Genomic DNA, 144,179 nt, shown 5'->3' with positions numbered 1-144,179 from the left:
TGACAGATATAGAAGATAAACTTTTGATTATGAAAGGGGAAGGCAGAGAGAGGGATAAATTAGGAAGTTAGGATGAACATATACACACTATATAAAACAGATAACTAACAGAACTGTCTCACAGGCAACTTTACTCAAAATTTTGTAATAACCTATAAGGGAAAAGAAGGTGAAAAAGAACACACACACACATATAGAGATGATAAACTTATGATTATGAAAGGGGAAGCAGGGGAGGGATAAATTAGGCATATATATATGGGCTTCTCTGGTGGCTCAGTGGTAAAGAACTTGCCTGCAATGCAGGAGACCCAGGTTCGATCCTGGGTTGGGAAGATCCCCTGGAGGAGGATATGGCAACCCACTCCAGTACTCTTGCCTAGAGAATCCCATGGACAGAGGAGCCTGCTAAGCTGCAGTCTGTAGCGTCACAGAGAGTCAGACATGACTTAACTGACTAAGCCGTATATACATGCACACACACACACACATATACAGTGACAGATTTTATTTTCTTGGGCTCCAAAAATCACTGTGGACAGTGACTGCAGCCATAAAATTTAAAGACGCTTGCTCCTTAGAAGGAAAGTAATGACAACCTAAACAGTCCATTCTGAAGGAGATAAGCCCTGGGATTTCTTTGGAAGGAGTGATGCTAAAACTGAAACTCCAGTACTTTGGCCATCTTGTGCGAAGAGTTGACTCATTGGAAAAGACTCTGATGCTGGGAGGGATTGGGGGCAGGAGGAGAAGAGGACGACCAAGGATGAGATGGCTGGATGTTATCACTGACTCGATGGACGCGAGTCTGAGTGAACTCCAGGAGTTGGTAATGGATAGGGAGGGCCTGGCGTGCTGCGATTCATGGGGTCGTAGAGTTGGACACGACTGAGCAACTGAACTGAACTGAAACAGTGTATTAAAAGGCAGAGACATCACTTTGCCGACAAAGGTCCATCTAGTCAAAGTTACGATTTTTTCCAGTAGTCATGTATACAGATGTGAGAGCTGGACCATAAAGAAGGCTGAGCACCGAATAATTGATGCTTTCATATTGTGGTGCTGGAGAAGACTCCTGAAAATCCCTTAAACAGGAAGGAGATGAATCCAGCCAATACTAAAGGAAATCAACCCTGAATATAAATTGGAAGGACTGATGTTGAAGTTGAAGCTCCAATACTTTGGCCACCTGATGTGAAGAGCCAACTCATTGGAAAAGACTCTGATGCTGGAAAAGATTGATGGCAGGAGCAGAAGGGGACGACAGAGGATTAATTGGTTAGAGAGCATCACTGACTCAGTGGGCATGAATTTGAGCAAACTCAGGCAGATGGTGAAGGACAGAGGAGCTTGGCAAGCTGCAGTCCATAGAGTTACAAAGAGTCAGACATGATTTAGTGACCAAACAACAACAAACAACACCAGAAACTATCACAATATTATAAATAGACTATCAGTTCAGTTCAGTTCAGTTGCTCAGTCATGTCCAAGTCTTGGCCACCTCATGGACTGCAGCAAGCCAGGCCTCCCTGTCCATCACCAACTCCCGGAGTTCACCCAAACTCATGTCCATTGAGTCGGTGATGCCATCCAACCATCTCATTCTCTGTCGTCCCCTTCTCTTCCTGCCTTCAATCTTTCCTGACATCAGGGTATTTTCAAATGAGTCAGCTCTTTGCATCAGGTGGCCAAAGTATTGGAGTTTCAGCTTCAACATCAGTCCTTCCAATGAACACCCAGGACTGATCTCCTTTAGGATGGACTGGTTGGATCTCCTTGCAGTCCAAGGGACTCTCAAGAGTCTTCTCCAACACCACAGTTCAAAAGCATCAATTCTTTGGTGCTCAGCTTTCTCTATAGTCCAACTCTCGCATCCATACATGACTACTGGAAAAACCATAGTCTTGACTAGATGGACCTTTGTTGGCAAAGAAATGTCTCTGCTTTTTAATTTGCTAGGTTGGTCATAACTTTCCTTCCAGGGAAAGACTCGAGGGTCTCTTCAAGAAAATTAGAGATACCAAGGGAATATTTCATGCAAAGATGCCCTCAATAAAGGACAGAAAATAGACTATACTTCAATTTAAAAAAGAAGTAAAAAAAAGAAGTGATGAGGATCTTTTAAAACTTTTTTACATCTAATTCTCTTGATCTCAAATAATACTGAAAATAAGAATTCAAAGGTTTCTTCTAAATTGTCATTTTCTACAAGCTGTTTATTCTCCAGAGAATTATGGTTCAGAAACATACAACCACAGAACGAACATATGACCCAGCAATTCCATTCCTGGAGTCCTTTAGAGCCTCCTACATGCAGAGCTTATACAGCTAACAAAGAAATGTGGCTAGTAGAGTCCCAGACCAATGTCACCAAGGGGAATTCAAGCTCAGAGACATGGCTCAATAACCAGCACACTTTCTAATTCTTGTATCTTCTATTTCCTTTTATTGCCTCACTGTCCCAGCTAGGGCCGCCACCACAGCACTGAACTGAGGTGGTGACAGCAGCATCCTTGTCTTTTTCCTTCATCAAAAGAAAATCTGTCACGATCTCACAATTAAATATGATGCATATCATCACTTTTTGGTAGATTGAGAAAATTCCCTTCAATGCATAGTTTTCTAGGAAATGTTAAATTTTATCAGTTAATAGATATTGAACTGTATCAAATGCTGGTTTTCAGCATCTATTGAAAGAAGCTTATCACTTTTCTTTTATTCTGATAATGTATGAATTATACTCCATTCCTTGAATAAATCCCATTTGGCCATGATGCATGTTATGACCTGAGTATTATCCCTCCTCAAAATTCATATGTTAAAGTCCTAACCCCTGGTGTACCTGTATTTGGAGAGGGGGCCTTTAAAGAAGTAATTCAGGGTAAGTGAAGTCATAGAGTGGGGCCCTGATCCCACAGAACTAGTCTTTGTAAGAAAAGATATCAGAGATTTCCTGCTCTCTCTTAAAGGGCACTCAGAAGAAAGGCTTGTGAGGACAAAGTGGCCATCCCCAGGCCAGGAAGAGAACTCTCACCAGAAACCCAGTTCTGCCAGAACCTTGATCTTGGACTTTCCAGCCTCCAAAACTGTGAGAAAATAAAATTCTGTTGTTTAAGCCATGTAGTCTGTGGTGTTTCACTGTGGCAGTCTGAGCAGATGAACATGATGCACTATGTTATTTATATATTGCTAGATATAGTGTGAGAATATTTTGTGTAGAATTTCTTTATCTATACTCTTGGGGGGGGGGCAGTATTTCTCATTATATTCCTGTAGGTTTCATTTCTCATTATATCCTGTTGAGTATCGATATCAAGATTGTTTGCTTCGTATTCTCTAGCTGAGTTTTTTGAACTGCCATTTCTTTCTTAAATGTTCCATGACATTATGCAGGGGAGCTATTTGGGTGTGCAGGTTTCTCTATGGTAATTAATTATAGACTCAATTCCCTTAATAGCTATAAAACTATTTTTATTTTCTAGTTTTCTTGTATTATATTAGGTAAGCCATATTTTTCTAGGAATTTGATGACTTTTTCCTGAAATTTATAAAGTATTAACGTAAAGTTGTTTACAATAGGTTCTATTAACTTTTAAAACTTAAATTAATTGGATGATAATTATTTTACAATACAGTGATGGCTTTTGCCATACATCAACATGAGTCAGCCACAGTATATATATGTGTCCCCCCATCCTGAACCCCCTCCGCCCTCCTTCCCCACCCTATCCCTCTGGGTTGTCCCAGAGCACCAGCTTTGGATGCCCTGCTTCATGCATCGAACTTGCACTGGTCATCTATTTTACATATGGTAATGTGCATGTTTCAATGCTATTCTTTCATCATCCCACACTTGCCTTATCCCGCTGAGTCCAAAAGTCTGTTCTTTACATCTGTGTCTTCTTTGCAGCCCTGCATGTAGGATCATAATTACCATCTTACTAAATTCCATATATCATTAGTATACAGTATTTGTCTTTCTCTTTCTGACTTGCTTCACTCTGTATAATAGGCTCCATTTTTATCCACCTCATTAGAACTGGCTCAAATGTTTTCTTTTATAGCTGAGTAATATTCCATTGTGTTATATTCCATTTAAAAGTAATATTCCATTCCACAAATTCTTTATCCATTTATCTGCTGATGGGCATCTAGGCTGCTTCCACGTCCTAGCTATTGTAAACAGTACTGCAATGAATATTGGAGTATCTGCGTCTCTTTCAATTCTGGTTTCCTTGGGGTATATGTACGGTAGTGGAATGGCTGGGTTGTATGGCAGTTCTATTCCCAGTTATTTAAGGAATGTTAACACTGTTCTCCATAGTGGCTATACCACTCTGCATTCCCATCAAGAGTGTAAGAGGGTTCCCTTTTCTGCACACCCTCTCCAGCAATTATTGTTTATAGACTTTTTAATCATGGCCATTGTTTGTAGACCAACGTGAGAAGATACCTCATTGTGATTTTGATTTGTATTTCTCTAATAATGAGTGTGATCACTCGCCTAGAACCAGAAAAACTGGAATGCGAAGACAAGTGGGCTTTAGGAAGCATCACTATGAGCAAAGCTAGTGGAGGTGATTGAATTCCAGTTGAGCTATTTCAAATCTAAAAGGTGGTGCTGTTAAACTGCTGAACTCAATATGCCAGCAAATTTGAGAAACTTAGCAGTGGCCACAGGACTGGAAAAGGTCAGTTTTCATTCCAATCCCAAAGGAAGGTAGTGCCATAGAATGTTCAAACTACTGCACAATTGCACTCATCTCACACACTAACAAAGTCATGCTGAAAATTCTCCAAGCTAAGTTCTAAAAGTATGTGAACTGAGAACTTCCTGATGTTCAAACTGGATTTATAAAAGGCTGCAGAACCAGAGATCAAATTGCCAACATCTGTTGGATCATCGAAAAAGCAAGAGAATTCCAGAAAAACATCTACTTCCGCTTCATTGACTATGCTAAAGCCTTGACTGTGTGGATCACAACAAACTGGAAAATTCTTCAAGAGATGAGAATACCAGACCACCTTACTTGCCTCCTGAGAAATCTGTATACAGATCAAGAAACAACCGTTACAATCGGACATGGAACAATGAACTGGATCAAAATTGGGAGAGGAGTACATCAAGGCTGTATATTGTCACCCTGCTTATTTAACTCCTATACAGAGTACATCATGCAAAATGCCAGGCTAGATGTAGCACAAGCTGGAATCAAGATTGCTGGGAGAAATATCAATAATATTAGATATGCAGATGACACCACCCTTATGGCAGAAAATGAATAAGAACTAAAGAGCCTCTTGATGAAAGTGAAAGAGGAGAGTGAAAAAGCTGGCTTAAAACTCAACATTCAGAAAACTGAGATCATGGCATCTGGTCCCATCACTTCATGGCAAATAGATGGAAACAGTGAGAAACTTTATTTTCTTGGGCTCCAAAATCACTGTAGATGGTGATTGCAGAAATGAAAAGATGCTTGCTCCTTGAAAGAAAAGGTATGACCAATCTAGACAGCATATTAAAAAGTGGAGACATCACTTTGCCAACAAAGGTCCATCTAGTCAAAGCTATGGTTTTTCCAGTAGTCGTGTATGGATGTGAGAGTTGGACCATAAAGAAAGCTGAGCACTGAAGAATTGATGCTTTTGAACTGTGGTGTTGGAGAAGACTCTTGAGAGTTCCCTGGACTGCAAGGAGATCCAACTAGTCCATCCTAAAGGAAATCAGTCCTGAATATTCATTGGAAGGACTGATGCTTAAGCTGAAGCTTCAATACTTTGTTCACCTGATACAAAAATCTGACTCATTTGAAAAGACCCTGATACTGGGAAAGATTGAGGGCAGGAGGAGAAAAGGATGACAGAGGATGAGATGGTTAGATGGGATTACTGATTTAGAGGACATGAATTTGAACAAGCTCTGGGAGATGGTGATGGACAGGGAAGCCTGGCATGCTGCAGTCCATGGGGTCTCAAAGAGTTGGACTGGACTGAGCAACTGGACAACAATAAATAATAAGTGATGTTGAGCATCTTTTCATGTATTTATTCAGTTCAGTTCAGTTCAGTTGCTTGGTCGTGTCCAACTCTGTGGAACCCCATGAACCGCTGCACGCCAGGTCTCCCTCTCCATCACCAACTCCCGGTGTTCACCCAAACTCATGTCCATTGAGTTGGTGATGCCATCCAACCATCTCATCCTCTGTCGTCCCCTTCTCCTCTTGCCATCAATCTTTCCCAGCATCAGGGTCTTTTCAAATGAGTCAGCTCTTTGCATCAGGTGGCCAAAGAACTGGAGTCTCAGCTTCAATATCAGTCCTTCCAATGAACACCCAGGACTGATCTCCTTTAGGATGGACTGATTGGATCTCCTTGCAGTCCAAGGGACTCTCAAGAGTTTTCTCCAACACCACAGTTCAAAAGCATCAATTCTTCTGTGCTCAGCTTTCTTTATAGTCCAACCCTCATATCCATACATGACTACTGGAAAAACCATAGGCTTGACTAGATGGACCTTTGTTGACAAAGTAATGTCTCTGTTTTTTAATATGCTGTCTAGGTTGGTCATAACTTTCTTTCCAAGGAGTAAATGTCTTTTAATTTCATGGCTGCAATCACCATCTGCAGTGATTTTTGGAGCCCCCCAAAATAAAGTCAGCCACTGTTTCCATTGTTTCCCATCTATTTGCCATGAAGTGATGGGGCTGGATGCCATGATGTTAGTTCTCTGAATGTTGAGCTTTAAGCCACCTTTAAACCACTTTCAGTTCAGTTCAGTTGCTCAGTTGTGTCCAACTCCTTGCAACCCCATGAACCTCTAAGCCAACTTTAAGTCACATGTTTATTAGCTATCTGTATGTCTTCTTTGGAGAAATGTCAGTTTAGGTCTTTTTCCCACTCTTTGATTGGGTTGTTCATTTTTCTGGTATTGAGTCTCAAGAGCTGCTTGTATATTTTGGAGATTAATTCTTTGTCAGTTGTTCCATTTGCTATTGTTTTCTCTCATTCTGAGGGCTGTTTTTTCACCTTGCTTACAGTTTCCTTCATTGTGCAAAACCTTTTAAGTTTAATTATGTCCCTTTTGTTTATTTTTGTTTTTATTTGCATTACTCTGGGAGGTGAGTCATAGAGGATCTTGCTGTGATTTATGTCAGCATGTTCTGCCTATGTTTTCCTCTAAGAGTTTTACAGTTCCTGGTCTTATATTTCAGTTTTTAATCCATTTTAAGTTTATCTTTGTATGTTGTCAGGAATTTCAACATATTTGTATATGTTGTCAGGAATTTCACTCTTTTACATGTAGTTGACTAGTTTTCCCAGCACCACTTGTTGAAGAGACTGTCTTTTCTCCATTGTATATTTTTGCCTCCTTTGTCAAAGATAAGGTGTCCATAGGTGCATGGATTTATCTCTGAGCTTTCTATTTTGTTCCATAGATCTATATTTCTGTCTTTGTGTTGGTACCATACTGTCATGATCACTGTAGCTTTGTAGTATAATCTGAAGTCAGAAAGGTTGATTCCTCCAATTCTATTCTTATTTCTCAAGATTGCTTTGGCTATTCGAGGTCTTTTGTGTTTCCATACAAACTGTGGAATTATTTGTTCTGGTTCTATGAGAAATATCATTGGTAGTTTGATAGTAGTAGCATTGATTCCATAGATTTCTTTGGGGAGTATGCTCATTTTCACTATATTGAGTCTTCCAATCCAACAACATGGTATATTTCTCCTTTTATTTGTGTCATCTCTGATTTCTTTCCTCAGTGTTTTATAGATTTCTGTATACAGGTCTTTTGTTTCTTTAGGTAAATTTATTCCTAAGAATTTTATCCTTTTCATTGCAGTGGTGAATGGGATTGTTTCCTTAATTTCTCTTTCTGATTTTTCATTGTTAGTGTATAGAAATGCAAGGGATTTCTTTGTATTAATTTTATATCCTGCAATGTTACTATATTCAATGATAAGCTGTAGTAATTTTCTGGTGGTATCTTTAGGGTTTTCTATGTAGAAGATTATGTCATCTGCAAACAATGAAAGTTTTACTTCTTCTTTTCTAATCTGGATTCCTTTTATTTCTTTTTCTTCTCTGATTGCTATGCCTAGGACTTCCAAAGCTATGTTGAATAGTAGTGGTAAGAGTAAGCACCCTTGAGTTCCTGATTTTAGAGGAAATGCTTTCAACTTTTGCCACTGAGGATAATGTTTGCTATGGGTGTGTCATATATGTCTTTTACTATGTTGAGGTATGTTCCTTCTATGCCTGCTTTCTGGAGGGTTTTTATCATAAATGAGTGTTGAATTTTGTCAAAGGTTTTCTCTGCATCTGTTGAAATAAAAATCTATAAAAAACAAACATATGGAGGCTAAACAACCTGGTTCTGAATAACCAACAGATCACTGAAGAAATCAAAAAGGAAATCAAAATAGGCATAGAAACATAGATAATGAAAACTCAACAACCCAAAACATATGGATTTCAGTAAAAGCAGTACTGAGGGAAGTTCATAGCAATACAAGCCTACCTCAAAAAATAAGAGAAACATTAAATAAATAACCTAACCTTATACCTAGAAAAAAGCACCTAGAAAAAGAAGAACAAACCCCAAAGTTAGTAGAAGAAAGGAAATCATAAAAATCAGAGCAGAAATAAATGAAAAAGAAATGAAGGAGACTATACAAAGATCAACTGGAGAAGGCAATGGCACCCCACTCCAGTACTCTTGCCTGGAAAATCCCACGGATGGAGGAGCCTGGTAGGCTGCAATTCATGGGGTCGCTAAGAGTCGGAGACGACTGAGTGACTTCACCTTTACTTTTCACTTTCATGCATTGGAGAAGGAAATGGCAACCCACTCCAGTGTTCTTGCCTGGAGCATCCCAGGGACGGGGGAGCCTGGTGGGCTGCTGTCTATGTGGTTGCACAGAGTCAGACACGACTGAAGCGACTTAGCAGTAGCAGCAGCATACAAAGATCAATAAAACTAAAAACTGGTTCTTTGAGAAGATAAACAAAATAGACAAACTCTTGGCTAGACTCATGGAGAAAAAAAGGGAGAAGACTCAGATCAATAAAATTAGAAATGAAAATGGAGAAATTACAACAGACAACACAGAAATATAAATGATCATAAAAGACTACTATGAGCAATTATATGCCAATAAAATGGACAAGGTGGAATAAATGGACAAATTCTTAGAAAAGTATAACCTTTCAAAACTGAACCAGGAAGAGATAGAAAATGTGGAGAGACCAATCACAAGCATGTAAATCAAAACTATAATCAAAAATTTCCAACAAACTAAAGTCTATGACAAGATGGCTTCACAGGTGAATTCTACCAAAAATTTAGAGAACAGCTAACACCTATCTTACTCAAACTCTTTTAGAAAATTTCAGAGAAAGGAAAACTCCCAAACTCATTCTACGAGGCTGCCATTACCCTGATATCAAAACCAGACAAAGATGCCACAAATTGAATGATAAAAACCATATGATTATTTCAATAGATGAAGAGAAAGCTTTTAAAGTAGCTTAGAACAATTATGTGTGCCCTCTCTCCTTTTAAATTTATGTATTACCAGAGGTTTATCAACTTAATATTAACTTTTTTAAAAAATTTCTATTCTTATCTTCATTAGTTCATACTTTGACCTTTTAAAGTTTATTTTTTTGTACTTAAAATGCTTAGCTCATTGATACCCAAACTTCTTCATTTCCTAACATATACACATTTAGTATAGAAATTAACCTCTAAGTACTATTTAGCTGCATCACACAAGTTTTATTAAGTTAAATTTTTATTATCATTCAGTTCAAAATACTATCAAATTTTCATTGTGATTTCTCCTTTGGAACATGAGTTATTTGATAATGTATTTACAAATTTCCACAATGTATGAATACTTTCTACTTTTATAATAAAATTTTATATTTAACTTCTTTTTGATCAGAAAGTGTATTAGGCAGAAATTTGTATTTCAATCTTCTGAAATGTGTTTATATTATATTATACAACAACTGGTCAGTTTTTATTAATGTTCTTTTTCTTTTTGAAAAAATATAGATTCTACAGGTGGTGAGGAGAAGGCAATGGCACCCCACTCCAGTACTCTTGCCTAGAAAATCCCATGGATGGAGGAGCCTGGTAGGCTCCAGTCCATGGGGTCGCTAAGAGTCGGACACGACTGAGCGACTTCACTTTCACTTTTCACTTTCATGCATTGGAGAAGGAAATGGCAACCCACTCCAGTGTTCTTGCCTGGAGAATCCCAGGGACAGAGGAGCCTAGTGGGCTGCCCTCTATGGGGTCGCACAGAGTCGGACACGACTGAAGCGACTTAGCAGCAGCAGCAGCAACAGGTGGTGAATGCAATAAAATTGTTTGTTAATTATATTGTTCAAAGCTAGGACTGGATTTTGTTTTATTTTTTCCTGAGAGGAATGTTAAAGTCCCGCACTATAACTATCAACTTATCTATTTATTCTTACAGTTTTGTCCATATTTGCTTTTGATGGGTGGAGCTGTTATTAGTCACCATAGCAATTTAGAATTTTTCTATACTTCCCTCTAAATTAAACTTTTTATCGTTATGAAGTACTCTTTTTTATCTCTGCTAATTGTTTTTGCCTTAATAGCTACGTCACCTTCCCTTTGGCCAGTTATTTTGCAGTATATATTTTTTGCCATATTTTTATTCTCCATCTTTTTTATCTATGCTAAATTCTTATTTCCATGTTATGCAATTGCTGCTGCTGCTTAGTTGCTTCAGTGCTATCTGCCTCTGTGTGAACCTATGGACTGTAGCCTGCCAGGCTCCTCTGACCATGGGATTCTGCAGGCAGGAATACTGGAATGGTTTGCATGCCCTCCTCCAAGGGTTTTTCCAACACAGGGATCAAACCCAGTTCTCCTGCATTGCAGGCACATTTTTTTACCACTGAGCCACCAGGGAAGCCCATGTTATACAACTGTATAAGTACAAACATTTGTTCAATATTTACTTTCAACCTTATGTATGTATTCCTAAATTTTAACAAAATGTATTTTGGTGTTTTTTAATTTCAAAATTTTGTCTTTTAATTAGAGAATTTAGTCCATATATCTGTCTAGGTCCACCCGGAAGAGAGAAGCCACATGGTAATTTGAAGGGAAAATGTAACATAAAGAGTTATTAACTATATCAGAGAGTTGGATAATGGATTAACTAGTATTAATTAAAAACAGAGCACTCTAATAAATACAGCAGATATAAGTAAGAGCTGCTACTCTAGGGCTGAGACCTAGTGTCCAAGTAAAAGTACTCCTTCCCCCACTTCCATCCCCATGTCAGGGCTGAGAGATAACAGCCAGGCCTCAGGATGGCAGAGAATTCTTTGGTGCCACGTGGGTGGAACTTTTTGGAAGTTTGCCGACTGGAACTTAGTAGAAATACAAACTCCAGGAGGCTGGGGAAAGCTGTTTGTGGAGAAGCATCTCATAGCGCCACCAGAGAAATGAAAATGTGCTAGCTACTGGGGGCTTCTCAACATGCATGCAGGAACTCTGTGCTGGTGAAAACTCAAGCGCCATGAAGGCCATGTGCTCTGCAGAAGCTGGGTGCCGAAAAGCTGTGCATGCTGCAGGAGGCTAAAGAGTGAGTGCAGTGGAACCAGGAAGTAAAAACCTTTTCTTTCTGTAATGTCTCTGGAGCACCTTCTACTGACAAAGCATCAGTGCTATCTGGCAAGGGAAAAATATTTAACAGGACCAGAACCATTTTCCTAGACTAGGAAAAAGGGTGAATTTGGAGCTGAGACAATAAATCAAAATAGGACCCATAGTCCAATGATATTTTAATGTTATTACTTATATATCTGAGTTTAAATCTACCATCTCACAATATGCTTGTTATTTGTCCACCTGTTTTATGTTCTTCACTGTCCCCTATCTAGCGTTTTTTGGTTTTTGGTTTTTTTTTTTTTTGGTTAACTATTTCTATTGTTCTATTTCACCTCCTGTATCAGTTTGAAAAATATGCATTATTTCACTACTGTTTTAGAGATAATTCTGATTTATAAAACATGTTATTTTACATATTTTTAACATGTCACTTTACATAAAAGTTTTTAACAGCTTTATTGAGGTAAATTACATACCATAAGATTCATTTGTTTTAAGTGTACAATTAAATTATTTTTTAGTAATTTTATGGAGTTGTGAAATCATCACCACAGTTTAATTTTAGGACATTTCTTCTCCCCCGCAAAGGAAGTTTGTGGCCAATTAGCAATTTGCCAATTCTAATTCCAAGCAAGCACTGATCGATCTCTATAATTTTGCCTTTTCTAGAAATTTCTTTTAAATGAAAGCATACATGAAAGCATACAAAATGTTGACTTCTGGAGGCTCATTCATATTGTGGTAGGTATTATTACTTCATTTCTTTTTATTGACAAACAGTAGTCTACTTTATGTCTGCACTAAATTTTGTTCATCTATTGACCAGTTGATGGACATTTGAATTATTTCCATGTTTTTGGCCGTTATGAATAATGCCTGTATGATCATTTGTATACAAGTTGTGTGGGCTTATATTTTCATTTTGAGGAGGTAAATAACTAAGAGAAGAATTGCTTGGGTTATGTGGTAAATTTATGTTTAGCATTTTAAGAAACAGTCAACATATTTTTCAGAGTGACTATCATTTTACATTCCTGCGAACAACACATGAAGTTTCCAGTTTCTCTACATCCTCACCAACATCTGTTACTGTTGCTTTTATTATAGTCATTTTTGTGGCTGCAAAGTGTCATCTCATTATAATTTTAATTTGCATTTCCTTAATAACTAATGATATTGAGCGTATTTTCATGTCCTTATTGGTCATTCACATACTCTTTTTGCTCAAGTCTCTATTCAAAAATTTTCCCCAATATTTATCTTATCATTGGTTGTAAGAGCTCTTTATGTATCATGACACAAGTCCCTTATCAGATATATGATTTACAAATAGTTTACATTCTGTGGCTTGCCTTTTTAAAATATTTATTTATTTGTTTGGCTGTGCCAGGTCTTATTCGAAGTCCTCGAGTCTTTAATCTTGGTTGCAGTATGTGGAATCCTTAGTTGTGGCATGCAAGATCTTTATTTGAGGCATGCAGAGTCTTAGCTGTGGCATGTGGCATGTGGCATGTGGCATCCCTGACCAGGGATGGAATCTGGACCCTCCGCCTTGGGAGCTCCAAGTCTTAGCCATTGGACCACCAGGGACGTCCCTAGCACTTGTCTTTTCACTTTCTTATTATGTCTTCTGAAAGACAAAAGTCTTTCATTGTAATGAAGTCTATCAGTGTTTTTCTTTCATTATGCTTGCGCCTTTCATGTTATTTCTAAGAAAACTTTGCCTAACAGACAACCATGAAGGTTTACTCCTGTGTGTTCTTTTAGGATTTTCATAGTTCTAGCTCTTACATTTATATCTGTGATCCATTTTGAGTTTATTTTTGTGTATGATATGAGACAAGAGTCCAAACTCATCATTTTATAGATATCTAATTATTCCTGTTGAAGAAAAAAATCATCCTTTCCCTCACTGAATTGCCTTGGCACTTTTGTTGTAAATCAACTTATAATAAATACAAGGATTTATGTCTGGATTCAAAAATGTGTTTGTGATTTGTCAAATTCTAATGATAATTAGTTTACTTTTTCCCCAGTGTACGTTTACTCTACTAACGTCTCTATTGGTTTATATGCTAGCATTACCATGTTTCAATTTTCTATATACATTTTGAACCCCACAAGTGAGTGAAGTCGCTCAGTCGTGTCCGACTCTTTGCGACCCCATGGACTGTAGCCTACCAGGTTCCACCACCCATGGGATTTTCCAGGCAAGAGTACTGAAGTGGGTTGCCATTTCCTTCTCCAGGAGATCTTCCCGACCCAGGGATTGAACCCGGTCTCCCACTTGGTAGGCATTGTAGGCAGGTGCTTTACCCTCTGAGCCACCAGGGAAGATCCAGTTTTCTATATATATCTTTGAACCCCACAAATCCTAATTTAATTATTCGATAGTCTTTGTTTATTCAAATTTACCAATAACTTTACTATTTTTGTATACTTCATTCCTTCTTGTATCTGGGAACTTCTACCTAGGACCATTCTCATTTTTTTGCCAAGAAACTCTCATTAGTATTTCCTTTAATACAACTGTGCAGGTGATGGATTATCTTAGCTTTTATTAGCATAAAACATTCCTGAAGAATATTTTCACTTGGTACAGAATTTTAGGTTGGCAGTGATTTTCTTTCAGCTTATTAAAAAGTGTGTTTCATGATCTTCTGGTTCCCATTGTCTTTTCAAAAATATATTTTCAGGGGACCTCCCTGGTACTTCAGTAGCTAAGCCTCCAAGCTTCCACTGCAGGAGACACAGGTTCCATTTTTGGTCAGGGAACTAAGATCCCATATGTCGTGCAGTGCAGTCAAAATTACAATATAAATAATTACTATCTTTGAAATTTTTTATCCTGAATATTCTCTTCCAGTTTTATCATTATTATTTCTTAAACTTTGTCAAGAATTCTGTAAAACCTATATGTTACATTCTTAATTTTTCTCATAAAGATTTTCATTTCTAGAATTATTTTTCAAATTGGCAGTTGTTTAAGGATAGCCACAAATTCTTTGTTATACTTTCTATTGAGATGTGAAGTGCAATTCCTCTTTCCGACTCTGAGCTGACTTTAATGATTTGCTTGGAATAGATGTTTTAGAAGTGATATCCTGGGACTTCCAAGATTAGATCACCAGAAGTTCTGCAGCCATCACCTGAAATGCTTAGTCTGGGGACCCTTAGCATTCACAATGCTCCCTTTGGGAGCCCAGTTGTCATGCTGGAAAAATAAGCCTCGTGGAGAATGTGTCAGTACTGGCCAGAAGTTCCCAGCACACAGCATCAATTTGTCTGCTGGTATTCATGCAAATGGGTTGTCTTGGAAAGTTGTCCAATAACTGTAGCTCTAAAATATAATTTCTGAGTTTACAGTTAGACCTGGGCACAGATTAGGGTAGGTACCAGATTAGGCTCAGTGTTTTTCTTTCACCTCTCTTTTTCATGCCATTCCTTCTCCACCTTTTTGTTACTAATCTTCAGTTTTGGAAACTCTGTTTTTCTATTCCTTTTCCTGCCCCTCTCATTCTTCTTTCTCTGGACATCCTTTTTCGACCACAAAGAGTATAAAGAGGTGATAGAAAGTGGAACTGTAACAATACAGTTGGAATGCGGAATATTGAAAAGGTTTTATTTTTTAAGACCAAATTTTATGAAGTTATTCTATAAAGTTAGTAATTAATGAGTCAGAACTTGTACAAATTTGGGGAAATAATTACACCAATTACACTGCCATGGTATGTTGGGAATTTCTTGCCTTACTAAACACAAATATACAGAAATCACAGTGTTGGTGAGGAAAATTAATGTCTTTTTAGCCTAATATTATAAATATTTCTTTTTCAGGAAAACATTATTTGACCTACTACTTTAAATAATAAATTAATGAGATTTTGTTTTAGACAAGGTATACCTTCAGTGGAAATGATTTGACATAGCACACAAATCTAGGTACTAAACAAGCTGGGTTATAAAAGGATTTTAACATAGTGATAATCTACAATGGGAGATTTTTCTAGGGAACATCTAAATTCAGGGAAATTTTTTTAAACCATAAAGAATATGATGATAACAAGTCCTATTTTATGTATTATGTATAACATTTTAAGTTTCTTTTGTTTCTTTTGCTTAAGGGGTAGTAATTATATATTACTGAATGCTCACTAAATATTAATTGTGCATTAGGTATTTTTAAGAAGCTTTTTATTGATTAGGAAATAGTAAACATTTTGTCCAAATTTTAGGTGGATAAATTCTAAAACAATATGTCCTTTATTTATTTTCATATTGCAATATATTAAGCCATCATTTTCCTTATGCAACTGCTGCTACTGATAACATATATCCTATGTTGAATGCTTACTATGTGCCAAGAGCTACTTTAAGCTCTTGAAATGTATTTTCTAATTTAATCCTCCTAAGAATGTAAGGAGAAATGCCCATTTTACAGAGGAAGAAACCAAGCCACAGAGAAATTAAGTAATCGGCACATTTTATGGCTGTAATACCAGGTGACATTTAAGTTTATGCAGAATCAGCCTAAATAACACATCTTACTTAAATTACATAATTTTCAAATACCTTTTTTAAAAAAATGATTGTTAAGGACACTACACTTAACTTCAATAGAATGCTGGATGCTAATACCTAAAGGTTATGATAAAGTTAAAGGATAAAGATTAAATTGACTTGTGAAAGCTTAGCCAACCAAAAATTTCAGAATAAATGAGAAAATACATCTTACTGAACTAGTTTTTTAAAACCCACATTTTCATCTCCATAGCAAGTGTCAAGAATTCCAAGGTTGGACTTAAATGTTTTATGGCTGCAGTGTTAGATGATGGTGATCTCCGTGTGGGCTCTTCCAATATTCCGCATTTCTCTTATACTATCAAAACGATGATAATTGGTCTTTAAAGTTCTTGCTTAGAAAGACATCTGTATTTTTATAAAAGTTCTAAGTTCTATAACAATAGTTTAGCCTGGAAAATGTCGATTCTTTTTAAACAGAACCTCTTGCTCATTTTAAAAAATGTCCTTGCATTCCTTTATTTAGTTCTCATCTGTTAAATCCAAACATAAATCCTTCAGATAATGTATGCCCTTCACCATATCATCTGAAATTAAAGAATCAAATTGTAGAAACACATAATCAGATTATGAACTGTGTCTTTAAAATATCCTCTGAAAAAAATATCTTTACTTGCATAAGCTGGAGAGATGATGATTCACGCCATAATTTTATCTCATGAAACTATAGCAAATCTCTTTTGGCTGACATCCCGGCCAAACTCTAAATGTGACTTAAATCTAGATAGAACATAGTTGTCAGATTCTGTACTCACTTTAAGTTTCTTAACTCTATAACCCAAAATTGCATTTGACCACCTGTAGCCACTAATTACAAGGACTGAAAATAAAGCTACACTACAGATTTTAAGCCCTAAGTATAGCTCAGGGAGATGCAACAGTTATATTAAGCACTACATAATTTTTTGCATTTTCATTCAGTTTTGTGTGTGTCTGTATCTATCATAGTGTATTGTCTTAAATAATCATAATAGCAAAATGAAGCAAAAGAGCTACAATTTGTGGATCTATTATGCACAATGTACATTACATACGTTATTGCCAACCAGCATTACGATCCTGGAAGATAGGTGGTGCTCATAGGCAAAGGTGGTGCTCATTGCTCTAATCTTGTTCTCTGACTCAGTCTACAAAGAGGAGTTCTTGCGGTTGGATTGATTTGGTTTAAGGAACGCTGCATTGCCTATGGTTAGAGACCATTTACCAAACGCCCTACCAAGATTGGGATAGCAGTAAGAGGTAAGATCTAGTACTACACCTTTAAAAAGGAAGTGGCTCTTTCTCTTTTGATTTTATCCTCAAAAGAAACACATTGCATTGGAAATAAAATCATCCCTTTAGAGTTGGAAACTCCTTTATTCTGCATGTTGGTAGTAAGGAGTTAAAATATATGAAATGGCAACTTGTGGGAGTACAACCCTCTTTAGTGCTGGTATGAACAGTTTCAGCTCATAGCTGAGACTCAATCTAAAAATTACAAAAATCACTTAGATTCACATATGATGTCATTAATTACTCAAGGGAAAAAGACTGAGATCTTTCTTCCCTAGATTTCGATTAATTAATGGGGCTATTAATCTGCATTCCTTTGGGGGCATAATAGCTCCAAGTTATTTCTAAAGGCAAGTGAAACACTTTCTCCTAGGGAGGCTCAGCATTCATGTTATAAACAAAAGGATGGGAATTGAGAGAAGAAATGTTACTTTCTATCCATCCTCATCATAAGATTCTTACTTACAGGTCATCATACAAGACTGTACACCAGCTTTAACTAAAAAGCCTACAAATAAAATCATTTTAGAAGATGGGAATTCGTAGCGGCTGATAACTGTTCACACTGTTCTGATGTAGCTCTCCAGGGCATCCCAGGTGGCGCTAGTGGTAAAGAACCTGCCTGCCAATGCAGGAGACATATGAGCTACTGCTGCTGCTGCTAAGTCGCTTCACTCGTGTCCGACTCTGTGCGACCCCATAGACAGCAGCTCACCAGGCTCCCCCGTCCCTGGGATTCTCCAGGCAAGAACACTGAAGTGGGTTGCCATTTCCTTCTCCAATGCATGAAAGGGAAAAGTGAAAGTGAAGTCGCTCAGTCGTGTCCGACTCTTAGCGACCCCATGGACTGCAGCCTACCAGGCTCCTCCATCCATGGGCAAGAGTACTGGAGTGGGGTGCCATCGCCTTCTCTGAGACATAAGAGACTGGGGTTCAATTCCAGGGTCAGGAAGAACCCCTTGAGGAGAGAAGGGCAACCCACTCCAGTATACTTGTCTGGAGAATCCCATGGACAGAGGAGCCTGGCAGGCTACGGTCCATGGGATCACAAAGAGTCAGACACGATTGAAGCGACTTAGCACACATGCACAATGCTCTTCATGTCTTGTGTGGCAAGACAGATCAAAGTCTCTGCAGACTGTTAGGGGAAAACCAAAGCAAAAGTAGCCAGAGGTTGAAACCAGATACAGGGGAGGGCAAAAGCAGGGCAATGAGTCATAGTGAAATAAAGGAAAAGCAGAATCAGATATTGGCCAAGGACAGAAAGCAAGCTGCCCAAACAAAACAATGAAAACTAGTAGAGACAGAAAGAGGAGAGATCCAGGGCGTCCCTGACTCAGTGGTAAAAAATCTGCCTGCTAATGCAAGAGACGTGGGTTCGATCCCTGGTCTGGGAAGATCCCACCCGCCTCAGAGCAACCAAGTCCATGTGCCACAGCTATTGAGCCTGTGCTGTGGAGCTCAGGAGCCACAACTACTGAGCCCACACGCTTTAGAGCCTGTGCTCTATAACAGGAGAAGCAATTGCAATGAGAAGCATGTGCACCGCAACTAGAGAGTAGCCCCTGCTCGCCACAACTAGAGAAAAGCCCGAGCAGCAACAAAGACTCAGCACAACCAAACATAAATAAATAAGATTTAAAACAAAATTTTTTCAAAGAAAGAGCAAAGATCTAAAAGATATTTAAGATTTAGACTGCTGGGCTAAAAGAATCAAATCAAAGGAGCACACACACAAAGAAAATTGTCTTTGTGGAATCCATCAAAGATGAACTGTAACAGCTGGAGCCAGAGAACATGAGAATGAGTGTGAATCTCTCTGCTTGTAAGAAACAACGCAAGGCACCTGACCACCAGAATGAAATCAGAAGAGCCCTAATCTGTATCATGTTACTAGAAGAAGGGGCACATTTGCAAAGGGTCTGCCAACTGGCTCTTTCTAAATGTGGAAAAAACACTTAGCGCCATTCTTGGGATCATTGGGATTATTGGCTCTGACTTCAGAGAAGTAGGATAAACAAACCTCAGCTCAAATGGAAGCTTCTTCTCTTGCATTCCTTCACTCCAGACTGTTACAGCTAATTCTAATTGAGAACTGCCAAAGGAATACCCATATTTGTTCATTTGCTCCTTTCATTTATCTGCATCTTCACATATACCTGGTCTAATGGACAGCTGGTGAGAGTGTTGTCATTTCATGCATTTCCTGATAACTAAATATTCACCCTGTTTTGGCAGAACTAATCAGCTCACCTGCGGATAGTGTTGTCCAGTGGATTTAGTTTTTGCTTTTATTTTGGGCAAGGAGTCAAATAGCTTATGATGGACCCCTTTTTATCTTTTTAAATTTATTATTAGTTGAAGGATAATAGCTTTACAATATTGTGTTGGTCTTTGCCATACATCAACATGAATCAGTGATAGGTATATATAAGGCCCCTTTTTATATATATTATATATATAATTATATATATATAATTATATATATATTACATCAGTAATATGTTAATTTAAATAATAATTTTCAATTAAGTTACCTTACATGGGGACAGGAGGTATAAGGTATCAATCTGCCAGTGAATAGTGATTTCTCATGATCTCTCCACCAAAAATTATGAAATAGGAGATGAAAAGCATTAAGATTTTTCTAGAATTCTCTTTTATGGTCGTGTACATTGCCCTACACCTACCATTTTATGCTTGAGATTGCTATGAGAGAAAAGTAGGATGGTAGAAAAGAACTGAGGGTAAAGTGCAAGAAAATGGAGTGAATGAGCCACTTATAATTCAGATTTAAGTACTGGATTATTGATTTGCTAATAGAAAGGTTCTCCCACACAGAAAACATATGTAGAACTGACATATAATTTTTTAATTGCTATATATTACTATGCCTTACTTAGCTAAAAGATTCATTTCACAATCTCTCATCTCTCTAATACAACCAAGAAGTAGGAAGTAGGGGGAAAGCTGTGATAAGCCAAGTGAGAAATTATAATTTTTGTTCACAAGTGCTCATGAACTTCACAAAAAGACAACCCTTTGGATTTTCAGACAGTCTCTGTTTTCCCTGCCTGTGGCAGCATACTGCTGCTGCTGCTAAGTCGCTTCAGTCGTGTCCGACTCTGTGTGACCCCATAGACGGCAGCCCACCAGGCTCCCTCGTCCCTGGGATTCTCCAAGCAAGAACACTGGAGTGGGTTGCCATTTCCTCCTCCAATGCATGAAAGTGAAAAATGAAAGTGAAGTCACTCACTCGTGTTCGACTCTTAGCTACCCCATGGACTGCAGCCTACCAGGCTCCTCCGTCCATGGGATTTTCCAGACAAGAATACTGGAGTGGGTTGCCATTGCCTTCTCTGTGGCAGCATAGAAGCAACCAATTGGAAATGAAGATAAGACAGTTAACAGCAAGCATAATAATAGTGTAAGAAGCAATAGAAGTGGACAGCTGAATGATGAGGGAAGTGACAGAAAAAAAATGCAAAAGCAGATTGAAAAACCTTAAAACAGGCATCCGAGTGTATCTATTAAATGTGTAAACAAATCTATACATCTGAATAGGGGAATATCTTTTATATGATATTAAAGAATTTAGATAAGTAATTGTAAGTCATTAAAGACTTATAAGTATTACAATAGCACAGTCAGAGTTAAATTTTAGTTTTGATCAACCAGACAAGGAATATTTAGCAAGAGCAATACTCCCTGGACTGGTGGTAAGATCATGGAGGTGAACAAGCTACACTCCCTATCCTCATGGGGTTTACAATGGGGAAGAAGGAGTCAAAGATGCTAGACCCAGTAGATGAATGGCTAGAACACAGAAGATGATAAAAGCAACAAGACTTAGATGTGGATGTGAAAGGTGCCAAGGTTCTAAGAGGGGCCCAGATTTCCAATATGGGCAGTTGGGTAGATTGTCATGACATTGAGCAGGATATGAGAAACAAGAAGATTAAGTGTATATGGGGGAAAGGATGGGTTCATGATTGTGATGTTTATGGGACAAGCAGAAGTCAGAAATACTGTTCTGGAGTTCTAAAGAAAATTCTTTGGTATTATCATTGATGGTTAATTTTACGTGTTCAACTTGACTGAGCTAAGGGCTGCTCAGATTGCTGGTGAAACATTATTTCTGGGTGTGTCTATGAAGATGTTTTTGGATGAGATTAGCATTTGAATCAGTAGATGGAGTAAAGCTCAGGGTGGGCAGGCATCTTCCAATCTATCAAGTGCCAGGCAGTACGTGCTAAGTCGTTTCAGTTGTGTCTGACTCTTCACAATGCTATGGACTGTAGCCCACCAGTTTCCTCTGTCCATGGGCTTCTATAAGCAAGAATACTGGAGTGGGTTGCCATGTGCTCTTCTAGGAGACCTTCCTCACCCAGGGTTTGAAACCATGCAATGGCAAGCAGGTTCTTTACCGCTAACATCACCTGTGAAGCCTACAGAAAGGCAGAGAGAGGAAGCAAATTCTCTCTTTCTCTTCTGGAGCTGTAATAGCCACCTCATTCTGCCCTCAGATGTCAAAACTCCTGTTTCTCGGGCCACTGGGCTCTGGCACTTGCACCAGTGGCCTCTAGGTTCTCAGGCAGGAAGTTACACTATTGTCTCTCTTGGTTCTCAGACCTTCCAACTCAGTCTGAGTTATACCACTGGCTTTGCGGGTTTGCTAGCTTGCAGACGGCATGCTGTGGCTTATCTGAGCCTCTATGATCACATGAGCCAATTCCCATAATAAATCTCACATATATGGCTCCTACTGGTTCTGTTTCACTGGAGAACCCTAATACTATCATGAATATGTGATGAAGAAAGCTGGAGGTGAAGATCAGAGTACTATATACAGAGTGAAAAGAATATAAAGCACAGGAACTTGAAACACCTACATTTAAAATATGCATAGGAACTTTCCTGGTGGTCCAGTGGTTAAGATTCCACACTTCCAATGCAGACGGTGTGGGTTCAACCCCTGGTCAAGAAACTAAGATCTCACATGCCAAGCAGTGCGGCCAAAGGATAAAAAATTAAAACATAAAAATATAAGCATCGATGAAGAGTATTTAGGAAAGATATTGAGAAGGATTTGGTTCAAGGAATAGGGAGGTGGCTCAGAAGTTGAAGCGTCTGCCTGCAATGTGGGAGACCTGGGTTCAATCCCTGGGTTGGAAAGATCCCCTGGAAAAGGAAATGGCACCCCACTCCAGTATTCTTGCCTGGAGAATCCCATGGATGGAGGAGCCTGGTAGGCTGCAGTCCATGGGGTCACAAAGAATCAGACACGACTGAGCGACTTCACTTTCACTTTCATTTAGGAGAGAATAGTGTTATGGAAGCTAAGTAAAAGATCAAATCAGGTGGGTCCTGAGAAATAATTTTTGGATTTGACAATTAGGATATCTCTCTAGTAAGCAGTGAAAAGGGGAACCAAAATCTAAAGGTCTGAAAAGTGAATGAAAGTGTGGTGGTCCAGGTGTGGTCTGTGGACCAGAAACATCAGCATCACCTGGAAGGTGGTGGTTGTTGTTATATGGTTACTCAGTAATGTCTGACTCTTTGCAACCCCATGGACTGTAGCCTGCCAAGCCCCTCTATCCATGGAAATACACAGGCAAGAATAATGGAGTGGGTTGCCATTCCCTTCTCTAAGGGATCTTTCTGACCCAGGGAATCAAACCCACATCTCCTGCATTGGTAGACAGATTCTTTACCTCTGAGCCACCAGTTAGAACCCCACAGTTTCTGGTCTCATCCCAGACCTGCTGAATCATTTTAAAAAGATCCCCTGACTGTTCATGTGCACTGACCCAGAACACAAGGAAACAAAATAAATGAAGTCAGTAGGAAGGTAATCTCCACCTGACACTAGAGGGACTAGAGGAAGACATGGAAATATAAATACATTTTTTAGGTGGAATTGAGAAAGTGAGAACTTGATCATAAACACTGCTTTGGTATTTTATAAATATAAATAAAACATGAATTTATAAATAAAACATAAATTTATTAATAAAACATGAATTTATTCAGAGCACAGAGCTCGAAATGAGTGACAAAGAATTATAAAAACTACAAAAATGGGCGGAAAAGGAAATTGACCCTGAAAAATGTATAAATATTTTGCAAAGTAGTACTAGGAACCCAGCCGAGTTGGGAGAATAGGAATTTGCTGAATGTGGGTTTAAATAATTTCTGCAGTATTGCTCAGCAGCCTGTGTATGGAACCAGAAAAGTCAGATAGCAGAATCAGTGCAAAGATGAGGTGGACGACGGGAATTCCCTGGTGGTCCAGAGGTCAGGACTCCACACTTTCACTGCAGGAGGCATGGGTTTGACCCCTGGTTGGGGAACTAAGATCCTGCATACCACACAGCATGGCCACATAAAGGAAAAAAAGATGAGGTCGTAGAAGTGGGATGGCAAGTTGAAATAATACATTAGACCATCTTGGCTGGAAAAGAAAGGAAGCTGAGTCCAAGCTGGGAAACACAAGGTTTAATTGACTAGTGCCTAGAACTAATATGAAGAAAAAATAAGAATACTGGGAAAATAGTTATATTTGGAAAACAATCATAAAAGAATACAAGATTTCAGAGGTTAAAAAAAAAAAAATTGGACTATGAAAGCACTTCAACTTCCCCCACCACTATAAGTCCATTACACAGACATAAAAATTGTAACCATATTGTTTAGCAAGCCCAATGAAAGGTTATAATTGATAAGCTAACTATGTGGTTGACTATCATCCCTTTAAAATGTAATAAGTGAGGGAAGTGTTCTGCTGCCACATTGAAATCTCCAGAAGGTCCCCATGACTTTCTTAATCTCTCTTTGGAAATAGACTCTTATGTTCACTTTAAGTCACAAAACATAATTTGAAAATGAAAATTAGTATGGTCAACTCTTTGCAGGAATCATAATTCTAAAGTTGATTTGCAGTGAAATTATCCTCTCTTGCAGTTAGGACCAACTTCAGGCAGGCCTCCTGACCCCTGGAAGAGGAGATGTCAAGACTTTCTTTTCCCTCTGATGTGTCCTTCAGCATGCTACTCATAACTTACGGTCCCTTGGAGGTTGGGCCACAAAGAGAGAGGAAAAGAAAGGAACACAGAAAGAGAATGTTCTCATTTGACTAAAACTGTTATAAATGACCTTCTCTCTAGGCCTTGCAGGTGTTCAAGTGGACTCTCTCACAGTGCTCTGTAGGTTCTTTGCTGTGTTTACCCAGTTGCAAGGGCTGTAATGAATTCATATCCCTAGTGAACCCTGCTGCGTCTCCTCTCAAGCCTCAGCCCACTTGCACAGACCCCCTCTTGGGGTTTCCTTTTCCTTCGGCAGAAGCACTGGAATACTTTTAAAGTGACTCCTGGCTGATATTCCGCACAAGAGTTCCACACGTCATCCCTGATGGTCACGCACCATTGGCTTGTGTCAGAAAGGAATGCAACTCCTTCTCAAGGCAGAAGCATCTCTGTGTCTCTTCCCTGACTTCTCAGCCCAATGGCAGACATCAGACTAATGTGCTCCCCCAAACTCCAGGGAACAGATATCAAGCTCGCCAGTGGTTTCTTGACGTCTACTCTGGGCTTGAGGGGAAGGAGGAAGGGGAGGTGCTAGGACGGCAGTGCAGCTCTCCACACATTTCTCCCTCCCCCACTTTCCTAACCTGTTTTATCTTCATTGTTGGTCAGTTTTCTAACTGCTTTCCAATCTCCTGCTTTGAAAACCTGTCTATCACTTCACTTTGAGACCTGATTATCTACTATCTTTTGGTTTTGGCCAGAACTTCCAATTTCACAACCAATCACACTGTAGATAAATTTATGACAATGTTGAAAAGCAAGTAAAGGTGCTCCTGTTGGGCCGAAAATTATGAGGCATCCCTCAAGGCAAAAAGTAGCTGGACTCAGTCTGAGGGAAGAACTAAAACCCAAAACAAAAGAAAAAAGAGGAGGGTTAAAAATATGGGAAGGGTTTTGGGGATGCTGAAGGTTCAGAAGGAATGTACAAAGGGAGCAAGGAAGAGCCCAGTGAAAGTGTCAGAAACATTGGTTAGAGAACAAGAAGAACTTAGGCCCTTCCCCTTCTTGGTTTATGCCAAGCAGTGAATAGCAGAAACACACAGTTCTCATATAGCCTAGCATTCTACTCCTAGATATTTACCTAAGAGAACTGAAAACATATGTATATATGAAGACTTGTATGTGAACATTAATAGCAACATTACTGATAAAGGCCCAAAACTGGAAACAATACAAACATTCATCAACTCATGATGAATAGATAAAAAATGGTATATCCATACAAAGAATATTGTCCAGTTCAGTTCAGTTGCTCAGTCATGTCCGACTCTTTGCAACCCCATGGACTGTAGAACGCCAAGCCTCCCTGTCCATCACCAATGCTCAGAGTTTTCACAAACTCATGCCCATTGAGTTGGTAATGCCATCCAACCATCTCATCATCTGTTGTCACCTTCTCCTCCTGCCTTCAATCTTTCCCAGCATCAGGGTCTTTTCCAATGAATCAGTTCTTCGCATCAGGTGGCCAAAGTATTGGAGTTTCAGCTTCAACATCAGTCCTTCCAATGAACACTCAGGACTGATCTCCTTTAGGATGGACTGGTTGGATCTGCTTGCAGTCCGAAGGAAAGTTATGACCAACCTATACAGCATATTAAAAAGCAGAGAGACATTACTTTGCCAGTAAAGGTCTGTCTAGTCAAGGTTATGGTTTTTCCAGTAGTCATGTATGGATGTGAGAGTTGGACTATAAAGAAAGCTGAGCGCCGAAGAATTGATGCTTTTGAGTTATGGTGTTGGAGAAGACTTTTGAGAGTCCCAGTTACTCAGCAATTAACAGGAATTAGCAACTGATACATGCAGCAACATGTATGAACCTAAAATTATTATGCAAAGTGAAGGAAGTCAGACACAAAGATTACATACTGTATGATTGCATTTATATGACATTTCTAGAAAAGGCAAAACTATGGAGATAGAAACTATTGGAGAAGGAAATGGCAACCCACTCCAGTGTTCTTGCCTGGAGAATCCCAGGGATGGGGAACCTGGTGGGCTGCCGTCTCTGGGGTTGCACAGAGTCGGACACAACTGAAGCAACTTAGCAGCAACTTAGCAGCAGCATGGAGATAGAAAATCAATGTGTGCCTGAAGCTGACTGAGAGAGGAGATTGACTACAAAAGGACATAATGAAATTTTAAAGAATGATGAAAGAGTTCTAAAACTGAATTATATTGATGGCTGCACAGTTGCATAAATTTGTAAAAAACCATTGAAAAATCATCTGCTTACAAAGCGTTTATTGGGCTTCCCTGGCTCAGACAGTAAAGTATTTGCCTGCATTGGAGGAGACCTGGGTTCGATCTCTGGGTCAGGAAGATCCCCTAGAGAATGAAATGGCTACCAATACTAGTATTCTTGACTGGAGAATTCCATGGACAGAGGAGCCTGGCAGGATATAGTCCATTGCGTTCCAGACACAACTGAACAACTAACACTTTCATTTTATTGTGTAGCATATAAATTATATACCTCAATAAAATTGTGAAACAATACCTTTTGGTACTACCAAAATAGAGTGTATAACTCCTAAACAGTTAAAAATAAAATTAATAAAATCTAATTGCTCTAATAAAAAGTAAAATATGGGAGAATGTAAAGGCAACCCACTCCAGGATTCTTGCCTGGGAAATCCCATGGACAGAGGAGCCTGGTGGACCACAGTCCAGGGGGGTTACAAAAGAGTTGGATGTAACATAGTGACTGAGTCTGCACAGACAGTTCAATCGCTCAGTCGTGTCTGACTCTTTGGGATCCCATGAACTGCAGCACGCCAGGCCTACCTGTCCATCATCAACTCCCAGAGTTTACTCAAACTCTTGTTCATTGAGTTGGTGATGCCATCCAGCCATCTCATCCTCTGTCATCCCCTTCTCCTCCTGCCTTCAGTCTTTCCTAGCAACAGAGTCTTTTCAAATGAGTCAGTTCTTCACATCAGGTGGCCAAAGTATTGGAGTTTCAGCTTCAGCATCAGTCCTTCCAATGAATATTCATAACTGATTTCCTTTAGGGTGGATTGGTTGGATCTCCTTGCAGTCCAAGGGACTCTCAAGAGTCTTCTCCAATACCACAGTTCAAAAGAATCAGTTCTTCAGCACTCAGCTTTCTTTATAGTCCAACTCTCACATCCATACATGACCACTGGCAAAACCATAGCTTTGACCAGACGGACCTTTGTTGGCAAAGTAATGTCTCTGCTTTTTAATATGCTATCTAGGCTGGTCATAACTTTTCTTCCAAGGAGCAAGCATCTTTTAATTTCATGGCTGCGGTCACCATCTGCAGGGATTTTGGAGCCCCAAAAAATAAAGTCAGCCATTGTTTCCACTGTTTCCCCATCTATTTCCCATGAAGTGATGGGACCAGATGCCACAATCTTAGTTTTCTGAATGTTGAGTTTTAAGCCAACTTTTTCACTTTCCTCTTTCACTTTCATCAAGAGGCTTTTTAGTTCCTCTTCACTTTCTGCCATAATGGTTGTGTCACCTGCATATCTGAGGTTATTGATATTTCTTCCAGCAATCTTGATTCCAGCTTGTGCTTCACCCGGCTCAGCGTTTCTCATGATGTACTCTGCATATAAGTTAAATAAGCAGGGTGACAATATACAGCCTTGACATACTCCTTTCCCTATTTGGAACCTATCTGCTGTTCCATGTCCAGTTCTAACTGTTGCTTCCTGACCTGCATACAGATTTCTCAGGAGGCAGGTAAGGTGCTCTGGTACTCCCATCTTGTGAAGAATTTTCCACAGTTTGTTGTGATCCACATAGTTGAAGGCTTTGGCATAGTCAGTAAAGCAGAAATAGATGTTTTTCTGGAACTCTCTTGCTTTTTTGATGATCCAATGGATGTTGGCAACTTGATCTCTGGTTCCTCTGCCTTTTTAAATCCAGCTTGAACATCTGGAAATTCACGGTTCATGTATTGTTGAAACCTGGCTTGGAGAATTTTGAGCATTACTTTACTAGCATGTGTTTTCCTCTATTTCTTCTTACTGATCACTGAGGAAGGCTTTCTTATCTGTCCTTGCTTTTCTTTGGAACTCTGCATTCAGATGTTTATAGCTTTCCTTTTCTCCTTTGCTTTTTACTTCTCTTCTTTTCACAGGTATTTGTAAGGCCTCCTCAGACAGCCGTTTTGCTTTTCTGCATTTCTTTTTCTTGGGGATGGTCTTGATCCCTGTCTCCTGTACAATAGTTCTTCAGACACTCTGTCCATAGTTCTTCAGGCACTCTGTCTATCAGATCTAATCCCTTGAATCTATTTGTCACTTCCACTCTATAATCATAAGGGATTTGATTTAGGTCATACCTGAATGGTCTAGTGGCTTTCCCTACTTTCTTCAATTTCAGTCTGAATCTGGCAATAAGAAGTTCATGATCTGAGCCACAATCAGCTCCTGTTCTTGTTTTTGCTGACTGTATAGAGCTTCTCCATCTTCATCTGCAGAAAATATAATCAATCTGATTTTGGTATTTATTGACCATCCGGTGATGTCCATGTGTAGTCTCCTCTTGTGTTTTTGGAAGAGGATGTTTGCTATGACTTGTGCGTTCTCTTGGCAAAACTCTATTAGCCTTTGCCCTGCTTCATTCCGTATTCCAAGGCCAAATTTGCCTGTTACTCCAGGTATTTCTTGACTTCCTATTTTGCATTTCAGTCCCCTATAATGAAAAGGACATCTTTTTTGGATGTTAGTTCTAGAAGGTCTTGTAGGCCTTTATGGAACCATTCAACTTCAGCTTCTTCATCATTACTGGTTGGGGCATAGACTTGGATTACTGTGATATTGAATGGTTTGCCTTGGAAATGAACAGAGATCATTCTGTCATTTTTGAGATTGCATCCAAGTACTGCATTTTGGACTCTTTTGTTGACTATGATGGCTACTCCATTTCTTCTAAGGTATTCTTGCCCACAGTAGTAGATACAATGGTCATCTGAGTTAAATTCACCCATTCCAGTCCATTTTAGTTCACTGATTCCTAAAATGTCAATGTTCACTCTTGCCATCTCCTGTTTGACCACTTCCAATTTGCCTTGATTCAGGGACCTAACAGTCCAGGTTCCTATGCAATATTGCTCTTTACAGCATCGGGCTTTGCTTCTATCACCAGTCACATCCACATCTGGGTATTGTTTTTGCTTTGGCTCCATCCCTTCATTCTTTCTGGAGTTATTTCTCCACTGATCTCCAGCAGCATATTGAGCATCTACCAACCTGGGGAGTTCATCTTTCAGTGTCATATCTTTTTGCTTTTTCATACTGTTCATGGGGTTCTCAAGGCAAGAATACTGAAGTGGTTTGCCATTCCCTTATCCAGTGGACCACATTTTGTCAGAACTCTTCACCATGATCTGTCTGTCTTGGGTGGCCCTACATGGCATGGCTCATAGTTTCATGGAATTAGACAAGGTTGTGGTCCATGTGATCAGATTGGTTAGTTTTCTGTGATTGTGGTTTTCAGTCTGTCTGCCCTCTGATGGGAAAGGGTAAGAGGCTTATGGGAGCTTCCTGATGGGAGAAACTGACTGAGGGGGAAACTGGGTCTTGTTCTGATGGGCAGGGCCATGCTCGGTAAATCTTTAATCCAGTTTTTGTTGATGGGTGGAGCTGTGTTCCCTCCTAGTTATTTACCTGGGGCCATACTGTGGTGCTAGCAGTGGTTCCCTGGTGGCTCAGGCGGTAAAGCGTCTGCCTGCAATGCGGGAGACCTGGGTTCGATTCTTGGGTCGGGAAGATCCCCTGGAGAAGGAAATGGCAACCTACTCCAGCACTCTTGCCTGGAAAATCCCATGGACGGAGGAGCCTGATAGGCTACAGGGGGTCGCAAAGAGTCGGACACGAATGAGCGACTTCACTTTACTATACTGTGGCAGACGTAATGAAGATAATGGCGACCTCCTTCAAAAGGTCCCATGCATGTTCTGCTACACTCAGTGTCCCCAACCCTGCAGCAGGCCACCACCAACCCACGCCTCCGCTGGAGACTCCTGGACACTCCCAGGCAAGTCTGGGTCAGTCTCTTGTGGGGTCACTGCTCCTTTCTCCTGGGTCCTGGTGCACACAAGATTCTTTTTTGCCCTTCAAGATTCTATTTCCTAGTCCTGTGTATGTTCTGGCAGCTCTAATGGCGACCTCTTCCAAGAGAGCTTATGCCACACCCAAGTCTGCTGCATCCAGAGCTGTTGCCGCTGCGGCAGTCCACTGCTGACTCGTACCTCCACAGGAGATGCTCAGTCACAGTTCTGTCTCAGTCTCTGTGGGGTCTTTGGGTCCTGGTGTGCACAAGGTTTGTTTTAGCCCTCTGAGCATTACTGGTGAGAATGGTGTTTGATTTAAACGCAAATTTGATCCTCCTCCCGTCTTGCTGGGACTTCTCCTTTGCCCTTGGATGTGGGGTAACTCCTCACAGTCGCTCCAGCACCGTGCTGCCACCGCTCCAGTGCCTACCATCTTGCTGGGGCTTCTCTGACCTTGGACATGGGAAATCTCATCGCCGCTCTGGCGCCGCGCAGCTGCCGCACATACCCAATATATAATACATATTTTTTACTGCTGTGTAAAGAAAATAAAGATCTTTCTCAAAAAAAAAATCAAAATAAGGAAAAATGAAACAAGAGAATATGTACATGATAAATATAAGATGGTAAAATTTGTCCAAACTATAGTAACTGTGAACATGGAAAATAGATTAATTTGCTAATTAAAAAAGACTATCCTTTAAAAAATTAAGTATATATTAAAATTCTTAGAGGTCAGTTCAGTTCAGTCGCTCAGTCATGTCCGAGTCTTTGCCACCCCATGAATCGCAGCACGCCAGGCCTCCCTGTCCATCACCAACTCCCGGAGTTCACTCAGACCCACGTCCATTGAGTCAGTGATGCCATCCAGCCATCTCATCCTCTGTCGTCCCCTTCTCCTCCTGCCCCCAATCCCTCCCAGCATCAAAGTCTTTTCCAATGAGTCAACTCTTCCCATGAGGTGGCCAAAGTACTGGAATTTCAGCTTCAGCATCAGTCCTTCCAAAGAAATCCCAGGGCTGATCTCCTTCAGAATGGACTGGTTGGATCTCCTTGCAGTCCAAGGGACTCTCAAGAGTCTTCTCCAACACCACAGTTCAAAAGCATCAATTCTTCAGCGCTCAGCCTTCTTCACGGTTCAACTCTCACATCCATACATGACCACAGGAAAAACCATAGCCTTGATTAGACGGACCTTTGTTGGCAAAGTAATGTCTCTACTTTTCAATATGCTATCTAGGTTGGTCATAACTTTCCTTCCAAGGAGTAAGCGTCTTTTGATTTCATGGCTGCAGTCACCATCTGCAGTGATTTTGGAGCCCAAAATGAAAAAGTCTGACACTGTTTCCACTGTTTCCCCATCTATTTCCCATGAAGTGATGGGACCAGATGCCATGATCTTCATTTTCTGAATGTTGAGCTTTAAGCCAACTTTTTCACTCTCCTCTTTCACTTTCATTAAGAGGCTTTTTAGTTCCTCTTCACTTTACAAAACAACCCATAGAGGAGCTCAAGGAGATAACATAGTCTGACTGTGGCCTTGGGAATGGGCTGTTGGAATAACTGAAAGAAGTCAAGAAACTTCAAGATCAGGATGTTGAGTAGTGGTACAGGCATACTTCAGAGATAACACAGGTTTAGTTCCAGATCACTGTAATAAAGTAAATATCACAATAAAATGAGTCCCACAAATCTTTTGGTTTTCCAATGCATATACAAGTTATGCTTACCCTATAATGTAGCCTATTAACACTTCATAACTTAAAAATGTTAACCATCATATGAGCCTTCAGTGAGTCCTAATCTTTTTGCTGGTGAAGGATCTTGCCTTGATTTTGATGGCTGCTGACTGATCAGGATGGTGGTTGTTGTTCAAGGTTGGAGTGACTGTCCAATTTCTGAAAACAACAATGAAGTTTGCTGCATCAACTGACTCTTCTTTTCATGAACAATTCCTCTGTATATGTAACACTGTTTGATAGCATTTTACCTAAGGTAGAAAGAAAGAAAGATAGAAAGAAAGTGAAGTTGCTCAGTTGTGTCCAACTCCTTGCAACCCCATGGACTGTAGCCTACCAGGTTCCTCCGTCCCTGGGGTTTTCCAGGCAAGAATACTGGACTGGGTTGCCATTTCCTTCGCCACTTCTTTTAAAATTAGAGTCAATCCTCTCAAGCTCAGCTGCTGCTTTATCAACCAAGTTTATGTAATTGTCTAAGTATTTTGTTTTCATGTCAACAGTTTTCACAGCATCTTCACCAGGAGTAGATTTCATCTCAAAAAACCACTTTCTTTGCTTATCCATAAGAAGCAACTCCTCATCCACTAAACTTTCACCATGAGATTGCTGGAATTCAGTCATATCTTCGGGTCTTACTCCTAACTCTTGTTCACTTGTTATTTTCACACAGCTGCAGTTACTTCCTCCACTGAAGTCTTGAACCCCTCCAAGCCATCTGTTAGAGTTGGAAGCAACTTCTTCCAAACTCCTGTTAATGTTCATATTTGGACCTCTTCCCATGAGTCATGAATGTTCTGAATGGCATCTAGAATGGTGAATTCTTTCCAGAACTTTTCAATTAACTTTGTCTAGATTCAACAGATAAATCGCTATCCATGGCAGCTATAGTCTTATGAAGTGTATTTCTTGAAAGTGTAAATTACTCCTTGATCTGTGGGTTGCAGAATGGATTTTGTGTTAACAGGCATGAAAACAACATTAACCTTATTGCACATTTCCATCAGAGCTCTTGGGTGACCAGGTGTATTGTTAACAAACAGTACTGTTGTGAAAGGAACCTGTTTCCCTGAGCAGTAGGTCTCAACAATGGGTTTAAAATATTTAGTAAACATGTTTTAAACACAAGTGCAATCATCCAACCTTTATTGTTCCACTTACGTAGCATAGGCAGAGTAGATTTAGAATGCTTAAGAGCCTAGGATTTTCAGAATGGTAAATGAGCATTGGTTTCAACTGAAAGTCACCAGCTGCATTAGCCCCTAATGAGACAGTCAGCCTGTCCTTTGAAACTATGAAGCCGGGTGTTGACTTCTTCTCTCTAGTCATGAAAGTCCTAGATGACATCTTCTTCCAATAAAAAGTTGTTTCATTTATACTGAAAAATCTGTTGTATCATGTAGCCACCTTCATTAATTATCTTAGCTAGATCTTGACAACTGCAGAAGCAACAGCTTCTCTATCAGCACTTGCTCTTTGTCTGTACTTTTATGTTATGGACAACTCCTTTGCTTAAACTTCATGAATCAACCTCTTTTAGCTTAAGATTTTTCTTCCACAGCTTCCTCACCTGTCTCAGCCTTCAAAGAATTGACGAGAGTCAGGGCCTTCGTCTGGATTAGACTTTGGCTTACGGGAATGTCATCTGGTTTGACCCTTTACCAAGACCACCAAAACTTTCTGCATGTCAGTAATAAGGCTGTATTGCCTTTTTTTTTTTTTAATCATTCCTATATTCACTGAAGTAGCACTAATGTGTATATTTGTTGCAAGAAGCCTAGGCTTCAATCTATCTTGGCTATCCACATGCCTACTTCACTAAGCTTAATTATTTCTACTTTTTGATTTAAAGTGAGAAATAAAAAACTTCCTTTCACTCAAATACTTAGAGGCCATTGTAGGGTTATTAATTGGTCTTATTTAAATATTGCTGCTTCTAAGGGAATAGGGAAGCCCAAGGAAAGGGTGAGAAATGAGGGAATGGCTAATCAGTACATTTATCAATTATGTTTACTATCTTTATGTGGGTGTGGTTTGTGGTACTTCAAAACAATTACAATAGTAAAATGAAAACTCACTGATCACAGATCACCATAACAAATATAATAATAATGACCGAGTTAGAAATGTGAGAATTACCAAAATGTGTCACAGAGACACAAAGTGAGGAAATGCTGTTGCAAAAATGGGGCTGATAGACTTGGGTTGCCACAAACTTTCAAGTTGTGAAAAACACAGTATCTGCAAAGTACAAACAAAGCAAAGAGCAACAAAATGAGGTATGTTTGCACTGAAACTGTCTATAATGGTTATGGAATTCTGATTGGAGAGTGCGATTGAGGGGGATTCTCTGGGAGGCAGGATAAGGACAGCAGAGTGGAGTGTTAAAGGGTGAATCAGTGGTGTGTCCCTGGAATAAGGAAGTGTTTTTACATTAGAGTGGAAAAATAATGGTTAAAATTGGGAAAGAGAGAGGCAGAAAAAGATGATTTCTCCTCTTAGGCCTTTGCTTTGTGGGGTATGAAAGGATGGATAGCCTCTTCTCAGTGGAGTTCTAGTGAAAATGGTATGATAAGAAGGCAACTCATGAAAGTAGATGGTATCACTCTAATGGCAGAAAGTGAAGAACTAAAGAGCCTCTTGATGAAGATAAAAGAGGAGAGTGAAAAAGCTGGCTTAAAACTCAACAGTCAAAAAATTAAGATCATGGCATCTGCTCCCATCACTTCATGGCAAATAGAAGGGGAATAAGTGGAAGCAGTGACAGATCTTATTTTCTTGGGCTCCAAAATTACTGTGGATGGTGACTGCAGCCATGAAATTAAAAGGCACTTGCTCTTTGGAAGGAAAGCTATGACAAAACTAGAAAGCATATTAAAAAGCAGAGACAATTACTTTGCTGACAAAGGTCCATACAGTCAAAGCTATGATTTTTCCAGTAGTCACATATGGATGACAGAGCTAGACCATAATAAGGCTGAGCGCTGAAGAATTGATAAATTTGAACTGTGGTGCTGGAAAAACTCATGAGAGTCCCTTGGACTACAAGGAGATCAAACCAGTCAATCCTAAAGGAAATCAATCCTGAATATTCACTGGAAGGACTGATGCTGAAGCTCCAATACTTTGGCCACCTGATGTAAAGAGCTGACTCATTGGAAAAGACCTTGATGCTGGGAAGGATTGAAAGCAAGAGGGCAGCAGAGGATGAGATGGTTAGATAGCATCATTGACTCAATGGACATGAGTTGGAACAAACTCCCCGGGGATGGTGAAGGACTGAGGAGCCTGGCAGGCTACAGCCCACGGGATCACAGAGTTAGACATGACTTAGCAACTGAACAGCAACAATGAAAGTGAAGGCAGAGGTTGGGAGAAGCAACATCCACTGGAGGACACAGAAATAGAGAGGGTCTGTAGAGCTAGGTTTAGATTTGGTAGTATTAATAGAATCTTGAGCTACTTTAGTCAAATAAGGAATTTCTTGATCTTATGAAATAAAAAGTCTAAGAAAAAGCATTCCAGGGGTGGTAAGGTGGTTTTGAGCCTGAGTGAACTCCGGGAGTTGGTGATGGACAGGGAGGCCTGGCGTGCTGCGATTCATGGGGTCGCAAAGAGTCAGACACGACTGAGCGACTGAACTGAACTGAACTGAACTGAAGGTGGTTTTAAGAGATCATCAGGAAAGAATCATATTTCCTTCTTGAGACTTTGTTCTTCGCATGTGGCTTTTGAACTTATGGTGCTAAGATGTCTTCTGTAATGCCAGACATCATGTTCTCGTTACAGAAGGAAGGAAAGAAGAAAGGCAAAAGTTGTGACAGCCTGAGTCACTCTCTTTTAATAGCAAAACAATAGTTTTTCTGGAAATTCTGAAGTAAAATTGTTAGTTGAAATAAACATCTTATTAGCTAAAATTATGTCAAATGACCACTCCTAGCTTTAAAAGAAGACTGAAAAAATCAAAACTGTTTGATCTGGAGGCACATTGATATTCCAAGTAAAATTGATATTCTGTTAATAAGGAATGAGAGGTAACAGAATTTTGAATATGTAATAAGTGAATGCCACAGTATTCATGTATTACTGTCTATTCTAAAAGGTACTAAAGGAGGTTTTACAAAGATGTTAAAACCTTAGCGAACTTTTTAAAACATCTTAGAGATAAAGCAAAGGAGAAATAAAAATAAGATCATATGATGGAGATGTAAGTGGGGTCCATTGACAAAATTGACTTCAAGCATTCTAGCAGCCAATTCAAAAAGGAAAGCACTTTAAAAAAGAAAAATCTTTAGAAAAACATTTGTTTGGTTGGTTGGTGGGGGGAGCACTTCAAAAGGCATGGTAAAAGGGCTTGGATGAGTGGGCAACCTCCAGAGGGACAGCAATTTATTTGCGGAGAAAGTTCTAAGCAGTAGCCGGACAGCACTACTTTAAAAGACAGAGTCTAAATATCGGTGGGGGAGGGAGACTGTGGTTTGCAATTGTGAGACAGATCGACAATGACAAGATAAGCAACATTCTAGGATTAATCAGCTTTGAGGTTCAGAACTGCCCCAGGCTAAGTCCTCTAATGGTGTCAGACTTGATGAGGCTATACTCTTTCAAGTCTGGGTCTTTGCTCATGTTCTCATTAGAACAGTGCATGGTCTGTGTTGGGAGCTCCTCAGGGAAGATTCAGCTGGATGAGAGTGACATGGTTCCTAACGTGTTCTCTTGGTAAGTGAGATGGAGGTGGAAAGCTGTGTCACTTCCAAGGATCTCACCATATAGTTTGGGCCCAGTGTGACTTGAAAGCTATTGTTTGCATTTAAAGAAATTAGAAACCCTCTTCAATGTGCAAGTAGCACTCACATCCCTGAAGGTGCTTCTCCTCAAAGTGGGTCCTCAGCATCACTTCCATATGTGGAAATAACAGAGGAATGATTGATGCTAAGACATGATTATGCTTAGATCATTCATGTGTGTGTATTTTTTCAACATCTGCTGTATATTCTAAATGAATAAGGATCTTGTTTTTTAAACTCCTAGCATCTAGGACAATACCTAGTTAAAAAATAATAAACACAACTTAACAAATAAAACATTTAGTTCTTTGTAACTTTTGTATCTTTTATTTGCTTCTCATAGTATTTTAAAAACATCATTATGGGAAATTCTGGATGAAGCCATAAAATAGCTTATTATAGAAATTAATTTTCAAAACACCTGGTGCAAAGGCTGTTTCCATAGCTAAGTAATTTAGAATGTCAGATTTTCTTTTTGCAAACAAATAAAATTTTAAAATCTACATTTTGTATATACCTCTGATATTAGAATTTTAGAAAACAAATAATTCTGTGAACGTTGTTGCTGATCTAGTTGTTATGTAAGTACAGGGAGACATTAGAAATTCTTTGTTGAAGTGTCTTTCTTTTCAGAAGGTCTTTCCTGACTCTCCATACTAGCCATGCTATTGTCCATTGCATCTGAAATGCATTTTCTTTTCTAAATATTCCTCATAAATTCAGCAATAATATATGAAAAACAATGTTAATTATATGCTGTGCTTAGTCAATCAGTCGTGTCCGACTCTTTGCGACCCCATGGCCTATAGCCCACCTGGCTCCTCTGTTCATGGGGATTCTCCAGGCAAGAATACTTGCCTACAATGCATTGCCATGCCCTCCTCTAATTAAGTATATCATTCTTTTAAGACTTTAGCTCAATGGTGTGGGGGTTCCTAAAAAAATTAAACATAGAATTACCATGATTCAACAATTTCACTTCTGGGGATATTCCCAAATGACTAAAAGTAGCGATTTGAACAGATATTTGTACATTCAGGTTCCCAGCAGCATTATCCACAACAGCCAAAAGGAGGAAGTAATCTGAATATCTGTCAACAGACAAATGGAATTTAAAAATGTAATATATATGTGTGTGTGCGTGTGTGCTCAGTTGTCTGACTCTGTGACCCCATGGACTGTAGTCCACCATGTTCCTCTATCCTTGGGATTTTCCAGGCAAGAATGCTGGAGTGGGTTGCCATTCTCTCCTCCAGGGGCTCTTCCCAACCCAGGGATCAAACCCATGTCTCCTGCACTGGCAAGCAGATTCTTTACCACTGAGCCACCTGGGAAGCCAGTAATATATATATTTCAGTCTTAAAAAGGACTTGCCTGGTGGTCCAATGATAGGAATCAGCCTGCCAGTGAAGAAGTCATGGAGAATCCCTGGTCCAGGAAGATTCCATGGGGCAACTAAGCCCATGGGCCACAACTGCTGAAGCCCAGCTCTAGAGCCCATGCTCTGCAACGAAAAGCCAGCACAATGAGAAGCCTGTGCCCCACAACAAAGAGCAGCTTCTGCTAGTCCCAAGTAGAGAAAAGCCGGTGAGAAGAAACAAAGCCCCAGCACAGCCAAAAATAAACAAATTGATTACTTTAAAGGGGGGAAAAGGGAAGGAAATTCTGACATATGCTATAACATGGATGAGCCTTGAAAACATTATGCTAAGTAAAATAAGCCACAAAAGGGCACACTGCCCTCACAAAAGGGCAGTTAGAGAGTGTGATTCCACTTATATGCGGTACCTAGAGTAGCCAAATGCAGAGACAGAAAGTGGAACGGTGGTTGCCAGAGGCTGGGTGGGAGGTAGGGGGGAAGGGGGAGTTATTATTTAATGGTACAGACTTTCAGTCTAGAAAAATGATAAAGTTCTGGAGGTGGATGGTAGTGATGGTCACACAAGATTGTGAATGTACCTAATGTTACTGAACTTTAAAATGGTAAATATTATGTTATGTATATTTTACCACAATAAATCAATAAGACTTTACCTGATGTAAAAATTTAAATGATTACAAAAATCAAGGGAAAAAAATCACCATTTTAATAATAATAGGATAACTAAAACAATAAATAAAAAGTGACCATAGCTTTGTGTCACTAAGCGTAATAGCTGAGAGTAATCTATTACAACATAAAATCACCTGGAAACAACTGCTACAGAAAAAGCTTCACTTTAAATATCTGTATTAGGTTAGCTAAGATAAGACAAAGTCAGATTTTATTTAAAAGACATGAAAGATTTGTTGCAGAAATTTAGAATCAGATAGTTTCATCCCAAAGTAACCACACATGTTAAGATGTCAGGGCTTGCCGATTAATCTGTAGATTCACCCTCATCCCAATAAAAATCTCAGCAGGATTTCTTGTAGATATGAGCAAGTTGATTCCAGAATTTTTATATAAAGGCAAAGGAGCTAGGATAGCCAAAACAATTTTGAAAAAGAAGCTGGAGGACTCACACTACCTGATTTCAAGATTTACTATATACCTATAGTAATCAAGATGGCATGGTTTTGGCCAAAGGATAGACATATAGATCAATGAAATATAAAGTGTACAGAATTAAATCCTCAAAGATATGGTCAATTAATTTTTGAAAGTGGTACAAAGGCAATTCAATGGAGAAAGGTTAGTTTTCTCAACAAATTGTGCTAGAAAAGTTGAATCCACATGTAAAATATAAATTTGATTCATACCTCACACTTTATATAAAATTTTGCTTAAAATGGATCATAGTCCAAAAGTAAAAATTTAAACCATTAGAGGAATGCATAGGAGGAAATCTTTGTGACACTGGGTTAGACAAACTGTTCTTAGGTATAACATTCAAGTCATAGTCCTTAAAAATTTTATATGTTGGATTTCAACAAAATTAAAAATTCTTTTCCTCTGAAAAACCTCAAAGAAAATGAAAGATAAACAACAGACTGGAAGAAAATATTTGCAATTTACATATCTGACAAAGAACTTGTAAACAGAACATAAAAAGAACTCTTTAAACGCAATGTTCATGAGTGCTCAGTTGTGTCTGACTCTGTGACCTCATCAACTGTAGTCTGCCAGGCTCCTCTGTCCATAGCATTTTTCAGGCAAGAATACTGGAGTGGGCTGCCATGTCCTCTTTCAGGGGATCTTCCCGACCCAGAGATCGAACCCGCACTTCTGTGTCTCCGGCATTGTCAGGCAGATTCTTTACCACTGTGCCACCTGAGAAATCTAAAAAATATATATCTATTTATATATTGTAGGTATACTTATGCTTTACACATAGAATAAGATTTTTGCCACCAAGAACAAATTTTCATTAAAAAAAAAAAGTGTCTATGCAATGAAAGGTTTACAGTATTAAAACTTAAAAAAATAGTGGGGAGAAGAAATAATATCCTTAGCACTTCTTTATGGAGATTATTTCCAAAATAGCTCAACTACTCAGTTGTATCAAAATTAATTTTTCCTGAAGTAGGTACTATTCTCCCTTATAGGCAGTCCTTGCCTTGCATGGGTGGTAGTGTCAATTAAATAACCTTAATAATTAATGGAGGACATTATTATTGTTCTGTGACCCTGGAAAAATTTTGTCAAAATATTTAAGTGTTAGTTATAAATGTTAAAGGAAATGAAAAAAATTGTACCTTAGCACACTGTAGTTTAAAATATTACAAACACTGAAAGTTAAAGTGTTATTTCATTGTAAAAAACTAATCAAGACTAATATTATTTGCCTTTTTGTCAAGGAACTTACAACACTGGATAAGCACTTTTTATATCCCACTGCAAATTGTCATACATTAAGTTTAGATTAGCTTCCACTTAAAGACATTATTATTCAACAGAATATTACTCAACAGAATATTATTCAGTCATAAAAAGGAATGAAATTTTGATATATGGTACAACATGGATGGACTTTAAAACACTATGCTTAGAGAAATAAGCCAGACACGGAAGGACAAACATTCGTTTATATGAAGCCCTTAGAATAAGAAAATTAACAGAGACAAAAAGAAGAATAAAGGTTACTAGGGACTAGGGGGAGGAAGGAGAACAGGGGTGTTAGTGTTTAATGGATACACAACTTTTGTTGGGGATGTCAGGTTGGTTTGTTTCTCTTCCTTGGTTCTTGTCTCAACACTACAAAAATTTGGAATGATATACTACAAGGTTTAAAACAACACACAAGTTACAGCTCAGTTCAGTTCAGTTCAAGCACACAGATCTTTTCTTAGGCAGACATTCCCAAGACATGGGAGCAGGCTGACCCCAGAGAAGTTGTACTGCTCCCAATCCCTCTTGGCTTTCACCCTTTTATACTTTCCATCTCCTTTTTTTGGTTGTGCCCTGTGCACAATAGGGCTTGTACCCACCACCAGTCAAGAAAGGGGATGCAAATAGGCGTATGTTCAAGGCTAATTGACAATTGCAAGTTATATAACAGGCTCTGTGTGTATGTCTTCCTGTGATTCAGTCTGTTGTAATCAGATCTACATATGTGTAGAATATTTGTGAACGTTTAATGTATGCAAGTCAGGAAGCAACAGTTAGAACTGGACATGGAACAACAGACTGGTTCCAAATAGAAAAAGGAGTATGTCAAGGCTGTATATTGTCACTCTGCTTATTTAACTTATATGCAGAATATATCATGAGAAATGCTGGGCTGGATGAAGCACAAGCTGGAATCAAGATTGCTGGGAGAAATATCAATAACCTCAGATACGCAGATGACACCACCCTTATGGCAAAAAGTGAAGAACTAAAGAGCCTCTTGATGAAAAGTGAAAGAGGAAAGTGAAAAAGTTGGCTTAAAGCTCAACATTCAGAAAACTAAGATCATGGCATCTGGTCCCAACACTTCATGGCAAACAGATGGGGAAACAGTGGAAACAGTGTCAGACTTTATTTTGGGGGGGCTCCAAAATCACTGCAGATGGTGACTACAGCCATGAAATTAAAAGACGCTTACTCCTTGGAAGGAAAGTTATGACCAACCTAGACAACACATTAAAAAGCAGAGACATTACTTTGCCAACAAAGGTCCGTCTAGTCAAGGCCATGGTTTTCCAGTAGTTATGTATGGATGTAAGAGTTGGAGTGTAAAGAAAGCTGAGCACAGAAGAATTGATGCTTTTGAACTGTGGTGTTGGAGAAGACTCTTGAGAGTCCCTTGGACTGCAAGGAGATCCAACGAGTCCATCCTAAAGGAGATCAGTCCTGGGTGTTCATTGGAAAGACTGATGATGAAGCTGAAACTCCAGTTCTTTGGCCACCTGATGGGAAGAGCTGACTCATTTGAAAAGACCCTGATGCTGGGAAAGATTGAGGGCAGGAGGAGAAGGGGACGACAGAGGATGAGATGGTTGGATGGCATCACCGACTCACTGGACATGAGTTTGAGTAAACTCCGGGAGTTGGTGATGGACAAGGAGGCCTGGCGAGCTGCAGTCCATGGGGGTCACAAAGAGTCAGGACATGACTGAGGGACTGAACTGAACTGAATTGGCTCCTAGCTGCCTAAGACACTTGATGAAATCCCTGTGGTTAGTTTGTATCCACTGTGTGCTTAGAATGTATGTGCTAGAGTTAGAGAAGACCCTGTGGTTAATTTGCAGCATATCTGTGAGCTCTCCTGGGTATGTCTTGGGACTTAGAGATCAGCTTGCATCCCTTTCAGATAGACCACAATTCCTCGCTCATGCCTAACTATCTACTAACAGGGATAATGAAAAACTTCTGGATATAGATAATGGTGATGGTTATACAACATTGTGATTGTATTTAATACCAGTAAATTATATAATTGTGAATGGCTTAAAAAGTTAAATATTATATATATTTAACAAAAAAATTTGAAAATCTTAATAATAAGAAACAACTGCGTTAAAAAATGAGCAAAATTTTGAACAGACACTTCACCAAAGAAGTGTAAATGCTTAATAAGTCCATGAAAAAAGTGCTCAACATTGTTTATCATAAAGGAAATACAAATTGAAAACAATGAGATGCTATTGTATACTCAAAAGAATGGCTGGTAGTTAAAAAAAAAAAAAGACTGATAATACCAAGTGCTGATGTATATTTGGAGCACCTAGAACTCTCATACATAGCTGGTGAGAATGTAAAATAGTACAGAATGTTGAGTTTGGCAGTTTCTTATAAATTTGAACATAAAATGCCATGTGACCCAGCAATCCCAGCCTTAAGTGTTTACCCAAGAAAAATAAAAATTTATACTCACATAAAACCTTGCTTGCAAATGTTTATAGCAGGATTATTCATAATCACCAGACTTGGAAATAACTCAATGTCCTTATACTGGAGAATGGATAAACAACCCGGGAATTCTACTCAGCAAAACAAGGAACAAAAACTATTGACACAAAGAACAGCACTGATGAATCTCAAACTCATTGTTCTAAGTGAAAGAAGCTGGACTGAAAAAGCTACATTTGTCTGTCTGTATGATTCCATCTCTACAACATGCCAGAAAAGGCTAGAAAAGGTGGAGAACAGGTCAGCAATTGCCAGGAGTTAGAGGATGAGGATAAGTTTGATTATTATACAGGGACTGCGTGAAGGAAAGTTTTCGGCCATGAAACTGTTCTACATCTTGCCTCCTAGGGGAGTTAGGTGACTCTATGTATTAGTCAAAACTCAAAATAGAGTGAATTTTATTGTATAAAACTGAAATACAATGTTTTTTTTTTTAGGAAAAAACCCCACATATTTAATAATGAAAAGTGTAATTAATTTAATAATCCTGGAGGGGAGAGAGTGGCCAAGATGGCAGAGTCCTGATCTCTGATCAGGAAGACCCTGATCTCAGGTCCTCCCACAGCACACCAAAATTACATCTATTTCCAGAGCAACTATGGCTCATAAAAATTGGAAGACTATCAGAAAAAGTCTTCTACAACTAAACGTATAAAGAAGGAACAAAAGTGAGATGAATGGGAGGAGTGGACATACAGCACCATCAAATTCATACCCCCAGGTATACAACCCACAAATTGGAGGATAATTACAACTTCAGGGGTTCTCCCCAAGGAGAAAGAGGTCAGAGCCCCACATCAGTCTCCCTAGCCTGGGATTCTGCACCATGAAGACAAGCTACCAGAACTTTGAAGGCAAGCAGGACTTACATTCAAGAGAGATAGAGGGTTGTGAGAAATAAAGACTCCACTCTTAAAGGGTATGCACAAATGCACATGCTTTGAGATGTAGAGCAGAGGCAGTAATTTGAAAGGAACGTTGGTCAGATAAACTTGTTGATATTGGAGATATTGATATTGATATTGGAGAGTATCACGGATGCTGGCAGCAGCCATTGTGAGAAACTCGTCCTACCATTGGGCTTCCCAAGTGGTGCAGTAGTAAAGAAGCCATCTGCCAAAGCAGGACACTCAGGAGATGTGGGTTCAATCCCTAGGTCAGGAAGATGCCCTAGAGAAGGAATAGTTACCCACTCCAATATTCTTGCCTGGAAAATTTCATGGACAGAGGACTCTGGCAGGTTACAGTCCAGCGGACTGCAAAGAGCCAGACACGACTGACCACACACACACATCCTACCATCAGGACACTGGTGGTGGGAAGAGCCATTTTGGAATTTACTCTCTAGCTTATTAGTGCTGGAACCTGACCCGAGCTAGTCAGCACTAGTCTTGGAACACCCACAAGCCAAGCAGCTAGTGAGGGAGGGACACAGCCATACTCACCAGTAGGCCAGCTGCCTTAGGACCTCCTGAGTCCCCAGTTGCCCTGGGGACCCAATCCTATCTCCCAGAGGGCCCAGGATCTGGTGCCACCTACCAGTGGGCTAGCACTAGCCCTTGGACCCAGGCATCATAACCAGCCATCTAACAGAGCACTGCCCACCTGAGGGATAACACCAGGTCTAGGAGCCCCAGACCCCACAGCCAGAGACCCTGGGACCCAGCTGCACCCATAAGTGGGCCAACATTAGTCCTGGGATCTTACCACCCCAGCCAAGGAGTGGGCACTAGTTTCAGGATCGCTGTGGCCTCACAGTCAGACATGTCAGGACTCAGCTCACCCACCAGCAGGCCACAGCCAGCCTCAGGATCTTCTAAGCCCCAACCCCACCCACAGGGGAACCAACGCCAGTCCTGGGATAACTGCAGTCCTAGAGCCAGAAACATCAAGACCCAGCACCCTACCAGGAGGCTGGCACGACTCTGGGATTGCATGGACCCCACTTCCCCTTCCAGTAGGCTGACATCAGTTCTAAGACACCTTGGGATCCTGAGATAGCTGCTCCAGTATGTGGTTCCATCTACCAGAGGCCAACTTTAGCTCTACAATCCCTGGCCCTAAAACCAGCTACCTTGTGACCTGGCCTTGCCCACCAGTGGGCTGGCACCAGAACCAGGATTCCCCTGGTCATGTAGACAGCCATGATAGGACATGGCCTTGCCTATGAGTGGCCTGTAGCATCTGCACAAGTTAGGCCCTGGTAACCAAAGAGGCTGGGGACTGGCTATGCCTACCAGCATGCCCACGGTAGTCAGCTCACAACAGAAGGTACATGCAGTCCACATAGAGGGCAGCCATCAGATTTGGTTACCAATGGGGAGTACACTTCTGGGCACCATAGGACATCTCCTACATATGGCCACTTCTCCAAGATTGGGAAATATAACCAACCTGTCAAAAATATAAAAATAAAATTAGGCAAAATGAGGTGACAAAGGAAGATGTTTAAATGAAGGAACAAGATAAAACTGCAGAAGAACTAAGGAAAGTGGAAGTAAGCTGTCTACCCACAGAAGAGTTCAAGGTAATGATCATAAAGATGCTCAAAGAACTCAGGATAAGAATGGATAAAGACACTGATAAATTAAAAGTTTCTAACAAACAGATAATACAAAAAAGAACCAAACAGAGCTGAAGAATATAGTAACTGAACTAAAAGATACACTAAGGGGAGTCAGCAGTAGATTAAAATGAAACAGAGGAATGGATCAGTGACCTGGAAGAGAGAACAGTAGAAGGCACTCAAGATGAACAGGAAAATAATTTAAAAAATCAGGACAGTTTAAGAAACCTTTCAGACAACATCAAGCATAACATTCATATTATAGGGGTCCCAGAAAGAGAAGAGAGGGAGAGAGCAACAGAGATCATATTTGAGGACATAACAGCTGAAAATGTCTCTAACCTAGGAAAGGTATTAGACATCCAGGTCCAGGAAACACAGAGAGTCCCAAAGAGGATACAGCTAAAGAGGACCACACCAAGACATGTTTCAATTAAAATCGCAAAAATGAAAAATAAAGAGAGAATTAAAATTTGCAAGGGAAAAGCAGGTACTTCCCAAGTGGTGCAGCAGTAAAGAATCCGCCTGTCAATACAGGAAATGAAAGAGACCTGGGTTCCATCCTTAGGTCAATAAGATCTCCTGAAGTAGGAAAAGTCTGCCTATTCCAGTATTTTTGCCTGGAAAATTCCATGGAGAGAGCAGCCTGGCGGGCTATAGTTCATGTGGTCAGAAAGTGTCGGACGTGATCGTGTATGGATCCAAACAAGGGAAAAGCAACAAGTTATGTACATGGAAATCCCCATAAAGCTATGGGGTTTTTTCCAGCAAAAAAATCTGCAGGCCAGAAGGGAGTGGCATAATATATTTAAAGTGATGAAAGGTAAAAATCTACAATCAAAAATACTCTACCCAGCAAGGTTATGATTCAGATTTGAAGGAGAGATGAAAAGTTTTACAAACAAGCAAAAGCTAAAAGAGTTCGGCACCACAAATCTGGCTTTATGAAAAATGTTAAAGGAATCTCTCTAAGTGGAAAATAAAAGGCCACACTAGAAATATGAAAATTAGGAAAGGAAAAAACCTCACTGGTAAAGGCAGATACACAGTAAAGGTAGTAGATCAACCATGTATAAAACTGGAAGGACGGTAAAAAGACAAAATTAGCAAAAATCATCTATATCTACTTAAAGTAGTTAAGAGATACACAAACCAAAAAGATGTAAAATATGTTAAAAGCAGTTGAAAACAGCTAACACCCATCTTTCTCAAAGTATTTCAAAAGTTTCAGAGGAATAAATGCTTCCAAACTCATTCTATGTGGACAGTATCACCCTGATACCAAAACCAGACAAAGATAACACACAAAAAAGAAAATACAGACCAATAAGACTGATGAACATAGATGTAAAAATTCTCAGCAAAGTCTTAACAAACTGTTTTCAATATACAGCAAAAGAATCATATACTAAAATCAAGTGGGATTTATCCAAGGGTTGCAAGGATGGATCAATATCTGCCAATCAATCATGTGATATAGCATATTAACAAACTGAGGAGTAAAAATGATATGATCATCTCAATACATGTGGAGGAAGCATTTGACAAAATTCAATACCCATTTATGATAAAAACTCTCAACAAAGTGGGAACATACTTCAACATAATAAAGATCATTTAAGACAAACCCCCAGCTGACATATACTTAATGGTGAAAGCTGAAAGCATTTCCTCTGAGACCAGGAATAAGACAAGGATGCTTACTCTCACTACTTTTATTCAATATAGTTTTGTAAGTCCGAGCCATGACAGTCAGACAAGAAAAATAAAAGGAATCTAAATTGGAAAGGAAGAAGTAAAACTGTCACTGTTTGAAATTATACTATACATGGAAAATTCTACTGATGCCATCAAAAACTGCTGGAACTCCTCAAGGAATCTGGTAAAGTTTCAGGGTACAAAGTCAATATATAGAAATGTGTTGTGTTTCTATGCACTAACAATGAACTATCAGAAAGAGAAATTAAGAAAATCATTTAATTTACAACTACATTGAAAAGAATAAAATACTTAGGATTAAATCTATCTAAAGAGGTAAAAGACCTGCACTCAGAAAACTATAAGAAGCTGATGAAGGTTGACACATCAACTGTGTCAAACTGAAGATGACACAAACAGATAGGAAGATATACTGTGTTCATGGACTGGAAGAATTAATATTGTTAAAATGTTTACTATACTACTCAGAGCAATCTACAGATTCAATGCAATCTCCATCAAAATATTTTTGGCATATTTTGTAGAACTAGAAAAAATAATTCTAAAACTTGTACAGAAACACAAAAGACCCTGAATAGGCAAAACAATCTTGAGAAAGAACAAGCTGGAGACAGTATGCTCCTGGATTTCGAAATATACTACAAAGCCAAAGTAAACAAAACAGTATGGTATTGGCACAAAACACTGGCACAAAAACAAACAAACAAAAAACAAGCTCATTAGAGCTCAGAAATTAACCCACATTTATACGGACAATTAATCTACAACAAAGGAGCAAGTATGTACAATGGAGAAAAGACACCCTCTTTAGTAAATAGTGCTGGGAAAACGGAACAGCTACATGCAAAAGAATCAATCTGGATTGCTTTTTCACACCACACACGAGTTCACTCCAAATGAATTAGAGACTTAAAGGTAAGATCTGAAGCCTTAAGATTTCTAGAGGGAAATATAGGGAGCAAAATATTTGATATTGGTCTTAGCAAAAATATTTCTTAGATATACCTTCTGAGACAAGGGAACAAAAGCAAAAATAAACAAATGGGACTGCATCAAACTAAAAAGCTTGTTGCACAGCAAAGGAAACTATTAACAAAACAGAAAAGCCACCTACTGCATGGGAGAAGATATTTGCAAATGATACATTTGATAAAGGGTTAATATCCAAAATACACAAAGAACACATACAACTCAACATCAAAAAGCCAACCCAACTAAAAAACAGTCAGAGAACATGAATAAACCTTTTTTCCAAAGAAGACATATAGATGGTTAACAAACACATGAAAAGATACTCAATATCATTCATCAGGGAAATGCAAATCAAAACCACAAATATCACCGCATACCTATCAGAATGACTATTATCAAAAAGACAATAAATAGTGTTATCAAGGATGTAGAAAAAAGGATATCCTTGTGCACAGTTGGTGGAAATGTAAATTAGTGTAGCCATTATGAAAAATACTAAAGATATTCCTCAAAAGATTAAAAATAGAATTACTATATGATCCAGCAATTCCATGTCTGGCTATTTACCCAGGAAAAAAAAAAAAACTAATTCAAAAAGGTACATCATCCCAATATTCATAGCAGCATTATTTACATTAGTCAAGATGTGGAAGAAAACTAAGTGTCCACAACAAATGAATGGATAAATAATATGTAAGATATCTATCTATCTACACACACACACACACAATGGACTGTTGTTAGTCAGTCATTCGGTCATTTCAAACTCTTTGTGACCTCATGGACTGCAGCATGCCGGGCTTCCTTGCCCTTCATTATCTCTTTGAGTTTGCTCAGACTTATGTCCATTGAGTCGGTGATGCCATCCAACCATCTCATCCTCTGTCACCCCCTTCTCCTTCTGCCCTCAATCTTTCCCAGCATCAGGGTCTTTTCCAAAGAGTCGGCTTTTTGCAGCAGGGTGCCAAAGTACTGGAGCTTCAGCTTCAGCATCAGTCCCTCCGGTGAATATTCAGGGTTGATTTCCTTTAGGATTGACTGGTTTGATCTTCCTGTCCCAGGGACTCTCAAGAGTCTTCTCCAGCTCTACAGTTCACAACCATCAGTTCTTCAGCACTCAGCCTTCTGTATGGTCCAACTCTCACATTTGTACGTGACTACTGGAAATGGCAACCCACTCCAGTACACTTGCCTGGAAAATCCCATGGACAGAGAAGCCTGGTAGACTACAGTCCATGGGATCGCAAAGAGTCGGACACGACTAAGCGACATCACTTTCACTTTCACTGAAAAAACCATAGCTTTGACCATAATCTGCCATAAAAAGAAGCCTAGCCATTTATAACAACGTGGATGGACCTGTAGGGTGGGTATTATGCTACGTGAAATAAGTTAGACAGAGAAAGAAAAATACTGTATGATTTCACTTATATGTGGAATCTAAAAAACAAAATGGATGAACAAACATAACCAAATAGCAACAGACTCATTGATACAGAGAACAAACAGGTGGTTGCCAGAGAAGAGGGCAGTGGAGAGAGAAGAAGAATAGGTGAGAGAGATTGAGAGGTACAAACTTTCATATATAAAATAAATAAAATGTACAGACTTCCATGGTGACTCAGATGGTAAAGAGTCTGCATGCAACACAGGAGATCCAGGTTCAATCCCTGGGTCAGGAAGATTCCCTGGAGAAGGAAATGGCAACACATTCCAGTATTCTTGCCTGGAAAATCCCATGGACAGAGGAGCCTGGTGGGCTACAGTCCATGGGGTCACAAAGAGTCGGACACAACTGAGTGACTAAACACACAGAGGTATGCAATGTACAGTGTGGGGAATATAGTGAATAATTAAATAGCATTTTTGTTTGGTGATAGATGGTAACTAGACTTATCATGCTGTTAATTTTGAAATGTATAGAAATATCAAATCACTAAGTTGTATACCAGTATCTAACAGTGTTGTAGGTCAGTTATAGTTCTACAACAAACAAGCAAACAAACTCATAGGAAAAAAGATCATATTTGTGTTTACCAGAGGTTGGAGGGGTAGGGGGAGGCAGAATTGAAAGGCTGTCAAAAGGTACAAACATTCAGTTACAAGATAAATAATACTGGGAATGTAATGACTGAGCGACTGAACTGAACTGAACTGAATGTACAACATAATTTACCCTGTTGTATATTTACATGAAAGTTGTTAAGAGTGTAAATCCTAAGAGTTCTCATTACAAGGAATAAAGCTTTTCTATTTGTTTAATTTTGCATCTATATAACATGATGAATGTTCACTTAATTTATTGAGATAATCATTTCATGATATATGTAAGTCAAATCATTTGGCTGCATACCTTAAACTTATAGTGCTGTATGTCAATTATGTTTCAATAAAACTTGAGGAAAAAGTAATCCTGCAGATCAATTGAGGTGATTAGTGAAACACTGAATATATGATCAAGAAACATAAAAATATCAACACAAATACTGCACCATTTGTGAGATGTGCTAATTAATGTAAACCTTTTACCAGGCATGATAATGACAAGGTGATTTTGCAGTATTTTGCACAAAAAATTGTCTTTCAAACATACGTTGGTAAATGGATCACTATATTTTACTGTGGATAAACCCAAGCCATATTTTAAAGAATACTATAGAATTAACTCCTATATTACATGCTGATAGACAATAACAGATGAAAAAATTTTGCCAACAGATGAGTCATTCTGCTATCTGATAAAACTGAAAAGGCAGTGGGAAAAAAGCCTTGCTATCTAAAAACATCAGAGACATTTATCTGGGGGTGAGGGGTGCCTCTACCAGGGGAGCTAAAAGCAAATGTGGAAACTCAAAACCATCAAAGTAAAGCTGCTTATCCTCCTAGCAACTGGCATGACATCATATACATGAAATCTTACTTGGACATCTTATCACACAGAAATGCTTTGATGTCAGTTTAGAATCAAGGACTTCTATATGCTTCTTAAATAATCAGAGGTTTCTATCTTCATAAACTGTTACAAAGTTCTTTTGTTAAAACAAGTTAAGACAAGATTACTTTTTTAAAATGATGACATCTAGCATTTGTAAATGTATTAACTGTATGAAGAACATATATGTGTGTTTGAAATGAGGATATAACTGAGGATATGTCCTCAGTTAAACAATATTTATGCTTGGAAGGACTTTAGAAACTTTCAAACCTATAAAATTCTGTTATTTCAAAGTAGTTCATGAGTTTTATAGCAATTTAGTCACGGAAATACATATCATGATAAACAGTTCAATTAACTTTGGTAATTTTTCTCCATAATAATAAGAAATTATAGGATTTGTAGAGACCAAGTGTTTAGGCAGCTGCTACCAACGAGAGGTATTTGAGCTATGGACTTGATTCAAATAGCAACTAAGACTCCATGTGTGGATGGAATGCTAGAATTTTAGAATTTTATACCTGGAAGGGACACGAGAGATTTTTGAGTACAATCCTCTCATTTTACAAGTAAGAAAACTGAGGACCAGAGAAGCCTAATGATAAATAATTTGACTTATATTTAGATACCAAAAAACAACTAGATAAAAAGCAGTTCCAGAGTAGGAAAACCAGAACCAAGTCAAATATCTTACAACCTTCAGCTGATTGTATACTTCTCTCCTTGTTTTAATCTAAAAGATGGATATTTTTTATTATCTATCAAATTCTAGCTGCCTGGAAGGGCACAGGGAACCCTGATCAGAAGAAATCCTGGTGTTTGACCTGGTTACCACACAGGGGTCTTCAGTGGGTCCAGGGAGGATGGACTGCCTAAAATTCACCAAGTTGTTAGGGCTTTCAAGCCTCATTGGCTTTCAGGGCAAGGGCTGATGATAAAAGGAAATGTTCATATTGAGTCTTCTGTGTACTCACCACAGAACTTTACAAATATCAACCCACAGTAATTCTATGAGGCAAGTATTAGCATAATTCCCATTTTATAGATGAGGAAATTCACATACAAAAAGATTAAATAACTTGTCCAATGTTATGCAGGCAGCAGTAAATTGTAGAGCTGGGATCAGCAACTGTTAGTCTGGCTCTAGCCATTCTGCTAAGCTACCTCAAAAGAATATTAATAGCATTCTTTCTAAGAGGGTTTCCCTGGTGGCTCAGACACTGAAGAATCTGCCTGCAATGCAGAGACCTGGGGTCAATCCTTGAGTCAGGAAGATCTCCTGGAGAAAGGAATGTCTACTCACTCCAGTATTCTTGCCTGCAGAATTCCATGGACAGAGGAGCCTGGTGGGCTACAGTCCATAGCGTTGCAAAGACCTGGACACAACTGAGTGACTAACATACAGACATACATCCTTTCTAAGGGACTGTCGATAATCGACTTGTTTAATCTGTATTATAGTCCTATAAATACCTAATATTATTAACTCCACTTCATAAATGTAAAAACTGGGGGACAGGTTAGGTAAATTTAAGGTAACACAGCTACTGAGTTTCAGAGCCAGAATTTGAATCCAAGCAAACTGGCTGTATAGATAATGTCATTAACTGTTGGTTAAGCAAACGGTTTTGTTTTGCCTATTGCCAACATTTATTCACATTAAACTTTGAAAATATATTTAATCTTTACTTGCCTGGTGGTACAGTGGTTAAGAATCCACCTGCCAATGCAGGGGACATGGGTTTGATCGCTGGTCTGGGACGATTCTGCATGCCACGGAGAACTAAGCCCACGTCACAGCTATGAGGCAGTGTGCCGCAACTGCCGAAGCTCACGTGCCTACAGCCTGTGCTCTGAAACGAGACAAGCCGCCACAGTGACAAGCACGCATGCCACAAAGAAGAGTAGCCCCTGCTCGCTGCAACAAGAGAAAGCCTACAGCAATGAAGACTCGGTGTAGCCAAAAAAATATTTTAAAAATATGCATTTAATCTGAGAAATGTCAAGCAATAGATAACTTCTAAAATATGTTACTTAAATATATTACTGACATACTTTTTTTCAAGAATATAATGTGCTAATGAAATGTACTGTTTAAGTGGCAATGTGTTTGCTGCAAGAAATCCTTGCCAGAATGGCTGGAGTTTTATTCAAACTATTGCAAAAACTAATGCTAAATCATTTTCTTATGAAGATATATGTGACAACAGATTGAAAATTCTCCTTAAACATCTGTCTCTAAGGTGATATCTCAGGGAAATATTACTTTGACTAGTAATGTTTGAGTTATGTTTATGTTATTGGCAGAAAGATTTGGGGTACTTAATAAAATTTTCAGATACGTTACAGTAGACTTCTCTGGGTCAAACATGTTAATAAAACATGTCTAAAATATATTTGACTTTATACTAGAGTTTCTAAGTGTAGCTCTATAATTACTGTATTTTATATGGAAATTCTATAAAATTATGTAATATATAATTGAGGATGAAATCTTTACAACTGTGGAGTTTATTACCATGATCCTTTTTATAATAAATGCAGTGCCATTAATTTGCTTGGCTATTGGATATGCACATGGAGTTGCTTTCCTTGCACTCCTCTCATATTGAAGGTGAAGACGTGTGAGGGCACCTAACAGAGTTAGTGATGTAGTATTACTGCAACTGGTGCTGCGATTCATGGGGTCACAAAGAGTCGGACACGACTGAGCGACTGATCTGATCTGATCTGATCTGATGGCTTAGACGGTAAAGAATCTGCCTGCAAATGTGGGAGACCCAGGTTTGATCCCCTGGAGAAGTGAATGGCTTACCCACTCTAGTACTTTTGCCTGGAGAATCCCATGGACAGGGGAGCCTGGTGGGTTACAGTCCATGGGGCTGCAAAGAGTTGGACACAACTGAGCAACTAAGCATGCATGCACATATGACTACAGTTAACAAAGATTATGTCAGTTTTCAACCCTCTGATTTCTAGGAATATCAAATTTACGGCCTTCTCAACAGCTAATCCAACCATACCATATTAAATATTCTCATAGACTGTGAAAGTGAAAAGTAAAAGTCACTCAGTTGTGTCCGACTCTTTGTGACCCCATGGACTGTATAGTCCCTGGAATTCTCCAGGCCAGAATACTGGTGTGGGTAGCTTTTCCCTTCTCCAGGGGATCTTCCCAACCCAGGGATCGAACCCAGGTCTCCTGCATTGGAGGCAGATTCTTTACCAGCTGAGCCACAAGCGAAGCCCAAGAATACTGGAATGGTTAGCCTATCCCTTCTCCAGTGGGTCTTCCCAGGCCAGGAATCGAACTGGGGTCACCTGCATTGCAGGTGGATTCTTTACCAACTGAGCTATCAGGGAAATTTTTCATAGGCTGTAAATTTTTCCAACAAATTTCAGTAAAACCAATAAGGATAAATATAAAAAACCTATCCCAGAGTCTTGTGTTAAAAACTTAAATGGCACTAATAAAACAGAATTGATAAGAAAATACAGAGATAAAAGTGGAGTTGGTAAAGAATAGTAGGAAACCTTAGGAGAAGAAAGTATGTCAATAGAAAACTGAAATAAAAGAGGAAAACTTGAAAAAGGTCAACTGAAAAGGCAATATCTGCAGAAAACAAAAAGAAAAAACACAACAGGAAAGTGAAGGAAAAATGAACATAAATTAATGAGAATAATAGAAACCAAAAGAGAAAACTGAAGAAGACCAGAAGACCAAAGCACACATTTTTAACAAAAAAATTTTTGTGCCACACCACACGGCTTGTGGAATCTTAGTTCCCTGATGAGGATTTGCACACCCACCTTCTGCAAAGGAAGTATTGAATTCTAACTACTGGACTGCCAGGGAAGTCCCAACAAAAAGATTTTTAACAAAAAATCTGTAAGAACAGTAATATTAATATTTAATACTCAAATAGCTGTACATATTAATATTGACCCTATTATGAGGTAAGCAGATATCCTTTGCACCAAAAGGAAGTCACAGTGCAGATCGGTGGGGCTTTGGAAAAAAAAATCCATGTTCTCTATTTCAGATAATTCTTCTTTTTAAAAAGAGCTCCTATCTTGCCATTTAGTCGTGGGTAGAGACTGAATGCCTAACCATGGAACATCAAGTGACCATAATAACTGAGCTTCCTTTTATGAAATGAGTGTTCTTTTGACCACCAAATGATGAGGTTGAGTGTGCCTGGCAGAAATCTATTATCAAATAAGATATTGGATTTGAACAAAGATGAAAGACATAAGTAATTGCATGAGGAGTTCTTCAACAATGATTCTTCCTCTCCTTCAACCTATACTTACGGCCTTGTGGGAGTTTCTTATCACTGGTTTATCCAGTAGGAAGATAACAAATCCAGGACTGGTTTCCAAATGGTTCTTCATGATTTGCTGGCATCCAGGCACATGGTTGCATCATTATAGTTTCAGTGGAGAGATAGTTCTGGAGACCAGTAATAGAGGGGAAATTCTTTTAATGAGCATAATTGAGAGCAACACATTTGAATGCCCACATTATCTGAACTGAAACACGATCAGAAATATGGAGCTTCATTGATTCACCAGCACTTGCTAACATTTGGATTGGATTGTCAGGGACTTGGAGAAGACAAGATTGGAATATTGATACAAGAAGGTCTGGAGAAGAGGTATATGAATGGCTCTTGCAGAACACAGACAGGGTGTAAAGATATTTGTTCCATGCAAATATTTATCAAAGGGTATCACTTGAAGAGGAGGCTTTCAATAATCAGGTGGACAAAGTGATGCTCTCTTGATGTCTGTAAGCCACTGTCCACAGCCACCCCAATGCTTTCTTAATGGACCCATGTGTAAAGTGGTCATATGTCTTGAAATTGAGGCTCTGCACAGGCTCAGCGATATTATCTGTTCAGGAAGGCAGACCTTGTAGCCTTGCTACAAATTAGCTGAATTACCAAATTACCACCGAGGGCTTAACTAGTTAACAGCATAAACCAACACTCGGCCTTCTATTTGATATCCTTCTTGGAGGGACAAGCCAGCTATCTGTTGAGTACATTGGACTACTTCCCTCATGGAAGAGGACAGAAATTTTTTCACTGGGTTATACATACAGACACACACATACATATTATAGATTTGCCCTACCTGCTTCTGCTGGCATCACCATCCATGGACTCATAAAACGTCTTACTCATTTTCATTCTATTCTGTACAACACTGGTTCTGATTAAGTACCTGGCCTGACAGAATAGTGGAGTGGCTTACTCAAGATTCAGTCAGTTTGAAGACAACATCCAAAATGTGGTTTATCTCCCATCTTTCATCATCCTCATCTTACATCTTAAAATGCAGCACATGCTCTGAATCAGAGCCCAGGACGTGGTACAATCCTTCCCATAGCCAGACTAAAGAGTGGAATAAAAAGGATGGAAGTGGTAGTGGCTCTTCTCACTATTATACCTAAAATCCTGATTGCAGAGTTTCTGCTTTCCATCCCCCTAACATCAAACTCTAAAGATCTGGAGATCTTGATTCCTGGGGTAGGAATGCTTCTATCAGGGACCACAACAATCGTTCTTTTACTGGACTGGAAGATGAAACTGCCAGAATGGATGTTCAGTGCTCCCCATGCTTCTGAACCAACAGATTAGCTTTTTTTGGATGGAGAGATGGATCCTGATTATGAAGGGAAAGTTGTGTTGCTGGAACACTGTGAGGGTAGGAAGGACTATGTCTTCAACCCAGAATGCTATTGAGTTCACCTCTTAGTACTTCAATGTCCAAAAGTAAAATTTAATGCAAATTTCAGCAACCAAATCAAGGCAGGACCACTGAGCATTTAGGAATGAAAGACTGAGTCACCTTTTCAATCTGAATTCATCTGCAAATTCTTACAGATCCACATTACTTTGTCCACAATTCTGTAATCAAAAAGCATTGAAAATTGAGAGCATTTTCACATTTTGCCTGATCTGTAATCATTCAGCAGTAAAACCTGAGTAGAACTGATGTGAGGTAACTTATAGACTTTATTTTCCCACTTAGTGTGAATATTTATGTTTTGCAGAAACATTAATGCATCTGATTATAGGTTACTGCTTCAGAACTCATGTGGAGTATTAGGTAATTATGCAGTATTTGGAAGATACTTTTGAAAATCCCAAATATATTATTTATGAAACATATCCAGGCTTTAAGGGTTTCAGATGAGGATTGTGAGGCTGTACCAGCAGTGTTACAAGAATGTGCTGGACATGTTAATTAAAAAAATCTTTGCTGAACTTTTTACTGGTGTTATGGGGTGAATTCTGCCCCCACCTCCGCCATTCACATTGAAGTACTCCTAGTACCTCAGAATGTGACTGTTTTTGAAGACAGGGTCTTCAAAGAGGTAATTAAGATAAAACGAGGTCCTTAGGTTAGGCCCCATTCCAATATAACTGGTGTCCTTACAAGAAGATGAGGTTAGGACACATACACAGAGGGAAGACCACATGAAGAAACAGAGAGAAGGCAGCCATCGGACTTCCAGCCTCCAGAATTGTGAAAAGATACATTTCTGCAGCTGAAGCCACCTAGTCTGTGGTATTTTGTCTTGACACCCTAGAAGCTAATATAACTGGTAACATATAATTTTTATAACCAACAAAATACCCCAAAACACCAACAACTAAACAAAAACCTATCAACGTTTTAAAGTATGATTGGTTTTACAGTTGTAGCTTATTATTGTTATACTTTGAGTTCTGTCAGGGAGGGTTTCTAGCTTATTTCTGCCTAATTTATACAATTTTTTCCCCTCAAATTCCAGTTGATAAGCAAGATGGCACTCATTTCAGTTATTAGCTCCTGTTGCCTAATAACTATATACAAAACCTTAATACGTATTTTTTATTGTCATTGTTATGCTTGTCTTATGGTATAAGCTCAAAATTCATCAGAACATCCTGGGGGCTCTGGGATCCAAGGTCAAGTTTCTGATATTTTTTATCCACCTCCGCAGAGAACAGAATCCTGTGTGCAGGATCCCACACAGAGTTTCAGTAACTTCTCCAGTCTTCACCATTCTTGGAAGCATAACAGAATGGAAATTAATATTATTATATCAATGATCCAGGGATATTTTAATTTTTTGGCTGTGCCATGTGGCTTTTGGAATCTTAGTTCTTTGAGCAGGGATCGAACCTGGGCCGCCTGCAGTGGAAGCATGGAGTCCTAATCACTGGACCGCCAGGGAATCCAGGGATTACTTTAATTTTAAAAAGGTATATCATTAGTAAACTTCAACAATTTGGTCCTCCCCAGAAAATGAATTTCTGGTTCTTTTATAAGGACTACTTTGCAAAGTTGTAAAGTACAGTTTGAAGGGCTGTTGTAAATTTCAGCATAACAGGCTATAAGTCTTGGTATGAAAAAAAACCTCATTGTAGAATTGTGACACAGGTGAATGTATTTGTTCTGAGAATATTTATTGACTGCCTACTACGTGTCAGACTATCCTAGATGCAATGATGAAGACAATAAATAAATGTTCCTACACTTCTTGAGTTTATGAATCCGAGATGAAGTTTATTTCATAGTGTGTGTGTGTCGTTGAGTTGTGTCCAGCTCTTTGCGACCCCATGGATTGTAGCCTGCCAGGTTCCTCTGTCCATGGGATTCTCCATGCAAGAACACTTGAGTGAGTTGCCATGCCTTTCTCAGGTGATCTTCCCGATCCAGGGATTGAATCCAGGTCTCTTGCATTGCAGGAAGATTCTTCACCGTTTGAGCCACCGGGGAAAGTACTGTTTCATAGTGGTGGATGCTATATTCTAGCAAAATGGTGATTTGCAGCACTGGGGATTTTTTGCTCCATTTGCTTTTCTTTTAATTTAAAAATACTTTGTTGCCATCTTGCCATCTTTTGCAAGTAGGCCAGTTTTTGTTAATCTCATTGATAATCCATCCAGTTGAGGAATTTAAAAACATCACAATACCTTAGAGAGGAAGGAACGTGAATTGAGATAATTTTAACCCCTTTATTTCACAGAGGGAAAAAATGAAATGACTTACCTAAATCTACCCATTGCATTACCAAGAGATTGAAGACTAGGCCTTAGATCTCTTGTGTGCCTTCCTCATAGTTCCTGGGTTTCTGCATCGAGGTGTGAATTTTAAGAAGCGATGCTTGCCAAAAATACAGGTGGTGCAATAAGTTCAGAAATGGCTGTAAACTGTAAACCTCATTTGGTTAACCAAAAAGTAACAGACACACAAAAAACAAACTTGTGGTTACCAAAGGGGAGAGGGAAGCAGGGAGGGGCAAATTAAGGATTAACAGACACAAACTAATATGTATAAAATAGATAAGCAACAAAGATATATTATAGTACCCAAAATTATAACCATTATCTTGTAATAATTTATAATGGAGTATAATCTGTAACAATATTGAATCACTATGCTGCAGCCTGAAATTGATATTGTTAGTCAACTATACTTCAATTGAAAAAGAAAAGAAAGAAAACATGACTTGGTGAAAGACTGACAGGATATTTGAGCTCTAACCTGACCAGTTCATTAAAGAAAACATTTAACCTGGTCCCTAAATTCCTTGTCTTTCAAGTGTAGTTAGGCTAGTTGATGAGAACATTTGCATAGTCACAAATGTGTAAATTTCCAGACCTTTAAAACACGAATTTGTGTAAAGAGATTTACAAAGTGCCTGCACATAGTGCTAAAGAGTATTTGTTTTTTTTAATTAGGCCAAGTCTGAGAGCCTAAGCAAAGTTCTTGATCAGCGAGGTGACACAATGTTACCAGAATTTTATTTTTAATCTGGTTGTGAATTACTGAATAGATTGAGGAGGTGGGGCTGAAGCTCAGAGACTAGTTGGATGGCAACTGCCAGAGTCCAGGAGAGCATCCAGTACGCTGAAGTAAAATCAGACCTGGGAGGACAGTGTTCTTTTTTTTTTTTAATTTATTTTTAATTGAAGGATAGTTACAATATTGTGTTGGTTTCTGCCATGCATCAACATGGATCAGCCATAGGTATACATAAGTCCCCTCCTTCTTGAGCCTCCCTCTCTCTTTCCACTCCACCCACCCCACCCTCCTGGGTTGTCACAGACCCCCGGTTTGAGTTCCCTGAGTCATACAGCAAATTCCCACTGGCTCTCTATTTTACAGATGTTAGTGCGTATGTTTCCACGCTACTCTCTCCATTCATCCCACCCTCTGAAAGTGTTCTTTCCTTAACAACGTTCAGGGCATATCAAGCTCGTTATTTAAAAAGAGGAAAAAAGGTCTTATGAGTGTTTTCTTCATTTTTTTTTTTTTGAAGCAGTTACTGTAGAGGCCTCGGAGTCGAGAAGAACGCATCTGCAATTAAACCAGGGTTAGAATCCTAGCTTTATCCTTTTCTAATTATGTAATATAGAGGAAATCACCTAACCTCTCCTGAGCCTCAGTTTCTTTTCCTCCGGAGTAAGGGCAACAATCCTTACTTGGTAGAGCATTCGTGTGCACAAAACCAAGTGGCTTAAAGCACCTAGCAATGGCGCTCACTGGTGGCTCCCGCCTGCCCCCGAGGATCCTTCGGGCTGGGGAAGACGCGCCGAGACGCGCCAGGCCCGGAAAGCGGTTCTACCTGGAGACCGCGGCCGCGCTCTCTGGTCCGGAGCTGAGCTGACCTCCGAACGCCGGCCCACCTTGGCCCAGGCTTCGGGCGGGATGGCAGAAGATAACCCCAACAGAGCGGCTCGGGGGACGCCCAAGGGAAGCAGGCGGCTCGGGGCAGAGAGGTGGCGACGGCGTTGGAGGCTGCGGCGGCCACCCCCACGCCGCCGCAGGCAAACTCGCCGCGAGTGCTGGGCCGCGCTGGCCGCGTTTGAAGTCTCCGGCGCGGCCGCTGGTTGGCTGGCGCGGGTCACGTGGCCCAGGCAGGAGTTTCCCCGACAGCTGGAGGCTGCGTGGGATCCGGCGGCGGCTCCGGAGCTCGGCGGTGCGGCCTTCCCCACCCCCTCCCTCCCTCCTCCCCCGCCCGCTTCCGCCCGGCTTATTATCCTCCTTATTGACAAACAGAGCGGCTGCGGCGGCGACTCTCGGCGTGCGTTTGTAGCCAAGTCATGGGAGACAAGAAGAGCCCCACCAGGTAATAGCGCCCGGGCCCCGGGGCCCGGACTGTGCAGGCGGCGGGGCCCTTGCGCCGGGCTTCGGGCGGCCGCCTCGCTAGCCGCCGGGGCAGCGGGGCGAGAACGGGGGCGGTGCCGCCGCTGTGCGAGCGCTGCCGCGTGAAGGGCCGGCGCCGGCCGCCCCACAATGGAGCCGCGATGGCGGCGGCCCCGGGTGTCCAGCGGCAGCCCTGGGTGTCCAGCGGCGGCCCCGGGTGTCCAGCGGCGGCGGCTACTGCTGCGGCCGTGCTCGCGCCCCCGCCTTCCTGACTCCCCTCCCCCTCCGGGCGAGAGCCTGGCGCGCCGGGGACCGGCGGGGCGGGGGTCGCGGCACTGGGGCTGGGGGCGGGGCGGGGGCGGCTGCGGGGCCCGAGCGCGGCCCGCTGGTGACCCCGCGCCGCGTCGTGTCCGGGTTATGTCCTGCAGGCCGAAGCGGCAGCCGAAGCCGTCCTCGGATGAGGGTTACTGGGACTGTAGCGTCTGCACCTTCCGGAACAGCGCCGAGGCCTTCAAGTGCATGATGTGCGATGTGCGGAAGGGCACCTCCACCCGGTGAGTCCCTGGCCTGCCCCGCGCGCCGCCAGCCCCCGGGGTCCCGGCGCCGAGGACGCCCCTGCGGCCGCCGCCCCCTCCCAGGATACTGGCAGACCCGGAGGGCCGAGGCGAGACTGAGGTGGTGGCCGCGATAGGAACTGGGTCAGATTGATCACGACCCGAGCGATGCTTTGCGGTGAGGGTAATTGAAGAGGCTGTAATGTTTTTTGCTGCCAAGAGAGACTAAATTATTTAAGGGAGGCATTAGCTCTGCCGCGATTAATTTGTGTCGCTGGATGTAATGCCACCCCCACCCCCCCATCCGCACCACATTCTCTGGATGAAATAACGTTGGCTGCATTGTTGTGATAGTGTGTAGGAATCAGAAAAATCATGAAACCCTCTTTAGGAGCAAACGATGTAATTTAATTTCGTTTCTCAAAAAAAGTATCTGATTAGAAAATACACAATAGATTAAGCTTCCTTTTTTAATATAGACTCTGGAAAGGTCAAATCAGGCATTTGTGTAGTGTTTTAAATCTCAGTTCTTTAATGTTTTATAAATAGTTGGAGGTGAGCCCAGTCACAGGGACACATTTTTCCTGAAAGTATCTGAATATCTTTAGTTTGATTAAATGGCAATCTATTTTACTATACAAATGAGATAAAATGATCTCTGCCTATTTTCAGTCTTTATTTCATTGTCAGCTTACAGTATGATAACAGTCTTTTAAAAAACCACTTAAGTGTATTAAGTGGATAAAGAAGATCATTCAGGAGATTCAAAGTCAGTGACATTCTTGAACTGCCAGCACTTGGTTGCTGTCATTTGTGGCCTGATATTTAGAGGGCATATATTTTTGATTAAAGTTTCTTGGAAAGTGAATTATCATGAGTATACGAATGCAATATACTGTTGCTTTTAAAAAGGTCTATATGATATTAACCTTGGGGAAATATATTCAGTAGAAGTTATGATTCTAAAAACGAGATATCTTGATTCTAATTAAATTTTAAATGTAGAGACATAAATGATTATAAAAAACTTGAAATTTGAAGATTTGCTTATTGAAGCTAGCTGCGTTTGACATACCTGTCTTTTTGTAAACCATAATATGCTGTTTGTATAGTCTCATTAAATTCAATAAATTGTTAAATATTTTCCTGATATCTTTTAAAAAGCAAACTTTTGAACAACTACTAAATTCAAGGGAATGTAAACAACATACGAAAAAGGAAAAAGCACCATTTGCTGAAATGAATGTGGTAGCTATTTTTGGACCCGTGATTTAAGTATTTTGAAAAGCAAAGTATCTTTATACCTTTTAGTTTATATAAGGTTTGATTTGGTTTAGATTATATTTGTTTATCTATGTAGTACTTTGTACTGTTTTAAATGCTCAATAAGCAATGTTAAGAAAAGGCAGGAACTTTAATGTGGAGACAGTTATAATCTTAACCTCTGGTACGGTATTGTTGCTTTTTGTTGTTCCCTTTCTATGTTCTTGTAGCCATTAGAAAAATACTGAAACTAGAAGAGCCTATATGTTTATTTGCAGGGACAGCAAGGAAGGGGGGAAGCTGGTGTCCTACTCCACAGCCAGTCTTGGGGTTAGAGGAACCCTGAGAAATAGAGTAGGTGGTGGCAGCTCAGAAGAGAAGAAACAGGCCGAATACCTGGCACCTGGAAGAAGAAGGAATATAGTGCACAGGGGAGTTGGCCCAGGACAGAGAAGTGGGCCTAGTTTAAAAGAGGTTTGAGGCCCACGTTGGGGGCCCCTGACATTTTTTACCAGTACATCTGAGCTCTTATAGATCCAATTTTTAGTGGTGGAAACATTTCTTGAGAAGGACTCAGAGAAGCATTGTCATTTGGATTGAACTGAAGAGGCTCTGGGCAACTCACCAGAAGTCTAAGGGACACTCTGTTCCTAAAAGTAAGTGTTCTACACTACGACCCTCTCAGCTTCTTCCTTCCTCTCTCTGAATTTGTCTCTTCTCTTTTGATTTTGGCCCTAAGTTAAACCTAAGAGCTCTAATTTCTCTGTTATTTGTTACTTTTCTCCCACTGTTTCTGAAATGCAGAGTGGAATCCATGTTTGGAGAGAACAATGGAACAGTGCATTGTTAATAGGGCAGATATTGATTGCACCACAAAATATTTGCCTCTCTGGTGATGTTAGAAATACAGAATTAAAGGACTATATAATACTCAGGAGCAGAAGTTTCAGTAGTTGGAAGAAATAATTCTCTACGACTGACATGTTAATTAGCAGTTAGGGTAATTTCAAGAATGAGGTTGGCGATTACCAAGGCAGGGACTGGATAGCTGCAAAGCAGGAGGAGGCAGTTTGCTAATGACTTGTTTGTGAGACTGACAGACGGGACTTCAGTCCCTTGAGTCAGACTGATCTTTGAACTGATTCTGTCTTCGTTGCCAAATGTGAGGCCATGTCTAAGCCAATCCCAGACATTTGAAAAACTTTTCTTTTTAAACCTCCAGAGAAGATGGAGTCTGTGGTCTCCCTTTAAAGTCTTTCCAGCAAGTCTTTTTTGTTTAAAGGATATCTAGTTCAAATCCTTTTATATTGCAACAGAAGATCTTTTCCTTTGACAATATCCCTGGTAAGTCATGTTTTTTTGCAGAGTAGCTGTATGAAATAAAATGGGGTTATATTCGTAGCAGAGTTTTAAGATGAAATGTGATTTGAACTAACTTCAATTCCTAAATTGTTAGCTTCTTTAAATGTATGCCATTTCCCCAATTGAATTGCAATTTTGTACTTGCTGGCCTTAGTTTAAATTTGATTAATTTTTAAAAAAAATCTAAACTCTAAATAACTAGATAGTTCCAGTACTGCAAGTTTTATACATTGTGCTTTTGTAAGAAAATCAATGACAAATGTCAGTCTGACAGGAAAAATTGAAAAAGTTACAGTGACAATTACTATTAAAAGTGCTACACATTTTCCTTTATCTTTATATTTCATTCTTTTAAGGCAATAGTGTCTCAGATAGAAGTCTAAGAAACTTTAAAAAATCAAGAACAATTCTGAATTATCAGAGAAAAAGAAGTAGCATAGCGTGTGTGAGGTAGTACAATCAATGTGTTGAGTTAGAGTGGTATCTTATTGCCACTTCATATAGGAATGGAAATTAATGCTTAATTCAGATTGTAGATATTTGAAAATGAAAGTTGATAGAGCTATTTGGTTTTGAACTGTGATCTAAATGAATACTTAAAAACACCTAGCCCAGAGCAGGCTTTCAAATGTAATTTCAAGTATAATAGGTAGTGTTGTATTTTCTGAGGGTAAATTGTATTAGTTCCTTTGGGTTTCTCAGAGATGTTACAAGAATGATGAGAAAGATTTCATGTATTAGCAAGAGCACTAGGTGTTATACTAGGAGTTTGACCATGAATTCTTATTTTTAACCACTTCAACATTCAGCAATGTTTACTGAACATCTTATTTTGTCCTGGGGTTGAGCTAGGTACTAGACTTACAGTGGTGAACAAAATAGATACTTGTTTCTTCTATAAAACTTTATGATTTGCTGTCAGTTCAGAAACACTTTGAATTGTACCCAATTCTATACATAAGGTCGTATTAGTAATTCTTAATGTGTATGCATCTTGAAGAGGTGAAATTTTCTTATTTAAAAAAATAGTGTTTATAATTAAATACAGCATTATGGTTAGGATTTGACTGTTGGTAAAAAGAGTGATTTAGTTTCTATAAAATGGAAGTAAATGATAAAATTCACATTTTTTTTGAAGAAACCTTAAACCAGTTATCATCTGATAAAAATCTTTTCAGTGTCATTGTTGTCATGCTTGCTTTCTGTTTTCTAATTTGAGGCTTGGCACAGATTTCATCTAGACTCTTGTGTGAGAATGTGGAGAAAAACATTGAGGACCATCTCAGGCAGTGTGTTTTTCAGAAATGCAGAGTTGTGAGCCTCCCTTACCTGAGGAACCTTTCCCACCACACAGTTATTCATAGACTTCTGATTCTAAGAGGTTGGCTTGTTTGTGTTTTTCTCTACATCTTGGCTTAGAGTAGTCACATGGTTCTTTGTTTACATAGGAATTTTAAAAAGTGATTAGTGTTTGGATAGTAATGGTTTTCAAAGTGTGAACCAAGAGTCCCTAAAGACTTCTTAGGGAGTCTGTAAGCTCCAAACAATTTTCATAATCATTCTGTTACTTGCCTTTTTCACCGTGTTGACACTTGAGGTGGTGATGCAGAGTTAATGCTGGGTAACATTGTTGGCTTGGGGCTTTGCTGGTGGCTTGGTGAATAAGAATCCGCCTGCCAGTTCAGCAGACGCGGGTTCAGTCACTGATCCGGGAAGATTCCACGTGTCTCGGAACAACTAAGCCCATATGCCACAACTACTGAGTACTAGAGCTCTCTAGAGCCCAGGAGCCGCAACAAGAGATGCCACCACAGTGAGAGGCCCCTGCTTGCCACAACTAGAGAAAAGCCTGTACAGCAGTGAAGACCCAGCACAGCCAAGAATAAATAAATAAAATTATTAAAAAAAACCCAAACCTGCTAGCTCTTCAGTGGCACCACATTGCTGTATTCATCGTAATTTCACCACCATGCACATGTTGTAAAAATCATGCTAGTTTCACTTAGAATATCCTTCATGAAGCAATAAAAATGATTAATTTTAGAAAGTCTTGTGTCTTTTAAAATATTCTGTCTGATGAACTGGGAGTACAAGTAAGGCATTCCTGCTGCATACCAAAATCATGTGGTTGATTCACGGGAAAGCATTTTTGTAGTTTGAGTTTTGAGCAGAACTAGCTTTTTTGATAGAACATTATTTTTATTTGAGAGAATACCTAGCAAACTGTGGTTATTCAGACTTGGATACTCATTAGATATTTTCTCAAAACTGAACATAGTCTGTCACTTCAAGAAAAACAATTGATGGTATTTGTTGCCAGTGAATAAAACTGAGCTTTCAAGTGAAAATTTTTGATAACTTGTAACCTCTATATTGAGTTTAAGAGCTTCCTAGTACTTTAAAGATGAGATTGGATGGTTATATCAACAAATATAATTTCTGATACTTTATCATAAAGTTTGTTATCATTTGGAAGATTTGTATAACTCAGTAAACCAGTATTTCCCAATTACCAGTGTATTATGTTATAAAACCATATATAGATAATCCATTCAAAGTATAAAAGAACCAGTGGATTTTAAGGGAACCCTGTGAAAACTTCCTTGATGTGGTTCCAGATTTCATATGCAACTAACCTTTGAGAAACAACTCCTTGTTGTGTTTTTATGTACGTATCGAAGAATATCCACAATTATCTGAAAAGGCTATTAAAATATGCCTCCCTTTCTCAACTACAAATTTGTGGGAGTCAAGATTTTCTTCATATTCTTAAAAAAACACATTGCACCAAATTGAATGCAAGAGGCAATATGACAATCCAGATGTCTTATGTTAAGCTGAATAGTTGAGTACACTAAAAATACACAAGTACACAAAGTTATTTGTTTTGGAAAATATAGTTTTTTTTTTTATAAAAATATATTAAAATATTTTAAAATGAAGTAATATATAAATTTTTCTGTTTTTATTTTCAGTGTAATTTATTTTTTGGTTTAGATAAGAGCTAGATAAACAAAAGCTCTTTTAGCTTTTGAGAGTATAATGAGATCCTGGGACCAAAATATTTATGCACTGCTGGCGTAGAGTTTTACTACTTTGGGTTTCTGTATGCGGTAGATGTCATTCATTAAGCATTCTTTCCTTTTCTTTTGTCCTAAGTGACAGCTCTCAGATATAACCTAGTGACCCCTAGTGACCTAGTGTTAAACTCAGAAGCCTAATCTGAAGTCTTTTTCATGACACCTCAGCACTATTTGATGTTGGCAGCCTTTCCTAAAAATGTAAGTTCCCCTTCCTTGATATCTCTAACACTCTTTTTTCTTAGTTTTCCTAATACATTTTGAAATTAACTTCTGCTTACCCCAAATGGACTTCTCTCTATTCCTTATTTTGTATGGGACATAAGCTTTATGGAATTTCATTGTCTCAACTTTGATTTCAATTCATCCTCCTCCCTCATGTCCGGTCTTCTTTTGGCTCTTTCTCAAATCTGTTCTTTTTACAGTTTTTGTTGTTAGAGTTAAGAAGCCAGTATCATTTCTCTCATGAGTTATTGGACAAATGGATTTCTTCTCCAGAACACTGCTAATGTTACCTTCAGCACTTTTTTGACACCTGTGGGATTATTTTGATTGCTCTGTATTAAAAAAAAATTGAGATCTTTCTGGTGACTGCTGAATAAAGGTTGAGCTCTTGAGCATGGTATTCAAGGCCATGACAACCTATGTCTAGATTGCCTTGCTAGTTTCAGTTCTTGCTATGTATCCCAGCCAGGCCTGTGCTGCATCAGCATTCAAGTATTCCTATCAGATGGTGCTTCTAAAAAGAAGTCCTGTGGGATTGCAGCCCTCCCTGCACCCACTCCCACTATCATATTGATGCAGTGTATCTTTTTATGTGTATGTGTGTATAATTACTTCCGCAGCAGAACACAGTACTGTGTAGGTGTTTGCTCTCCCCAGCAAGGACTATCTTACTTTGCTATCTCGGAAGCTAGTACTTGGAACATTTTAGGCATTTAAACCTTGTCAGTTAATGTTCTTTTAAATTTGTTACTATTTGCCACCTGGCATTGCTTTTCCAATAACTTTAGAGATTGTCTTTGTAAAAATATGATTGGATTATTTTGTCTTAATTTGTTAAGTATATACTAATCCTTTGTGCATTTAAAAAAATTTTTGCAATTTTGCCAAATAGTAAAAGCACTATTTTTACAGTTGGATTAGTAACTGAGATGAGTAATTCTGAGTTTTTTTAAAACATGGAAATAGTATTTTTATAATACAATATTTGTTTATTTAAAGATCAGATAAAAACAAAGAGCTTAGCACATGTCTTATTTCTATTACCATATTTTATTTGTTCTTATACACATTCTTAAAAGCATGTATGTGTACAAGAGGAAACACAACTTTTATCTCAGTTTTAGTACATTTTTAGCTGTATCATTTTTTGTATTGACATATAACATGTTTCATGTTTTAACATTATTTCAAGGATGATATTGTACATGAATACCTTAACATTTTTAAGGTTTAACTTTGGAAAATTCTGTGTTTATTATCTCACACCCTTTTGTTTAGGTCTTGTTATTTACATTACTGAAGTTTGCATAGTATAGAAGTACTTCCTGACTATACTGAAATCATAAAAGAGTACAACATATTGTCAAGTATTTTTTGTTACTCGATTAAATTGTAAGTTCTCCATTGAATATTCAAAGTTAAAATAGTTGATGTCAAGAGCCTATCAGAAACTAAAATATACTGGACATAAATTTGTAATATTTGAGATTGTTTAATTGAAAAATAATTTAGAATTCAGATTTTTGCAATTGTTTGAACTGTACTGACTTTAAAATTAACCAATGGAATGAATTAAATTTAATTATAATTAAAATGGCACTAATTTTTACCTTATGATTGAGGTAGCATTGTTTTATCTATCAACACGTTACTTTTAAAGATAAATCAGTTGTACAAATTAGCAGACACCTGTGTAACTGTAGAAATTAGCTGTTTTTCAGCCACTAAATCATGTCCAACTCTTGCTACTCCACGGACTAGCACACCAGGTTCCTCTGTCCTCCTCTGTCTCCCGGAGTTTGCTTAAATTCACGTCCATTGAGTCAGTGATGCTATCTAACCATCTCATCTTCTCCCACTTCTCCTTTCCTGATAGAGATTAGGCAGACATTAAAAAAAAAAGAAATTTCCCTCATCTTGTGCTTCTTTACTATTTCTAATTTTTTTGAGTCAAGCTAAAAGAACTAGTCATTGATATCTCTCTAGAATAGGTTATTTTGCCTGCCTTGTTAACTGCTTCTTCAAGACCCAGCTCACATGTGTAGTCTCTGTGCCGTTCTCCTAAGTCCATCCAAAGCTTGCCTGCCTTTGTGTCTTTGTTTACCTCTCATTGTGATCTCTAACTTGAGCATTTCCTCATAAACCCAGAATTGGTTTTGTCTTTCTCATGAAGCTGAGTATTTGAAAAAGTTGGAATTCTGATACAGTTTAAGTCAATACTTGGAAAAGAAACCTTCTGTATACATGTATGAATTATTGGAAATAAATGATCAGAAGTGAACAGAATCTAGATTCTGAAATCTTCAATTGCATAGCAAACATCTTTCTGTTGTTTGTTGGGCAACATGTTGTCATTGGACATGTACCATATGTCATATGCTACTGCTACGTCAGTCGTGTCCGACTCTGTGCAACCCCATAGACAACAGCCCACCAGGCTCCTGTCCCTGGGATTCTCCAGGCAAGAATACTGGAGTGGGTTGCCATTTCCTTCTCCAGGGCATGAAAATGAAAAGTGAAAGTGAAGTTGCTCAATGGTGTCCGACTCTTCGCGACCCCATGGACTGCAGCCCACCAGGCTCCTCCGTCCATGGAATTAGGCCTGTAGAATTGTAGACACCAGTTCCAGCTTCTAAGAGTTTGAAATCTAGCAAAGAAGATCGATAGTATTTGCTAATGAGTAAACAAAAGAAGGAATTTAAAATTTTACAATATTGTCTAGTTTTTGGACCTATAGTGTTTATATTCAAGTTGAGTAAAAAAACAGTTACTGTAGTGGCCAGTAGTAAAGTGCTTTTGGTACAAAGTGTGCTTTAACATTGTGGCCAATTTCCAGTTTGATTGATTACCTTTCTCCTAAGAAATTTCAGCCAAATGAAGCTGCCACTTCATTGTTGGGTAAAACCCTCTTTCTCTTTATATGTGTGTATATGTGTATGTGGGTGTATATATATGCATATATATATATGCATATATATATAAATATGTATGTTTTTAAAAGGGATTGCTGTTTTTAACAAGATGTTTAAGGAGGAGGAGAAGGGGTTGACAGGATGAGATGGCTGGATGGCATCACCGACTCAATGGACATGAATTTGAGTAAACTCCAGGAGATGGTGAAGGACAAGGAAACCCTGTGTGCTGCAATCCATGGGGTCACAAAGAGTCAGGCATGACTTAGTGACTTAACGATGAACAACAGGAGGATGTTTCCTATGTAATTGAAGATTTCAGAAGACTAAGATGATTACTATCAAGACTATGACAAATTTACATAGGATGGATTGAATGAGGTTTATGTATATTTTGTACTTATCCCAGGAGCCATTTTTTTCCTCAGCTGTCGTATTGGTTATATTGGCAGTGATCTTCATTATGCCACTCAGGTTTTGTTTTTCTAGTTTGTTTTTCCTTTAAAAGTGTTGAGAAAATTAAATGAGTTAATTTCTGTAAAGCCTTTATCATTGTGGCTGGTACAAGTAAGTACTCACTAAATATTTTTAAAAAATATTTATAACTTATTGCTACCAAATTAATTCTTAGTTATTATAGGTTGTTTCTGTGGGTAGGGATTCAATAAAAGCAATATCATTAAATTATTTATAATTCATATAGTGCTTTACTGTGTTCAGAATGCTTTTGTTTATTCTTCCATTTGCTCATCAAGCCACCCGGCATTCAGGAGAGGGAGATGGTCATCTAATCATAGTTTTATTGCTAGAAGCATAGTTTTTTTTTTTTTTTTTCTTTTTACTTCTAAATAAACCAAAGAAACACAGGTTTGTTTGACTCACCCTTCTGTCTCTGATAAAGAGGTTTATGAAACTATTTTATATGGGTGAAAGATTTCTTTGCTATTCCTCTTTCCTTCGAGGTTAGATATCTGGCCAACATACGTTGGTACAAGATTGGCATTCTTTGGGGTATCAGGTTTTCATTCAGTGAAACCTGAGGTGTTTCCTTGTTTTTAAAAGACACATTTTCCTTAAATAGTGATTTTAATAAGTTATAAAATATTATGTAATTGTGACTTTGAAAATAAATTATTCATTTAACAAATATTTACTGAACACTTAGCTGTGTTTTGTTTATTGGCTTTTATTCCTGCTAAAATCTCTACCTTTTGTTACATGATATGTGATCTATGATTGATCAGTTTTAAAAGATTCAGTAGAGATTTCATTCTGTAATATTGTTTATTATGGCAATTTACAGAATTACTGAGACTTTAAGAGCTTTCATAGTGTTTAGTCATTTCCTGAGAGAGGCTGTTTTTTATTTCTTGAAACCTTAATGGTAGAGGGCTTCCCAGATGGCTCAGCAGTAAAGAGTCCATCTGTAATCCAGGAGATGCAGGAGACTGGGTTTGATCCCTGCGTTGGAGCTGTCCCTTGGAGGAGGAAATGGCAACCCACTTCAGTATTCTTGCCTGCAAAGTCTCATGGACAGAGGGGCCTGGTGGGCTACAGTCCACAAGGACACAAAGAGTTGGGCACGACTGAGCGCGTGTGCACCTCATGGTAGAGAGAGAAGGTGGTCTCCAGAGGGAAGTTTTGAGGGGTATGGGGTGGAGATGTTGGTATTAAAACTTCTGAAATTGTCGAGGCTGTTATTGTTTCCAGATCCTTTTGTTTGACATTTTCAGCTCAGTTTAGAGGATTCTTGTTGCACTGAAGTCTTAGAGAACTGCCAGGTAACACATAGCAATATGCTGGGTGAGGTCTTTTCCATGTGTTGGAACTCATGGCTCTAGCTTAGTTTCTTGACAAGTAAGAAAACAGGCCTGGAAAGATTGTGACCTGTTCAAGGTCAGTAGCTGGTTAATGCCAGGTTCAAATGTTTGGATTTCTTTAAGTCTTTTTTATTACCTTGCTGTGGTAGCTTTAAATTTGCTGCTGCTGAGTCACTTCAGTTGTGTCCGACTCTGTGCGACCCCACAGATGGCAGCCCACCAGGCTCCCCCGTCCCTGGGATTCTCCAGGCAAGAACACTGGAGTGGGTTGCCATTTCCTTCTCTAATTTAAATTTGCTAGCAAGTAGTTTCTTAAGGATTTCTTCTGGTGAATTTCCTGTGCCTGTAGCTTGTGTTGCACACCTTGAAAACTTCTAACATTAAACCTACTACTTATAACTAATACAAGAACTTATGTTAAAATTTGGGCTAGCATTATACTGAATGAAGAACAAAATGACTGTTGTTTTCCTTATTTTAGGTAATATTTTTGAAGTTAAAATGTTAAACTTCATTTTGATGTCTTTTATGGTAATGGTTATTGTGCTGTATATTCTGACTTCTTTGATACCATAGTATTTCTTAGGAGAAAAATCCCAGTAAATATTATTTCCTTCTTTTATTTGTGATAGAAATACTAAGAATCTCTAATAGTATAACTGATAACAAATATGAATGTGTGTGTATGATAAAAAAAATTTGTACAATTCTCTGATAATTTTTAGGCATGAGTTGAGATTCACTTCATCTTTACATATTTTATAGTCTGATCACGGCTCTTTTATACAATATCATCCTTTATAGGATATACTAATGATGATAAACCTACAACAGCAGCAAGTAGGTAATATTCCATGCCAGAGAAATAGTTGCTCAGGAAGTAGACCTCTATGTGTATTTTCAGAGTAGACAGAGTTGTTTTAGTCGTTTTTCATCTTTTTCCATCCTTGTTCTTTATTTACTTTTTGTCTACCCAAGGCCCAGCATCTGCTTGATAATAATTTATAGCCTACTTTCTGAAATATTCTGATTCCTGTATGTTCTTACTCCACCAGCAGTTATTCCTTTATTAGAACTTTCCTGTTTTAGGTAAATCTAAATAAAATAATACTTTCAACTATGAATGTAAATAACCTGAGCATGGGGGATAGAATTATTTTTTTTCTTTAAGACAGTAACTCTTTTTGATGATAAAAGCACTACATATTTATTGAAGATACTAAAGTATAAGGAGGAAAATAGGAATGCCCACCTATTATGACATCTCTCCAGCCAGAGAGACGTTAGTACAGCATTGAACGCACAGCCATCCATTCTTTCAGCTGTACTGCTTGTTTAGGGCTAGCTCTGGGAAGCCTCCTTCCTGCAAGTTGCAGGAAATAAGGAGTAAGGAGGAGACGGGTTTACCGCTTAGAATCAAGTAACATGTTTCTTGGCGTAGAGAGAGCTGTTTTTACCTCTAGAAGGGTGCAGAGGTTTTGAATTGGGCTGTTTGGAGCCCTGAGATCTCCTGAAGTTGTCTCAGTGGCTGCCAATAGAGCAAACATGTGGGGCTTTGTGTTCCCCTACTCTACTTCAGCCAGATCATCTGTGCTCTTAGACATTTTGTTGTTCAGTTGCTCATTCGTGTGTGACTCTTTGTGACCCCATGCATTGCAGCACGCCAGGCCTCTCTGATCCTCACCATTCCCGAAGTTTACCCAAGTTCATGTCCATTGCATCAGTGATGCCATCCAGCCATCTCATCCTCTGTCATCCCGTTCTCCTGCCTTCAGTCTTTCCCAGCAAAGGGGACTTGTCCAATGAGTCAGCTCTTCGCATCAGATGACCAAAATACTGAAGCCTCAACTTCAGCATCAGTCCTTCCAATGAGTATTCAGGATTCATTTCCCTGAAGATTTACTTGATCTTGCTGTCCAAGGGACTTTGAGGAGTATTCTCCAGTACCACAATTTGAAGGCATCAATTCTTCGGCTTTCTCCCTTCTTTACAGTTCAGCTCTCACAACCATACGTGACCACTGGGAAGACCATAGCCTTGACTTATACATTTTACTTATTAGGATTTCTCTTAATTTTTATTTCCTAAACATGTGGCACTATCAAAACTTTTTGAAGATCATTGTCCTGTTCTATCCATTCTACCACTCAAATTCTGTTCTGCACAGGCTGGATTAATTGTGCCTAGACTTCTTAGGCTCACATTTCAAAGGGAAGAGCTAATACTGACTTCTGTACAGTGGTGGGGGAATTTGAAGCTTTTCCCTTTGAAAAGCCTTTTTCTTTCTCCCTCCTTCCCTGTTCCTTTCCTTTTTGTTCACCCATCTTAGACTTTATTTTTTGCTCTTTTTATTTTTTTAAAGACATTTTTGCTTTTTTTTTTTTAAGACTAAGGCTGGTAAGGCCCAGAGCTCTATAATTATTGATTAGATACATAATGAGCCGTACAACTTACAGGTGAAAAATATGTTAAGTTAGTAATGTTATCAAGTTGTACTTTATGATAAAACTTAGTAAGACTATTTCATCATCTATATGAACGTGGTTATCAGATTTGCTCAGTATGCTAGTTTTTTGTAAACTTCATGTCTCTGGTTCACACAGCACTTTTTTGGTTCCTTGGTAGTGTACATTTTAATTGTAATCTTGCCATCTTCCACTTGTGTAGAGTTTCATTATACTTCTTTTTAGTGCAGGAAAATATATTTAGTTTTATTTTTTCAAATGTGTATTTGTTTTTAATTTTTATGTGTACTCATGATAACGAAAAGCAAAACAAAGAAGAGAATGTTGATATTTATGAGTTGCTTGTAATTATGTAGTATAGTGGTGAAGAGTTTTGATTCTGTAACTCATCTTGGACTTAATTATTAGTCTCCACTTACTGACTATGTGAACTTAGGAAAGTTACTATGAACCTGTTTTTTCATTTGTAAATGGAGATGATAATAACAACCAAGGGTGGTTGTAAGGATTAAATGAGATAATTTTTGTAAAGTACTTGGCACAGTGCCTGGCATACAATAAGTCCTCAGAAAATATTAGTTGAAACAGTCAAATACCTGAGTGGTGATATCATAGTAGACTTGTATATAGGGGTATAACATTCCCTATTGTCATATGTGTGGGTTCCAGTGGGGTGACTGACAAAACCAGAACATAAGGGTAAGTGTCTTCTACTGAAAAATAGTCTTTCATCAGCTTGCCTCAGGGATGTTTTCTCCTCTTACCTCCTTCCATCTCTCCCTCTTTCTTCTCTTCCTTGTGTGTGTGTGTGCATGTGTATGTGTGTGTGTGAAGCTGATGTGGACTGTCATAGAAACATTTGGACCTCACCAGTAAAAGTTTTAACCTCTAGGAGGTACTTTGATAGTATAATAGTGGTAAGCAGTTTATATAGACTTAATTGAATAGTTAAAAACAGCCTTTTTTTAAACTAAGAGTAAGTGTATTTTCATGTATTTGAGAAAACTCCAGGAGATAGTGGAGGACAGAGGAGCCTGATGTGCTTCAGTCCATGGGGTTGCAAGGAGTCCAACATGACTGAGTGACTGCACAACAGCAACACGTCTATTTTCAAGGTTGGATTGACAGACAGCTTGGTCCTGGTCTTTTTTAGGCCACTGTGTCTTCTTGTTTATTATATTATTTCTTCTGCTTCATACTCTCCTATTCGTGACAGTTTCTTTCTTATTCTTTATGACTGCTCAAAGCATCATCTCTCTCAAGAAGCATTTCTTTATCTATTAGGCTAGAATGAATGCCCTTTCAATTAGTCTTAAAGTGTTCTGTGCAAAATGTGATGATCGTATTTACAGTGTACTGAAAATATTTAATTTTGCTTCCCTGAACTGTATTTCCTTGAGAATAGTGCCACTGATACTGGAATCACATTTTAGTTTAAATTCCTAATATGCCATTTATGGTCATATAACCATAGGACTCTGTGTTGATGATTAAATTTGATAATTGATATAAGAAACTTAACATAATTTTTAGTTAATAACAATGATAATAATTGTAAATGACATTAATAAAAGATCCCAATGTCTGTCATTGTGTCTTGCATGAAAGTGAAAGTCGCTTAGCCATGTCCGACTTTTTGCGACCCTATGAACTACACAATCCATGGAATTCTCCAGGCCAGAATACTGGAGTGGGTGGCCGTTCCCTTCTCCAGGGGATCTTCCCAACCCAGGGATCGAACCCAGGTCTCCTGCATTGCAGACAGATTCTTTACCAGCTGAGCCACCAGGGAAGCCCATAGGTACTGACAATGCTTAACTGAATTGCAAAGGCTCCTTATCATTTATCTGGTTCTATTGTTCCTTTAAACTGTTTGCCACTTGTTTTTAAGGAACACTTACATCATTTCATTTCATTTTTTGAACTTCTGAGTTGGGTAGAGTATTTACTTCATAAAAGAACTTGTGTTAACCTAAATTATCTTCATACTCAACTTTTGCAGGAGTTTAAAATGTTTTCTTTTGCCATCAAAATAATGCATAGTAGAAACCATAGCAGGCAGCATTTTATTCTGTTTAAATCATGCTTACTGTTTGTTGAATCTTAACTAGAGGTAGAGAAACCATTTGGTGGAATTCATTGCAGTATGCTAGGCAAGAGACAGTAGTGGCCTAAACAAAGTTAATGCCAATAGGAGAGAGAAATGAATGGATTCTAGATATGTTTAGGAGAAAATATGTAGGCCTTGATGGATGGTTGAATATGGTTGTGGAAGATAGGAAGTTGGGTTTTAGAGAGGAAAATTTAGAGAGTATTTAGAGAGAAATTGAGGATAAATCCCAGGATTCTGGCTTAGCTGTACAGCTAGGTCAATGGAGATACTTTTCACTGAAAGGAAACAGAAGAAAGGACAGGTTTTGGGGAAGGTAATATTCATTGGAAAGACTGATGCTGATGCTGAAGCTCCAGTGCTTTGGCCACCTGAGGCGAAGAGCTGACTCATTGGAAAAGGCCCTGATGCTGGGAAAGATTGAAGGCAAAAGGAGAAGGGGGCAGCAGAGGTGGAGACCCAAATAGCATCACTGACTCAATGAACATGCATTTGAGCAAACTTTGGGAGATAGTGAAGGACAAGGAATCCTGGCATACTGCAGTTCATGGGGTGAGAAGGAGTCAGACGTGACTTGGCGACTGAATAGCAACAAATGGGTCACTTTTAGATTTGTTGAATTTCAAGCATCTGAGAGAAATGTGAGAGGGTAGATATATGAGGCAGTTGGATATGTGGTGCTTAAGCTTAGGAAGGAAATCAGAGCTTTAAATGTATGTTCAGTAGTCATCAGCACATATGACCAATTGAGGCCATGAAAGTGAGGCAGATCAAGGAGAGAATAGATTGAATAGCATGAGAAACGGAGAAGGCAATGGCACTCCACTCCAGTACTCTTGCCTGGAAAATCCCATGGATGGAGGAGCCTGGTAGGCTGCAGTCCATGGGGCCGCGAAGAGTCGGGCGACTTCACTTTCACTTTTCACTTTCCTGCATTGGAGAAGGAAATGGCAACCCACTCCAGTGTTCTTGCCTGGAGAATCCCAGGGACGGCGGAGCCTGGTGGGCTGCTGTCTATGGGGTCGCACAGAGTCGGACACGACTGAAGTGACTTAGCAGCAGCAGCAGCATGAGAAAAGAGAACCCAGGACAGAAACTGAGAAACATCATCACTTCCTTAAGGTAGAAGAAAAGCACCATATAAAGAAGAAGAAAGAAATGGAGGAGAAAGAAAAATTAACTAGGGTATAAAAAGCCCAGGAGAGAGTAATGTTATAGGAATAGAAGGAAAAGAATGTTTTCAAAAGGAGAGGATGTGGTTGGCCATGGCAGAGGGCTTTTACTTTTGTCAGAATCTTAATTTTTCCTTTGCATTCTGTGTAATGTTTAACAAGTGTTGCATTAACATTTATATTTCAAATTGTAACAATAATATAATCCTGCATAGTTCTTGGGCTAAGCTTTCCATGATAGTTTCAACAATTCTGAATTAAATCTATAGATTACATAAAGGAGGTTATGGACGTGAGAGTTGGACTATAAAGAAAGCTGAGCACTGAAGAATTGACACTTGTGAACTGTGGTGTTGGAGAAGACTCTTGAGAGTCCCTTGGACTGCAAGGAGATCCAACCAGTCCATTCTAAAGGAGATGAGTCCTGGGTGCTCTTTGGAAGGACTGATGTTGAGGCTGAAACTCCAATACTTTGGCCACCTGATGCGGAGAGCTGACTCATTGGAAAAGAAAAGACCCTGATGCTGGGAAAGATTGAGGGCAGGAGGAGAAGGGGACGACAGAGGATGAGATGGTTGGATGGCATCATCGACTTGATGAACATGGCTTTGGGTGGACTCCGGGAGTTGGTGATGGACAGGGAGGCCTGGCATGCTGCGGTTCATGAGGTCGCAAAGAGTCAGACACGACTGAGGGACTGAACTGAACTGAATTGAACTGAATGATGGTAGATCAGGAGATGAGTAAAATTATGTTACTCTTTCAAGGAATAATGCTCTAATTATCTAGTTAAATGTGTAACTAAGCCTCTACGTTTACAGGTAACTCCTGATTGTAGCTATAGGAATGAATAGAATTAATTTAAAAATTGGGTCCAGGTTAGTATCAAAAATATTTTAAGTGGTAAGTATATTAACTTGGAATACTGTTTTGGAAAATTGCATTGTTAATTGTGGGGGAGCTTGTATAGTTTGAAGAAGTCCTTATCTTCTGTTTTTAGAAGGAATGAATAATAGTTTTAGATTAGCTTTGGAAGCAAATCACAATACTTTTCATACAATTCTACAGTTTGGTCTCTAAAGTGATAGCCATTGTGGGGTATGTTGAATTGGATGTGATCCATGATTCAGATTTTTTTTTTAGGCAAAATAATTTTGTGACCTTTTAATAGATGCCCTAGAGAAGGAAACAGCAACCCACTCCAGTATTCTTGCATGGGAAATCACATAGACAGAGGAGCCTGGAGGGCTAGTCTGTGGGGTCGAAAAAGGGTCAGACATGACTTAGGGACTAAACAACAAGCAGATGTATGCTAGCTAGATATAGACAAACAGATATATAGCTAGATATAGATAAGCTCTAATAAGCCCATTTGTGGGGTATCTCTTTTGAGAATGTACGTTCATTACACTATGATTCAGATTTTGAGTGCTGAATTAACAATATTTAGAATATAGTCAGTAGGTTGCAAACTGTTACTGTTGAGCTCAGACTATTTGAGATTTATTGTTAGAAAAGTTGGCCATTGTTTTATAAAATCAATTTTACCCTGAAAATATGCACTTATATTTTAGAGATGGTTATTAAAAATTGAACTGAAAATGAATACAGGGCTTAGAATCTCCTCAGATTAATTTTAATATTATAGTCAGAAGAGGTGAGAAAAAAGGTGAAGTTGCAGAGTAAAAGTTAGACTTCTTTATCATGTTGACATTCAAAATAGTTAGCTGTTTGTTATTTTTGTGTATTTAACTTGGATACTGACTATAATTAGCATATGAAGGACTAATGCTCTTGATATTTTGAACTAGGATCAGGAAAATATTTCCTTGAACTAGAAACTATTAAGGGTAGAGGAGTGAGTGAGTGAGTGAGCGGGTGAAAGTTGCTCAGTCCAATTCTTTGGGACCCCATAGACTATAGAGTCCATGGAATTCTCCAGGCGACACTACTGAAGTGGGCAGCCCTTCCCTTCTTCAGGAGATCTTCCCAACTCAGGCATCTTCCCAACCCAGGGATTGAACGGGGGACTCCTGCGTTGCAGGCAGATTCTTTACCAGCTGAGCCACAAGGGAAGCCCAAGAATACTGGAGTGGGTAGTCTATCCCTTCTCCAGTGGATCTTCCTGACTCAGGAATCAAATTGGGGTCTCCTGCATTGCAGGCAGATTCTTTACCAACTGAGTTACCAGGGAAGCCCCAAGAATAGAGGATATTAAAAGACCCCGATGCTGGGAAAGATTGAAGGCAAAAGGAGAAAGGGGCAGCAGAGGATGAAATGGTTAGATAGCATCACTTACTCAATGGACCAGAATTTGAGCAAATTCCCAGGAGATAGTGGAGGACAGAAGGGCCTGGCATGCTGCAGTTCATGGGTTGCAAAGCATCAGACATGACTTAGTGATTGAACAACAACATATTAACTTTCTACAGAAGTACCTCATTTTAAGATGGAGTTTTTAAAATGTGTTGCTTAGTTAAAGGACTAGGGTGTTTGTCTAATTAGGAAGATCAAAATATTGTTGAAGATCAATTAATGTGATTAAGGTGTCCTTAGGAAGAATGACTAGAACATAAAATGATACAAAATGCAAAACCATATAGCATTATGACACGGGATAATTGGTCATGTTTAGCATAGTACAGGGGGTGGTAGGAAGTGAGAGATGTTATTTGGCACTTGCTAGAATGGTGCTTTATTCTGGAGTTGTAGTAATGTAGGCTTATTTATATTAAGTTAACCACATCTTAAACTTAAAAATTAAAAAACGTAGCTTGTAGATAACAGCAGCCAGTTTTCAGGGCTGCACACCTGGCCTGTGTGCACTGTGCAGGTCTTTGTAGTGCTTTGGCTCTGTCCAGATTGGTTGAAGTGGGGAAGGAAACAGACCTGGAAGATGACGTCTGTTTTGTTCGCAGTTTGAGAAGGTTTGTAGGTATAATTGAGTTGGGTCTTATCTGCTTTAGCCCTAGGTTGAATTTTTGAACCTAAAACCCAAGAACCAAATTCAGAATTGGGCCTCCACCAATTGGGACTCATGTTTTCCTGTGAGTTCCTTTTTAGGCACCAAATTGATACTCACTTTGCAACTTTTAGCTTAATACTAATTACTTTGTAACGCTTTCCATATTAGTTACCTATTGCTGTATAACAAACTACCCCAAAATTTAGTGGTAGAAAACAATCAGCATTTATGATACTCCCTCCCTCTCCCACATCCCTTCAGTTTAGCAGGTGGTTCTGGCTCAGGATCTCTCAGGCCCAACTATGGAGGGATCCATGTCCAAGCTCTCATGGTTTTCAGTGGCCTTAGAATACCTGCTCCTAGGTTACTCACACAGCTGTTAGCAGGCCTCTGTTGGAACTCTGGCTGTCACAACACGACAGCTTACTTACCCCAAAGCACCATATCTGGTGAGAGTCATGAAAACAAGAGCCACTGTCCTTTAATAATCTAATTTTGGGAGTGACATCCATTACTTTGGCAGCTTCCCTGGTGGCTCAGATGGTAAAGAATCTGCTGCAATGCAGGAGACCTGGGTTCAAGCCCTGAGTTGAGAAGAACCCCTGGAGAAAGAAATGGCTACACACTCCAGTGTTCCTCCCTGAAGAATTCCATGAATAGAGGAGCCTGGTGGGCTACCGTCCATGGGGTCGCAAAGAGTGGGACATGACTGAGCGACTAACGCTTTCCATTACTTCTGCTAAATTCTGTTCCCTAGAAGTGGGTCACTAAATTCAGCCCATACTCAGGGGGAGGAGATTACAGAAGGGCATGTATACCAGGAGGTGGGATCATTGTGGACCATCTTAAAGGCTGCCCACCACAATGTCCTTTAAAGTTGAAAACCTTTTTTGTTGTTGTTACAGAATTCGTTATTGAAAGGAAAGTTTATAGAGGAAACCCAGAATATAAAATGGATAAATAGAGAGCTGTTCTGTTCAGAGCAGGGGTTTTAGGAAGCTAGAGCTGACCTACTAGCATCCCTCCCCTTCAGCTTTTCTGAACAGTTTGGGTATTAGTATGTTTACCATCTAATGTCCATCAGGAACATGAATATATACTATTTTCCTCAACCTTTCCTTTTATAATTTGTTAGCAGTTGCAGTTCTAAGATTCTAGCTTATAACGATCAGGTTTTAGAACATGAAAAAATGATTTGTGTAAGTGTTTCTGGCAATTTTAATAGTCTGGGGAGCTTTCTTTACTAGTAAATCTAATGGAATACCTGATTTTGTAATATTAGCAGATATACTTCATATATTGATAGGATAGTGATAGTGATTTACTTAGTAACTACTGTTTAGAATGTTTTCTTAACTATTTCCAAATTGTATGTATTTTTTAAAAAATCACAGGTATATCAATGATATTTGTACTTCAACTTCAATATTAATTTGTTTCGTATCTCTATCATACTGCAAATCGTGATTCTTAAGTGAAGTGAAAGCCACTCAGTCATGTCCAACTCTTTGGGAACCCATGGACTATAGAGTCCATGGAATTCTCCAGGCCAGAATACTGGAGTGGGCAGCCTTTCCCTTCTCCAGGGAGTCGTCCCAACCCAAGGATCGAACCCAGGTCTCCTGCATTGCAGGCAGATTCTTTACCAGCTGAGCCACAAGGGAAGCCCAAGAATACTGGAGTGGGTAATCTATCCCTTCTCCAGCAGATCTTCCTGACCCAGGAATCAAACTGGGGTCTCCTGCATTGCAGGCAGATTCTTTACCAACTGAGCTATCAGGGAAGACCAATTCATGATTCCTAATGAATACCATAAACTACTTATTGTCTTTCTCTTACAATATAAAGAATATAATCTCAATAGTACAGTCATCCTTGTGAACCCATGGGGGAATTGGTTCTGGGACCTTCTCGGTTACCAAAATCTGAATATGCCGCAGTCACTTATATGTAGGTTTAGGATTATTAACAGCATATTCCACAAACCTACACATCCTCTTGTATATTTTAAATAATCCCTGGGATACTTATAATTCCTAGTACAATATAAATGCTCTGTAAATAGTTGTTAGCATGAGAAATTCATGTTCTGCTTTTTGAAACTTAGTGGAAATTTTTTCTGAATATTTTTGACATGTGGTTGGTAGAATCTGTGGATCCTGAACCCGTGATACAGAGAGCCAACAGTTAATACAAACAATAAATCTCTAAACTTAGACTTTTTTTAGTAGTTCTTTGCAGATATGTAAAATCATTTGAAAATAATTCCATTTCTAGGTGGATATGTTACAGTTTGATAACGTGGTTAGATTCCAGGCATGGTTTTTAAATGCATTACTTAACTCTAGTACTTTGGCCACCTCATGCGAAGAGTTTACTCATTGGAAAAGACTCTGATGCTGGGACGGATTGGGGGCAGGAGGAGAAGGGAACTACAGAGGATGAGATGGCTGGATGGCATCACTGACTTGATGGACGTGAGTCTCAGTGAACTCCGGGAGTTGGTGATGGACAGGGAGGCCTGGCGTGCTGCAATTCATGGGGTTGCAAAGAGCAACACGACTGAGCAACTGAACTGAACTGAACTGAACTTACATTTTTATTAACTTAATCCTCATAACTGTTCTGTGAAGTAGGTTCTGTTTTTACCCCTATTTTACAGATAAGGATAGTTTTTTCATCTTGATTTTAGGTTATTTATGTTAACAAGGGAATAATGCTGTTTTTGTTTGTTTCTTTATGAGTTCATGTATAGCTAAAGGATAAAGCTGAAGGAAAGGAAAATTTAATTAACAGATTATCTGATGAGCTTGTTAAGGAACAAAGAAAGATGACAGTTTCCTTAAATAACGTTATTTAATAAGTAAGTTTACAGCTCACTTTTGACCTTATTTTACTTAATTGAGCTACACACCTCCCCCCATATTTATGAACCATTATGATGTCACTTAAGTATATGTGAATATATGTATAATATTAAATTTTATTACCTGCTAAAAGATTTCACATCCCAGATTTACCATGAACAACTTTCTACAACTATAGTACCCTACATTAGAATTGCAAACCTTATTTGAAAATTTGAACATGTACTTGGAATCACAGAACCAGTTGTAATTTAAGTTGCTTCCAGCCAAAACATAATATCTAGCAGTAGTGGAGGTGAAAGTTAGATAACTTATTTTTTTTTCTGAGCAGTTTTTTCAAAAGTTCAGATTGATTTTTTAGAGTAGATTCTCATTAGTGAAATGCTTTATTAGGTTCTTAATTACTTGTTAACCTTTTTGTGAACCAGCATTATAATTGTTAGAACTTAAAAAGGATATTTTTGAGTAGAGTATTCTAATTTCTGGAATTTCTTTTCTAAGCTATTCTAATAAAATCCATTTTAGTTAAACCTATGGCATAATAACAGCAACAAATAGCTTTGAATGCTGGTCTTTTAAGTGACCTTTTAGGTTACCTTAAAATATTTTCAAGATATTTTAATTCTTCAAATTATTTTAAAAGGTGCATTTGATTTTGTTTTAAATTCACAAGATCTTAGTCTAAATGAAGACTGTATGTGTTGCTATAAATTAAAATTGGAAATTATTATTTCCAGTTTCATTAGTTCTTAATGAAAAGTTTTATACTAGCTTTTACTGTAAGGATAAAATATTTGGATTATTGCTCCTGTATAGGTTGTGTCAATCCAAACACATAGGACCTTCATGCCATGTACTGCTTCACACTTCAGGAAATATAAGTTAACTAGGAATCTTATTTAAACTAGATGATCCTTTTGGAATTTATCTCTATATTGAAGTTAGAAATTGAGGTCTGTGTAGTGCCCCTGTTTGCCTGAATGAGTCATTTAAAAACTAATGCACTAATTGCTATTATTTTTTAAAACTCAGATTTATATAAAATGGATATAGCTTATCCAAAACAAATTGTATCCTTAAGTGAGAATCTAGGAAAAATCTTGACATGGTGCTGTCCACCTTTACTAAATATAAATATTACCTCATAACAAGATTGAAATGCTAGATTTTCATTAGAGTTACATTTTAAGAATTTTTTTTAGAATTACATTTTGTTTTTGATGAATTAATGATTTTATATACCATCTTACCCTGTTTACTCTTAAAGTAGAAGCTATGTATTTAATTTTTTCCATAGAAAGAACCATGAAACCATATTTTTTGAAGGTAGGAAATAACTATTAAATAGCAGCATAATGAGAAAAGGAAGACTGTTATGAAATATATCTGTATCTTCAATAGGAGCTAGTGTTTGAAGTCATCACTACTATAGCACATCAAAATGGACATGTACCTGATGAATATGTATTGCTGCTGCTGCTGCTAAGTCACTTCAGTCGTGTCCAACTCTTTGCGACCCCATAGATGGCAGCCCACCAGGTTCCGCTGTCCCTGGGATTCTCCAGGCGAGAATACTGGAGTGGGTTGCCATTTCTTTCTCTAATGCATGAAAGTGAAAAGTGAAAGTGAAGTCTGTCAGTCGTGTCCGACTCTTCGCGACCCCATGGACTGCAGCCTACCAGGCTCCTCCGTCCATGGGATTTTCCAGGCAGGAGTACTGGAGTGGGGTGCCATTGCCTTCTTCAAATATGTATTGAGTTAAAGGTAAAAGCAATCTTCATGTGTCCCTGAAGATAAATTTCTATTGAGGATACCTTTCTTTTGTTAGAAATAGTTTTCTTTTTGTTTTGTTTTTTAATGACGGGTCCAATTTAAAAAGTATAACAGTTAATCGAAAATATTACTGTACTACTTTGTACAAGTGTTTACATTAAAATCAGCATTATTATTTATCAGTGGCCTGGCATTCGTAAGGGCTTCACAGGTGGTGAAGTGGTCAAGAATCCGCCTGTCAATGCAGAAGATGTGGGTTTGATCCCTGGGTCAGGAAGATCCCCTGGAGAAAGAAATGGCAACCCCGCTCCAGTATTCTTGCCTGGAGAATCCCCATGGACAGAGGGGCCTGGTGGGCTACAGTCCATGGGGTCACAAAGAGTCAGACATGAACATAGCACAGTGGCATACTTACATATATGTATGTGGTTGGTTTGTTATAGGTGACAAATGGTTATTTTAAAGACTTATTGAGTGATGAATGGGACTTGCATTGCTGCTGTTTATCTGAAGCGTTATAGATTGTTAATCGACTGTAGTGGCCTCTACACCCAAATTCAGCCTATGTTAATGACAGTGTCTAGTTAAGAAACGGTAGATTTTGATCAATTAATTACCCTTTACGGATATTAAAAAATGATGGTAGTACTTTAGTGAGACAAAATAGTCTGATAGCTGATATTTTTATAAATTAAAATGTTGCTGTTGTTACAGTAGAGATTTTAAAATGAAACTATTCAAATCATTTTCTTTTTCTTGTGTTTCTAATAGTGCCAGAAGTTTCTGTTGACTTTATAGCTAGCACATTGTTTCTGTATTTGCTTTGGTGTGTTCATGTATAGTTATCTAATTAATTTGCAGCCCTTTCCCCTGTAGTTCTTTATGTATTAATGTCAAATAAATTTAAATAATTTTCTTATTCTGATAGAGAAGAAAAAGCTGGATCACTTACCAGTAACTGGAGTTCTCCTATTGGGTAATCTCCACAGATCCACATTCTTTGAAGTTATTGTGAATGCCTCGTGGACCATGGGACTGTTGAAATTTCCAATTTCAGGAAGGTAAGCAAGCACACTGAAGCATGTCTCTAGCATCTCCCAAATCCCCTTCCCTCCACTTTCTTACATATGCGTCTGTCCTGCATGCCCCCTCAGTTCCAGCGGATGCCCGTGAGGAAGATTCCCATGCTGGACAGAAGGGCAGGAGAGGTGGATCTGTGAGGGAAAAGACCCAATAGGATAACTCAAGTTACCGGTAAGTAGTCTAGTTTTCACAGACTTGAGATTCTTTTTGCCCATTTTTTCTCTTTAGGAGTTCATTTAATTGCAAAGAGAGGAAATGGTTTGGGATAGTTTCTTTTTGTAAGTTTTATGTGGATTATAGTATTTATTGTATAGACGATAAATACCTAGTTCTTAATGGACATATGAATAAATGTGACATTAAGGTACAGCATTTGCATAATAGTTTATAAACATTATGTATTTACTACCTTTTGGTAAATAGTGTAATAGTTCTAAAGCAATATGAGGAGCTATGTGTTGAATTACTTTAGTTCTTTTATTTGTGATATTGCTTTTATTGAAGTAGATGCTCGTACTGTAAAATTTCTGCTTGTGTCTAATTTAGCCAAATTCTTTTGACATTGTACTGAACAGCAAGAATAGTTTTACATTAATTGACCAACACTTCTTACTGATATAATTTTCAGTGTACCTTAAATTTCATTGAATGTATGTTTGGAAATAATTTAAGGTATGTTGCAATTATATTTACTACTTTGTTGTTTATAATGGATAGCCTTATTAATGTGAAGGGTAACACAGTTGGTTCAGTGTGAGCTCTGCCTCAGTTACTAACCCTATTTATTTGTATAAATGTTAGAATTGTATAGAGTTCCTTGCTTCCCATTTCTCTCTTACTCATTCTGTATTGTTACCAGTTACCGTTTCTAAAAGGCCACACATTACATAAAGAGCCATAGTGATGCCATGCTCTTGCTGTTTTATAAAATTTCATCCATAGCTCAGTACTTAGGGCCTCTCATAATCCAGTCCTATTTATCCAGCCTTAATTTCTTTTTATCAAGCCTTAATTTCTTCAATTTGAAACTTTTGTTTTGGTGTTACCTCAGCATTTATGCTTTAGCTTGTGCTTTTCCGTTTTCTTGAAATGACCTTGGACGATCCATTCTGTTTCTCTATATTTTAAAGTTGACGTTAAGTCCTACCCCTTACATATATCCTTTTATGCTGACATCTCTGTTCGTCTCTTTCTTCAGTGAAAAAATGAGATTACTATGAGGCTTGAATTAATTAATTAATGAAATGTACTTAGAATAGTGACTAGCAGCACATACTAACTTCTCTTATTAACTATTATTTGACCATAGATTTATCTTAAATATTTTTTTGATTGTACATATAATTCATATCTGTATGACACAGTTTAGCTTTAAATATTAGTATCAGATTGTACCAATAGATATTTCTTCTGATATAAAACTGTTACTCTGACTTGTATGGTCTTTGACAGCAAGTATAGGCTTTTATTGGGCTTCCCTTGTGGCTCAGAGAATAAAGAATATGCCTGGGATGGGAAGATCCCCTGGAGAAGGTAAAGGCTACCCACTCCAGTATTTTGGCCTAGAAAATTCCATGGACTGTATAGTCCATTGAGTTGGAAAGAGTTGGACACGACTGAGAGACTTTTTTTTTTTTAATAGGCTTTTTTTTTTTTGTCTGTAACCTTACTTCTTAAGATTAGTGACTGAGATTAAATCATGCCCATTGAAAAGTTAGTTTTCATGTAGAATGACATACATACATACCAGTTTTTTTATTTGTAAAATAGGTTTTCATTTGGCTAATCAATCCTGTTTGTACTGTATGTTTTTCTTAAGAACAGCTTTCCTTCAAAGCTGATATACATTGTAAACTTTCATTGCACTCCAGAAAAGACTGTATAGTATTGAGAGAGTTAATTAGATTGTATTCACTTTAAGACTGTGTATTATTGGAAAAGAATCTGGGAACTTAATGTACTTGATTTTTGAGGCCTGAATATCTTAGGAGATAATTGGTTGATTTTTTTTCAGAAATGCTTGAATTTAAAATACCTGTCTGATGAAACAGTATATAAAATCTGATTTCAAGGCCATTGAAGGAAGGAAATGCTCTTTGACAGATTGGGTGTCACTTTATTTTATTTTGTGGCTGTCCCATGCACCGTGTGGGATCTTAGTTCTCTGACAAGGGATCAAACCTGTGCCCCCTGCATTGAAAGTGTGGAGTCTTCACTGGGCCTCCAGTGAAGTCCCAAGTGTCGCTTCTAAATAATCACCAGAGAACCACTTCAGGTCCAGTTAGATGAGCCAAACTGAAGAATGTTTAGTCAAATGACATGAGTGTTTGATTTGAATCTGCTGACTGTTCAATCTCCTGATTTTTTGTGTGATTGTGGTATGGTCGTTACATTGAGAATGGCCTTATTCTTTAGAGTTGCATGCTGAAATACTTAGAAGTGAAATGTCATGGTGAGTTCAGAAAAATCATGTGTGGGTATCTGAATGTGGTATATGTTATGTGTATGTAAAGAGAGATAAAGGGAGAGAGAAAGCAAATCTGGCAAGTTTAAACAGTTTTGGGACTAGGTGAAGGGTATAGTGGTATACATTGTACTTTAAGCTTTCCTGTGGCTCTGATATTTTTCAAAGAAAAGTGTGTGGGGGAGAGTATTTTAAAAAGAACTTGATTGTGCTTCAGTTTCTCTAATTCTAAAATGACAATAATAGAACTTATTCTTTCCATGCCCTGATGCAGGTAGGCACAGTGGGATAACATTTGGTAGAATAGCAGTCAGGAGAGCTTTTAAGAAGTAATTTTCTTTTTACATTAAAAAAGAATTTTCTAGTGGAGAACTGTTCAAAGAACATTTCACCTAAAAGTATATTAAGTTAAAATATATCTGTTCCCTTTTTTATTATTCAGAGCACATTCCATTATAATTGAATAAAAGCAATCAAGTAACAGTAAATACATGTATATATATATAAATTAACCAATTGAAATCTTGAAAATGAAAATATCTAGTTATAAAATAATCATGGGCAAAACAGAAGATTAGACATAGATAAAGAGAAACGTTGTTAATTCCAAGATAAAACCAATAACTCATCCAGGACCAGAGCCCAGGGAGATGAAGAATGAAAAATAGAAAAGAAAAACTAAGACACTTTAGGGCTAGCTTGAAAAGCTCCAATATAATGTCCAGAAGACAGGATATGGAGAATGGTAGAGAAGCAATATTGAAGAAAAATGACAGGATTTTTCAAATATTAAAAAGAAATAATGGAAATTAAGAAATAACTAGAGTGGAATCACAAAAACGTCATATCAAAACTAGAAGGATGTAAGAGAAGTGGTACTTAGGGGTAAATTTATAACCTTAAATGGCTGTGTTAGATTGAAAAAAAGTAAGTGAGCCATATATACAACTCAAGAAACAAAAATAAAAAGTAAAACCAAAGACAGGAGAAAAGAGAAAATAAAAATGGAATTAGATGAAATAGAAATAATCAACAATAGAAATGACAGCAATCATCTTTCAAATCAAAGCTGTTTCTCTTCAGCTGATTAAGTACTGGAAATACCAAGAAGCACATGACATAATAAAATTATAAAATGGGATATAATTACAAATAATAATTGTAATTTAAAAAATCATAAGAAATCACTATTAATTTATATGTTATAAATTTTAAAAACCTGATGAAATTGTCTGTTTTCTAGGCAAAATATCATTTAGAAATTGACTGTAAAAGAAAAAGATAGTCATAGAAACTAAAAACCATTAAAAAATTGAAGCTGTAGTAAATTTCCCCAAGAAGAAGTTTTTAAAAACATCAGCTTAATTGCTGTATAGTTCATAAACCATACCACCTACCCACCTAAAATGTACAATTTAATGGTTTTTAATATTTTTACATAATTGTTGAATCATCACCATAGCTAATTTTTAGAATATTTTCATCACCTCAGAAAGAAACGGTGTACCTATTAGCAGTCAGTTCCAATTCTCTGAAACTCTCCAGCCTTAGACAATCACTAATCTACTCTCTGTTTCTATAGGTTTGCCTGTTCTAGATCTTTCACATAAATAGAATCATTTAATAAATGGCCTTTTGTGGTTTGCTTCTTTCATTTAGCATATTTTTAAGGTCCAGCCATGTTGAAACATGTATCATATACCTCATTCCTTTTTATGGCCATATAATATTTCATTGTATGGATATACCACATCAGTTGATGGATATTTGGATTTTTTCCCATTATGAATAGTCCTTATACTGGCATTTGTGTATAAGATTTTGTGTAAACATAGTTATATGTTTTCATTTCTCTTGGATGTATACCTAGGAGTAGAATTGATGGGTCTTGTGGAAACCATGGAACAACAACAAATAGGGAAAGGAGTACGTCAGGGCTGTATATTGTCACCCTGCTTATTTAACTTCTATGCAGAGTACATCATGAGAAACACTGGGCTGGAGGAAGTACAAGCTGGAATCAAGATTGCTGGGAGAAATATCGATAACCTCATATATGCAGATTACACCACTTTCATGGCAGAAAGCAAAGAATTAAAGAGCCTCTTGATGAAAGTGAAAGAGGAGCTTGAAAAAGTTGGCTTAAAACTCAACATTCAGAAAACTAAGATCATGGCATCTGGTCCTATCACTTCATGGCAAATAGATGGGGAAACAGTGTCAGACTTTATTTTTTTGGGCTCCAAAATCACTGCAGATGGTGACTGCAGCCATGAAATTAAAAGATGCTTGCTGTTTGGAAGAAAAATTATGACCAACCTAGACAGCATATTAAAAAGCAGAGACATTACTTTGCCAACAAAGGTCCATATAGTCAAAGCTATGGTTTTTCCAGTAGTCATGTATGGATGTGAGAGTTGGACTATAAAGAAAGCTGAGTGCCGAAGAATTGATGCTTTTGAACTGTGGTGTTAGAGAAGGCTCTTGAGAGTCCCCTGGACTGCAAGGAGATCCAACCAGTCCATCTTAAAGGAAATCAGTCCTGAATATTCATTGGAAGGACTGATGCTGAAGCTGAAACTCCAATACTTTGGCCACGTGAGGCAAAGAACTGACTCATTTGAAAGGACCCTGATGCTGGGAAAGATTGAAGGCAGGAGGAGAAGGGGGTGACAGAGGATGAGATAGTTGGATGGCATCACCGACTCAATGGACATGAGTTTGAGTAAACTCTGGGAGTTGATGATGGATAGGGAGGCCCGGCGTGGTGCAGTCCCTGGGGTCACACAGAGTCGGACATGACGGAGTGACTGAACTGAACTGTGGTAACCATGGAAGCTTTTAAGGGACAATCAAACTATTTTACAGAGCAGCTGTACCATTTTACTTTTCAACCAACAGTGTATGAAGGTTCTAGTTTTTCTACACACTCATCAGCATTTTCATTATGTTTTTTTTTTAATTAAAGCATTCCTAATGGGTGTGAAGCAGTATCATAAAGAATAGTTTTAATTGTGATTTTGTTATCATAATTTCAGACATATTTTTGGGGAACAGGTAATCCCAATTTTATACAAACTGACCTAGATAATAGAAAAAGAGGGAGAGCTGTTCTGTTGTTTATCAGAGAAACTTACCCTGGAAACCTAAACTGAAAAGAATATGCAAGGAAAAATAATGGTACATTCAGTCTCATTTACAAACAGAGACAAAATTTTTAATTAGGATAAGAATGTAAACATAGCTCAATATTTGAAAATTATTAAGGAAATCTTGAAAGATTTGATAAAATTCTTATAGAACTCAATACTCATTAGTGTTTTTTTTTTTTAAAGTAACCTTTAAACCATGACGAGAAACATGTTTCTTCCAATAGAGGCTCTCTTTAAAACTTAACTGTCTAAATCTTAGAAACATTCCCATTAATATCAAGAACAGGACAAATATATCTCTACTAGTAAGATTTAAAAAAAAAAGGAAATAAATTACAAAAGGACTAGAAAGGAAGAAAAATGAGATGAATGTATCCATAGGAAATTAAAAACAAAAAATAACAGACTATGGGACTTCCTTGTGGTTCAGTGGTTAAGACTTGACATTCCCAATGCAGGAGACACAGGTTCAATCCCTGCTCAGTAAACTAAGATCCCACGTGCCATGTGATGTGGCCAAAAAAAAAAAAAAAATTTTTTTTAATCAACAGAATAGGGAATTCCCTGGCAGTGCAGTGGTTAACATTCAGCACTTTCATTGCTGTGAGCCTGGGTTCCATTCCTGATCAGGAAACTAAGATCCCTCAAGTCATGTGGCTTGGTCAAAAAAACCCTCAGAAAACCATCAACAGACTGACTATATTCATAAGAGAATTCAGTGTGGCTGGATACAAGATCAACATTCAAATTGACAGTAGCCAATTAGGAAATAAAAATACCTCTTTTACAGCAAATTCTATGAAGTACCCAAAGTTGTATTGAAGGACATAAAATTAGACATGAACAAAAGACAAGATATAATTATTAGTGGGAAGTATAAATATTGCTAAAAAATTAACTTCTGTATGACTTATATGTAGTTTCAGACAAAAACCTGATAGAATTTGTTTTCTTTTTTGGAGGAAAATGATCTTCATATACAAAAGTAAAGATCCAAGACAGTTGTGAAAGAAGAATAAGAATGAGGAGGAGGGAGTTGACTGTTGGATATCTAGATTAATCTTAAATTTTGGTATTTAGAATAGAATCCTACACAGTAATGAAAAATAGTAAACTGCTACACACAACATGTGTGTGTGGCTTTCCTAGTGGCTCAGACAGTAAAGAATTCACCTGCAATGTGGGAGACCTGGGTTTGAGCTGTGGGTTGGGAAGATCCCCTGGAAGAGGACATGGCAACCCACTCCAGTATTGTTGTCTGAGAAATCCCATGGACAGAGGAGCCTGATGGGCTACAGTCCATGGGGTCACGAAACATTGGCACACACAACATGAAATGAATCTTCCAGACTTAGCATTGAGCAAAAGAAGTGGGACAGAAAAGAGTTCATATGGTATGAGTTCATTTTTAGGAAGCTCAAAAACAGAACTAATCTATGATGATTGAGATCAGAATAGTAGTTCTCTTGGAAGCATGGTACTAACTGAGAATGTGTATGAGGGAGATTCTGAAGCATTGAAAAAAGTTAAATCTTAGTCTGAGTTGGATCACACAGGGCTATACATACTTAAAAATCAGGTTGTACACAGTACTTGTATTTAAAGTAGTATAGTCTTAATAATACGAAAAAACAGATTCATATAACAGAATAGAGTTAAGAAATGGATCCTTATATATTTGAGAAGTTGGTTGGTGCTCGAGATGGCATTTTCTGTCATCAGGGAGAGGAAATGTGAACTGTTGAATTGGTTTTTCTATATGGGGGAAAACTAGATTTCTACTTCAGGACATATGCAGAAATAAATTCCAGTTGAATTAAATACTAAATGTGAAACCCGTTTTTTTAAAAAAGGAAAGTATCTTTTTAAAAAAGGAAAGTATAGGTATCTTCAGAATATGTAAGGCCTTTTTTAACAAGTCAAGAAAAAAAGAAGAAACCATCAAGGATTTGACTACCTAAAAAAAAAAAAAAAAGAAAAAACAACCTTAGGTTTAATGTAAGTTCCCACAAACCCAAATAAAACATAATGTCACAACTGGGAGATATATATAATGTCTGTACTATCCAGTGTTTTTGTGTCCAGAATATGTAAAGATCAAAAGAGGTAAGATAGGTAATACAAATAAAATGAACAATGGATAGTAAGACAATTCACGGCAAAGACTGGAAATTGTACTGAGAAGATGGTTAGTCTGTTTGTAGGGATTTTATTTGAAAGTGTTAGTTGCTCAGTCATGTCTGACTCTTTGTGACCCTATAGATTGTAGCCCGCCAGGGTCCTCTGTCTATGGAATTCTCCAGGCAAGAATACCAGAGTGGGTAGCCATTCTCTTGTCCAGGGGATCTTCTCAACCCAGGGGTTGAACCTGGGTCTCCTACATTGCAGGCAAATTCTTTATTGTCTGAGCCACCAGGGACATCCCATTTTTAGGGTAGAAGCAGTTAAAAACTTACGAGTCATCAGTGTTTACCCATTAAGTTGCAAGGCTCAGGATCAGGTAAGTGTTACACATGTAAGATAAGTGTTACACAATTAGAAATGTGCATACACAGTTATCCAACAATTTCTATTTAAGATATTGTCTAGAGAAGCTTGCACATTTGCCAAGGGTGATTTGTGCAGGGATGTTCATCTGGAAAACAGTCTAAATGGCTGCAATAAGAATCATGGATATATAGGATATAATACAGTTATTTAATTAAGAATTCCCTGAGTCTATGATTAGTTTACAGGCTTCCCTGTTGGCTCAGATGGTAAAGAGTCTGCCTGCAGAGTCTGCCTGCAGTTCAATCCTTGGGTTTGGAAGATCCCCTGGAGAATGAAGTGGCGACTAACTATAGTGTCCTTGAGTGGAAAATCTCATGGACAGAGAAGCCTAGTGGGCTACAGTCCATAGAGTCGCAAAGAGTCGGACATGACTGAGCCACTACACTTTCACTTTTCACGATTAGGTTATTATCAGTGGTTTAATTTACTTATTTATGGCTACACTGGGTCTTCATTGTTGTACACAGGCTTTCTCTAGTTATCGAGAGTTGGAGCTCTTCTTTGTTGTGGTGTTTGGGCTTCTCATTTTGTGGCTTCTCTTACTGCAGAGCACAGGCTCTAGAGCGGGGGCTCAGTAGTTTTGCCTTGTGGGCTTAGTTGCCCCGTGGCATGTGGAATCTTCCCAGACCAGGGATCAAATCCGTGTCCTCTGCATTGGTAGGCTGCTTCTTTACTTTTGAGCCACCAGAGAAGTCCAGTGATTTTTTTTTTTTTAATATAATAAAGTGGTACTGTCTATAACCATGATTGTTTTAAGCATTTTATAAACATTAAATATTTTAGTCCTCATGAGAACTTAGAAGTAAGTACTGTCATTGTCTCCACTTTTTAGATGGAATACTAAAGCATAGAGGAGTAAATACCCCTGCCTACTCGCATGGGTAGTAAATAGCAGAGCTGGGATTCAAAGTTGCCTTGCTCGAGTCCAATATGCCATGTTGCCTTTTGATGTTTAAAAATATGGAGAGGCCTCCTAAATATAAGGAAAAGTTAATTCCTTACATAAATGTAAGGAAGAGTCTCATTTACACCAAATTCATGGTAGTTGTTACCACTGAATGGGATTGGGAGGTGAGGGAGATCCAGGGATGGTGGTAAAATGAAACTAGCATAGGGAACTTTCTTTCAAGATGATGTACATTACTATATAGCTTTTAAATACTTGCACTTATTGTTTATATATGCTTATTCTGTTAAAAGAACCACTGAAAAGATTGGCCTCTATTTTAATCTTTCTTTTTCTTTTTTTTTTTTAAATTTTATTTTATTTTTAAACTTTACAATATTGTATTGGTTCTGCCATATATCGAATTTATTTTTCTTGATATTGGTTATATAGAAAAAGAAAAAAGCAGTGGCCCTAGAACAATGGCTATAATTTAGTCTAGTTCTGAGATAGTGAGCATCACAGAAGTGCCAGACCCTGGATTAGGGTGCTGGAGATAGGGTGGTTTCATCCCCAATGGCTCAGCAGGTAAAGAATCTGCCTGCAATGCAGGAGATGCAGGTTCGATCCCTGGGTTGAGAAGATCCCCTGGAGGAGGAAATGGCAACCGACTCTAGTATTCTTGCCTGGAAAATCCCATGGACAGAGGAGCTTGGAAGGCTGCAGTCCATGGAGTGAACAAAAGAGTCGGACACGACTGAGGGGCTAACACTTTTATCCTCTCTCTTTAAGGAGTTCAGAGTTGTACAAGGAAAGAGATAAAAAAAATAGTTTTAATTCAGTATGTTATATCCAGATCTCTTCTTCTTCCCTATTTCTCTGTCCCCATCCTTTCCCCTCCATATGCAACTGGAGAAGGGGGAAATGTCTTGAGTTGGGGCAAGAGAAACAGGCAGTGAAATATTGATTGTGATTCTACTGCCTATTCTTTTAAAAACTACCAGGGAGTAAATTCTATAATGGTCAGTGATTGTGGCTTGTTTACCGTCTCCGAAACTTGGTATAATGCCCTGTGCTTAACAGACCCCTGGATGTTGGAAGAATAACTGATGCACTTTGACATTTCACTCTCAAATGACTTAGCACCTCAACCCAAAGTTCTTAAGCCATCTAGGGTATCTTCCATTGACTAATAAAGTTTAAAACAATTTACCTGAGAACTTTATATGAAGTCTTGTGTAAAATTGTTTTGTGCCAAAGAATTCTGACTTGAGAAATATTTTCATCTGTAGGAAATTTTGGATCTCTAAAATCTAATATAATTTTCTTTGTGCTGAGTCCATGGACTATTTTCAGGTGGTATTAGTATTTATAATTGGAGAATCCTAGTATCTTTTAAAATTTATCTTTTAAAGTGACTACCATTTTTCAGTCCCAACAATGATGAATGAGAATTCCTGTTGCTTCACATCTCTCCAGTGTTTGGTGTTATCAGTGTTCTGGATTTTGACCATTCCAAGTAGGGCAACCAAGTAATTTTTGTTTTAACTTTAGTAAGATTATATTATTCCCCATTTAGAATCTTCACATCCTACTTCATTTCCCATCCTACTTAGAATAAAATCCCAAGTTATTTCCAGCTGTATGAGAGGAAGGCTTTGTATGATCTGGTCCATGGCCACCTCTTCAAACTAGTTTTACCATTTTCTCTCTTTTTCATTGCAATTCAGACATGTTGGTCACCCTAGTGTTCTTTGAACATGCCAGCCTTCTGCTTCAGGGCCTTTGCAATTGGTCTTGCCTTTCCTGGAATGTTTCACATCTAGATACCTTCAGGGCTTACTCCTGTATTTCACTGAGGACTCTGCTTAAGTGTAACCTTGTCAGAGATGCTTCTCTGATTTTCCTGCCAAAAAATAGCACTTCTGTGCTTCTTCCTATACCCTGCTTTATTTTTCTTCTACTGGTACCTCACAATATATATATGTATACTTGTTTATAATAATATATATAAATTATATATATAATATATATGTAGCCTATCTTTATGAAAATGTGCGCTTCATGAAGGGATATTTCTGTATACCTCTAGAGTAGAACTGGTACACAGATGGTGTTTAATAAATATCTGTTGAGTGGATGAATGATTGTATTACATCAAAAAATGCTTTAATGTTAGTAATTTAGAATATTATGGTAGGACATAATCAGATACATAAGGCAGGCTTAAAACTTAATAAATAATTAATAATTAAATAAAACTTTAATTTCACAACATGTAATCTATCCAAGGCTAGGGATTTTTTCTTCCTTGCTGTATTCCCATGCCTAGAATGTTTCCTGGCAGTAATACACATTTGATTAAGTATTTGCTGAATGAATGAGTTTATGTAGCATATCTTTTAAATAAACAACCAAATTATGCTATATGTAAAAGTAATGTTGAATAGGACTAAAAGTAGACCACAGAACTCCAGAATTGGGAGAAAGGGGATGGGGATGAGCGATAAGTACTGTGTAAATTTTTGGATCCAGCTTCACCATTTGCCAACTGCTCCAAGCCAGCACTGCTGCTTGTCAGGCCTACTCTAATACTGTACCATTTGTTCTTCAGTTCCGTATGTGTCATGTTTCATTCTCTGTGTTTAAAATTTAAAAGTATTTCAGGATCCTTCTGTTCAGTTCAGTTCAGTCGCTCAGTCGTGTCCGACTCTTTGCGACCCCATGAATCGCAGCACGCCAGGCCTCCCTGTCCATCACCAACTCCCAGAGTTCACTCAGACTCACGGCCATCGAGTCAGTGATGCCATCCAGCCATCTCATCCTCTGTCGTCCCCCTCTCCTCTGCCCCCAATCCCTCCCAGCATCAGTCTTTTCCAATGAGTACTGTACCTAAAATAAAACTGAGATTCTCTCTTTAATTTGGAGACCTGATGTGGCCTTTTTACCTCTTAATCTCATTTAGTTCTTCCCTCTTGCTCAATATCCTTCAGCTTTTCCTTCTGTTTCTATAGGCCATCAAGTTCTCTGACACATTTATACACTGACTGCTTACTTTCTGCCCATCATAACCTTTCTTTCACTGTGTCATTGAAGCACCTTCTTTGTGTTATTTAAGTCTGAGTGTATTGGATCTTGTGAGCAGTCTTCCTTGAAAACCTTATCTACCCCTTCTCATATTAGAATTGCTTCTGATATTTGCATGGGGTGGGGAAGAACAAAACCACAGTTTGTAATTATGTATAGTGTTAGCCTCTCAGTTGCCTCCGACTCTTTGTGACCCCGTGAATTGTAGCCCGCCAGTCTCCTCTGTCCATGGGATCCTCCAGGCAAGAATACTGGATTGGATTGCCATTCCTTTCTCCATTATTATGTATATGTGCTAACTTTTTTTTTGTTTACCATTGTGTTCTTAATGCTAAGTATGGTGCTTGGCACATAATAGGTGCTCAGTAAATATTAAAAGACGCTTACTCCTTGGAAGGAAAATTATGACCAACCTAGACAGCATATTAAAAAGCACAGACATTACTTTGCCAACAAAGGTCCGTCTAGTCAAGGCTATGGTTTTTCCAGTGGTCGTGTATGGATGTGAGAGTTCGACTGTGAAGAAAGCTGATGCTTTTGAACTGTGGTGTTGGACTCCTGAGAGTCCCTTGGACTGCAAGGAGATCCAACCAGTCCATCCTAAAGGAGATCAGCCCTGGGTGTTCTTTGGAAGGAATGATGCTAAAGCTGAAACTCCAGTACTTTGGCCACCTCATGCGAAGAGCTGACTCTTTGGAAAAGACTCTGATGCTGGGAGGGATTGGGGGCAGGAGGAGAAGGGGACGACAGAGGATGAGATGGCTGGATGGCATCACCGACTCGATGGACGTGAGTTTGAGTGAACTCTGGGAGTTGGTGATGGACAGGGAGGCCTGGCCTGCTGCAGTTCATGGGGTCATAAAGAGTTGGACATGACTGAGCGATTGAACTGAACTGAAATATTTAACATGTAAATAACTGTATAGCAAAAGATGGAATATAAAAATGAGCGTGAAAGGAAAAAAGACCCCCAAAACCAGAAAAAAGATCATATGTGCTTATTAAAACAACAGAAATCCATGACATAAGCTCAGCTGTTAAGCAAGACTGATAAATCACAAAACCCAACTACATGCTTGATGTTAGAAACATTTAGAACAAAACTTCTGAGGGAGTTGTAGGTAAATGTATAATCAAAACAAGATACTAGGCAAATAAAAACAAAAAGTAAATTGTTGCATGGTATTGCTAAACAAAGGTGAATTAAAAGTGAATTAACATTAGGTGAAAAAAGATGCACAGTGTAGTATGTATATACATACATACCTATCTTATCTATTTCTCTCTATATTCACACACACATATATATAAAATCAAGCATATAGTTACTAATATGAAGAGAACCACAAATCTTTATTTCTTGAAGATGAAGCATTGAAATGTTTAAAGTAAAAATTATAAATTCAAGAAGGAAGAGAAAGAAGTCTAACAGTAACAGACTTTAAAACATCTTTCAGTTCTAGCCACATCAGAAAAATTAAAAATAGAATCTGGAGATCTGAATTATGTAATTAATAAATCCATATAATATATTTTGTTATTATAAAAAGAATAGCATATTTTTAATTCCCCATGAGACATTGTCAAAAATAAATACTAGAAAGAAAGTTGGGGGAAAAAAGGTATTAACTACATGCTCTACAATGAAAATTTTAAGTTAATAGAAAAGTTAGAACCAGAAACCAACCACAAAATCTTCCCAACCTCAAAACAAAAAACCTCAGCTAATTGAGTTTAAAAATGTAAAAACATTCTCCTAAAAAATTTTAGATCAAAGGTCTAAAGGTACCTCAAACCAGCAATTGTGGTCTCTCTAGAAAATAATTACAATAAAAATTAAATACAAGGACTTCCCTGGCAGTTCAGCAGTTAACACTCTACTCCCAAGGCAGGGGGCGCAGGTTCAATCCCTAGTTAAGGAATAAAGATCCCACGTACCACATGGTATGGCTTAAAAAAATAAACTAAATAAATACATAAATTTATTTAAAAAATTAAATATATAAATATAAGACATAGGTAATTTCTAAAAGTTTCATTACTAAATGAAAATAAACAAGTTAACATTCAAAGAATTTATTAAAAGAACAATAACACAAACCTAAGGAAAGATGGAAAAAAATAATAAAGCACAACATAGCAAGTAATAAATTAGAAAACAGAACAGGTAGTTAAGATAAATACAACCAAGAACTGATTCTTTGTTTAAAACAAAAATAAGACTAGCTAACTTTTTTTTCTTTTGTGAACAAAAGGATAAAGTACAAAACTTAAAATTTAGATTATGAAGAAGAAAGCAACCATAGATGTAAATAATACAAACATAAGAGAATGGTTGGCACAATAAATAAATTAGAAAGCATTGGGAAAACATATCATTTTCTAGGAAAATATGCATTATTCTGTATTCAAAACTGATCTAAGAGGAGACTGAAAATCTGAACCTACCAAGCCCAAATGGTTTTACAAGTGGTTTCTTTCAAGCCTTCATGGAACAGATAATTTCACATATATTTAAATTGACCTAGAGAAAATAAGGAAGAATCGAGGCTTTCCTATTATTTTTAAAAAACTTCAGCATAAGTCCTTCCAATAAATATTCAGGACTGATTTTCTTTAGGATTGACTTGTTTGATCTTATAGTCCAAGGGACTCTCAAGAATCTTCTCCAGCACCACAGTTTGAAAGCGTCAGTTCTTTGGTGCTCAGCCTTCTTTATGGTCCAGCTCTCATATCTGTACATGACTACTGGAAAAACCATAACTTTGACTATATGGGACCTTTGTCAGCAAAGTGATGTTTTTGCCTTTTAATACACTGTCTAGATTTTTCCATTGCTTTCCTTCCAGGGAGCAAACATCTTTTAATTTTGTGGCCTTAGTCACCATCCACAGTGATTTTGGAGCCCAAGAATATAAAATCTATCACTGCTTCCACCTTTCCCCCTTCTATTTTTCATAAAGTAATGGGACTGGATACCATGATCTTCATTTTTTTAGTGTTGAGTTTCAAGCCAGCTCGTTCACCTTTGTCAGGAAGGTCTTTAGTTTCTCTTCACTTTCTGCCATAAGGGTGAACTCGGCTATCTTGATTCCAGATTATGTTTCATCCAGCCTGGCATTTCACATGATGTTACTCTGCATAGCAGTTAAATAAACAGGGTGAAAATATATAGCCTTGTACTTCTTTCTCAGTTTTGAACCAGTCAGTTGTTCCATATCCAATTCTAACTGTTGAAGCAAAAGGCAAGAGAGAAAGGGAAAGGTATACCCAACTCCAATCTCCAATCTCCAATCCAATCTCCAGTGGAGATTTCCAGAGAACAGAAAGAGCGATAAGAAAGCCTTCTTCAATGAACAATGCAAAGGAATAGAGGAAAACAATAGAATAGGACAAACTAGAAATCCCTTCAAGAAAATTGGAGATATCAAGGGAACATTTCTTGCAAGAATGGGTATGAAAAAAGAAAGAACTGACAAGGACCTGACAGACAGAAGAGGTGGTAAGAATACACAGAAGAACTATACAAGAAAGGTTTTAATGACCTGGATAACCACATGGTGTGGTCACTTTCCTAGAACTGGACATCCTGGAGTGTAAAGTTAAGTGGGGCTTAGGAAGAATTATTGTGAACAAAACTAGGGAGGTTATGGAATTCCAGCTGAGCTATTTAAAATCCTGAAACATAATGCTGTTAAAGTGCTTCACTCAATATGCCAGCAAATTTGCAAAACTCAGCAGTCGCCACAGGACTGGAAAGGTCAGTATTCATAACAGTACCATACAGTTACACTCATTTCACATGCTACCAAGGTTATGTTCAAAATCCTTCAATCTAGCATTCAGTAGTATGTGAACTAAGAACTTCCAGATACTTAAGTGTATTAGTAGATAAAAGAAAAAAAGCTATGTGATTATCTCAATAGATCTTGAAATACAGTTAATAAAGTCAGACATTTATTCCTGGAAGCAGTCTTTAGTAATAACATAATTAAAATATGTACCTCAAAATCATACTCAGGAAAGTGCTTCAGGGAGATATATTAGAAATTAAGTGATATTAATATTAGAAACAAGGCAAGGCAATTCTCATCACTATTATTTAACTTTGTTCTAGATGTGCTAACAGTAAAAGAAATTAGAGAAGCATGATATCGAAGTAATCCCCAAACACTTTGGATAACATTCAAGTGCTTTGTTCTGGGCATTTGGTTACCATGTTCAAGAGCTAAATTTTCAGCCACATTTCAGTTATTTCCACAAATGCATTCTCACAGTGTTTTTAATTAGCTTATTTTAGTGGTTTTCCCATTAAAAAATCTCAAAAAATTTTGTTTGGAGCGCTAATGAATAAAGTGAAAGCAGAATGACTTTTGTTGCAGATTAGGGAGCATAGTAGTCACCTCTTCGTCATCCATGACTCCTCCATTAGCTTCTGGGAATGCTGTGTGCAACTTTAAGAATTACAACCCTATTCTGCTTCATGGAATTTTTTTTGTGTCACAGTTGTTAATAGTGATATAAAACAACTTTTGTATAAAATATGACCACCAATTTGATAAGATCTTATTACTCTTGGCAATTTTCAGTCCTTCTTTGGTTATGGTAGATATTAAATTAGAAGCAGCTTGGGGCTTGGAGTTGTGATTGAGATGACTAAGGTTGCCTAAAGCAGTTATACAGAGAAGTGGTAACTGATGCCAAGATGGCACACAATAAAAACACCAACTAGAATGAGGCAGCATTCTGGAACTGCCATTGCAGATAAAGGCAGACTTTCCAAAACATCTTAATGGCTCCAGAATACCATGCTGCATGAAGTTCTAGAAGATGGTTCTGAGTAGAAAAGACAGCACAGCCTTGTGACATGTGGGAAGTATGGGCTGTGGAAAGACAGATACTACATGATGTGGAATATATGTGGAATCTAAAAAAGTTGAACTCATAAAATCAGGGTGAATGGTTGCTTCCAGGGGCTGAGGATGAAAGAAATGGGGAAATGTTGGTAAAATGGTACAAAGTATCAGTTATGCAGAATAAGTAAATTCTGGGGAATCCAATGTATTAATCCATGTATTCAGTTCAGTTCAGTCACTCAGTTGTGTCCAACACTTTGTAACCCCATGGACTCCAGCATGCCAGGCCTCTCTATTCATCACCAGCTCCAAGAGCCTACTCAGTCTCATGTCCATTGAGTCGGTGATGCCATCCAACCATCTCATCCTCTGTTGTCCCCTTCTCCTCCCACCTTCAATGTTTCCCAGCATCAGAGTCTTTTCAAATGAGTTGGTTCTTTACATCAGGTGGCCAAAGTATTGGAGTTTCAGCTTCAGGATCAGTCCTTCCAGTAAATATTCAGGACTGATTTCCTTTAGGATGGACTGGTTGGATCTCCTTGCAGTCCAAGGGACTCTCAAGAGTCTTCTCCAACACCGCGGTTCAAAAGCATCCATACTTCGGTGCTCAGCTTTCTTTGTAGTACAACTCTCACATCCATACATGACTACTGGAACAACCATAGCTTTGACTAGATGGGATGCAGTCACCATTTGCAATGATTTTGGATTAATCCAAGTTAATACATGGTTAACTATAGTAACCATGTACAGCATGGTTGCTGTAGTTAGTAATATTCTATACTGGAAAATTGTCAGAAGATTACATCTTTAATATTCTCTACATCTTTAATGTTTTCACCACCGCAAAAAGGTGATATTATGTGATGGATATGTTAATTAGTCTGTGTAACCATTTCATAGTATATATGTATATCAAAACATTACATTGTACAGCTTAAATTGTATATAGTTTTGTCAGTTGTGCTTTTTTTGGTTTATTTTTAATTGGAGGATAATTGCTTTACAATAGTGTTGGTTTCTGCCATACATCAGCTTGAATCAGCCATAGGTATACATATGTCCCCTCCCTTTTGAACCTCCCTTCTACCTCCCACCCTATCGCACCCTTCTAGGTTGTCACAGAGCACTGGATTTGAGCTCCCTGCTTCATACAGCAAATTCCCACTGGATATCTGTTTTATATCTGGTAATGTATATGTTTCAATGCTACTCTCTTAATTCGTCCCACCCTCTCCTTGCCCCACTGTGTCCACAAGTCTGTTGTCTATGTCTGTGTCTCCATTGCTGCCTTGCAAATAGGTTCATCAGTACCATCTTTCTAGGTTCCAATATATGCGTTGATATACGATACTCATTTTTCTTTTTCTGACTGACTTCACTGTATAATAAGCCCTAGGTTCATATACTTCATTAGAACTGACTTGAATGCTTTCCTTTTTATGGCTGAGTAATATTTCATTGTATATATGTACCACAACTTCATTCATCTGTCAGTGGACATCTAGGTTGCTTCCATATCCTACCTATTGTAAATGTTGCTGTGATGAACATTGGGGTACATGGCGTCTTTTTTCAGTAATGGTTTCCTCAGAGTATATGACCAGAAATGGGATTGTTAGGTCATACGGTAGTTTTATTCCTAATTTTTTAAGGAATCCCCATACTGTTCTCCATAGAGGCTGTCTCAATTTATATTCCCACCAACAGTGCAAGAGGGTTCTTTTTTATCTACACGCTTTCCAGCATTTATTATTTGTAGATCTTTTGATGATGGCCATTCTGACTGGTGTGAGGTGATACCTCATTGTAGTTTTGATTTGCATTTCTATAATAATGAATGATGTTGAGCATCTTTTCATGTATTTATTAGCCATCTGTGTGTCTTTTTTGGAGAAATATCTGTTTAGGTCTTCTGCCTACTGTTAGATTGGGTTGTTTGTTTTTCTGGTTTTGAACAACATAAGCTGGTTGTGTATTTTGGAGATTAATCCTTTGTTAGTTGTTTCATTTGCTATTATTTTCTCCCATTTTTGAGTTTTGTCTCTTTACCTTGTTTGTAGTTTCCTTCACTGTACAAAAGCCTTTAATTAGGTCCCATTTTTTTATTTTTGTTTTTATTTCCATTACTTTAGAAGCTGGGTCATAAAGAATTTTGCTGTGATTTATGTCAGTGTTCTGCCTATGTTTTATAGTTTCTGGTCTTACATTTGGTCTTTAATCCATTTTGAGTTTATCTTTGCCTATGGTATTAGGACGTGTTCTAATTTCATTCTATATACGTACCTGTTCAGTTTTCCCAGCACCCCTATTGAAGAGACTGTTTTTTCTCCAAAGTTCCCATAGATGTGTGGGTTTATCTCTGGGCTTTTACCTTGCTCCAGTGGTTTATATTTCTGTTTTTTTGTGCCAGTACCATACTGTCTTTATGACTGTAGCTTTGTAGTATAGTCTGAAGTCAGGACGATTGATTTCTCCAGCTCCATTCTTCTTTCTCAAGATGGCTTTGACTATTCAGGGTCTTTTGTGTTTCCATACAAATTGTGAAATTTTTTGTGCTAGCTCTGTGAAAAATACCTTTGGTAGTTTGATAAGGATTGTATTGAATCTCTAGATTGCCTTGGGTCATGTAGTCATTTTTATAATATTGATTCTTCCAACCCAAGAACATGGTCTATCTCTCCATCTGCTGTGTTGTCTTTGATTTCTTTCATCAGTGTCTTATAGTTTTCTGCATACAAGTTTTTTGTCTCTTTAGGGAGGTTTATTCCTAGGTATTTTATTCTTTTCATTGCAATGGTGAATTGGATTGTTTCCTTAACTTCTCTTTCTGATTTTTCATTGTTTATAAGAATGAAAGGGATTTCTGTCTATTAACTTTATATCCTACAACTTTACTATATTCATTGATTAGCTCTAGTAGTTTTCTGGTGGCATCTTTAGGGTTTTCTGTGGATAGCATTAATGTCATCTGCAAACAGTGAGAGTTTTAGTTCTTCCTTTCCAATCTGGATTCCTTTTATTTCTTTTTCTTCTCTGCAGTGGCTGGGACTTCCAAAACTATGTTGACTAATAGTGGCCAGAGTGTGCTCCCTTGTGTTTGTCAATTGCACCTTAATAAAGCTGGCAAAAAATAAAAGTACAGACTTTAGAATCAGGCAAACCTGGAGTTCAGTATAACTTGAAATATGATCATTACAGATGTCTTAAACATACCGAACCTTGGTTTACCTGTCATATAAAAAGGAATATGAAATTAAATAAGTTAGTGAATGTATAAAGCTTAGTATGACCTTTGGCACTTGTAAGGTATCTTGAAAAGATTAATAGCTTTTATATGTACTGTGTACTAAGGCAGTGAAGCCTGTACTGCATTTGGGGAACAAAATAAAAGATTAGTTTTTTTTATATGTGTGTGTATATATATATATGTATATATATTTAAAATGTATTTTATTGAAATATAGTTGACTTACAATGTTTCAAGTGCACAACAAGGTGAATCAATTATTCAAATACACATAAATTGTTTTTGAAATTATTTTCCATCATAGGTTATTGGACGATTTTGACTATAGTTTCCTGTGCTATACAGTAAACTTTTGTTGCTTGTTGCATATCTACTTTTAAATTAGAAATCTAGCTTCTGTTCATACTAAGTCAAACAAGTGGAATCAAAATGTCATGATTTTTTTTAGTTTAGTTTAGTTCAGTTGCTCAGTCATGTCCGACTCTTTACGACCCCATGAATTGCAGCACGCCAGGCCTCCCTGTCCATCACCAACTCCTGGAGTTCACTCAAACTCACGTCCATCGAGTTTGTGATACCATCCAGCCATCTCATCCTCTGTCGTCCCCTTCTCCTCCTGCCCCCAATCCCTCCCAGCATCACAGTCTTTTCCAATGAGTCAACTCTTCACATGAGGTGGCCAAAGTACTGGAGCTTCAGCTTTAGCATCATTCCCTCCAAAGAACACCCAGGGCTGATCTGCTTCATAATGGACTGGTTGGATCTCCTTGCAGTCCAAGGGACTCTCAGGAGTCTTCTCCAACACCACAGTTCAAAAGCATCAATTCTTCGGCGCTCAGCTTTCTTCACAGTCGAACTCTCACATCCATACATGACCACTGGAAAAACCATAGCCTTGACTAGACGGACCTTTGTTAGCAAAGTAATGTCTCTGCTTTTCAATATGCTATCTAGGTTGGTCATAACTTTTCTTCCAAGGAGTAAGTGTCTTTTAATTTCATGGCTGCAGTCACCATCTGCAGTGATTTTGGAGCCCCCCAAAATAAAGTCTGACACTGTTTCCACTGTTTCCCCATCTATTTCCCATGAAGTGATGGGACCAGATGCCATAGTTAGGCAAAAACTCATAAGTTTTCTAAAATATATACATTATGCATGTTTATATATATGTATAAAAAAGCTTTTCTGCCACACTTGATAAAGGCTGGAGTAAGAACATCAGAAAAAAAAAAAGAGATGGAGAAATTGGAGAAGATAAACTAAATGAAAGGGGAGCATTGAATATGAAATAGAAAAAGTGAAACAAACTAGATATAAGTAAAAGAGTATCATATAGTCCAGTTGTTTTTAAACATGACTACTCATTAGAAACATATATGGAGCTCTGGAGAAAAAAGCAATACCTGAGCATTTATATTATATATTTCAAGATAATTCTGATATGCATCTGGATTTTAAGGAGTGATTACAGATTTTTCTATCAGATCTTCATTTTGCTGATACAAATTTCTATTATTTTTCTGTTGACCAACATGATACAGTGGTATTAAGTGAGTAATATTTACTCAAATCACAATGATGAAAGATCTTCATCAGTTTTCACAATCTATAGCTAGACAAAAATAAAAGATAATTACAGTTTGCAAGCCATAATGGAACATGATTAACTTAACAATATAAAATCAGTTCAGTTCAGTTGCTCAGTTGTGTCTGATTCTGCGACCCCATGGACTGCAGCACGCCAGGCTTCCCTGTCCATCATCAATTCCCAGAGCTTGCTCAAACTCATGTCCATCAAGTTGGTGATGCCATCCAACCATCTCATCCTCTGTCACCCCCTTCTCCTCCTGCCTTCAGTCTTTCCCAGCATGATGGTTTTTCAGATGAGTCAGTTCTTCACATCAGGTGGCCAAAGTATTGGAATTTCAGCTTCAGCATCAGTCCTTCCAATGAATATTCAGGACTGATTTCCTTTAGGATGAACTGGTTGGATCTCCTTGCAGTCCAAGGGACTCTCAGAAGTCTTCTCTAACACCACAATTCAAAAGCATCAATTCTTTGACACTCAGCTTTCTTTATAATCCAACTCTCTCTTCCATATGTGACTACTGGAAAAACCATAGCTTTGACTAGACAGACCTTTGTTAGTAAAGTAATGTCTCTGCTTTTTAATAGGCCATTTAGGTTGGTCATAGCTTTTCTTCCAAGGAGCAAGTGTCTTTTAATTTCATGGCTGCAGTCACCATCTGCAGTGATTTTGGAGCCCCCAAAAATAAAGTCTGACACTGTTTCCATTGTTTCCCCATCTGTTTGCCATGAAGTAATGGAACCAGATGCCATGATCTTAGTTTTCTGAATGTTGAGTTTTAAGCCAACTTTTTTACTCTCCTCTTTTACTTTCATCAAGAGGCTCTTTAGTTCTTTGCTTTCTACCATAAGGGTGGTGTCATCTGCATACCTGAGGTTATTGATATTTCTCTCAGCAATATTGATTCTAGCTTGTGCTTTATCCAGCCTGGCATTTTATATGATGTATTATGTATATAAGTTAAATAAGCAGGGTGATGATATACAGCCTTGATGTACTCTTTTCCCAATTTCAAACCAGTCTGTTGTTCCATGTCTAGTTCCAACTGTTGCTTCCTGACCTGTATACAGATTTCTCAGGAGGCAGGTCAGGTGCTCTGGTATTCCCATCTTTTGAAGGATTTTCCACAGTTTGTGGTTATCCACACAGTCAAAGGCTTTGGAGTAGTCAATAAAGCAGAAGTAGATGTTTTTCTGGAACTCTTCTTGCTTTTTGAGTGATCCAACGGATGTTGGCAATTTGATCTCTGGTTCTTCTGGCTTTTCTAAATCCAGCTTGAACATCTGGAAGTCCACAGTTCACATACTGTTGAAGCCTGGCTTGGAGAATTTTGAGCATTACATTGCTAGCGTGGGAGATGAGTGCAGTTGTGCTTAAAATGTGTTTGAACATTCTTTGGCATTGCCTTTCTTTGGGATTGGAATGAAAACTGACCTTTTCCAGTCCTGTGGCCACTGCTGAGTTTTCCAAATTTGCTGGTATATCGAGTGCAGCACTTTCATTACTGGATTTGAAATAGCTCAACTGGAATTCCATCACCTCCACTAGCTTTGTCCGTGGAGGTGCTTCCTAAGGCCAACTTGACTTTGGACTCCAGGATATCTGGCTCTAGGTGAGTGATCACACCTTCGTGATTATCTGTGTCATTAACATCTTTCTTGTATAGTTTTTCTGTGTATTTTGCCACCTCTTCTTAATATTTTCAGCTTCTGTTAGGTCCATGCCATTTCTTTCCTTAATTGTGCCCATCTTTGCATGAAGTGTTCCCTTGGTATCTCTAATTTTCTTGACTTGATCTCTAGTCTTTGCCATTCTTTTGTTTTCCTCTATTTCTTTGCATTGATCACTGAGGAAGGCTTTCTTATCGCTCCTTGCTATTCTTTGGAACTCTGCATTCAGATGAATATATCTTTCCTTTTGTCCTTTGTCTTTTGCTTCTCTTCTTTTCTCACCTATTTTAAGCCCTCCTCAGACAACCATTTAGCATTTTTGCATTTCTTTTTCTTGGGAATGGTTTTGATCACCACCTCCTGTACATCAGGACCATACAGTGTACACCTCCGACCATAGTTATTCAGGCACTCTGTCTGTCAGCTCTAATCCCTTGAATCTATTTGTCACTTCCACTGACAAATTAAAGGATTTGATTTAAGTCATGCCTGAATGGTCTAGTGGTTTTCCCTACTTTCTTCAGCTTAAGTCTGAATTTGGCAAGAAGGAGTGCATGATCTGAGCCACAGTCAGCTCCCAGTCTTGTTTTTGCTGACTGTGGCTTGTTTTTCCATCTGTGGCTGAAGAGAGTATAATCAATCTGATTTCGGTATTCACCATCTGGTGATGTCCATGTGTAGAGTGGTCTCTTGTGTTGTTGGAAGAGGGTGTTTCCTATGACCAGTGTGTTCTCTTGGCAAAACTCTGTTAGCCTTTGCCCTGCTTCATTTTGTACTCCAAGGCCAAACTTGTCGGTTACTCCAGGTATCTCTTGACTTCCTACTTTTGCATTCCAGTCTCCTATGTGAAAAGGACATCTTTTTTGGGTGTTAGATCCAGGAAGTCTTGCAGGTCATCATAGAACCATTCAGCTTCAGCTTCTTTGGCGTTGGTGGTTAGGGCATAGACTTGGATTCCTGTGATATTGAATGGTGGAGTAAAAGATGTGTGCTCATCTTCTCCTGTGAGAACTCCAGAATTGCAACTTCCTGCTGAACAACCATAACAGGAGAATGTTGGATCCCACCAAAAAAAAAAAAAGAGAGAGAAACAAGATATACAGCTATTAATCCAAATTTTTGGAGAACTTTATGAAGGCTGAGTTAAATCTTCTGTTAGCAGACAGAAAATAATAATCATTTGTTGCTATCTTGTGTCTCTGAATAATTGATATGTAATATAATCAAAGGGAAACAGACTTAACAGTGATTAGTATTACTAGGCTCAGTGTTTTAAAAATCTTTCTGATTACAGGACACTATCTTTTGAAAGAATACTCTTTAAATTAGAAATCTCTGTGATTGTAGAGATCCTGAATTAAATAGAGCAAACCATATGAAGAATATAACAAAAGTTGATTTTATGGCATTTATATTTTAAAAAGACAATTTTGATCAAATTTGTGATTAATGTTTTCAAAATCAAGTGTATACACACGTCTAATACATATATACATGTGTGTGTGTTAGTCATTTCAGTTGTGTCCGATTCTTTGTGACCCCATGGATTATAGCCTGCCAGGCTCCTGGGTACATGGGATTCTCCAGGCAAGAATATTGGAGTGGATTGCCATGCCCTCCTTCAGGGGATCTTCCCAACCCAGGGATCGAATTCTGGTCTCCTGTCTTGCTGGTGGACTCTTTACCATCTGAGCCAAGGGAAGCACATATATACATATACAAGACCAAATAATAAAGTTGAAGCACATCTCTGCTTTGTGGTGTCACCATGCTCTTATGCTTCAGTTGTAAATTGTGACATCATTGTTCATTCCTCCCCTCTGTCTCAACACCTCCAAATAAAAATAGATTTCTGATTATTTTCCCTACATATGCTCTCACATGTAGCCCATCTAATCCCTGAAGCTCTATTTTAAACACTTCTATAGTAACAATTTCTTAATGATTTTCTTTGCTTTCAGTCTAACCCTGAGCCTCTTGCATGGTCAGCAATGAGGATTCAAAAACAGTTTCAACTTTTAAACTTTTATTTATATGTTGTTGTTATTCAGTAGCTAAGTTGTTTCCCACTCTTTGTGACCCATGGACTGCAGCACGCCAGGCTTCCCTGTCCTCCACTATGTCCTGGGATTTGCTCAAGTTCATGTCCATTGAGTCAGTGGTGCTATCTAACCTTTTCATCATCTGCTGCCCTCTTTCTTTTGCCTTCAATCTTTTTCAGCATCACTGTGTTTTCCAATGAGTTGTCTCTTCACGTTGGGTGGCCAAAGTATTGGAGATTCAGCTTCAGCATTAGTCCTTCCATCGAATATTCAGGGTTGATTTCTTTTAGCATTGACTGGTTTGATCTCCTTGCTCTTCAAAGGATTCTCAAGAGTCTTCCCAGGACCACAATTTGAAAGCATCTATTCTTTGCTTCGAAAGCCTTCTTTATGGTCCTACTCTCACATCTGTCCATGACTACTGGAAAAACCATAGCTTTGACTATATGGACCTTTGTCAGCAAAGTTATTTCTTTGCTTTGTAATATGCTGTCTATGTTGGTCATAGCTTTCCTTCCAAGAAGCCAGTGTCTTCTAATTTCACGGGTGCAGTCACCAGCTATGGTGACTTGATACAACATTATATGAAGTTTCAAACATATGACAGAAAGAATATTATATGGATTGAACTTGATAGCTCCTTATTCTTTCAGAATGAAATCCAGACTCCAGACCACTGAATATATATCAGTCAGAACTGTCCATAGCCTGGCTTCAACTTTCCTTTCCACCTTTATCTCTACACATGAGGCTAAGTTTAAGTACCGTCTCCTTAGCGGGGCTTCCCTGACATGTTTCTTTTCAACTCTGACTCTCCTAGCTGCAGGTATGCTCTTTGAGTGTATCCTACTCCTCCTATTTTTTTTTTTTTAACAAATATTTATTAAGACTATACCAAGTTCTAGGCCATTATTGAATTCCTCCTGACAGTTTCTTCTACTAAATTGAGCCTCCATGACATTAGGAACCATGTCATCTTCATCGTTTGGTCTCTTCTTCCAATTAGCACAGTGTCTTGCATATAGATGAAGCTTTGAAGTCAGTAATGATCTCAACAGTTGACCTTCAGTTATTTTCAAATAGATCATTACCTAATAAAATTATACACGTGAAATTTAGAAAGTCTTTAGAATTAAAAATTAAGTGTAATATCATGTATGAAACGAGTTGCCAGTCCAGGTTCAATGCACGATACTGGATGCTTGGGGCTGGTGCACTGGGACGACCCAGAGGGATGGTGTGGGGAGGGAGGAGGGAGGAGGGTTCAGGATGGGGAGCACATGTATACCTGTGGCAGATTCGTTTTGATGTTTGGAAAAACTAATACAGTGTTTCAGGTTTAAAAATAAAATAAAATAAAATAAAAAAGTTTTTAGGATTACAAATTTCTGTTTTAATTTTTTTCTGTTTTTATTTTTAAAGTATAGTAGATTGTTAAACGTGTGGTAAATATAGATAAGAGAAAAAAGAAGATTAAAATGACTTTTGAAACCTAGAGATAATAACCTAAAACATTTTTAAACTTTGCATTGATTTATTCTGTTCACTTGATTCAGTCTCTTCCCCACTCCCACCCCCTTCTGTATTCCTCTTTCCCACACCAGAAACCACTTTCTTTTCACCTGGATTTTTGGCAAACAGATTTATATATTTCTGTGTAACAGAGTATTCCAAAACATTTGTTTTCTTACAGCTTTTGTGAGGGAGTAGTTTGGGAACAGCTTAGCTTGATAGTTCTGGCCTTGGGTTTATCATGAGGTTGCAATTAAGATGTTAACTGAGGCTACAGTTGTTTGAAGGCGGGACCCAGCTGCAGCATCTGCTTCCAAGATGGTGCACTCACACTGGCTCTTGTTGGCGGGACATCTCAGTGTCTTGCCATGTGTACTTCCCCATAGGCCCTGCGTGAATGTTCTGATGACATAGCAGCTGGCTTCCCCCGTGTGAGTGATCAAGGGTGAGCAAGATAGAAGGCAAGTGTTGTTTATGACATAGCCTCGAAAGTCCCACTTAAATCCACTTCTGCAGTATCCTTCTGTTGGTAGAAATCAGCACTGTTCATCTTAGGAGGAGCCTGTGTAAGGGTGTGAATGCCAAGAGATGTGAAACTGTCTTGGAGGCCAGCAACAGTTGTCTAATCTAGCTCCAGAACTGCGAAACAGAGGGGAAATGAATAAGCCAAATAGCTTTTAGTTTTTTCCAAATTGGGATTTTGTAGTGTAGAAGTGATTTTTTTTCTTAACATGACAAAGTATGAAAAATTTAAAGTCTTATAAAAGTATGTGTTCCTAAATCATATTTTAGTTCTACCTTCACATATCAGCTTTCAGATTTCTTACTCAATTATAGGTTGCTGAAATGATAGCAAGCAATGGCTTGCTCAGATAATTCTCAGTGTTCAAACTGAACATATCTCCAAGATTATAGATAGTTCCTTAAACTGTTTCTTGCACTCTCAAACTCTTGATCAACTTTGTCTTACTGAAAATTGCTGAAAGTTTGCATTTTTTCAAATTGAGGCAGTGGTGAGTATAATATTAAATAGCTTCCTGGTTATTTTTTAGTGGGAAAATCAATCTTTAGGTGTTAAACCCACCATATCTGAGTTTTCTTAAACTAAAATAATATTTATTATTTTGTACCCTAAATCACCATATTTCATGCTACTCAAGATTTTAAACATATTGCTCAGATATTTATATTACTTGAACAAGTCTCTAAAAGTCATATAAATGATCATTTCACATGTTATCAGTGTTTTAAAGAAACAAACATTTTTTACTGCAACAGATTATATTGACGTGCAAAATTCAGTATATTCAATGTTTTCTTTGTATAGAAAAACATTATGACCATTCTGATCACATTGAATCAAAACAGGGAGGCGTATTTTTGATTGCCAGCTATATACTGAACAGTACAGCAATGTGAAGGTTAGGCAATCAACTGCAACCACTTTTGTAAGTTGGTATCTATACAAATGGGCTTCCCAGGTGGCGCTAGTGGTAAAGAACCTGCCTGCCAGTGCAGGAGACATAAGAGATGTGGGTTCGATCCCTGGGTCAGGAAGCATGGTAACCCACTCCAGTATCTTTGCCTGGAGAATCCCATGGACAGAGGAGCCTGGTGGGCTATAGTCCAAAGGTTCGCAGAGAGTTGGACACGACTGAAGCGACTTAGCGTACACACATGCATCTATATAAATATCTGGTGTTCTATCAATACTGACCCTGACCCACCTTTTGCAACTGATACTGTGGTTCACAGTTTTCAATATAGTGTCATTCTACTGGAAATAACTTTTCTGTAGCTTGGGATGTCAGTGATAAATCAAACAATATCATTGATCATTTCTCTTTCAAATAGATTGCTTAAAATGACGTAAGAACTGCTTGGGTTTTTTTCACATTTATTTTTTTCCAACTGTAAAACAAAAATATCTGCTAGCGGGCACATGTACAATACATAGTATTGTATGCTATTAACATTATATGATGTCCAACTATATCATATTATAGGAATTTTATGCCTTCTACTTTCCCTTTAAACATATCATTGACTTTGTGAATTTTTTAAAAAAACTTCTAGTTTATGATGTTCTTGATAATTGCCAACCTCCACTGGATCATGGAAAAAGCAAGAGAGTTCCAGAAAAACATCTATTTCTGCTTTATTGACTGTGCCAAAGCCTTTGACTGTGTGGATCACAATAAACTGTGGGAAATTCTGAAAGAGATGGGAATACCAGACCACCTGACCTGCCTCTTGAGAAATCTGTATGCAGGTCAGGAAGCAACAGTTAGAACTGGACATGGAACAACAGACTGGTTCCAAATAGGAAAAGGAGTACGTAAAGGTTGTGTATTGTCACCCTGCTTATTTAACTTATATGCAGAGTACATCATGAGAAACGCTGGGCTGGAAGAAATGCAAGCTGGAATCAAGATCGCCGGGAGAAATATCAATAACCTCAGATATGCAGATGACACCACCCTTATGACAGAAAGTGAAGAGGAACTAAAAAGCCTCTTGATGAAAGTGAAAGTGGAGAGTGAAAAAGTTGGCTTGAAGCTCAACATTCAGAAAACAAAGATCATGGCATCTGGTCCCATCACTTCATGGGAAACGGATGGGGAAACAGTGGAAACAGTGTCAGACTTTATTTTTTTGGGCTCCAAAATCACTGCATATGGTAACTGCAGCCATGAAATTAAAAGATGCTTGCTCCTTGGAAGGAAAGTTATGTCCAACCTAGATAGCATATTGGAAAGCAGAGACATTACTTTGCCAACAAAGGTCCGTCTAGTCAAGGTTATGGTTTTTCCTGTGGTCATGTATGGATGTGAGAGTTGGACTGTGAAGAAGGCTGAGCGCCAAAGAATTGATGCTTTTGAACTGTGGTTTTGGAGAAGACTCTTGAGAGTCCCTTGGACTGCAAGGAGATCCAACCAGTCCATTCTGAAGGAGATCAGCCCTGGGTGTTCTTTGGAAGGAATGATGCTAAAGCTGAAACTCCAGTACTTTGGCCACCTCATGTGAAGAGTTGACTCATTGGAAAAGACTGTGATGCTGGGAGGGATTGGGGGCAGGAGGAGAAGGGGACGACAGAGGATGAGATGGCTGGATGGCATCACTGACTCGATGGACATGAGTGTGAGTGAACTCCGGGAGTTGGTGATGGCCAGGGATGCCTGGTGTGCTGTGATTCATGGGGTCGCAAAGAGTCGGACATGACTGAGCGACTGATCTGATCTGATAACTATGAATGCTACCTTTATAGTTTAAGACTTAGCTGTTTTTGATGACAGAGTTCATTGATGCCACACCAAAGAGCGTATTTTGCCCTCATTTTGTAAAAGCTTACTTGGTTTGACAGAAAAGTACTACATTTTAAAAAATAATTCAGAAGCTTCAATGCTCATGCCACTGTTTGAAAAAAGATTATACCATGATCATGTGAGATGACAGGATGCTAGTTTATTAAAAAACAGTTTTCAGATATTTATCAGGTATTTTTCCATTCACACTTTTCTTTTCCAGGTATTTGTGCATACACATGATGTAGATTCATTTACCTGTCATAATGACTGATGTTCTGTATTCTCTTGAAGCCCTATTCAGTGAATTCTGGTATTTTTTCACCTCTACTTTTATGAGTTTGAGTTACACATTATAAAATAATAAGGTTTTTGTGGAAATTTGTAATTGACCTTACCTTTTAAATTTATAATTATACCAGGCTGCCTGTAGATACTTAATAGATGACAGGGACACTGGTGGTACATAAGCCAAACTTTGAAAGTATTGCACTGAGTTGTTCCAGGAGCAGTTGTTAAAATAGCCACAGATCTGATTATTACATAAGTAATAGGTCTTGCAGGTAAAAAATAAAGGAGAGATAAAAATGAAAGTAGAAGTTATTAATGCCTTGTGATTGTCTTAACCCACACCAGGCCAGGAAGCAGAGGGGAAGCAATAGAGCAAGGAGTAGGATAGACATCACAAAGGAAACTTCATAACAAGAAGAACTGATAGCACAGACTAAAGGTGAACAGTACAAAGGAGTGAAAAGAAATACCAGTTGGAACTTGTGAGAACATTAAGTGAAGAACAAATCAAGTATTTACTTGTGTAACTTCAAGCACAGGACAGCTTGTCCCATGCTGAAGGTGCTGTATCTGATAGATGATTTGTTATAGTCCAGTGGTGACCTGAGTCCATACCATAACCTCTGTGTAATATATAAAGATTCAGTGGATCAGAGCTAGGTGTATCAAAGAGGCCATTATCATCCAATATGGGTATCAGATTTTCTGTAATGAAGGATGATGTCATAATACCTGGAATCTGAATAGATAATAAGTATATTATCTATTTCTGCATAATAAATTATCTCAACATTTAGCTGCTTAAAAACACAAACATTAATTGCCTCACTGTTTCTTTGGGTTAGGAATCTGGGGACAGCTTAGCTGGGGCTTCTGACTTGGGCTGCAGTCATCTCAAGGCATCAGTGAGGGAGGAATTGCTTCCAGGCTTACTTAGGTGGCTGTTGGCAGCCCTCCTTTCCTCACTGGGTGCTGAACAGGCTTCTCTGTCATGTGGACCACTTTATATAGAGGCACTCACAACAAGGCAGGAAGATGTGAACAAGGTGGAAGATAGAGTCCCTTGGTCTCCTAATTTTGGAAGTGGCATCAATCAATTTTGCTGTAGTCTGTTAGAAGCACTTTACAAGATTCAGTCACTCCCAGGGACATGAGATAGGGCATGAATACCAGTGAGTGGGATTATTGGGGACATCTTAGAAGAAGGCTGCCACAATAAACATGTTCATGAATGAGTAGATGAATGAAGGAAAGAAGAAAAACTTAAGAAAAATAGCTTGTACTAGTAAGTCCTCTACAAATACGGATTACTAGAAGAGAAGCTGAGCCATAAAACAGAAAATTAATCTCTGGATAAGACTTGTTTTAGCTTAAAATAGACATCTTGATCAATACGTACACTAGGAGTTCTTCAATATCATAAAGACTTTGAAAATATAAGTGCTATTTTCTGCAGACTGTAACTCAACATCTTTTTTTTTTTTAAGATTTACTTACTTAATTTTTTGACTGTGGTGGGTCTTCGTTGCTGCACTCGAGCTTCTGTAGTTGCAGTCAGCGCGGTTGCCTTTTCGTGGTGGTGCATGTTCTCACTGTGGTGGCTTCTCTTGTGCTGAACACAGGCTGAGGTGTGCGGGCTTCAGTAGTGGGCTCAGTCGTTTCCACTTGCCTGTGGATTAAGTAGTTGTGGCTCATAGGCTTAGTTTTTCTCACCATCTTTTAAATGTTATCAGTTTCTATGTTTACAAAAGTTAATGACTTTTGATGTGTTTCAGTCATTGGTTTCCAGCTCTCCTGCACATTGGAATCCCTTTAGGAACTAGAAAACCAAACTAAAAAAGAATACCAGGCTCTATTCCAGGCTAAATAAATCACAGCTCCAAAAGGTGGGGCCCAGACAAGGAAATCGTGTCTTAAAAGCTCCTCAGGTGTTTGCAGTTTGTCATCAGGGTTTGGGACCACTGATTTAAGTGGTTCTATTTTTTGGGGGAGAGGGATTGTGTTGCATTGATAGAGCAGATGAGAGGGATTGGTATTTTTAAGAAACTACTTACTTTTGTCTGTGCTGGGTCTTCGCAGCTGCGTGGGCTTTTCTCTAGTTGTTGATGGTGTGATGGTGAGCAGGGGCCACTCTCTAGTTGTGGTGTGAGGCCTTCTCATTGCGGTGGCTCCTGTGTTGTGGAACCTGAGCTCTAGGGCACGCAGGCTTCAGTAGTTTCGGCTCCCGGACTCTAGAGCACAGGCTCAGTTGCTCTGCGGCATGTGGGATCTTCTGGACGGGTGATCAAACAAACCTGTGCCTGCATTGGTGGGCAGATTCTTTACCACTGAACCACCAGGGAGCCTTAAGTGGTTCTTAAAGGAGAGATTTGAGCATATACCCTTTCTCAGGTTTAGTACAAATTGAAAAAGGAAATAATTTTATTAACAAGCTTTCTTTATTCAACATGTTTATTGTGTCTAGTATGTGCATAGCACATGTGGGGGATTAAAATACATATAAGTAGTTTAAAAATGGGAGTAAGCTTTACTTTGTGGTATATATGTATTTACTATGATTACCTGATAGTCCTCATGGGCTGTGGGATTTTCGAGAGGGGAGAGATACCTACAGGCTCCAGTAAGAAGGCTGTTTGGAAGAGGTGGGATCTGGGTGCGTTAGAGAAGTACAAGGTGAAAGGCAGTAATTTGCTTCACTTGACAGATCCTAGAATCTGACTTGGAGAAATTTGACAGTTTAGCTAGCACTTTGGTCTTAACTCTGTAGTGGCTATATAAGAAGAGCAATGGAGGAGCTATGAAAAATACCAAGTTTCGCTGCTGGAGAATTTTGTTCAGTTGGTCTGAGTGGGGCCTAAGTATTGTGATTTGTAAAAGACTTCCTGTGTTGGCTGCTGTGCGACCAGAGTTCAAAAACTGCTATAGGACCGCCTAAGGTCCCTGGAAATCTTTGAGGAGGAGGGTTTCAATTTACCCTTCTATTAAAAACACATTAGGGTGGCTTTTTGTTTTGTTTTGTTTTTTATGCCATAGGAAGAGGGCAAACAGCAGTGAACAAAATAAAACAGGAAAAAGTCCTTGTTTACACTTATAGGGGTGGAAGACAGCTTAAATTCTTTTCTGGTAGAGGAAGACAGGCAATAAACTAATAATACATGATGTGATAAGCAAAAACAAATGTTTTGAAGGAAATAAAGCATAATGAGGGAAACAGGAATGGGCACAGAAGGGGGAATGGGGTCAGAGAAGAGAGTGCTGTTTTATGTCGTTAGGAGAGACTTCCCTGATGGTTGGCATGTGAGCAGAGACATGGAAGAAGTGAGGGAGTGAGTAGACAGAGGAAGTCATAAGGGAAACCTCCAAGCAGGCATAGGCCAGTGAGGTTGCATGTTGTGGACTGCATTGTGCAAAACACATACCTATACCCATTTATATATCCAAACCTTAATCCCCAGCATGACTGTTTGGAGATAGGGCTTCCAGGAGGTCATGAAAGTTAAATAAGTTGTAAGTGAAGTGAAAGTTGCTCAGTTGTGTCTGACTCTTTGCCATCCCGTGGGCTACATGGTCCATGGAATTATCCAGGCCAGAATACTGGAATGGGTAGCTGCTCCCTTCTCCAGGGGATCTTCCCAATCCAGGGATCAAACTCAGGTTTCCCACATTGCAGGCAGATTCTTTACCAGCTGAACCAGCAGGGAAGGCCAAGTCATAAGTATGAAATCCTAATGGGATGGTATTGGTGACCTTTTAAGAAGAGGAAAAAGAAATCACTCTCCCTGTTTGCCATGAGAGGAACAGCAAGGAGGCCTCTGCAAGCCAGGAGGGGGAGCACTCACCAGAAGCTGAATCCTGATAGACTTGATGTTGGACTTTCTGTCTTCCAAACTTTGAGAAAATAAATTTCTGTTCTTTCAGCTACCCAGTCTCCAGTATTTGGTATGGCAGCCCTAGCCAACTAAGACAGCATATTAAAAAGCAGAGACATTACTTTGCCATCAAAGATCCATATAGTCAAAGTATGGTTTTTCGAGTAGTCATGTACGGATGTGAGTATTGGACCGTAAAGAAAGCTGAGTGCTGAAGAATTGATGCTTTTGAACTGTGGTGTTGGAGAAGACTCCTGAGAGTCCTTGGACTGCAAGGAGATCCAACCAATCAATCCTAAAAGAAATCAGTCCTGAGTATTCATTGAAAGGACTGATGGCTGAAGCAGAACCTTTAATACTTTGGCCACCTGATGTGAAGAACTGACTCATTAGAAAAGACCCTGATTCTGGGAAGGATTGAAGGCAGGAGGACAAGGGGATGACAGAGGACAAGATGGTTGAATGACATCACCGACTTGATGGACTTGAGTTTGAGCAAGCTCTGGGAGTTGGTGATGGACAGAGAAGCCTGGAGTCCATGGGGTCACAAAGAGTCAGACACAACTAAGTGACTGAACTGAACCAACTGAGACTCCGGGAACAGAGGATTTCACAGGGGAGAGTATAGGAGATGAAGTAGAAGACTAAATCATGTAGGGCTGCAGTCTAGGGCAAGAATTTTGGATTTTCTTGTCAGTTGCCATGTATTCTTTTTGCCTGGGGAAGGAGTTGGGTAAGGAGGAGGAATCCATTGAATTGTTTCAGGCATAGGAGTGGTATACTTTGATTTACACCTAGAAGGATCAGCTGGCTGCTTTGAGGGAGCATAGTGTTCCTTCCAGGGACATCAGTTATCTTCATAACTGTTGCACATGTATCAGTGGGAACAGTGTGAAATCATCCAATTCTAGATATAGTTTGAAGGTAGAGTGGAAAGAAATTGCTTGTGAATTAGATGTGGGTGTGAGAGAAAGTGGGGCATGAATACTGTGTCTAAGTGTCTGGTCAGAGAAACTGAAAAAATGGAGTGCTATTTACTAAGATAGGAAGACTGTCAAAGAATGGAAGAATGGGAGGAGGGAGCAATCAAAATTATAAGTTATTTTGAGTTGCTGCTAAACATCCAAATGAAGATTTAAGTAGGTAGTTGGTTTATAAGACTGGAGTTTAGAGGGGACACTGGGGCTGGTGATAGAAATTTTGGAGTATCATTGTATAGATCAGTAGTTTTCAACCTTGGATGCCCTTTATAATCAGCTTGGGAATTTTCAGAACATTTCTAAACCTGGTCCCACCCCTATATATTCTCATTTAATGTGGGAGTGGGGCTCAGGTATTCCTGTTTTAATTTCGCTAGTGGTTAAACATTTTTTTCAACAACTTTTATTGAGGTATATTTGATGCCCCATGTACTGCACACAAAGTGTGCAGTTTGATAAGTTTTGGCAGATGAATACACCTGTGAAACCATCACCACAAATATGATAGTGAAACATATCCATCACCAGCAGAAGTTTCTTTATATCCTATTTCAGTTCTTCCCTATTATGCCCCCCTCCCATCTTCAGTCACTGAGCAACTGCTGATCTGCTTTCTGTGTAGATTAGCTTACATTTTCTGGGATTCTATAAATGAAGTCTTAACAGTATATACTCTTCTGTGTGTCTTCTGTAACTGTTTTGAGTGTAACTCCTTTAAGTATAATTCCTTTTTGTTAGTAGTATTCCATGGTATGAATCTCTTTTTTTATTCAGCTGTTAATGAACATTTGGGTTGTTTTCAGTTTGGGGCCACCACAAATAAAGCTACTGTGAACGTTTGTGTATAAGTCTTTGTGTGGATATATATTTCCTTTAGATAAATATCGTAGAATGGAATAGCTGGCTTGTATGGATCACATTTTTTCATATATTTCAGCATGAGGGATTTTGTGTGAGCATGGATGTATGTGTGTCCTTGAGGAAACCTTTTATGCCCAGAAGTTTTCCAGACACTATTTTCATTATTAAAATTAATACTCAGTGTATTAATTTCAGTTTAAATCTAGAATTTTTTTCTTAAATATTCATTTTGACAGATCTTATTCAATTTAGAAAATTTAGCAAAATTTAACTTCTTTTTTCCTAGGTGCAGTTATTTTTAAGAAGCATCACAGGTTAATTCTGATGTGGAGCCAGGGCTGAGAACCATGGCACAGATAGTATTTAAAGCCAAGTATTGAATGAGGTCACCCCGGATAGTCATTTTTCAAGCTTTTGTTTGCAAGCAAATACACATATTCCTGGGGCAAATTCTGAGAATTTGTATTTCTGCGAGGCTCCCAGATGCTGATACCCTCAGTTGAGCCGATGGATCATACTTTGAATAGCCCATCCTAGAAGGTTAATGTAGATAGAAGAGATAACCTCAAGGCTGATTCCTGGCGCCTCCAAAGTTTAGAATTTGGAAAGAGGAGTAGAAAATGAGGCAAAAGAAAAAAAAAAAAAAGAAGAGGGTGGTATTCTAGAGGCTTCTGAAGATAATTATAGTTCTGTCAGGAGGTAAAGTGTGATAAACTCTAAAATATGGCTTGAAGAAACGGAGTGAAATTTGAGCTGTAGTTGACTAATGGACATGGTAAAGTGCTCATTGAAATACTTTACTTGAAAGAAGTGCTTTTGGTGGCGTGATAGGGACAAAAGCCTGATTGATGTGAGCTCATGAGAGAAGGGAGGAAAGTAAGTACAGACAAATCATTTAATGCTTACTGTGGAAAAGAGAATAAAGAAATGGGGCAAGTGACTAGAAGGGGATGTGGAAGTAGGGATGGGCTTTCTTTTTTTTTCTTTTTCGTGTAAGAACTATCATAATGTATGCTGACAGGAATAACAGTAGAGAGGGAAATATGGTTGGAGCAGGAGTTGTGTCCTAGGAGAAGGAATCTTGTTGGCAGATAGAGGCATGACCTTAAATAGGAATATGGAGAGGGAAAATTAGACTATCAAATAGCATCTATTGTCTTTCTGAAATGAGAATCAAGGTCACTCCATGATAAGTAAAGAGAACACAGTAAGTTTTGTTCAGCACTCTATCCTCAGTACTTAGAATGGTAATTTGAACATGTGAGGGCTTAGTTAATATTTGTTAACTGAATGAATGTAAGGAAGAGTGACCTTGGATTGGAGGGGAGGAGGTAAGGAGTCAAGTCAGGTAGTACAGAAAGTGGCTGTTGGCTTAGGCCAGAGTGGTGCTTATGGGAATGATGAGAGCTGTTCCAATAATATTGAAAGAAAAGGGAAAGGACTTGATTTTAATTTGACTAAGGGGATGGAAAAGTTGAGGATGACTTGTCTATAGCTCTGGAGCATGTCTTTAGTCTTTCAAATGAAGTGGACTGTGATGTTCTTTAATTATTTGAGTGATTTTTCAAAGACTTAACTGCTGAACACTAGCATAGTTTTTATAAAGTTGATGTAGTCATCTATCTTGTCTATATTTACCAGAGAGTGTTTCAGTAGCTCCCAAGGAATCAAGTCTCTCCTGCCACCACCTCTCAGGAATTTAGGGAAAATTGTGTCCTGGGCCTCTGCAAAAATGTTTGATGTTGAAAATTAAATGTATGTAAACCCTGGAATAAAAATTCTTCAAAATACTCAGCATAGATTCTTAAAATGATGAAGGATACTGTATATTGCATTCTATAAGCAAATTAAGGCAAGTGACAAGACAAAGTGCATTGAACCTGAGGTGTCAGTTGGTTTGGTGTGAATACCTTGGATCAGCAGACAGAATTGTTTTCCTCACAGCCATACCTCAGGGTCAACTGGGAGATGCAAGGATGAGCACTGAACAGGTGGGGGCTGTGGAGTCTCCACATTAACTTCAGTAGAAGTTAGTTTGCTTTCTAGATTGATTCAAGATGGTGGCGTAGAAGGACATGTGTTCATCTCCTCCTGGGGGAGCACCAAAATCGAAATTGGCTGTTAAACAGCCATCGACAGGAGGATGCTGGAACCCCCCCCCTAAAGAAGATACCCCATGTCCAAAGACGAGGAAAAAGCCACAACGAGACAGTAGGAGGAACACAATCACAATAAAATCAAATCACATACTCGCCAGGTGGGTGACCCACAAAGTGGAGCACAGTAATACCAAAGAAGTTCTCTTCCATTTGGGAAGGTTCTGAGCCCCACATCACGCTTCCCAGCCTGGGGATCTGACAAAGGGACTGGGAATCCCCAGGGAATCTGACTTTGAAGGCCAATAAGATTTTATTATAGGACGTCCATCAGACTAGGGGGAACAGAAATTCTACTCTTAGAGGGCACAGACAAAATCCTGTGTGCATCGAGTGTCAGGGGAAAGGAACAGTGATTCTATAGGAGATGGAACCAGACCTCCTGCTAGTGTTGGAGGGTCTCCTGTGGAGGTGTGAGTCACTGGTGGCTCACCATTGGGATGGGGGCACTGGCAGCAGCAGTCCTGGAAGGTGCTCCTTGGCATAAGCCCTCTTCGAGAGTTAACCCTATCACAGAGTGGCATAGACCCCAGGGCTGAGACGCCTCAGGCCAAACAAGTAACAAGAAGGGAGTGCAGCCCCACATATCAGCGGATAACTGGATTAAAGTTTTACTGAGCATGGCCCTGCCTGCCAGACCAAGACCCAGTCTTCCCCACCACTAGTCCCTCCCATCAGGAAACTTACACAAGCCTCTTAGCCTCATCCACCAGAAGGCAGACAGAAGAAGCAAGAAGAACCACAATCCCACAGTGGCTAGAACAAAAACCACGTCACAGAAAGTTAATCAGAATGAAAAAGTAGCGGGTTATGTCTCAGATGAAGGGACAAGATAAAACCCCAGAAAAGCAACTAAATGAAGTGGAGATAGGCAACTGTCCAGAAAAAGAATTCAGGATAATGATAGTGAAGATGATCCAGGATCTTGGAAAAAGAATGGGGAAGATGCAAGAAATGCTTACCAAAGACCTAGAAGAACTAAAGAACAGACAGACAGAGATGAACGATACAGTAGAAGGAATCATAGCAGAATAACTGAGGCAGAAGAATGGATAAGTGACCTGGAGGACAGAATATAGAAAAAAGAAAGAAAATGAAGACAGTCTGAGACCTCTGGGACAACATTAAATGCACCAACATTTGCATTTTACGGGTCCCAGAACGAGAAGAGAGAGAGAAAGGATCCAAGAAAATATTTGAAGAGATAATAGCTGAAAAGTTCCCTAACATGGGAAAGGAAATAATCAGCCAAGTCCAGGAATTCCACACAGAGAGTCCCAGGCAGGATAAACCCAAGGAGGAACACACTGAGACACATCATAATCAAACTGATGAAAACTAAAGACAGAGATAAAATATGAAAAACAACAAGGGAAAAATGACAAATAACATACAAGGGTACAAGCCAGAAGGGAATGGCAAGATTATTTGAAGTGATGAAAGGGAAGAACTTACAACCAAGAATACTCTACTCAGCAGGGCTCTCGTTGAGATTTGATGGAGAAATCAAAAGCTTTCCAGACAAGCAAAAGTTAAGAGAATTTAGCAGCACCAAATCAGCTTTACAGCAAATGCTAAGGGAACTTCTCTGGCAGGAAACACAAGAGAAGGAAAAGACCTACACAAAATAAACCCAAAACAATTAAGATAATTACCTTAAGTGTAAATGGATTAAATACACCAACTAAAAGATGTAGACTGGCTAGGCGGATGAAAACATGTATGCACTTCCACTTAGCACATCATTCTACTTAACCCCCCAAATTGTATGTAATTACTTTATATTGTTAGGTTAATCATATTTCCATTATGGTTTGAAGTTGTAATTATCTTTTATTTTTTTGTCTAGCTATTGAGTGTGAAAACTGATAAACATCTTTTATTATTGTGATTATGTAACTATTATTTGCTTAATACTATTGTATCATGATTGGTCAACAAAAATTAGACTTCTATATCACAAAAACTATCATTTAATAGAAAAACCTATTTAAAATTTAGGTGCATATCCGAATTATCTTGAAATTTTTTGAGAAATACAAATGCCCAAGTATTGCTTTTTTTCTCCAAAGGTCCAGATGTGTTTCTAATGAGCACCTATGTTTAAAAACAATTGGACTATATGATGGTCTTTTACTTTTATCTAGTATGTTTCACTTTTTCTATTTCATATTCAGTGCTCCCTTTTCATTTAGTTTGTTTTCCAATTTCTCCATCTCTTTTTTCTTGTTCTTTCTCAATCCTTTATCAAGCGTAGTAGAAAAGCTTTAGTATACATATGTAAATATAATAGTATGTATAATATAAAGAGTATGTATAATATATATATTTTAGAAATTTTAGGAATTTTTGCCTAGCTAAATAATTTATGACATTTTGATTCCACTTACTTGACTTAATATGAACAGAATGATAGATTTCTGATTTATATTTACTCAGAACTTTGATATAGTTCCATGGATTTTGGCATCTAGTATTACTGCTAAAAGTTTAGGAAGTTTATTAATGATTTTTGAAAAAGAGAATTTGAATGAGGCTTGAAACCTCTAATCCAATTCTGAGAATATAAAGAAATACTATATCATAAAAAAACAGGAAGTTAAATGTGATACAGTATTGTTAAAGTACAGATTTTGTTCAAATTACAAAAAAATCTTATGCTAGTGTCCATTATTTATTTTCATACCTTATTCAAGATTCCACATTGTATTTAGTTGCATTGAGCATCTCCAGTACATGCAACAGATTCTGGTAAGTTCTTTTTTTATTTTTATTCTAGTACAAATATTTTCTGATTTTCTTTGTTGTATCTTCTTAGATATACCCATCATTTAAAAGTGGACATTTAATTTTCAAATATATGGGATTTTAAGTTATCTTAGTTATCTTAAATTTCTCATTTTGATATTGATTGCTCATTTAAATGCTTTCTTCTCTGTAGTCACCCTCTGTTTTTTCAGTCTCCTAACTTGATTGAGGCTTTCAGTGGCTAAATCAAAGATCTCTCTTGGTAAATGTCACGTTGCACTTGAAAATATGTTGGTTATTTTCAAATAGCTTTTGATACTGATATTTAACAAAATTCCATAGTGATAAGAGAACACAGTCTGTATGATTTAGCACCTTTGCTGTCGTTCAGTCACCTAGTTGTGCCCGACTTTGCAGTGCACCAGGCTTCCCTGTCCCTCACCATCTCCTGGAATTTGCCCAAGTTCATTTCCATTACATTGGTGATGCCATCCAGCCATCTCATCCTCTGTCACCCTCTTTTCCTTCTGCCTTCAATCTTTCCTAGCATCATGGTCTTTTCCAGTGAGTTGGCTATTCTCATCAGGTGGCCAAAGTATTTGAGCTTTAGCTTCAACATCAGTCCTTTCAGTGATTATTCTGGGTTGATTTCCTTTAAGATTGACTGGTTTGATCTCCTTGCTGTCCAAGGAGCACTACAGTTTCAAAGCATCAATTCTTTGGCACTCTACCTTCTTTATGTCAAGGTCTCACAACCATATGTGACTACTGGAAAGACCATAGCCTTGACTATACAGACCTTTGTTGTCAAAGTGATGTCTTTGCTTTTTTAACAGACTGTCTAGGTTTGCAATAGCTTTCCTGTCAAGAAGCAATCGTCTACTAATTCCATGGCTGCAGTCACCATCCACAGTGATTATAGAGCCCAAGAAGAGGAAATCAGTCACCACTTCTACCTTTCCCCCTTCTATTTGGCTTGAAGTGATGGGGCTGGATGCCATGATCTTAGTTTTTTTAATATTGAGTTTTAAGCCAGCCTTTTCACTCTCTTCCTTCACATCAAGAGACTGTTTAGTTCCTCTTTGCTTTCTGCCATTAGAGTGATACCATCCACATATCTGAGGTTGTTGGTATTTCTCCCAGCATTCTTGATTCCAGCTTGTAACTCATCCAGCCTGGCATTTCTCATGATGCACTCAGCGTATAAGTTTAATAAACAGGGTGACAATAAACAGCCTTGTCGTACTAGTTTGTCAGTCCTGAACCAGTCAGTTCTCTACAGGATTCTTGCTGTTGTTTCTTGACCAGTATACAGGTTTCTCAGCAGACGGGTAAGATGGTCTGGTATTCCCACCTCTTTAGAGTTTTCCACTGTTATGATCCACACAATCAAAGGCTTTAGCGTTGTCAGTGAAACAGGTAGATTTTTTCTGGAATTTCCTTGCTTTCTCTGTGATCCAGAAAATATTGGCAATTTGATTTCTGATTTCTCTGTGTTTTCTAAACCCAGCTTGAACATCTGGAAGTTCTCTGTTCATGTAATGCTGAAGCCTAGCATGCAGGAGTTTGAGCATAACCTTACTAGCATGGGAGATGATTGCAATTGTCTGGTGGTTTGAACATTCTTTAGTACTGCTCTTCTTGGGAATTGGGATTTGGATTGACCTTTTGCAGTCCTGTGGCCACTACTCAACCATGAAACTTTTGTACTTTGTTTTATGTCCCTGGATGCATTCCAGTGTCTCCTAGTTGATAGTCTATGGGAACTTAAACAGAATTTGTGTTCTACCGTTGTGTGAAAATTGTATAAATCTTAATTATATTAAGTTGATTCATGGTGCTTTTCAGGTCTACTGTACCCTTCTACTTTTCTATCCATGCTATTAATTTTTGAAAGTTTAATATTGAAACTCCAACTAAAAATCTTAATTTACTTAAAATTAATTGTAATATATAGTGGAAATATATGTAACTTTGTTCTGTATTTTCTAAGTCTCCTGTGTTATCATACTTAAAATTTAAAAAATAAAGATATATAAAAAGACTTCAGTTTGCTTTCAGTTTTATATATTGTGATTCTTGGTAAAGATTTTATTTGCATGATTATCTACTGTAGAAACAGTAACAGAAAATATTTGTATATCTCGAGGGTAGGTAGCATTGAGTTTTGCTGAGAAGTTAGATAGTGCTGGTATTAGCAGAGTAGATTATTTCATTGTTTGGAGGTGGGGAAAGCCACATAGAAAGGACTCTTTAATCCTTTGATTTAATAGTCACTATTTATGCAAAGCAGTCATACTTTAAACCTTTCATTCCATTTTCATGAAAAAGGAAGTAAATGGCTCAGAAGCAAAATGGCATCAGCAAATTTTTCAAGAAAGTGAATTCTTGGAAGTTGGCACCTAGTTAAATCAGTGTTTACAAAATTAATTTATAGTTGTATTTATGCATCATATTTAACAGGTTTTTATGATTGGTACTGTTGAGATATTTATTGAGCATCTAATACTGTAAGATCTACTGTATATGTATTTGTTGGGGATAGAAAAACAGGCAATATGTGATCTTTTCCCACGTAGGAATTAGAGTCCCATTGGTGAGGAGATAGAATGCAGCCATAAAAGGATCAACAGCATTGCAGAAGAGTGTAAAAGACTACCACTCCACAGAGCTGCTGCAGGGGTTCCACAGACATGTGATGTACATTTCTTTTTAAAAATTTCAGTAACCTGTTACATAAATGTGTTCTATGTACTAAATAGGGCTTCCCAGGTGGATAGTGGTACAAAATCCGCCTGCAGTGCAGGAGACACACAGGAGATACGGGTTCAATCCCTGGGTCGGGAAGATTCCCCTGGAGGAGGAAATGGCAACCCACTCTAGTATTCTTGCCTGGGGAAATCCCATGGACAGAGGAGCCTGGCAGGCTACAGTCCATGGAGCTGCATAGAGTCTGACATGACTGATCTGCATAGAGTCTGACATGACTGATCGACTAAGCAGCAGGATCAGTGTGCACCAAATATTCACGTGCACAAAAGGAAGATGATAAAGCTTACTAATTTATTTTGCTTATTCACTTTTTTTTTTACCACTTCAAAATATAGTAGCAAATCCTTCATTTGTATTTCTCCAACATAGTGAAAACATTCACATGGCCTTAGCAACATTATTTAGTCATCATTTTCCCTCTTCTACCTCTGCTCTCACATAATAGTTTTGCTCCCAAGCTACACTCATCAAAACCTCTGTAGCCTCAAAAACTGATCTGTCAAAAATAAGATCTGACCTAGAAAGCCTGGGAAAGGAAGATACACTGAGCAGGCCAGGCCATGGAATGCACTTCCCTGGGCCCTGGGGGGAGAAATCCAGGGAATTTCAATGGAGTAACTTACCTACCTTCATGCTTGTTAGCTGCACGGTGTTTGGGCTCTCTGACTCCAAGTCATCATATGACAATAATCCTGGATGAATTTTTCTGCAGATTTAAGCAGACCACCTGACCTGCCTTTTGAGAAACCTATATGCAGGTCAGGAAGCAACAGTTAGAACTGGACATGGAACAACAGACTGGTTCCAAATAGGAAAAGGAGTATGTCAAGGCTGTATATTGTCGCCCTGCTTATTTAACTTCTATGCAGGGTACATCATGAGAAACGCTAGGCTGGAAGAAGCACAAGCTGGAATCAAGATTGCTGGGAGAAATATCAATCACCTTCTGAGGTGAATGCAGATGACACCACCCTTATGGCAGAAAGTGAAGAGGAACTAAAAAGCTTCTTGATGAAAGTGAAAGAGGAGAGTGAAAAAGCTGGCTTAAAGCTCAACATTCAGAAAACAAAGATCATGGCATCTGGTCCCATTACTTCATGGGAAATAGATGAGGAAACAGTGGAAACAGTGTCAAACTGTATTTTTTTGGGCTCCAAAATCACTGCATATGGTGACTGCAGCCATGAAATTAAAAGACGCTTAACTCCTTGAAAGCAAAGTTATGACCAACCTAGATAGCATATTGAAAAGCAGAGACATTAGTTTGCCAACAAAGGTCCGTCTAGTCAAGGCTATGGTTTTTCCTGTGGTCATGTATGGATGTGAGAGTTCGACTGTGAAGAAAGCTGAGTGCCGAAGAATTGATGCTTTTGAACTGTGGTTTTGGAGAAGACTCTTGAGAGTCCCTTGGACTGCAAGGAGATCCAGCCAGACCATTCTAAAGGAGATCAGCCCTGGGTGTTCTTTGGAAGGAATGATGCTAAAGCTGAAACTCCAGTACTTTGGCTACCTCATGCGAAGAGTTGACTCACTGGAAAAGACTTTGATGCTGGGAGGGATTGGGGGCAGGAGGAAGAGGGGATGACAGAGGATGAGATGGCTGGATGGCATCACCTACTCGATGAATGTGAGTTTTAGTGAACTCTGGGAGTTGGTGATGGGCAGGGATGCCTTGCGTGCTGCGATTCATGGGGTGGCAAAGAGTCAGACACGACTGAGCAACTGAACTGAACTGAAGAATTATAACATGAATAGTCTTTTAAGAACAGAAAGGGATATGGTTTCTCATACAAGTAGTCATTCAACCCAAAAAACTCTGTCATGAAACATTTTGCAATAGTGAACCTGAATCATCTTGTTTTGCTGTAGGACATGTGATAGTATTCTTTCTTCATCTTTGATATTTGGCACTGAAATTTGTTTGATATGATTGGTAAGTGGACAGCTGCTGAATGGTTGGAGTGTATACCTAGTCTAGAAATGACAATGTGTGATATTTTGGGAGCAAAGAAAATGGCAGTCCTCTTCAAAAAATTGTGAGCTGTCAGGCTTTCAGATTAAAAGTGTTTCGATGATGCAATGCAAGACGTGGAAGCAAAGAGAAGCCAGAGTCTATTAGAGATGTATTTGAGATCAGGAGTCACTATTTACAAAGTAGATATGTTCCTAGGATTAGGCCTAACAAGCTGATGAGGAATTAGTTACATTAGCCTATATCAGGTCTGCTGCTGCTGCTGCTGCTAAGTCGCGTCAGTCATGTCCGACTCTGTGCGACCCCATAGACGGCAGCCCACCAGGCTCCCCCGTCCTTGGGATTCTCCAGGCAAGAACACTGGAGTGGGTTGCCATTTCCTTCTCCAATGCATGAAAGTGAAAAGTGAAAGTGAAGTCACTCAGTCATGTCTGACTCTTAGCAACCCCATGGACTGTAGCCTACCAGGCTCCTCCGTCCATGGGATTTCCCAGGCAAGAGCACCAGAGTGGGGTGCCATTGCCTTTACCATATCAGGTCTATATACCTTCAAATAGAATAAAAATTTGGGTTTACTACATTTTAAAGTCTTATAAAATTTTTAGTAATATTAAAATTTTTAATATTGTTCCTTTGTTTTTTACTTCTGTAAATTATTCGTAAAATGATTTTAAAGAGGATGGTGGCAGTCCATGGTGATGGCTGTTTTTCTTGGTGTACTGACGGTTTAAACATGAACTAAAGTTCCTTCCATCATGGAGTAAATCCTCTGTCTGGTTTTTGAAATCACAGCACATCCTTTTTTCCTTCTTGGTGCTTTTGACAAAAGTTACTTTTATTTAGTTAGTTATCCTTTGTGTGACTTCTTTCCCATATATTAAGCAAACACTTTGAGGGTGAGAACTGTGTCTGTCTCGTTCACAGTGAATCTCCAGCACCGTGTCTAGTGTCTGACACATGTGGATGTACAATATATTTGTCAAACAGTGGGGCTTCTTTATAAAATCTTCCTTGGTTATATTTTTGGACTTTTGTTAGCAGTGTATCAACAGACTTGCAACAAGTTTAGATTTTTGGTTTAGTTTTTTAACTCAGTTAAATTTATTATATTGCTTCAATTTACAATATACATATTTTAGTGTTTTGCAACAGATTGTGTCTTTCTCAGCTATGAATAATGTTGCCTCCTTTAGAAAAGAATGAATAATTGCTTTATATCTTATTTATTGCCTATCCAGCTCGACAAAGCTAATTTGTGATGAGGTTAATCAAGCTTAAAATATTTATTTCGTAATATTCAGCACATAGAATTTTTGTTGCAGGGTGGTTGGGGTGGAGGGCAGAGACATAGTTAGAAACGGTATATATCAAGCCACTATTAACCAGTCTCCTACCCACATGAAAAGTCAAATAGCTCCTAAAAGTACTTTGTTCTGATGAGTAGGAGATATCCATAAATGTTTGTTGAAATGTTCCCTCCTCTTTTTTTTAATGTTACAGGAAATCAATTTTTAGGTTACAGGAAAGCAAAAGAGACCTGTCAAACTTTACATAGTCTCTTTGACCTATTTATGATGGATACATAGGGAGACATGGAGATCCCAAAATTTTGGAATGCCATATTTTACAAGTTGCATCAAATCATGACATATGTGAATAATAGAGTACAGTTGAGATATGTCTGGATAGCACTTATTTTTCTAACTGGGTGACCTTTTTGTCCTCCTGATCACAGAACCTTCAGGGTTGTAGGTGTATTGTCAAAAATCATGAATGATAAATTGCTGAACATAAAAAAGGCATACAATATACATACCCTTCCCCTAATATCCTAACTATCTCCCATATCCTATCTCCCACCTCTAAAATCCCCTGCTCTCCTCTAGATTTTTCTCACTAAGTAGAAAATGGATCACAGTTAAACCTAAGACCCCTAGAGATAGGAGAGCTTTCTTTTGAATAGAGCATGGTGAAGGTGAGTCAGTTTATGATAGGCTGAAAAGATGGTCAGAAGCTGTGTTCCTCCTGCCTTCATTGAAGGATCTTTAAAACTCATTCAGCCATTAGAGAGCAGCAGAAAGCTTGTTCAGTAGTTAAGCTACGTGTATACACATGTTTTGTGCTTCTTTTCATCCATAGTTGTACCAGATCAAATAATCCTACAAAAGAGGAGCAAAGATGTAATTTTTAAGTGAAAATCAACCATCTAATTAAAATAAGAATAAAAGAATGAATTAATAAACAGGAAAATCTAGGATTAAAAGAGAAAGAGATGTAAGTAATGAAAAACAAAAACAATATTTTTTGAGGCAGAAGAGAGCAACTATAGAAAGTTTGTTGGTGCTTAAAAACTAACAAAAAATTAACAACAGAAAGACAGTGCCAAGTACACAGATTACTGGTTGCTTATGCGAACACTGGTCTCACATTTCCACTTGCCCCAGGGACACCTTTTCTTGAATTTTATAAAACCCACAAGCCCAGCACGACCAGCACCATCATTTCTAGTTTGTTGTGATGGTCTTCGAGCTTGTCCCCCGATTCCAGTCTTTCACCTGACCAGGCCAGCTAGTCTTTCTTTCTGTGTTGTTTTCACCTTGTAGGAGAATATACATTTATTATTTTTATTCTTACCTCTGAGAATATGACACTTAGAAGAAATCTAGATTCATAACTTGTTTTAAAATATTGATTTATTTAACTCAACCTCATGGTTTTATGGAGAAAATCATTCTCTACTGACTGATATGTTTTCCTTTTCAGATTTATGGGCCATATAAAAAGGGGAAATGGTTCTAGAAAGATTCTGGAGCGAGAACTTGTTAACTATGAAAAACACTTGGCAGCAGTTTTATTGTAAGGTTCATGAAGTTGGGAATTAGTTTTCTTTCTTTCTTACGTAAAAGTGGGAGTGATTGAGGAACTGTGTCTCATAAGCAACATGTACCAAGTTGGAGACAGATACTGATGGGGAAGGGGAGTGATTGATAGTGTTGTAAAAATATTAAGTACCTAACCACAACACAGCAGTTACATTCCTAAAAACTTAGTGATCAGAGAATCCATGATTGAGACAGTTTCGTCTTAAGGGAAATACTGTATTGAGGTTAATAATAAATCCAGAAAAACCTAGAAAAATATTCAGTTTTGCTTAAAAACAGCACTAAATAAAAAGAATATACATGATTATATATCTGAAGTTAGTGATAATGGCCTATAAATAACTAAAGTCAATTTATTGATTGATGGAAACATCAGGATTTCTACTCTAGAATGTGAATTAAAAAAATTTTTCAGTTTATTGTAATTCAGTTTAAAATTTTTCTAAATTTATTTTGTATTCAGTTTCAGGTTTAAGGGAGTAAGAGTACACACTGTAATAAAGGAAGTTGTCAAACCTCCATTTGTCGTGGCAGGAAGAGATTCAGACACCCATCATACCTTGGGAGACAAATGATGGCTGCACCCCAGGTGCATTATAGAGCTTGGACTGACTCTCAAGTTTAGGTGACTCACTGTTCACCAGGCACTAGTCTAACCAAATCTCTATACACCCTGCCACACCTTTGAACTCTCTCTTTTCATACCCTAGAATAATTAAAAGAGAAATTAATTCCTGCTGCTTTTGCCTTTCACTACTTACTTGCTTCTATGTAGTGAGTGGTTGATCCTGTGAGTAAGCATAGAGACAGTATTCCTTTCCTTTAAAAACATCTTTGTGGGTGAAGGGTGGAAGGGAGGTTCAAGAGGGAGGGAACAGATGTATACTAATGGCTGATTGTAAAGCAGTTCTCTTCCAATTAAAATTTTTTAATAAATACAAAAACCTTTCCTCGTTAAACCTGATTTTATCATTCATTCATTTTTCAACAAATATTAGGTATCTAGTATTTTCCAATACTATGCTAGGTACTAGTTATCCAGTGGTATATAAAACTGATACTGTCTCTTTCTTTGTAGAGTTTATACTCTAGATGAAGAAAGAGATGGTGAAATTAAAATTGCAATTCCTTCCTTAAAACTCCCTGTGTTCCTTACTTTTTTTTTCTTCCATAGCATTTATCCACATCTAAGACTTTATTTTTTGTTAAATTTCATCCACAGAATACTGGTTACATGAGAACAAGCAAGAGTTTCTCCATAGCATTTATCCACATCTAAGACTTCTATTTTTTGTTAAATTTCATCTACAGAATACTGGTTACATGAGAACAAGCAAGAGTTGCTGTACGTTTTGCTAAGGGACTATGTTGGTTGAGAAGTGAGAAAGGCACGTTTAATTAGTCACCATGTCCCCTTGATTATCTGTTTCTTCATTCTGTCTTTAAATAACCCCATGGCTGCTTCCTTTTAGTTCCAGCCCTTTTTATTTTAGCCTGATCTATTAAAGTAGCTTTCCCTGCCTCTGTATACCTTTCTCTTCCACATTGCTGCCAGTAATTTTCGTAAAATTCAAGTCTGTATTTCTTCAGTGAGCTCCCATCTTTAAAGAGTAAATCAGACTCCTTAGCTTTGCATTATCAGGTTCCTTCATATCTTTTTTCATTTCTCTGCTGCTCCCTGCTTTCCATCTTAAACTCTTTGTTGCAGTAATGTTAATATATTACACTGCTTCAAGCTTCTTTGCAAAGTGTGATGGCTGGACCAGAGGCTTCTGCTTAACTGGGAGGCTATTAAAAATGCAGATTTTAGGGTCCATCTGAGACCTACTGAATCAGAACCCGGGGAGCAGAGCTAAGCAAGCTAAACAAGACTTTCTAGTAATCCTGATGTACCTTAAATTTGAGAACAGTGCTTTAGTCCTTTTTCTTTTAAAGTTTATTTCCTGAACAAGCTCAGCCAATAATATTTTCATCTATGTAACTCTTGATATGTATCATTAACCCTGGTATCTGGGTCAGCCCTACTTTTTTTTTTTTAATTGAATTTATTATTTATTTATTTATTTTTTACTTTACAATATTGTATTGGTTTTGCTGTATTCTGGACATCTTTCCTGGATATCCTACCTTTACTTCAGACTCTGTTGGTTCTAAACAAAATTCAGTATCCATCTATTAAGATGTTTTATATACTGCATTTCCTGTTTCCTCCTTCAAAGGATTCCTTCCTCCTTAAACAGCTTTGAAAGCTAGATTGTGCAGTATTTTCTCTTTGGTTTCTATTTTGTCTTCTTTTAGAAGAACAGAGGAAAAAAAATGTTTTTAATAGCTGTGCTGACCAAAAGAGGGCCAGGATTTTCCAGGCAATAGATTATTGTTGTTTGTAGACCATCTGTTATGATTTATTTTTATCTTATTTTTCCCTGTTTTGTTCCTCCCATCTTTTTTCCCCTCTGTAGTAATCTTTCTCATTTTAAGAGACTATTAGCTTTGAATCTTGACCTCAGCCTCCCACACTGTACCATAAAGTTGGAGGGATCCTTGACCCTGGGCTAATAGAGTGACAACTGGTACCAAAGGCTGTAGTCAGGCAACATTTCATCTCTCTTGGTGCAGTTTTGCAGTAGGTTCTCAATACATTTATTTATTTATTTTTAATAAGTAAGCTAGGCAAGTCTCAAAAGACTGGGAAGATCTCCAAGGTTAAAAAAGCACAGTGAAATTGTGGCTAGATAGGTAAGGAACCTTAAAGACTTTAACAATAAGGAGAAAATTTACTGAATGAATAAACGAACGATTTTTAAAGAAAAGAATAGCCACTGTCACAGATGGTGAGCTATTTCCTTCTCTGAGAGAGGAGGGATACATTTAGATTTTATTTCAGTGTAAACTTTCAAATTTAATTTAAAAATTTCATGTTCGTTTATATGTTTGCTTCCCCATGAGCACAGTTTGATATACATTTTTAATAATTTTCATGTCGATTTATGTGACAGTTACATTTTAATTGTTTGACTATATATCTTGGGTGATAACTTTGAACCGTTATTATAGTTCTATTTTTGTTGACTAGGAAAGAAATAATGTATGTGTGTGTGTATATACATATATATATCTGTTAAATTGCACATCTGAATTACCTTACATATGAAAAATTTTTATATGTGAAAATCACAATCTATATCTATTCTCATAATTTGAGGTAGTCTCATAAAAAATCATGTTCTTAAATTATAGTAAGAAAAAAACCTTTGTTTTTAACATGCACACAGGAAACCTCGACCTGTCTCCCAGTTGGTTGCACAGCAGGTTACTCAGCAGTTTGTACCCCCTACACAGTCAAAGAAAGAGAAAAAAGATAAAGTAGAAAAAGAAAAAAGTGAAAAGGAAACAACTAGCAAAAAGAACAGTCATAAGAAAACCAGGTAAATTTGAAGAGTGTTTTAATGGTACTTTTGAAATAATAAAATTAACCATTTAATATTGTCTTTTAAAACTGATGTATAAAGTAGAATATGAAATATATAATATAGAAATAAAAGATTTCATCTGTTTTACTATGTCATGAAAGTATTTTTTCAAGTTGAAGATATATTAGAAATTAAATATGGAGGCCACAAATACAGGCTTAAGTGTGCGGACACTTTCTGCTTTTTGTTTTTGTTTTACTAGATTAAAAGACATTTGTGTTTGAATTATTTCTTTTTCACTCATAAAGCCAGGAGTGATATTCACAATACTGAACAGATATTTGCATGAATTCTAACCAATCGGAATGGTCGTAGGTCCTGGCAGAGCAGACAGTCACGATGCCCTTATTTAAGTGCGCATCAGTGGAGTGGCAGCCCTCCATCTGACTCAGCCTTAGCTGCTGTCAGCTTCCTCTGTGATGCAGCTGTGACTGCTGTTCTGAACTCTTTACTGTAGTAAAATTGATAAGCTGTTTGCCAAACTGAGATAAAGTTATAAAAGCACAAGTAGGAGACCATTACTCCCAGTATTTTTTGTCATGTTGAGGAAGATTCATGAATGATTGGCTTGATTAATGTTAATGATTTCAAGCATTTAATTATATTTTTGCATTTAGTTACACATGAATAGAGAGCTTTAAATATAGATGTACTTATTTTGTCATTTTTACTTAATTTAATATGCATTGCATGCTCAGAGACTTGGTAGAGAGAAAAGCTAGTTAAAAATTTTATCATCTTTTGTGTTTAGGCCAAGATTGAAAAATGTGGATCGGAGTAGTGCTCAACATTTGGAAGTTACCGTTGGAGATCTGACAGTCATTATTACAGACTTTAAGGAGAAAACGAAGTCCCCGCCTGCATCTAGTGCTGCCTCTGCAGATCAACACAGTCAGAGTGGCTCCAGCTCTGATAACACAGAGAGGGGAATGTCCAGGTCGTCTTCACCCAGAGGAGAAGCCTCATCACTGAATGGAGAATCTCATTAAAGTCTATTTTCTCCAGTTTCCGTCACTTCTGTCATACCATGCAAATACACAGATTATGCCAAGAAGTACCACATTTTCATGACAAACATATTCATGCACAATCCTTGATTTGCGTTTTAATTAAAATAGAAATTTGTTAGAATTCGTTAGGTTTTAATTGCAATCTGTGCCTACCAAACATTTCCAGACTTAATGTTTTGGTCTCCACAGTTAAGCTGCCATGAAAATGTGGTTGAGTTATTCATTATGCAGTGTTATTGGTAAGTCTATTTTCACTTTTAGTTTAGTGAATTCTAACACATAATTCTTGAATTCTCTACTATTGGCATGTAACGAATTTAAATTTTTATAACATAGTGCAAGCTGCCTAAATATGTATTATTTGAGAATTGTGAAACAAATAGTTATATGTATACAAGTCAAAGATCAACTTAATCAACTATTGCTGCAACAGAATTTCTTAATGGATATCCTCTTAAATACACCTGCTGGTACTTGGTGTGGTTAAATAGGAAGATTGTTATTAAATAAAGAATTTGTATGAACCATTGCCAATGTTTTTGACACATTTTACTAAATTATTGTTTCTGAATTACGTTTTAGGTTTTATCTGTTTTGGGGGGGGTTTGCTTATCTTTCAAAACATTCATTTATTGTAATGTTTACTAGCAGACTAGTAAACAATAAAACATTGATTACGTAGCTTTATAATTCAGGTTTAGTGCTATTGTCATTGAACACTGGTATTTTCTGTATTGTATAGAACATTAAAATTCAAGTAATTATAAGCATTTGATGAAAACAGAAAAGAAAAGCTGTAATTTTAAGAGCTGCAATTTTGGAAAAGCTTTAACTTAATAATAGTTTTATCACTGTTTCCTTGCCCCAGACTTAGCCAGGGTCATAGGAGTATGAATCTAATTAATACACAAATGGGAACTGTTGCACAGAACTAGGAAATAACTAATATTTAATCAGCTTAATTGGCCTCTTTATTAAATATAACAATTCTTATAAAAATTATAGTACCCTATTTTCAGAGACACTTGCCAGTTTATGCATTTATCAATATCCTAAAATTAAAAAAATATTTACAGCCCCAGTTACTATTATGTAAATTTACCAATAAAATATTTTTATGACTACAGATTTTGCATTTTTGTTTGCAACTAATAAAAGTGTTTTATGTTGTCTTTAAAAATCAAACTTAGAAACCACACAGTACTTCTTAAATTCTAGGGTCTCCTGCTTTCTCTTAGCTATTTGTTTAATACATATTTACCTGTAGGAGACTTTTGAACTATAAATGAACTTTAAATCATAATGTGGATACAAAATATCACATAAAAACGTCATGATCGCATTTGAAGAAAGGAAACTGTAGACTCTGACAGTTGTGATATTTGGTGGTTTCATGTGGTAATGTAACTTTTTGTTTAATTGCAGTACTTTTTACAGGCACTATGGTACTGTCTTTTTGTAAGATGCAAGTTGTGAAATACAGTTAATTGCATACAGTAAAAGTCTGTGATTAAAACATTTATATACCTCATTCTTTAGTGTTGTTAAGTGGAAGAATTTTGTTTTTAAGATACTTCCAGTGGAACCCCAAATAACTGGTATGTTCTTTTAAAACATGAAATTTTAAAATTTTATTCTTTTTCACATGTTTCAAATGTTTTATATATATGCATATATATTCATTTTTTAGACATAGTAAAAATTGCAAGTATTAACTGTAATAGGGAAAATATTATAATATTTAAGTTAAAACTACTCTTTGGAGGTACTGGGTCTTATGATGATGATCAAATACTTTCTAGATGTATTTTAAATGGACTGCAAGAGAGAATAATCGGACAGAAGATGGGATTTTACCTGAATGGAGCATAGTCATCTGTGTGAATAGTAAGGAGACACTGCAGCATGGAAATGAAGAGTGCTAACTGGTGTCTGGCATTTTAATCTCTTGTAGAACCTAAGTTAGCTTGAGTTAGTCACTCCAGGTCATTTCCTCTTTGGTATACAGGGATAATGATAATCATGTCTAGCTTGTAGTGTTGTTGGATTAAATGTCAATCCATATACAGTTCTTAATAATTACCTGATACATACCCAATGCTCAGTAAAGGTGAGCCGTTACTGTCTTTATAGGTAAAATCCCATTTACAGAAACATAATGCTTTTTGGGGTTTTTTTTGATAACAAAAATTATTTCCATGCCTTCTTGGATGACTGAAAGGAATTGTGTTCTACAGGTTAAACTGAATTTTTGCACCAGATGTTTGCTCTGATCCCAGATGAGCTATCTTTCTATAATTAACTTGATGGTATGTATTATGAGACAAGAGAAATGAGTTGAGTTGGCTACTTTGACATTTTGTTTTCTTTCGTTAATTATAGTTAGTTTATCTGCCTTTGTTTCACCCTACCTCAAATACACTTCCAAACCAGGAGACAGACCCCAATTCTATAAATATTTATCTCTAATGTTCAAGTATGCAAAAAGATTCAGAGCCTGGGCTTAAGGTATATATTTAGCTCTGTTTCATCAATTTACCTTGTGGTTTTAATAGTGGATTCTTTTAGCCAAATTCTACACAAAAAGAGCATTTGGATGTTTTTCAGAGTTTATTAGCTTATTTTGATATAAGTAAGAGTGAAGATATAATTTGAGGCGTACAAGAATACATATTCTTAAAACCTTTTATATTACACAGAAATAGTTGACTTAATAACTTAAAGGTTTTATTTTTATTAAATGCTTCCTAAAATTATAGTGATTATAGACAAAGTGAAAACATTTAAAAAGAAAAGACCTCAGCTTTTCTAAGTTGACATATTTATTACCATTTTTTTAGACAAAAGTCCTCATTGCCTGACAATATTGTAGTTTATTCATAGTATATGCATTTATGCAGAGTGGTCCAGAATTTTTAGTTTCCACTGACAGTCTTATTTTACCTGTTTTCTTGGTCTGCCACTTATCTCTTTCCTTAAATCTTTTAAAGACTTGAAGTAGGAACTGGGCCATTAATAGAAACTTCTGTACTGTACTTTGAAAATTAAGTGAAAACAGTGAATGTGTGTGTTAAGAATAATCACAGAGTAATACTTTGACTTAGCACTGGCTCCCCTCTTCAACCACAGGCACCTTCAGGTGTCTGGAACAACAGCTGAAATGTAGAAAAACTAGAAATGTCATCAGTGACAAAATAGCCGAGCAGAATCAGGAGACAGCGGAGGTTACAGAATACACGACGTGACTGATCATTTCGTGAAAGCAGAAGGAAAAAAACATTCGCTGGCTATTGAGGGTGATGAAAAAGAAGGTCCCCTAATAACAGAGGCAAGAAAGTGTAGAAATT

The 144,179-nt window shown here is 38.2% G+C and overlaps 1 protein-coding gene and 1 long non-coding RNA gene across 8 annotated transcripts; one reads left to right on the top strand and one right to left on the bottom strand.

The window, feature by feature from the left end:
- The first annotated feature begins 61,625 nt into the window (after window positions 1-61,625).
- Window positions 61,626-141,958, top strand: YAF2 (YY1 associated factor 2). Of its 7 annotated transcripts, none has more exons than XR_006550553.1 (7): window positions 61,626-61,791; window positions 62,237-62,362; window positions 63,904-64,281; window positions 87,366-87,437; window positions 87,531-87,630; window positions 136,816-136,941; window positions 139,625-139,756. XR_006550553.1 is itself a non-coding variant. In XM_025284002.2 (5 exons), the coding sequence occupies exons 1-5, from the start codon at window positions 61,766-61,768 to the stop codon at window positions 140,809-140,811; spliced, it is 615 nt and encodes a 204-aa protein (XP_025139787.1). In that variant the 5' UTR covers window positions 61,626-61,765; the 3' UTR covers window positions 140,812-141,958. The 7 variants fall into 7 exon arrangements, 2 of the variants coding, with proteins under 2 accessions (XP_025139787.1, XP_025139785.1); XR_006550551.1 differs by lacking the exon at window positions 136,816-136,941 and adding an exon at window positions 128,675-128,729; XR_006550550.1 differs by lacking the exon at window positions 136,816-136,941.
- On the bottom strand, window positions 115,018-120,222 carry LOC123333285. Its single transcript, XR_006550554.1, has 3 exons — window positions 120,167-120,222; window positions 119,610-119,781; window positions 115,018-115,155 (listed from the first exon to the last, which is right to left on the bottom strand). It is a non-coding gene; the product is annotated as an uncharacterized LOC123333285 (long non-coding RNA).
- Window positions 141,959-144,179: the final 2,221 nt, after the last annotated feature.

The sequence above is a fragment of the Bubalus bubalis genome, chromosome 4 (genome assembly GCF_019923935.1).
Source record: "Bubalus bubalis isolate 160015118507 breed Murrah chromosome 4, NDDB_SH_1, whole genome shotgun sequence".
In the NCBI taxonomy this organism is placed as follows: domain Eukaryota; kingdom Metazoa; phylum Chordata; class Mammalia; order Artiodactyla; family Bovidae; genus Bubalus; species Bubalus bubalis.
This window is presented reverse-complemented; position numbering and strand designations above follow the sequence as displayed.

What these genes read in the sequence shown, in the direction of transcription:
- YAF2 (XM_025284002.2), top strand. Translation starts at nt 61,766, where the DNA reads ATGGGAGACAAGAAGAGCCCCACCAG. An exon ending in CGGAAGGGCACCTCCACCCG is followed by an intron (nt 62,363 to 87,365) that starts GTGAGTCCCTGG and finishes TAATCTCCACAG; the next exon opens with ATCCACATTCTTTGAAGTTA. An exon ending in AAATTTCCAATTTCAGGAAG is followed by an intron (nt 87,438 to 139,624) that starts GTAAGCAAGCAC and finishes ACATGCACACAG; the next exon opens with GAAACCTCGACCTGTCTCCC.